At 46.0% G+C, this 143055-nt stretch overlaps 3 protein-coding genes across 9 annotated transcripts in view; 2 read left to right on the forward strand and 1 right to left on the reverse strand.

Moving 5' to 3' along the window:
* Positions 1-9862: 9862 nt before the first annotated feature.
* TAC4 (tachykinin precursor 4) lies at positions 9863-19946 on the forward strand. The gene is made up of 5 exons (XM_032163289.2): positions 9863-10036; positions 13762-13855; positions 16364-16396; positions 18007-18070; positions 19257-19946. The coding sequence occupies exons 1-5, from the start codon at positions 9914-9916 to the stop codon at positions 19267-19269; spliced, it is 327 nt and encodes a 108-aa protein (XP_032019180.1). The 5' UTR covers positions 9863-9913; the 3' UTR covers positions 19270-19946.
* An 8969-nt stretch (positions 19947-28915) lies between these two features.
* KAT7 (lysine acetyltransferase 7) lies at positions 28916-70347 on the reverse strand. Of its 3 annotated transcripts, XM_058445139.1 has the most exons (16): positions 70176-70347; positions 66973-67120; positions 62057-62233; positions 60426-60665; positions 53503-53585; positions 49783-49872; positions 46752-46850; positions 42422-42532; positions 40320-40511; positions 36890-36979; positions 36526-36666; positions 35018-35111; positions 31850-31996; positions 31197-31303; positions 30460-30596; positions 28916-29679 (listed from the first exon to the last, which is right to left on the reverse strand). In XM_058445139.1, the coding sequence occupies exons 1-15, from the start codon at positions 70188-70190 to the stop codon at positions 30495-30497; spliced, it is 1836 nt and encodes a 611-aa protein (XP_058301122.1). In that variant the 5' UTR covers positions 70191-70347; the 3' UTR covers positions 28916-29679; positions 30460-30494. The 3 variants fall into 3 exon arrangements, with proteins under 3 accessions (XP_058301122.1, XP_032019182.1, XP_032019183.1); XM_032163291.2 differs by having other exon boundaries at positions 28916-30596; XM_032163292.2 differs by lacking the exon at positions 49783-49872 and having other exon boundaries at positions 28916-30596.
* Positions 70348-94234: 23887 nt separating this feature from the next.
* FAM117A (family with sequence similarity 117 member A) overlaps positions 94235-143055 on the forward strand; it is a 54773-nt gene continuing 5952 nt past the window's right edge. The window contains exons 1-7 of one of the 5 annotated variants that reach the window (XM_058445142.1): positions 94235-94308; positions 126657-126826; positions 137022-137117; positions 139482-139592; positions 140022-140156; positions 141522-141668; positions 141919-142120. In XM_058445142.1, coding sequence (XP_058301125.1) covers positions 94302-94308; positions 126657-126826; positions 137022-137117; positions 139482-139592; positions 140022-140156; positions 141522-141668; positions 141919-142120 — 868 coding nt within the window. In that variant the 5' untranslated portion in view covers positions 94235-94301. Of the gene's footprint in view, positions 94309-94401; positions 94560-95945; positions 96219-126656; positions 126827-137021; positions 137118-139481; positions 139593-140021; positions 140157-141521; positions 141669-141918; positions 142121-143055 lie in introns of those variants that run through there. The other 4 variants (XM_058445144.1, XM_058445141.1, XM_032163294.2 and 1 more) reach the window with 4 other exon arrangements.

Genomic DNA, 143055 nt, shown 5'->3' on the forward strand with positions numbered 1-143055 from the left:
AATGGTGCGATCTCGGTTCACGGAAACCTCTACCTCCCAGGTTTAAGCGATTCTCTTGTCTTAGCCTCCTGAGTAGCTGGGATTACAGGCACCCGCCACTATGCCCAGCTAATTTTTGGTATTTTTAGTAAAGACGGGGTTTCTTCATGTTGGCCAGGCTGGTCTCGAACTCCTGACCTCAGGTGATCTGCCTGCCTCGGCCTCCCAAAGTGCTGGGATTACAGGTGAGAGCCACTGTGCCTGGCCTAATTTTTAAATTTTTTTATAGAGACAAGCCCAGCTGCTCTCAAACTCTTAGGCTCAAGCAATCCACCCACCTCGGCCTCCCAAGTGCTGGGATTACAGGCGTGAGCCACTGCCACCATGCCCAGCCACCTTCCATGGTTTTGTTTTGTTCTCTTTTGAGACAGTCTCACTCTGTTGCCCAGGCTGGAGTGCAATGGTGCGATCTCGGCTCACTGCGACTTCTGCCTCCCGGGTTCAAGCAATTCTCCTGTCTCAGCCTCCCAAGTAGCTGGGACTACAGGTGTGTGCCACCAAGCCCGGCTAAGTTTTGTATTTTTAATAGAGACGGGGTTTTGCCATGTTTGCCAGGCCCTGGTTCTTAAAACTCCTCTCCCCATGGGCTTTTCATATTTCTCTTCTAGGCTTTTTTTTCAAAATGGGTGAATTACATAAAGCACATATAACAGTATGGCAAAACCGAATGCTCACTACCCAGCTTAAGGAATAACTCATTTCCAAGAAGAATTAAAACTACCTGTGTCCTCTCCTGACCCCATCCCCCTCCCTCCTTCTCTCTCCATGGGTGAGCTCCCTCCTAAACCCATCAGTTATTCCCATGAGTATTTCACACTTTCCCTACATGTGCATGGATCCCTTCATAACGTGGAGATGTGTCTTTCATGTTTGTAAATTCTACCTAGATGGGCTGGCCTTATAGGTATTCTGCTGCACTTTGCTGCTTTTGCTAAACATTTTATGAGTTGTTTTTTTGTTTGTCTTGAGATGGAGTCTTGCTCTGTCACCCAGGCTGGAGTGCAGTGGCGCCATCTCGGCTCACTGCAACCTCTGCCTCCCGGGTTCAAGCAATTCTCCTACCTCAGCCTCCCGAGTAGCTGAGACTACAGCCGAGTGCCACCACGCCCAGCTGATTTTTGTATTTTTAGTAGACACGGGGTTTCACCGTGTTAGCCAGGATGGTCTCAATCTCCTGATCTCGTGATCCGCCCACCTCAGCCTCGCACAGTGCTGGGATTACAGGCATGAGCCACTGCACCCGGTCAACATTTTATGAGTTTATATGTTGATACATGCACTCTAACTCATCTATTTTCACTGCTGTGTAATAGTCCACTACCATAAGTGCTTAATCCATTCTCAGGTTAATGCACATTTTGATTACTTTTTATCTGTTTTCAATTGTGGTTTGTTGTTTTTGTTTGTTTGGAGACAAAGTCTTGCTTTGTCACCCAGACTGACATACAGTGGCACAACCACTGCTCACTGCAGCCTTGACCTCCTGGGCTCAAGCAATCCTCCCACCTTAGCCTCTGAGTGGCTGGGATTACAGGCACACATCACCACACTCAGCTATTTTTTTACTTTTTGTAGAGATAGCGTCTTGATTTGTGCCCAGGCTGGTCTTAAACTCCTGGACTCAGGCAATCCTCCTGCCTTGGCCTCCCAAAGTGCTGGGATTACAGGTATGAGCCACCACACTGGGCCTTCAATTGCTTTTTAATGCTGCAAGTAATACATGCACATATTTTCACTGTAAAATATTCAAATAATACAGCATATCAAATAGATGATGTTACTTCAGCTCATCTCAGAAGTGTATGCTTCCTGCCCTTATCAGGCGTGAACATGTACATGTCTGTACATATGCGTCTGTTATCTTTGTAAGCGTCACTCTCCTTGGTGTCCACACCTCTTCTCTCTCCTGATGCACCTGCCCTTCTAATTCTCCTTCTCGGTTTCTCCCATCCCACCCCCTTGCCATAGCCTACCTAGGTCTCCATGTCAGCCTGTTATTGTTGATTTTGCAGGGTTTTCCTGGTCTCCTCTAGCTTCACCAGCCCCAAACACTGAGTTCCTTAAAGCTCCATGGCTTTGCCCCTGGAGCTCCAGCATCTCTAGCAACTCCCATCAAATTGTCCAAACGGACACTCACAGCCCACCCACTCCCCCGAGCCTGCTCTCCTTCCTCTTCCTCCTCCCAATCCTCCTTCCCTCCAGGTCTCAGATCTTCTGCTATGTCACTGGCCCCAGCCCTCTTCTCCCCAGCCCCAGGTCTGCATTCGGGGCCGACCCATGTCTCCCCTAGACTATTACAATGACTTCCTCCTAAAAGCCTTCCTTGCCTCCAGCCCCTCCCCATCTCCATTCCCTCCTCCTCATCACCTCTGAGGAGAGGAGAGTTTAAGAGCCCTTAAGAGAAACAAAAATCCCTAGGGATTTTATCTGCCTGGATAAAATCCAAGCTCCCCAGCATTGCATTCGAGGCTCCCCATTTCCCAGATGGCCTGTACAGGCTCTCACTGAACTTAAACCCAATGAGAACTGTCTTCTTTCAAGCCTCAGTACCTTTTTGTGCTGTTCCCGCTGCCTAGACACCTTTCCCTATCATCACTCGGCAAACTGGCATCCACCATTCAAGATCTCCTCTGAGAACTTTTCCTGACTCTCCCAGCAAAATTTCCCTTCCATGCATCCATGCTCTGTACAAAACTCTGCTATAACTCCTGCAGACTCATGCTCAGGTTGACCAGAAAACTCCTAAAGTTAAAAAACCCCTTTTTGTGAGCCCTGTATGTGTGCTCATACAATGTACACTATGTCCTGATCTGACACTCAAATAAATATGGTTGCCATGCTTAAAGCAATGGTACCATTGCGCTTTGTCTCCAGTCACATGCCTCTCTCCCCCTGCCCCGTGTAAGCTTTCTGGGGCTGTGACATGTCTTATTCTTATTTCCCCATGCTTGGCATAGGCCTTTTAATTAGGGGTCAAAGGATGCCTATTTGGGGACAAGATAAGTTCCATCACCCTCTTTGGATTTCTGCTGTAATATTTCATCATCTGTCCCCCCCAGTCTGGCTTTATCAGGGCCTATGCTAGCCCATAAGGCACATCTGTGTGAAACGGGAAAAGGCAGCCCTTCCTTGAATGGTGCAGGTGAGGCCCAAGTGGTTGGTTTGGTGAAATGAGCGGGGCTGAATTTCAGCCTCCATGATCTGCCTCAGCCAGGCACCTTTGGGCAGTGCTCAACCTGCACAACTGTATAGGGCATCCCTGTCTATGATGGTTTACTTAACCATAAAGGTGGCACTCAGACTATTCCTCTCCTCTGCCCCCTCCCTCCCTCTCTGCCCGTCCCAGATATATGCTTACTCCAAATGATATCTCCAAACCACCTCACTTAGAATCTCAGATCTTCCTATTCAACAAACTTTCCATTTTACAGATAAGTCTCAAAGAGAAGAAAGGTCATGCCTAGTGTCACTCAGAGCTGAAGGTGAAACAAGGAAACAGTGGAGGGAGAAGAGGAGTCTGCAGACAAGTGGAGGGAAAGTACCAAGACATGAAGATCGTACAGTCCCTAAAGGCAAGTTCTTTAAAGGCCCCACATCCAGTGCGAGGCACAGGGCAACTGTGCCCTAAAACTTTCCAACTGTTTCCATCTGCAGGGGCAGAACTGCAGGAATGGGGAGCCAGCCCAGCCAAGACTGCAGAGCCTAGGGTCCCAACTCCAGACCTGGACACTTCCTGGGATCATGTCAACTCTAAGGACTTAAGAGAATCATTTACTTGCCTTCTCTAGCCATCTCTGCTCCCTGATTGACTGCTCACACATGAGGCCAGAAAGGGACTGGGGTTCTTCCCTCCCCACCCCAAGACTAATCCCTGCTCTCCCAGACCACAGACACACTGGGCAGCCTCTCATCCCCCATAGCTGCTGCCCCTAGCTCCATCAGCTCAGGGGTTCTGGTCCGGCCAGAGAGAGAAGGATGGAGGGTCAATCCCAAAAGGGCAGCTCCGTGCGCCCCTCATACCAAGCCCCCGCCAGCCAAGTCCCCAACCCGTGGGTGCTGTCTCCATGTGGCTGGCTCCAGAGTCCTCCCTGATATGAGAAACAAACCGTTCTGCAGACACTGGGGTCTGGAGGCTCCACTTGGTAGACAGAGGACAGTGCATTATAATTACATTTGCAATAGGCTGTTCACTTTTCTCTCGCACTTGCTAACCAAGATCCAGGAAGAAAAGGTTGATGTTAATCATAAGCTTCTCTTCTCTCACTAATGGGTCAGACACTGGTGCCTTGATAGCACACAGGCTCCTAGGAGGAATAAGCACTCTGGAGGGAGACTTCTTCAGGGCCACATTTGAGGCCAGGGTCAGGAGAAGACCCCACATGCCCCAACAGAGGGGTTTCACCAGCCTCCCTCAGCCTGGCTCCCTCTGCTTCTGCAATCTACCTTTAAGGTCCTTGTACACTCAACCTTGTCTAAGAAATAGGCCGGGCACGGTGGTTCACACCTGTAATCCCAGCACTTTGGGAGGCCAAGGCGGGCAGATCAGTTGAGGTCAGGAGTTCCAGACCAGCCTGGCCGACATGGTGAAACCTGTCTCTATTAAAAATACAAAAACATTAGCGGGCATGGTGGATCACGCCTGTTATCCCAGCTACTCAGGAAGCCAAGGCAGGAGAATTGCTTGAACCCGGGAGGCGGAGGTTGCAGTGAGCCGAGATCGCACCACTGCACTCCAGTTTGGGCAACAGAGCAAGACTCAAAACAACAACAACAAAGAAGAACTCTGATCCGCTAGTGGTGAGAATTTCTTTCTGAAACTGGGCAACACCTTCAGGCCCTTTCAGAGACACACGGGGCATAACTGAGGGGCTAGAAATGCCAAGACCAAAGCAGGCTTGGGCCAAACCGCCTGCCACGAATATGGGCAAAGGCATCTGCCCACACAACCTCTGGGCACAGAGGGCAAGGGCTCTGCTCCATCTGCACTGTGGACCTAGAGATCCGCTTTTCCAAACCCTAAGTGTTCTGTCTAGGACAAGTGTCTGAGCACACCCACATTATCAATGAGGTAAAGGGAGTCCTGGGTTCCTCCTTCTCCCCCAAATGCCCTGCCATGGCACTTTCCACACTGTGGAAATAGCCGCGGTTTCCAGCCCGTGCCCTGCCTCCCTCCCAGCCTTCCAGACCTTTGGAGTTTTCTCTGCCTTCTTCCCGTTACCCTCTCCTTTCTTCCCCGTGTGCCCCACCTCATCCCCATGTTAAAATTGTGATAATGCTTGTCTGTTTCTTTCTTTTCTTTCCCCTTCTCTTCCTTCCTTTTCTCTCTCTCTCTTTCGAGATGGGGTCTCACTCTGTCACCCAGGCTAGAATGCGGTGGTACGATTTCTGCTCATTGCAACCTCCATCTCCCAGGTTCAAGTGATCCTCCCACCACAGCTGGGATTACAGACAGTGAGCCATTGTGCCCAGCCCTCCATTTCTTTCAACTGGGTTCGCATGCAACTCTCATTTAAAGGTGTTCAGTAAATCCAGAATCAGTGAATGAACGCATGAAAGGAACCTCAAAGACTTGGGGCAAGAGTTGTTTTTTCCGAAGTCTTAAACCATCACAGTGGGAGAGGGCCAAGCACAGGGTGCAAAGTCCCAGCCAAGCACTCCTGGCTACCTTTACCCACCACCCTCCCCGCCACTAGAAGGGCCGCACTACGTGCCCGAGGACACCCAGGCCCCCTGCCCGTGGCAGCCCTGCCCCTCCTTTATCTCCTGTCTCTCTATCCAGGGACAAGCCTTTCCAAGTCCAGGACCCAGCTCCAGCCCAGCCTGGATCTCGCCACGCCGGCGCTCTGGGAGGGGAAACGAGGTGGTCAGAAGCTTCCACGTGGGGGCGCTGGAGGGGCGCGGGAAAGACTGAAGCAGCCCTCCCCCCACCCTTCGTGCGTGGTCGGTGAAGGAACCCAGATCGTCAACCTGCGGCTGCCCCTGTCCCCAGGGTCCCCACCAGGCAGTCATGACCCCCCACCGAGCCCTCTCCCTTCCGCCTCGCCTCCCAGCCCCTGCCAAGCCCCACTCCCTGGGGTTCGCGCTCCTCAGTCAAGATGAAAGAGCTCGCGAGCGGCAGCTAGGTCTAGGTTCGAATCCCGCCTCTGCCCCTTAGTGGCTGGCGGCCTTCTCCCAGCGCCGGCCTGTAAAATGGGCCCATCACGCACCGACTTTGGCTGGAGGCGGCGTTCAGGAAACGTCAGCTTCCTGCCCGCATCCGCCCTCATCTCACGTTTCCCACTTCTCTGTTCTCCCTCTGCTTCCCCCCCTGCCCTTTGGTTTTGTTTTAAATCCCTCTCTCCTGCGCCCTTTCTCTTCTAGGCTCCGCAATCTTAGCCAAACCGCAGCGTTTAGCAATCCTGCGCCCACCCGGCGCCCGGGGAGCCTCGCCGCGGCCGCGACCCGCCCCCGGCCCGGCTCCCGCGGGGGCGCCACCGCCGCGACATACCCCGCCGGGGGTCGCACGCCGCCCCCAGCCCGGCTCACCTGGGGGTCGCACCCCGACTTGCGCACGGCCCTCCCCCAGCCCACCCCGGATCTGCCGGGTCCCTCCTCTGGCGGCAGCGCCGCAGCCCACCCGCCGCCGGGGCCGCGGGGACCGGGCGGAGCTGGACGCACAGACCAGGGCCGTGCCCGGGTGGCCGAGGGCATCGGGAGGGGCGGCGGGCTCGGCCGCCAGGACTGCCAGCGCCAGCCTGACCGCAGCCCGAGGGCGACGCTGCAAATAGCCGCGGTTTCCAGCCTGTGCCCTGCCTCCCTCCCAGCCTTCCGGACCTTTTGGGTTTTCTCTGCCGTCTTCCCGTCGCCCTCTCCTTTCTGCCTCGTGTCCCCCGCCTCGTCCCTGCTGTGCGCCCACCACATCCTGCCTCATGCAGGACGGCTCTGGCGCTGACGAGGTCGGGACCATGCAGTATGGCTCTGGCGCTGGCGAGGTCGGGAGCCTGAGAGGGGGCCAGGAGACCAGCGCTCCTTCGAAGGAATAAAATCATCATCCTCCTCCTCATCACAGCAATTAAGTTAGGGTTAAGTGAGCGCGTGCTGTGTGCCAGGGACTCTGCTGAACGCTTTACCGGCAGGAATTCATGAAATCTTTACTACACACTACGAGGGCCAGCTTCAATTTGCAGATGGAGAAAACTAAGGCTCAGGCACTCAGCAGAGACTAAGGTCACCCCATCTGCATAGGGAGAATGGAAGGCCATCTCCCCTGTCCAGAGGCCCAGGCTGTGATTCTGCCTGAAGCCCTGTGGGTAAGGCCCCACTGGAAGGTGGGAAGGAGCTGGCTGGGGGGTCCAAGCTAGTGAGCCAATGAATTCTGTGTATCCTACAGCAAGCCCGGCCTGCCTCAGTTTCCACACTTGTGAAACCAAGAGGATGAAAGGCAACATTTTGTTTCCTCTAAGGAAGACCTGTTAATGACAATGGAAAACCCCAAATGGAGCGTGAGGCTTCAGGTGTCCTGCGCTTGGGGGAGCTCAGTGGGAGGCTGGGGGACTGCCTCCCTGCAGAGTTGGGAGTAACCCACAAGCCAGGACCGGCTGCCTGGGAATTAGGTTAAGCTGGGGAAGCTGCATTTTAGCAAATGCGGGGATTCTGAAGCCTTCCAGTTTAGAACCCACCAAAAAGATTCCTGAAAGTGGGTGGGGGGAGGGGGGAGTCCTCCCTCAAACACTCCATACTTACCCTTAATCATCTCTGACTTAGCTGGCCTGGATTCAGGGTGAGTGCAGGTTTAAGGACCTACTGTATGCCAAACACACATCTATCACAGCCCTACTCTCAGAGAGCTCATGGCAAAGTCAACCACATGGCTGACTGGCAGAGATGCCCTCAGCCCAGCTGTCCCTTTTGGGAGAACTGGAGCCAAGCTTCTTCTTCCAGGGGTGAACACCCCGAGCTAGGCTGCACAGATCAGTGAGCAGAGCTGGGGATGCGTTTCACATCCACTGGCCCCCTCCGCAGCCAGCCTTGTGCAGGACACAACCTGCACAACCTCACATAGAGGCCCGTGGGAAGCCATAGAGATCCAAGTGGGAGATGTTGGCAAAAGGAGCCAATTACTTCTTGCTAGAGACAGGAATAGAGACAGAAGAATTCTATGGAAGAGGCGAGTATTAAGCTGGATCTTTAAGAATGAATGGGAGTTCACCGGGCAGAAAGGGAGGTCCAGCAGAGGCAACAGCCTGTCCTGGAACAGGGGTAGGGGTGGACTGGGAAGGAGCACGTGCCTTTCCCTTGCTCCCACCGCCATGCTGGCACATGTCAAACCAAACGTAGCTTATCTGCCAACCGTGCCTGAACTGTGAGATGCCACAGGATCAGTGTCTTACTCATCTTCTACCACCCACTGCCTCACCCAATGCCGATAATAGTAACAGTAATAATGGTCAAGCCAGGTGCGGTGGCTCATGCCTGTAATCCCAGCACTTTGGGAGGCCGAGGCAGGCGGATCACCTGAGGTTGGCAGTTGAAGACCAGCCTGACCAACATGATGAAACCCTGTCTCTACTAAAATACAAAAATTAACCGGGTGTGGTGGCGGGCGCCTGTAATCCCAGCTACTCAGGGGCTGAGGCAGGAGAATCCTGCCTGATCCAGGAGGAGGATGCCTAGACCTAGACCTCCTCATCCAGGAGGCAGAGGCTGCAGTGAGCTGAGATCGTGCCACTGCACTCCAGCCTGGGCAACAGAGCCAGACTCCGTCTCAAAAAAAAAAAAAAAAAGTCAGCAGGTGGTAAATATTGACCATCACGCATTATGCTAAGTGCTCCAGGGCATTCTCTCATTTCATCCTCAAACTTTGGAAACAAGTGCTACTATTAATCCTGTTTTACAGACGAGGATTCTCGAGAAGAGTTAAGCAACGTGCCTAAAGTCACACAGCTATTTGGAATCCAGGCCTCTGTGACCACAGAGCCCTTGTTCTAGACCGATGAGTGGATAGATGGATGAATGGATCTGGGTGGATAGGTGAGAGGGAAGAACCAAATGAACTAAATGAAGGACCATGAACGCCACACTAGGGAGCTTGAATTCACTCAATGGCAGTGAGGAGACACTGGAAGCAGGAGAGACAAGTCAGTTTAGGGACTTAGAAAGATCACTTTGACAACAGGGGAAAGATCATTTAGAGCCAATGACGCTTGAAACCTGCAGCCATTTTTCTGGCAAATCCCAATTCCCACTCGTGAGGAGCCTCATTTCTTTAAGCAATGTGTTATTTCTCTTAGAGCAAGACATGTGTTCTTTTGCACACACAGGGACTATTGATGGAGGAGAATGCCGGAGAGGAGGGGGCTCAAAGACAGGAAGAGGAGACAGAAAGGGGATACTGCTAATTTCCAGGGAGAGGCCTCTCTGTACAGGGGAGCAGAGCACCAGGTAGGGAGAAGGCATATGGCCCCCTCCCTTATTTCTAAGACGAGAAGGTCCCCTCAGGGTTTCCAGCCTGGAAGCTGCAAGCTCCAGGTCCCACACACTGCCCCACTGTGCACCTGCCACCAGGGAAACAGCCAAAGGTGAGGCAGGTGTCGCATCAGAGTGTTAAGCCCTGGGATCAAATGTTAGGGGGCAGCAGTGGAAGAGGTCTGATCCCTCCCCCTGAGCAGCTCCTAATATCATTGGTCTGTCCAGCCAGGGAGGGAGGGGAGTCACAGAAACTGGCCTGGGGATCAGTTAAGCTGAAGGAAGCAATCAGGAAAAGCTGGAAGGACCAGAAAACAGGGGGAGTTTCCCCTACCTACACTCAGGGAGCCAAAGAGCAAACCAAAGCCTGCAGGAGGCGTCTTCAGGCTGAGAGTGGCTCCCAGAGGTTCCAGGACAGTGCAGGCTCACCATGCTGCCTTGCCTTGCCCTGCTTCTCCTGATGGAGCTGTCCGTGTGCACTGTGGCAGGTGATGGTGGAGAGGAACAGACACTCAGCACTGAAGCAGAGACCTGGATAACTGTGGCCTTGGAGGTACTTTTGGGGAGAGGCACTGACCAGGGCAGGGGATAATCGGCAGTGCAGAGGCAGAAGATCCCCTGCATGGCTGCTGGGAGAGCAGGCAGCCTGCAAGGCAAGTTGTCTGACTCTCTATCATGGGTAGATTCAAGGCTATGAGCCCTGGCCTGGCAGAACTCCGAAGTGTGTGTGGGTGTGTGTGTGTGTAAGAAATACTTATTTAACACACAGTATATTTCTGGCACTGTCTGAAATGCTTTATAAATATTAACTCAATCCACCCATCAACCTCATGGGGAAGGTATCATGACTACTCCCCATTTCACAGATAAGGAAACTGAGGCACAGAGAAGTCAAGTAGTTTGTCCAAGGTCACACAGCTTCAAAAGCACAACTACACACTTTGCCCAAGGTCTGATTCTGTGTATCTGTGCATCTGAGGAGCTTTTCCAGAATTTTTTTTCAAGGGGATCAACTTAAACAGGACCACTATTTGGTCTCACATGTAGAAATGACCCAGCATCTGCACTACCCCCACTCCTGCCTGACAATCTGATTGGGGAGGCAAAGATCCTGACCTCAGGGGTTCCCTAATCAGACAAGGGACAGCTACCAACAGGCCAGAGACAAAGATGGGTAAATAAGAGGCCAGTGCTCAGGGAAGGCTTCCAGGGGGGCAGACAGGACAAGGCTGGGCCTGGCTCCTCCCATTCCCAGGATGGTAAGGACACTGGGGTGGCCTTGGCTTGCGGTCCTGGGCCATGGTGAGGTCCTTGGAGGTGCTTAGAAATGGAGCCACAGGAAGAGCCATCACATGGACAGTCCTGCATGGTGGGTTTCCTTTCCGGTTTGTCTGAACCTGGAAGTGTGTGCAGTGAGGAGAAGGTAGCAGGGCTAGGAGTGTCTCCACTGACGCCTGCTGCTTTCTGGACATCAGTTTCCTCACCTGCAAAACGGAGGAGGGAAGTGACCCCCCCAAGGCTTTTCTCCAGCTTTGACATGCTTTATAGAGTCAGTGCCAAACATCAGGGTACCTGGTCTAGAGACAGAAGCCTTGCTGGGTGATGGGGCCTCACTACGCAGCCCCATGGGAAACGTTAAAAACTTCAACTAGTGCTGCTGGACCGCCTCCCAAAAGCACCTCATCCTGCAGCTGGGTCTAATCCTTATTCTCCTTTCACTCTCCTTTAATATCATATCCCTCTGCTTCCCAAAATACAGGGCTTGGAATATGGGAGGAGAGCCTGGGTTAGAAGTCAGGAAGAACTTACAAACACTGTGGGATGCTAAGCATAATATAAGTGACGGCCGGCTGTGGAGTCTCATGCTTGTAATCCCAGGACTTTGGGAGGCAGAGGCAGAAGGACTGCTGGAGGCCAGGAGTTCAAGATCAGCCTGGGCAACATAGAAAGACCCCATCTCTACAAAACATAAACAAAATTTGCCAGGCATGATGATGCACATCTGTGGCCCCAGCTACTCAAAAGGCTGAGGTGGGAGGATCACTGGGGCCCGGGAAGTTGAGGCTGCAGTGAGTCGTGCTTGTGCCTCTGCACTCCAACCTGGGCAACACAGCGAGACCCTGTCTCAAAAAAAAAAAAATGAGGTAACAGGAATGGGGCATGATTGCATCACTTACCTCCCTTGCTCTCGGGGTTCCCCCAACCTGTAGTCATCACTGGAGTTGAGGATTTGGGTTAAATGTATATGGAGGGCTCTGGGTGGGGGCAGGAGTCCTTTCAGAGTGAATGGGAACCAATGTCTCTGAATGCCGCCCCCCCCAACGCCAGGCACAGAAACCTAGTGGGGGAGAAAGGTCGGTCCTATTGAATTCATAAGTGGCCATTCTCTCCAGCTTGCACCTGAAGGCTGCCTCTTACGCCAAGGCAAAGTGGTTTTCATGAGCTTTTCAGAAATGGGTCCAAATCTCCAAAGAGACTTTTCTAGTTCTTGGCCAGGCTGGGTGACTCCAGCTCAAGATAGCTGCCCCAGCCACTGACATCCTGGTGGGGTGGGAGGGAAGCAGATGGGAAGTGAGTGAATTAGTCCAAGGCTTAGAAAATAATCCATTCCTGATCCTGAAAGGTGCGACAACACAAGTTGTGAGAACAAGAGGGTTTACATCGTCCCTAGCCAGGCCCCTGCTGGTCCCAGGAGCTCCAGAGCTACCCCTAGAGAAACTGGGGATAGAAGAAAGAGCCTCTGATCCAAGCCCAGCTCCCAGCCTCCTGGCAGGCAGCTCGCATTACTCTAGGGCTCTGTTTGCCTATCTTTAGCTTTCCTGGAAAAGGGGACTCCAGCCCCTTCCCTATTCCCAGACTCTCAAAGAAAGGACTCCTCATTCGGCATTCTGTGTCCCATGTGTGCTGGGCTCCTATGTGTGCAAGGCTCAGTGCCAGGAACTGGGGATACAGACATGTGAAGACAGTCGAATGCATGTCACCCACTGTCACTCTCTCAACTAGGGAGCAACTCTCCCTTTCAGCAGAACTGAGCAAGCCCCAGTTCAGAAGTTCAGGTTAAGGTCAGAGAGGGAGAAGGCTTTGGCCAAGGTCACAGAGGCTAATGGAAGAATGAGAATGTCAATCCACAGTCCTTGGTTGAGGACGCCATCAGCGCAACGATTAAAATGTCTTTGCCCAGGGTAATAGCCTCCACCCCCAGACCACATGCCATTTCCTTCCGGGAGGCCCAAGCTCTAAGGCAAGGGAAATCTGGGACAATGGGGGAAGTGCCTGGGGAAGAGAGGTGAGTGGGCATTAGAGTAGGGATAAGGAGGGGAAGCAGTCCTGCCTTGCCTCCTGGGGACCCACGGTGAGTTCACTGGCTGCCCTCTCCTCATCTGTTGGAGACACTTCCCAAGATAGAGCAGAACCAGTACTGTGAAGTCAGACTTTGAATCTTGGCTCAGCCTCTTCCTGTGTGACCTTGGACAAGTCACTTAACCTCCTTACATTTCAGTTTCTCCATCTGTAAAATGCGGGGGCTGGGGGCAATCATAGTTTCTATTAGCTATGGTGGTTGTGAAGATTAAATGAGATTATGACTGCAGTGTTTCAGATCAGCCTTTGAGCCTGAGTTCAACTTCTGGTTCCACCTCTCACTTCCCAGCTGGGTGACCTTGGATAATTCTTTCTTTTTGAGACACAGTCTCGCTCTGTCACCTAGGCAGGAGTGCAGGGGCAGGATCTTGGCTCACTGCAGCCTCTGCCTCCCAGGTTCAAGCAATTCTCCTGCCTCAGCCTCCTGAGTAGCTGGGATTACAGGTATCTACCACCACGCCCAGCTAATTTTTGTATTTTTATTAGAGACGGGGATTCACCATGTTGGCCAGGCTGATCTCGAACTGCTGACCTCAAGCGACCCACCCATCTCGGCCTCCCAGAGTGCTGGGATTACAGGTGTGAGCCACTGCGCCCAGCCAAACAATTCTTTAACCTGTGTCTCGGCGTTTTCATGTGTAAAATGACAGTAACAGTACTTAGGGTACTGTTTTCATGGTGTTTTGGTGAGGTTTAAATTAGTTACTAGATTAACGTGCTCAGAACATAGTAGGTGAAATGTTAGCTATTATTACGAGGATGTGCAGTACTGTGTAAACTATGCAGAAGTGCCCAGTGCCAGTGCACAGCGAGTGTCTGCTGACAACCAGCTGTCACTCCTGAGATTGCCATTGCCCAGGCTGGCCTCCCCGTCTGCTGGACAACCTCCCAACTCTAACACTAACTCTGCTTCTTCAGGAAGGCGCTGGCCCCAGCATTCAGCTCCAGCTGCAGGAGGTGAAGACGGGCAAGGCAAGCCAGTTCTTTGGGCTGATGGGGAAGCGAGTGGGAGGTGAGTGACAATGACAATGGAGCCCAGCAAGCAGGGGTTCTGAGTGGGTTCTGCAACATAAAGCAGTGGCCCTAAGTCAAAGCCCAGGAACTGGGGTCAGGTACTCCAGTCCAGTAGGGGTCGCTCATGAGATGGGGTGGCACAGACTGTCCATAGAAATTATCATCCAGGCCAGGGGGCAGTGGCTCACGCCTGTAATCCCAGCACTTTGGCAGGCCAAGGTGGGTAAACCATTTAAGGTCAGGAGTTTGAGACCAGCCTGGCCAACATGGTGAAACCCCATCTCTATTAAAAATACAAAAATTAGACAGGCATGGTGGCACGTGCCTGTAATCCCAGCTACCCAGGAGGCTGAGGCAGTAGAATCGCTTGAACCCGGGAGGCAGAGGTTCAGTGAGCCAAGATCATGCCACTACACTCCAGCCTGGGCGACAAAGCGAGACTCCATCTCAAAAAAAGAAATTAGCATCCAACCAGGACACTTTGGGGAGTGTTAGTAATTATGCCAGGAAACAGGTGTAAACCACACTGTTCCCAACAATGGGGAGCACGGTCACCTGAAGGGTGGGGGCACAGGCTCTGCACCCTGGGTGGTGCCTTCCATGCTCTGGATGACTCTGGGGAGTGGCAATGAAGCTAGAGACCAGTCTGGATGTGGGCAAAGCCACAAGCCAAGCTTTCTAGTCAATTTTCTTTGGCTGAAACAAAATTACTAACTTAAACCTGTGTTCCCTGAGGGCACTTTCAACTCAGGAGTCCTGTCCTCGGGGGACCAGGAGAAAATACTCTGCACACCGAGCAGTTTTCTCTTATTGTCAATATTGTATTTTTTAAGTGGTAATGCTCCGTGTTGGCTTGGTGTGAAAAAACTGGCACTTTTACACTGTCTATTTGGACAACACATTGGCAATATCCAGGAAAGCTGGAAATGTGCTTACCTTTCTGACCCAGAGTCTCGCGTCTCAGGTAGACATGCTGTTGCTACATGAGCCCTGAGGGTGTTCACTGCCAACATGCTTGTAATAGCAAGAATTCGGAAATAACATAAACACCATCAATCAGGGAATGGTCAAAATCTATCAGGCATATCCTTAAACCTTGTGGCCATTAAAGAGAATAAAGCAGACCCATAGAAAGATATGGAAAGATCTCCAAGATACATGGTTAAGTGGTAAAAAGCATGTTACAGATCAATATTCAAGAGAAGCCTACTTGTTTTTAAAAAACGACATACACGCAGATATGCAAATGCATGGGGAAAGTTCTAGAAGGATAAATATCAAACTGTAAACAGTGGTTACTTCAAGGACAGGAAGTGGAGATGAGGGGGAGAAAGGGAAGAGAGACTTTAAATTTTACTTGTACAAACCTTTTCAAAATAGTGGATGTATTCAAGGACTGCTTTTGTAATAAAAAAAAAATACGCATATAAAAATAGAGTAAACCAACTTGTTACCAAGCACTTTTGGCCTTAGTTTCCTCTTCTACAAAATGAGTTTTGAACTGAGCCATTTCAGACTTCTTTTTTTTTTGAGACGGAGTCTCACACTGTCACCCAGGCTGGAGTGCAATGGCGCGATCTCAGCTCACTACAACCTCTGCCTCCTGGGTTCAAGCAATTCTCCTGCCTCAGCCTCCCAAGTAGTTGAGATTACAGGCACCCACCACTATGCCTGGCTAATTTTTTGTATTTTTAGTAGAGATGGGGTTTCACTATGTTGGCCTGGCTGGTCTCGAATTCCTGACCTCGTAATCCGCCCACCTCGGACTCCCAAAGTGCTGGGATTACAGGTGTGAGCCAACATGCCCGGCCCATTTCAAACTTCTTTTCCAAATCCAACAACCCATGAAGAATGGGGGATGGGAATGTCAGAGAAAATACTTCTTGAGCACCTACTATGAGGCTGAGGCGGGAAGATCACGAGGTCAGGAGATCAAGACCATCCTGGCTAATGCGGTGAAACCCCGTCTCCACTAAAAATAAAAAAAAAATTAGCCGGGCGTGGTGGCGGGTGCCCATAGTCCCAGCTACTCAGGAGGCTGAGGCAGGAGAATGGCGTGAACCTGGGAGGTGGAGCTTGCAGTGAGCCGAGATCACACTACTGCACTCCAGCCTGGGCGACAGAGTGAGACTCTCAAAAAAAAAAAAAAAAAAAAAAAAAAAAAAAAAAAAAAAAAAAAAAAAAAGATTAAATCTCCACAATAACATCCCCCTTATCACAAGCGGGGAAACTAAGGCTCAGATAGGTTAAGCACTTTTCCCAAGGATGCCCACCCGGCTGGCACCAGGTGCCAGTGACCCCAAAGTCTGTGCACTTCCAGCCACTCCACACTGCCCCCTACCAGCACACTCCTACTCCCATAGAGGATAGCTGGGGATGACTAGAATTCTACTGAAGACCCACCAATGCACCGACCCTCAAAGAACTGGAGCCTTTCCCACCTCACCAAGCCCCCAGGGAAGCAGTGCAGTCCGAAGTCCTCATTCCTTCTTTCTCCTTCCCCCAGGAAGACCTCTGATCCAGCCAAGGAGAAAAAAAGGTAAGTACTGCCCAAACCCGCCCTCAACATGCCCCCTGGGGAGGGTTGAGTTGTCCTCAGCACAAACAAACCAGGTGAGTGAGGGGAGATGCTCTGGCCAGGGGCAGGCCAGGTTGGCATTGCTGTGCAAAGGTGGGGCCAGTGTGGTTTGGCCATGCTAGGCTTTCTGGTTGTTTCCTTAAGAGGGGTGGTCCTCAGGAGCGGCTGCAGGGATAGGAATAGACAGTGATGCATCTAGTTAGACCAGCGTTTCAAAATTACCTTAGGTCTAAAGCCTGGAATTAGAAAAAAAAAAAAAAAAAAAGTCAACCACTAGAGATAAGAGTGCTTAAAGCTTCAAACCATGGCACCCAGATGATCTTAAAAGTGCAAATCTGGGCCAGGCAGTGGCTCACGCCTGTAATCTCAGCACTTTGGGAGGCCAAGACAGCCAGATCACCTGAGGTCAGGAGTTCGAGACCAGCCTGGCCAACATGGTGACTAAAAATACAAAATACAACTAAAAATGCAAACGTTAGCCTGGTGTAGTGGCAGGTGCCTGTGGTCCCAGCTACTTCGGAAGCTGAGGTTGGAGAATCACTTGAACCCAGGAGGCGGGGGTTGCAGTGAGCCGAGTCCAGCCCGGGTGACAGAGGGAGACTCTGTCTCAAAAAAAAAAAAAAAAAGTACAAATCTAAGAAGCCACTACTCTGCTTAAATCTTGCAGTGAAAAGGGAAAAACAAAATCAAAAGAAAATAAACCAACTGGCCGGGTGGGTGTGGTGGCTCACACCTGTAATCCCAGCATTTGGGAAGCTGAGGTGGGTGGCTCACCTGAGGTCAGGAGTTCGAGACCAGCCTCTCTACTAAAAAATAAAAATTACCCGGCTGGTGGCAGGTCCTGTAACCACTACTGGAGGCTGAGGCAGGAGAACCTTGAACCAGGAGGGAGGGAGGGAGAGAGAGAGAGAGAAAGAGGAGAAGAGAACAGAAGAGAAGAGAAGAAAAGAAAAGAAAAGAAAAGAAAAGAAAAGAAAAGAAAAGAAAAGAAAAGAAACCAAACTGTACCTTCCACTCCCTCAGTGCTCTCAAGACCAAGTCTAGTCCCCTAATGCGACTCACCACATCCTTCAGGCCTGCCTCACTGACTTGACTCCTAGCCCCATCCTAACCAGCTCTCCTTCCCTGACCTCCTGCCCTACACAGACAGAGCTTGTCTCCATGGCCTAGCGCGACCCTGTTCCTGGCACACTGCACTACACTGTCTTGCTGGGTCACATGGCTGGCTGGTGTCCCCAGACTGGAAACCCCCCAACAGGCAGGCATCAGGTCTGCTGTCGCCTCAGTATCTCCAGTTCCCAGCAGTTTCTGCCTGTTAGAAGCACCGCTAGGTGTTTGTGAAGGGAGAGCAGAGGGAGAATGGAGGAGGGGGAGGAGGGAATCAATGAATGAACCAGTGAATAAATTAATCAGTCCATGGTGTTTCCTCCCCTCTCAGGATGACAGAGAAATGATTCCATCTGCAAGGCCCCAGCCCTGGCCCTGGCCCTGGCCCCGCCCTTCCCTGGTTCCCAAGACAGCCTACCTCTGCTGCCTCTCTCTTCTCTACCACTTCTCCCTCCCACTGCCAGCATGTCAGCTGCAACACATGTGTCAGCTGCCCCCTCCTGGGCAAGAGAAGCCTGTCCACAGAAGGTAGGCAAGGAGCGCTGGTGGTTGCAAGGGCATCATGGGAAAATGGCTAGACACTTTGCTGCCAGTCTCCAAGGTGGGAGCTGGGCAGCTAGACAGACTGGCTCCCCACAAGCCATCATGGGGAGGCCCCCAGGGGATGAAGTTGAGTGCAAGGAGGTGGTCCCTTTGATGATCCAAGACTGAAATTGCTGTGGCCCAGAAGCTGCACACTCCCCACCCATGACACACCCAGGCACACTCTGCCCTGCCCCCACCCCTGCCCCTCAGGGCCAGCTGAAACCACGGGGACTGATGCCTAGTTTTCCAGACCTTGGAACATCCCCTATTCCCTCACTGTTTGCAAAGCTCTAATCGTTGATCGTTACACTAATCATTGATCATTAGAGGGTCATGCCTTTAGTCTTCAGAGATTTTCTGCCTTCAACAACTGTAAATAAGTGCAGATCACTCTGGGAGGAATAACACCATAAGCAGTTACCAGCTCACACTTTCTAACAGAGGCCACGCCCCCAATGGTTCCAGAGGACCAGGCATGAAAGTATGTAAATCAATCAGGTTGGGGAAAGGTCACAGCTCAAGTGAGCGGGCAGTGGGTGCCCCGGCAGGTCACAGACACTGAGCTCCAGTCTGCCTTCCCTAGTGCCTAACCTCTTCCACCCGAGCTGCAGACTTCTGGACCCCTCGCCTCCCTAGCACCCCTGATAGAACACCTGCTCGACTCATTCCATTCAATAGCCATGGAAGTCACCTCAATAACAAATAGAGATGAATGTTCCTCCATGCATGGTGTGGGCAGGAATATTAGGAGTCAGTCATCATTTTTCAGAGATGGAAAGCTACTGGCCCAAAGTCACATAGTGAGCCGATAACAGAGCCAGGACTAAACTGTGTCTCCTGCTTCCTAGTCCATGTCACCTGCCATGTTCCCAGGATTCTTGGATAGCCTTCCCCACCTTTAAAGAGGATAACTGAGGGTGGGCTCCGTCCATGCTCTGGAGGCATTAGCAATTGAATAATGGAAGATATGACAGATGAGCCTGTAATTCCATTGCCCTAGATATCTCCAGACAGGAGAGAGGGGTTAGGAAGATGAAGGCCTTCAATGCAACTAGGGAAGACTTCTAAGGGTGGAGGAGCCAGACAAGACGCCCCACTAACCATGGTTCATATACCAAACTCTCCCCAGGCAGAGAGGATGAGGCCCAAGGTTCAGAGTAAAAGCCCCCACCGAAGACTTCCCAGAGGACACGGTGCCACTTCTTCCTACCTGGATGTCACAGCTGACAAGCCGGCAGGCCAACTCTCTTCTGTGTCTCCTGTCCTCATCGCTGGCACTTCACACAAGGCCCACACTGAACCCACTGGGCTTCTTCCTGGACTCTCCGTGTCAGGCAGCAGTCCTGCATAAATGCACAACTTCGCCGTTGCAAGCTGCATTGACTCTGCCCTCCCTGACACTCAGAGCTGGCATCTCACTGCACAGCAGTGAGGAGACTCGCACACTCTGTATCCTGTGCCTAGCACACAGTAGGTGCTCAATAAATGAGTGACCAGTGAACGGCTCCTTCTCTGGTGCACAGCAGAGGGCAGGAATGGCCTGGGCTCTGTAGCCTGTTCAGTGGCCTCACTGGTATATCAACAGGCCAAGAGTCCTTTTGCAGAATCGCAGAGAAATACTGAACAGCCCTGGTCCTGCCCCCAGGTGGGAAAACAGGCTTGGGACACAGGTAAGGATGACAGAAACAGGAAAGAGACCAAGACGGGATGGGAAGGTATTGTAGGCATTTTGGAAGGGAAGGGATTTGAAAACAAGGGGTCTTTCTTCTCTTTAGGGTCCTCTGAAGCCCCAGCCTGAAAGAAGACACCCTCTCCCTACTCATAGACATGATCTCAAGGGCTCAAATCCACGTGTCTTCTGACTCGGAGAACAGGGTCCCAGGTTATTCAATCGTCTCGTATAAAGTGACCCTTCAACTAACTGCCTTGTGGTTAAGACACAGCCCCATTCTTGAGCACCTTAGAAGAGCAAAACAGCTCCCAACCTCAGGGAGCCCCAGACTGAGGAGGCAACTGTCCCTGCAATAGCAGTTTACAGGCAGGTGGGACACAGGGGACCCCTTAGAAAGCAGCACGTGAGCCAGCATGAAATCCTGGAGGCAAACCTAGGTCCTAAATGTGGAGGTGCTGAACCAAGGAATGCACTGGGAATTGTGTGTGGGTCCAGCAGTAAAGGAGGCTCATTAATTCACTAGGCTACAAAGCATTTAGCTTCTGTGTCCCTCTCTCCAAAAAAAAAAGAAAACAGGTTAGGAATTTTTCTGGGTGTTTGATTCTTTGCAGGCAGGTAGAGGGGAGGTGGGAGCTGGGCTATGTTGAAAAGGAAGGGGGCCGGGCACGGTGGCTCACGCCTGTAATCCCAGAACTTTGGGAGGCTGAGGCAGGCAGATCACGAGGTCAGGAGTTCGAGACCTGCCTGGCCAACATAGTGAAACCCCATCTCTACTAAATATATAAAAATTAGCTGGGCATGGTGGCATGCACCTGTAGTCCCAGCTACTTGGGAGGCTGAGGCAGAAGAATCACTTGAACCTAGGAGGTGGAGGGTGTTGTGAGCCAAGATCGCACCACTGCACTGCAGCCTGGACAACAGAGCGAGACTCTGTCTATAAAAAAAAAAAAAAAGGAGGGGGAAGCAGGCGTGCTGATACAGAGGGCAGGACCCTTCTGTGGGTGCCAGAAAAGGCTTTAGAGACAACAAAGGTGGCTGCAAGGAGGAGGCCAAATGGCACCAGCATAGGCAGGAAGAGTCCGTGCACTTAACCTGTAGTGAGGTAGTCTCTCTCCCAAGACTGACTGTTCACTGTGAGCCCCAAATAAACCCCAGGGCCCCATTTTCTCCATCTTCACACCTTGCCATCATGTCCAGCAATGAATATGGGAGTGGGAGCCAGTGCAAGCCTCCTCTCCTTGGAACTCTGTCACTCCTGCAGAATTTTCCAGTTAATATACTTCCCATCTCACCCACTCCTAACCTCCTAACCCACCAGGTATCCCTGGTGCCTGCCTCACCCCATCCAGCCACCGGTGAGGTGCCAAGAGGTGGTTCACCGCAATAACCCAACTCAAAGCACCAGCAAAGAGGACTGAAGACCTCATTCTTGTGTTTGAAGTCGGGGACATTTAGGAAAAAAGTGAACTCATCAAACAGTTTCATCTATGTGCCAGCATTTCACTAGGAACTCCGATGAGACTGGGGATATGAATGAAGTGTGAGATTGGAATTCGCCCTTGAAGACCTCACAGTATTATAGGAGAGCCAAGATGTACTAACGGACGCAAATTCCGCCTTCTGCTCCCCAGTCCTACCTTTCTCAAGCTCACCACGTTCACTCCTGCTTCTGGCTTCTGCACATGCCATTCTTTCCATCCTGGTGAGTGAATTCTTTGCCAAGATCCATTTCTCTGTAAAGGTTTTCCAGCCCAGGAAACACTCGTCCATTCCCTCCTTGGCATTCCCGAAATGCCTTACAAGTTCTTTCATTCAGCACTTCCTCTATGTTACAATGTTGATGTTATAATTAATGATTTACCTCCCCTGCAAAACAGGGTTTCTGAAGAACACAGACCACATCTTATTATCTTTGTGCCCTCAGCGCCAACAATAGTGCTTGGCACATGAGAGGTCCCTGGAGAGCATTGTGACAGACTCACATTTCCTGTCCTCAAGGAGTCTGTCTCTAGAGAGCCAAACTTAATACAAGTAACTGAAATAAATAGTAGCAGCTGCTACTTACTGAACACGTCCCACAGTTCTTGCTCAACCTGTCCATACACTGAACTGTTGATCCACTGCCCCAAAACTACTCCTCATCATCTTCCACATCTCTACAAACGGCATTTCCACGCACCCAGCTACAAACCTGGGAGTTCCCCTCAATTCCTCACACCTAACTCATTATCCCCTAGCTGATGAACCTTCCACAATCTATCTTGAGTCCACCTACTTCTTGCCATCTTGTCACTGTTGGTAGCAGCCACCCTCCTCCCTTGTCTTGGAGGGCAGTAGCCTCCTGGCAGACCTCCTTGTTTTCCACCCTCCTGCCAGCCAGCCACCCCCAGCCTTTGTCCACCAGAGAGTGACCTTTTAAAATGGGAAATAGGATCGCATCCATTCCTTGTTGGCCACAGTCCAACAGTGTCCTAGCATACACTTGACATTCTTGCAGAAACCTCCAGGGCCCTGTGCTCTCTAGTCCCTCTCCTCTGTGTTGTCACACTCATCACCAGGCTCTCTCAGACACACACACCAAATGCTGGCCTGCTCTGGGATCTGGACACTGCCCCAGTCCCTCTACTCCATATTGCCCCCACCCTGCTAACTCATCTTTCAGCTCCCAGGATAAAGGCCCTTTTTTAGACAGGGCTTACCACTGGTTCCCCAGACTCAACTTATTCCCACCTTAGATGGTGGGCACAACAGAACTTGTTTACTGACTACATGAGTGAATATATGGCAGGCACTGCAAGAGAATTTCCCACAATTTTATCCCCATTCTGCCAATGTGGATAAGCCACTTGCTTGAAGTTACAAAGGAAATGACAGCCAGGATTTAGGCTACGGTGGCTTGACTTCACATGCATCAACCTCCACACTTGGTCTATGCCATCATAGTTCAGACAAATCTCAAGCAGAATTAGGGGCCTATTTGGGTGGGAAAGAAACATTTCCAAAAGCCCTACCCCAAGACACCAGTCCAAGAGGCTCCTTCCAGATCAAATCATTTCAGGAAATGTTACATCCTGTTGTCTTCTTGGAAAACCCCAAAGCCCATTAGCCTACTGAAGGTTTTGGGAAATCTTCCAGTCAAGAAACATACTGGTATTATCTTTATTTTTTTTATTTTTTGAGACAGGGTCTTGCTCTGTCACCCAGGCTGGAGCACACTGGTGGGATCTCAGCTGACCACAGCCTTGACTTCCTGGGCTCAGGTGATCCTCCTACCTCAGCCTCCCGAGTAGCTGGCACTACGGGTGCACACCACCACGCCCAGCTAATTTTTTTGTAGAGATTGGGTCTCCCTATGTTGCCCAGGCTGGTCTCGAACTCCTGGGCTCAAGTGATCCTCCCACCATGCCTGGCCTGATACTAACTTTGGAAACACTCTGTGTTTTCCAAATTTATTTGACCACAGAACTTTTTGCCTGTACTTTGGTATTTAATGGAACACACTTCATGGAACATTGAAGTGGAGGCTCAGTAAATACAAGAAAGGGAATAATAGACTAATCCTGTTGCACGTTGAGGTTATGTGTAAGGGAATGATGAAAGCTATGTAGGTTGAGTCAGCTTACAGAAAGACTTGAAAGCCAGGATAAACATGAACTTATTAATCCACTGAACAATGAGAAGCCACATGAATTCTGGAGCAGGCAAGTGATGAGCAGTATCTCGACAGCAGAAGAAGGCTGGGCACAGCGGCTCATGCCTATAATCCCAACACTTTGGGAGGCCAAGGCAGGCTGATTGCTTGAGCTCCGCTTGAACCAGCCTGGACAACACGGCGAAACGTCTCTACTGAAAATACAAAAAGTTAGCCGGGCATGGTAGTGCACGCCTGTGGTCTCAACTACTCTGGAGGTTGAGGTGGGAGAATCGCTGGAGCCTGGGAAGGCGAGGCAGCAGTGAGCCGTGATCGCACCACTGCACTCCAGCCTGGGTGACAGAAGGAGACCCTGTCTCATAAATCAATCAATCAATCAATACATACATACATACAGAAGGATATTCTTCAGTTTTCCTGATCCGCTTAAGGAAGTGGCTAAGAATTCCAAGGCCAGCTAGTTATCTCAGAAGCAATTTGACTGACAGCGAAGACACGATAAATAACCAAACAAGGTGAACTGACTGAGGCTGCCATTTACACAGAACATAAACAGTGTCCCCTGGAATTGCACAAGGTGGTAGCCTTCTTCTAGGCACATCTGGCTTCCAATCAACCTACAGGGCAAACTGAATTCCAGCCCTTTAGTTTCCGAAGTCCCCTTGTTTCACTTCTCGATTGCCATGTATCAAACCATTCCAAAACGTGTGGTTAAAACGGTATTCTCATAATTCTCTTGGTTAACAGGACTCAGCTAGATGTCTTTAGTGTCATGTGGCATCAGCAAGGGCCACTCATGAGGGTGCATTCAGCTGGGAGTCTGATGGGGTTGAAACCTTCAAGAGACACAAGTCTGGGCTTTTAGTGCTGTGACTAGAGCACCTTGGTTCTCCTATGCATCGTCTCTCACCATTCAGTAATGTAGCCCAAGCTTCTCGTTTGGAAACATGTCAGCTCATTTTCAAGAGCAAAAGTGGAAGCTGCCAAAATATCACTTCCATAATATCCTATTAGTCAAAACAAGTCACAAGTTCAGCCCACACTGAGGAAAAAAACAGACCTTATTGGAAGTAGCACGTGCACAGAGGATGAGAGCAACTGTTGGTGGCCATCTTTGGAGATGATCTACCACACCTCTAAATCTGTGAGATAAGAGTGTAGGTTTCTGATAACTTTGGAATTGAATGTATGGTAAGCTGTTTCCAGAAACAAACGCCCAATTAAGAACAAAGACTGGTTTCTTGGAATGAACATGACTTGTCGAGGATAAAGATGTTTATATCTCACATGGAACATTTGTGAGGAGCCATGGAGCCAGAGTTGTGCAATAGTACAGGTTATTTTCTCCATTCTTGGGCACAAGTAAACAAATCCCCAAACCCCCAAATGGTAACATGACCTGGACTTAAAGATATTGCACAAGAGGTTAGGGGCAAACTGATGTTTTGGCACCAGGGACATTTCTCATCGCTGGGCAATCCTTTGTTTCCTTCTTGGTGACATTCATTGGGATTTTGTTGCAGATACCACACAGGAAGAAGGCTATTAAATTGCCCCTATCAGCAGGAAACAGTCTGGAGGAGGCAGTCACACATAATTTTGTGGAAGAAAGTGCTGAGGCAAAACCAGTTGAGGTCCGATTCCATGATCCCAATGAACAGCAAAGAGTGGCTTCTAGAAGTCCTAGCACACATCACATACTATCATTCAGCAAAGTAGTTTTCATGTTTTATTCTCATGACATTCAACACTTTGATATGCTGTACATATGTACACCTGTGAGACACAAGAGGTAGAGGAAACTAATGCTGAGAGCCTCAGTGAGCCAGGCCTTCTCCCTGCTGCCATTCATTTCACTTGATGGGATTGGTTATTTGAGCCTGAGCACACTAAACTAGCTGAGAGTTGTGCGGTAAGAGGATTCCTGCTGTCTCACTGGGGCTTTTTCTCAAACCAGGGTTTCTTAACTCCATGTCCAAGGATGGACTTCAACGGCACAATTTCCTCAACTACAGACAAATGTGTGCATATTTACAAGGGTGATTTTTAAAAATCCAGTGCTTTAATTAGAGTCTCAAGGACAGAAGAAAAAAGTGGTAAAACGATCATGGCCGAGCTGTGCTGCTTGATCCTGGTACAGCTCGTGACACTTTGTTTTGACCCACCCCACCCAGAACTATAAGGACAAATCAGTACAAATCAAAGTTGAGGACAAGTCAAAAGCATCACCTTGTCATTTAAAGGTTATACCACACTGTTAAAAGTTACTTGGCTGGGCGCGGTGGCTCCTGCCTGTAATCCCAGCACTTCGGGAGGCTGAGGTGAGTGGATCACCTGAGGTCAGGAGTTCAAGACCAGCCTGGCCAACAGGGCAAAACCTCATCTCTACTAAAAACACAAAAATTAGCCAGATGAGGTGGTGGGCACCTGTAATCCCAGCTACTTGGGAGGCTGAGGCAGGAGAATCGCTTGAACCCGGGAGGCAGAGGTTGCAATGAGCCGAGATCATGCCACTGCACTCCAGCATGGGTGAGAGCGAGACATCGTCTTAAAAAAAAAAAAAAAAAAGGCCAGGCGTGACAACTCACACCTGTAATCCCAGCACTTTGGGAGGCTGAGGCGGGTGGATCACGAAGTCAGGAGATCGAGATCATCCTGGCTAACACGGTGAGACCTCATTCTACTAAAAATACAAAAAATTAGCCAGGCGTGGTGGTGGGCACCTGTAGTCCCAGCTACTCGGGAGGCTGAGGCAGAAGAATGGCATGAACCTGGAAGGCAGAGCTTGCAGTGAGCCAAGATTGCACCACTGCACTCCAGCCTGGGCGACAGAACGAAATTGTCTCAAAAAAAAAAAAAAAAAATTACTTAATATGACTCATTATCCCCAGATAAGAAATGAGAAAATAGCATGGAAGCATCAGGTGACCAGACCTCATGATAACAATGCCGAAAGTATGGGATTTGGACTCAGGGAAGCAAGGCTCTCTCATTCTATTGCTATAACACAGCAGCAAGACCACTATGAGCCTCACTTTTTCATCTGAAAGAAGACTATAATATCCACCTTACTGTGCTGTGGTGAGGAATGAAGAAAACTATGGAAGTAAAGGGACAGTGCTTACTAAACAGTTTATTCCTAAACCAGAAAAAATGCCAGAATGAGGCACATCTTTTGCTTCCTGGTTTAGCTCTGTAGCCCCCTAAAGTTGCTGCTTCTAAAGCCAACTAACATCAATCAATTCTGTTTTTTGTTTTTTTTGAGACAGGGTCTCATTCTGTCACCCAGGCTGGAGTGCAGTGGCATCATCTCGGCTCACTGCAACTTCTACCTCCCAGGTTCAGGCAATTCTCATGCCTCAGCCTCACCTCCCAAGTAGCTGAGACTACAGGCGCGTGCCCATGTCTAATTTTCCTACTTTTTATAGAGCTGGGGGTTTCATCATGCTGCCCAGGCTAGTCTCGAATTCCTGGACTCAAGCAATCTGCCCGCCTTGGCCTCCCAAAGTGCTGAGATTACAGACTATTACAGAGCTATCATGGCTGGCTTAAAAATCAGTCCTTTTTACTGTAATGAGTTAATTTGGTTGATAATTAAAAAATAATAAGAAGAAAAAATATAAAAAGAAAATCAATCCTTTTGCCTGAAAGTTTTCACCAGTTTCATTATTATCCTTGTAATAGAAGCCATTAGAAACAAAGAAATCCAACTAGAAGGGAGAGGATGATTCATCATTAAGGAATCAAAAACAGTGGAAGCAAACGTAGAGGGGAGGGTGAGGGCTATCAAGGTAGACAGACCAGAACTGAAGTTTCTAGCTTTGCTGCTAACTTCCACCTTGGATTCCAGGTCTCCTTTGGCAAACCAGTGTACGCATCTACTGCACAGTGCTAATATGAGGGTCAAATGAGGCAGTATGAAGGTACAGTGACAACCACATGGGAAGCAACTAGCCCATGCTACGGCTCTCTTCCTCCAGAAATAGAGTAGGTACTTCCATTGAGCAGGTTTCAGGAATAATTTCAGACTTTTGCTCTTCTAATAAAGGAGCTTAAGCAGCTAAGCATCTGTTATGCAGATAAGAGGGAGTTAAAAGCTGGGTGCAGGGCTCACGGCTGTAATCCCAGCACTTTGGGAGGATGAGGCGGGTGATCACTTGAGGTCAAGAGTTTGAGACTGGCCTGGCCAACATGGCAAAACCCTGTCTCTACTAAACATACGAAGATTAGCCAGGTGGCCTGCACCTGTAATCCCAGCTACTTGGGAGGCTAAGGCAGGAGAATCGCTAGAATCCAGGAGGTGGACGTTGCAGTGAGCTGAGATCATGCCACTGCATTTCGGCATGGATGACAGAGTGAGACTCTGTCTTTAAAAAAAAAAAAAGGGTCGGGTGCAGAGGCTCAAGCCTGTAATCCCAGCACTTTGGGAGGCCAAGGTGGGCGGATCACCTGAAGTCAGGAGTTCGAGATCAGCCTGGCCAACATGATGAAACCCTGTCTTTACTAAAAATACAAAAATTAGCTGGGCATGGTGACAGGCACCTGTAATCCCAGCTACTCAGAAGGCTGAGACAGGAGAATCACTTGAACCCGGGAGGCAGAGGTTGTGAGCCAAGATTGCGCCACTGCACTCCAACCTGGGCGACAGAGCCAGACTCCGACTCAAAAAAAAAAAAAAAAAAGAGGGAGTGAAATGGGACAGTCTCACTCAGAGTTGCCAAGGGAAGTGAAACTCTGTTCCCACACCTGTGGGGGTTTAAATGAGATAATAAGTCCTTTTATTTTTCAGTGAGTAAAGTGGGATGGCAAAGTGAGTGGAGACCTGGGATCAGGACTGCGCAAAATACTTCAACCGTATGGGTTCTCACCACTACTGGCCACAGTGAGTAAAACCATTCCAGCCATACAATTCCCAGCCTCCTCCTTTCCACCATACGGAGGTTAGTGCTCAGCCACCCTTTTCCTGTGCTGGGTATATCTTATAGGAAAATGCAGCTATTTTCAAATATAATCATTTCAACCTGGGAGAGAGTCAATAATTAGAGGTGACACTGCTCAATACTGGTGAGCTTGGAGATGAGAAGGGATATCTGTTCCCATCTCCCACAGGCATCAACTGTACCCCCATATATCCTAATTTCCTATTGGTGCCTTTGCCCCTAAAATCAGTGGAAAATGGCACTTAGTGAAAGAATGGGTAAGTATTCATTGCTACGTATACCGATTAGCTGGAACCAAAGTGAGGCAGATCAAATTTGTGCCACCATCTAGAGAAGTTCAGAGTGAGCACTTCCTTGATCTTCACAGACAGCCTGTATCACAGGGAAAAACATTCCATAGCCACAAACCACATCCCTCAACAGTTTTACTGCTGGGGAAAGCAAATCCCAAGTGCATTTACTATTAGTAGCAGATCGTGTGCATCATTTTCATATATAAATGAGAGCTCCCAGATGAAACAGACTTGAGCAGAGAACATGCTTTATTGAGGAGTAGATATAGAAGAGCACATTCTAGCACATGTGGGGAAGGGTTTAGCTTCTGTAAAAGGCCTTTATCCCTTAAGAAAACCCCTAGTGAAGTTGCTTTTGGATAAATTTTAACAGTGACACTGAAACTGGAGGGGAGCTGCCACTGAACATGCTTAAAATTAGCTCCCCCAACCCACAGTGAATATAAGTAGTGTACAGAGATGACAAGAGAAAGGCACAAATGACCGGAGTCAGGGATTGTGGTGAGGGCTCCACATGAAGACAGCATGTTGGAGGAGACCAAGTTGGGAAGGGTGACATGTCATACATCAAAAGTTGCCCCAAGATAGCAGGTTATAATGGGCTAGAGAGAAATTAGAGGGAACATCTCTTCCTTCACTTGAACAACACCAAAAATAGAAGACCAGAGAATAGAAGGATGGTGACAAATCCCAAAAAGGAAATGGAGGAGGAGTTCGTGGAAGGGCAGAAGCACTTTAATCCTAGAGGGAGGGTGAGGCACCGTTGAAAAGAGAAGCAAACCTTGGCAGGGGTGGCCATTCTGCCTTGCTGAGTCATGGGCTGAGATACAGAAGTCACTTTCAATCATTTTCAACTTCTCCCAGACAAAATCAGTGCAAGGTATACGGAAGTACAGATGTACTGTATCAGACTAGTGGAGGTGAAAAGGTTTCTGCAGTATAATTAACCAGTTAACACGCAGCATGAAAGGGAGAAGTGGACATTACTTTGGCACCTGCAAACGTAAAAAGTGGGAGTAAAGAGAGAAGGAAATATTTACTAGTGGGTACTTTACGGTGAGGCAAAAAGTAGTATCCACTCCCTTTCACCAAGACACTGCCCACTGCCCACAGGTGAACTCAAATCAAACCCAGAACCACCACCTCTTCATTCTTCTCTCCATCTCATTCAGATCAATTATATGCTATTACCATGACTAGTCCCTGGGAAACTCTTCAAAAGTATTTGGCTCTGGTTAGCCCAATACAGATCAAAAAGAGGTCTCTTAATCAAAATGAAGGAAAGAAATGTAAAGCAAGATGGAACCCAAAGTGACTGGACCCCCTGCCAATCCACACACACTCACAAGTGCCACCTCTTCCCTGCCCCTCCATAGAACACACATATAAGGAGTAACTGGAAAGGTCCTGGTGGTGGCAGCCATATTTGGAGGTCTGGTGACCAGGTGGCAAGCACTAGTACCACACTTAGAAGACAACACAACCTCATGGGGCGAGAGGACATGAGGAGAGAACCAGTGACTGGACAGGTACAGTACCATAACAGAACTCCTTGGGTCAGTGCTGAGAGACCTGCACTCAAGTCTAATACAGATCCCATCCAGGCAACCTCACTGAGGCCGAAACAACAGTTCCTCAGAACCAGCGTCTGCAGTGTACACAAAGGTCAGAGCCAGGACAGTCCTGAGGGGGATGGCCTTCCCAAAGGATACTGTACTTGCCAATCACAAGAGCAACAGAAATGACAGACAGATCCCCAGGGTATGGATTCCTACCGCTGGGGTTCGCTGGCTCGGAATGACAGGTCACTTTAAGTGCCCTTGGGAGGGGTCCATTTTAAGCAGCTGGGATCCATGGTTTTATTGGAGTTGGACCTTTTGGCCTCTTTGGCTATCCACTCATCAATCAGGTCCTGAGGGAGAACAATGGGAAAAAGGATTATATACTTTCAACTCAAGTGCCTTTACATAGATTCCAAAATAACTAACTGCCAAGAAGGAATTGCCAAAGGTTTAACAACACGTTAGGGTATCAAAAAAATACTATATTTTGACTTATAAACTGCTTTCCTATCTAATCCATTCTTCCTACTTTACCCTCAGTGAGAAATGAAAATCATTGCTCACCGACCTTTATTGTATGTATGAAATAATTTAAAAAATTAGAAGTGAGTATGAGTTGAGACAGCATTTGTGAACATTCCTCTACAGATGGGCAATTTCCTCCCATCTAAGAAAAACATCAAATGACAGAAGTGCTGTACAACATAAAGCTGCTTAACTGGAGCTGCTTAACTTGTGTCATCCAAATTTGAGACAGGAGCTTACCAAAACCTTCTGATAAGGATAAGGCAACACAGGCATCACTGCCAGCTACAGAAACGAGACCCAGTAAAAGAGGCGTGTAGACCAACTCCTTTAAAGGAAGGTTCTCAAGTCTTAAGGCCCCTACTTTGTTCTGCTAAGCTTTGAAGGACATCCAGCAATGAGCAAGCCGCTGATGAAAACCTTACCTGTCTCTTTAAAACTAGGTGTTTTCCCTTCCAGTACTTGAGCATCTGAAGGGCTTGCAGAGTGCTGACAATGTCCACAGGATTCACAGCCGTCTCCTGACTGATTTCTGAAACAGAAGAGGTACTGACAACCTGGCCAAAGTGCAGGTTCCCACCCCTTTGCCCCCAACCAAGGTCTACTTTCCCTTAAAGGGAATCCAAATGGACAGAATCTTCTGTACTCAACCCGATCTGTTTAGAAGGAGTTTACAAAGTATTCATTTGACCAGTCCAAATAACTACAGAAGGATATTACAGCAAGAAGCTACTCTTGGCCCCTTAGAAATCAGGGTCAAATATAGATCAAACTAAATTGTTCCACCCTTGCATAAATACACAGGGATGTCTTTCTCAGAAAGATGAACCAAAAGATCTGAAGTTTTACTTCTTGACTTTTGTAAGAATTAAAGTGTTGGCAACTTTGGATTTGAGAAGCCAATTAATAACCATTCCCAGGGGCCAAATGCTTTGGATTCCTAGGCAACTTTAGTGAGGGTCTCTGCAGTGGTCCATATTCAGTGGGCTTTCTGTTCTCATATTCAGGGGAAACACAATACCCAGTAGAGTTAACTTCTTGGGTAACAATCAACCATTCCAAGGAGTCAAAAACCAACCTTTGATAGAAATCTCTTTGCCTTGGAAATTATGCAGGTAGCGGAGAAGTACTTCTTTCCAGTAACTGCGATAGCTTATAAGCCCCAGATCTGAGAGTGGACGTTCTGGGGAGCCAACTTTTTCTTCGACTTTGGAAAGCAAATAACCTGCCAGGGAACAAATATAGACTTTTTCTAGCAACACTAGATCTTATCCTAATAGCAAAAAACAGTGTGCCAACATGGAAGAAGGTTTAAGAAGCACAGTCTACTCCATTAGGGTTTAGTCATTCAATGGAATACTGTGTGGCTAAGTATAGTATACCACCTTTGTATAAACAAATGGGGAAGAATGTGTATTTGCATTTACATGACACAGGAGTCCCCTCTTATTCACAGGGAATGTGTTCCAAAACTCCCAGTGGAGGCTCAAAACTGTGGATAGTACCAAATCTTATATATACTATGTATTTTCCTATCAACACATTCCTGTGCTATAGTTTAACTTATAAATTAGGAACAGTAAGAGAGTAATAGTAAAACAGAACAATTGTAAGGATGTACTGTAATAAAAGTTATGTGAAGGTTGTCTGTCTCTCAAAATATCTTATTTTACTGTACTCACCTATTTTTGGACTGCAGTTGACTACAGGTAATTGAAACTGCAGAAAGTGAAATGGCAGATAAGGAGGGCACTACTGTAATAGACACTAAAAGAACTCTGGAAGGCTTCACTATTAATCATTTTGATAATAACGAATCTCTGTTGCAGGTGTGTGTTGGAAACAAGGGAGACAGGAAACAAAAATGTGAAGCCACTTCATTACCTAGTTTTTAAATATTTTTTAAATCTTTGAATGGTAAGAACAGATTAGCTCAGTACCACCTATGAGATAGTGCAGGGTGTAAAAAACCCAAATGATGAAGCCTCTAGTTATAAAGTCTAAACACCTAACATTCAATTTATACAAAATATACAAAACAACACTATGGAGATGCAGTCTGCAAAGTCCATAATCTGGGGAACCCTTTTAGACAACTAACCTGCTTTCTTCAACAAAAACACAGCAAGGAAAAAAAGATGGGAGTGGAAAGTTTTAGACTAAAAGTGAATTATGAGCCATATTTCTCAATCCCACTATCAATTTTACCTGGATCTGAGTATTAAAAAAATAAAAATAAAAAAAGAACAAAATCACACCAGGGAAATTTGATTATCACAATTTATGACATGAAGGAGTTTTTTGTTTTTCTTTTTTTTTGGGGATGGAGTCTTGCTCTGTTGCCCAGGCTGGAGTGCAGTGGCACAATCTGGGCTCACTGCAAGCTCTGCCTCCTGGGTTCACGGCATTCTCCTGCCTCAGCCTCCCAAGTAGCAGGGACTGCAGGCACCCGCCACCACGCCCAGCTAATTTTTGTATTTTTAGTAGAGACGGGGTTTCTTCACCTTGTTAGCCAGGATGGTCTCGATCTCCTGACCTCGTGATCCGCCCGCCTCGGCCTCCCAAAGTGCTGGGATTACAGGCGTGAGTCACCGCGCCCTGCCAAGTTTTTTTTTGTTTTTTAAGGTGTAACAGACCTTATCTTTCAGAGATATCAAAATAATGGCAAGTGAAAATGTAGGTAAAACAAGATTAGCCCCCCAAAAAACGGTAATTACTGAAGCTGGGTGATGGGTATAGGAGGGTTTATTATACTTTTGTTAATGCTTAAAAATTTCTATAAAATCAAGTTTATAAGAACAGTGTTACCTATTCAAAGATACATAGTTCCCCTCTTATGTCACTTCCCAGTTCATCTCTTCTCAGGTGACTTAAAAATGAAAGAAGGCGGCCAGGCACGGTGGCTCACGTCTGTAATTCCAGCACTCTGGAGGATCCTCAGGTGGATCACCTGAGGTCGGGAGTTCGAGACCAGCCTGACCAACATGGAGAAACTCCGTCTCTACTAAAAAAATACAAAATTAGCTGGGCATGGTGGCACATGCCTGTAATCGCAGCTACTTGGGAGGCTGAGGCAGGAGAATCGCCTGAACCCGAGAGACAGAGGTTGCAGTGAGCCAAGATCGGGCCATTGCGCTCCAGCCTGGGCAACAAGAGCAAAATTCCATCTCAAAAAAAAAAAGAAAGAAAGAAGGCTTGGAAGGCTAATTCTAGGAATTCCAATTTTGGTTACAATATACCCCATCCTATGACAGTGGACATCAAATATAGAATAACACACAGTGGAGTCTTGTTATTCACAGCAGTTATGTTTTATAAAGTCACTGAGAACCTGAATTAGTGAATACTGAACCACTGCTCCTAGGGGAAATACAGGGAGGGTTAGGTTCCTGCAAGCCTCTGGTCACATACTGGTCAACCATCAATACATAACCTTATTTTATGTTTCTGTTTAAAATGCCTTATTTAATATACACTGTTGATATCATTAACATTGAACTCACTGCCAGCAACTCTCTAATTCACCTGAAGAAAGCTATCTAACCCCTGTAAGGTACCCCAGTATTCCTGAGATTAGGAACACCAGACACATCAGTACTACTCATAGGGGCCATTTAAAATCAACAGAAGGCCAAAACCGTGTGGCATTCTCAGACTGAAAATGAACTTGTTTATAGTATAAGAGCTGAAAACTCTGAAGTCAGCTGGGAATGTGTGCATCCATGACTCTTACTTTTTGCTGCGCTGTGCATGTTCACGAATGACCACAAAAATGTTAAGATTGATTTTGGGGTTACAAATAAAATTTAGTGAGTAAGCAAATTCACAAACACAGAATCCACAATTAATGAGGGCAGAGTATATTATGCAAAGGGTCCATTGGGTACATGGATTACCTCTAGACAAGTCCCTACAAAAGTGAAATCCCTAGCATCAAGGAACAGATTTTAAGCCTCATGCATGTATGTGCTGTTTAAAAGTCTCAAACTGGGATAATCCTAAAGAGCTTACTTTATCATCCTCTGTACCTCCTACTCATTAAGGAGGAGTCCTGTACTCCTTCAATGTTCAATGTGTATCAGGCAGAATGACAATGTTCAGGTTTTTCCTACTTGTTTATTCATTTACTAAATATCCATGTACCTCCACTACATTCCAGGAATTGCAGAGACCACAGGACAAAAAGACAAACAATATTCACATGGTCCCTGCCTTGTGGAACTAATGACTTAGCAATTTCACTTACTGAAATCAATAAGCATCTTGCCATAGCCCTGTCTCATGTACTGAGGCATAGTAAGGATACAGGATACGTTGTAGTTGAGGAATGAATTCTTTTCCTAAAATCAAGAGCAAACAGATGAACACGTCATGAGGATTTGAAACCAAAGGTTTCAGCACTTCCACAGATGCAAAATAAGGCTGCTTGCAAAACATCTGGCTAACCAGTCCCAAGGGGTGGCTGCCAGGCTCACAGCTGTTATAACCACACCCTTTATCATGGCCAAAGCCATTAATCATCCCAGGATTTCCCTAGCTGAGACCTCCAGCCTCATTTTAAGGGGGCTGACTCTGGGCTCCTGACAGCCACAGAGCAAGGCAAGAAGGTTAAGACTGCTGACTCAGTCTATAGAAGCCCACTTTAAATGCAATTTTTGAAAAGGAGCTGCCTACTGGAAGAGAAGGGAAGGAAACAACACTGTAAGTCCCCATTCTGCAAAGGGATTTAAAAAAAAAATCAAATTGAACCAAATCAAAATGTGATTCCACTTGTAGGAAATGTCCAAAATAGGAAAATTTATAGAGACAGAAGGACTGAGAGGGATTGAGTACAAATAGGAGTGATTGCTAACAATTTCTTCTCAGGATAATGCAAACTGGGTTGATTGCACAACTCTGTGAATACACTATAAATCACTAAATTGTACCCTTTCAGTGCGTGAATTTATGGTATATGAATTATACTTCAATAAAGTTGTTATACTAAAAGTCATAAACTTTTATGACTTGGGCCAGGCGCAATGGCTCACACCTGTAATCCCAGCACTTTGGGAGGCTAAGGCGAGTGGATTACTTGAGGTCAGGAGTTCGAGACCAGCCTGGCCAACATGGTAAAACACCATCTCTACCAAAATCACACAAAAAATTAGCTAGGCGTGGTGGCAGGTGCCTGTTATCCCAGCTACTCAGGAGGCTGAGGCAGGAGGGTCACTTGAACCTGGGAGGCAGAGGGTGCAGTGAGTCAAGATCACACCTCTGTACTCCAGCCTGGGCAACAGAGTGAGACTCTGTCAAAAAAAAAAAAAAAAAAAAAAAAATCTGGCCTTGGGTCTTTAAAAGACGCAGTAGTGTTATCACTGAAGGGACTGTGCTAGAAGGAGCCCAGCTAAACAATCAGGCAAAAGGAGTATATTCCTGGTTTTAAGCTAATAACATAGAGGCAGGCAAAGCCAGGAGAACTGGCTTGACTACAAGATGTGGGCTTGTGGGTTACTAGAGAGGGCTCTGGCCAGTTATTAACAGGCAGCTCCAGTCCACAATTCTAGAAATGAATGAACCAGAAGCTTTTAATAAAAACTGCATTTTCATTAAACAATCTTTGATACATGGGTTTGCCTTTTTTTTTAATTTAAGGAAGGGGTGTCATCATTGCCCAGAGTACAGCTTCTTCCTGTCAGTGATTTGAGTCCCCAACTGGGAACATGGATCACCCTGCTCTGGCTATTGGCTTCTTAATCTCCAGATCCTGCTTACCTTGGAAAAATATCCAATCAGGTGACAGCCAGTGTTGTCCGCCTCTGTCATAACATAGAACAGGAAGGGCTCCACATCATAATATAATGTCTTGTGGTCCAGAAAAAGTTTGGCCAACAGGCACAGGTTTTGGCAGTAGATCTGGAAGCAGAGAAACAGAGTTCATGTGTGGGCCACTGATTCCTAAACAGATAAAGGCCTAAAATTCACAAACATACCATAATTATTAATGAAACACACTATGTATTTTGGCAAAAGAAGAGTTGTATGTCCTTCACAAGGTGTGATGGAGAAAAAACACATGACTTCTGAAACCTGTGAATATACAACATTACAACTCCTTTCTAAAGTCACCACCTTTTACCTTGTTTTTCTTGCCATCCACTTCAAACACAGAGATTGAACCTTTGCGATATATCTCATCACCAGGTGGGTGTTTCCACACACATTTGGCCTGCAAGACAATGAAATTCACATCAGGAAACCAAAGCCTCCCAACAAGACTGCTCCTCAAAAGGGAAAAGGAATGACAGGTAAAATGTAGTTAACTGAGCTACAGGACAGTTGGACAAGCTGAGAACATACAGCAAAACAGAGATTTTTTTCCATAAAACAAAGGCTTCCAAAGTCATTTGAATATATTTATGACACTTTTATAGCAATCTGGAACAAGTATTCTGGATTACATTCTGGCACTGCTTTAGCCCAGGAGATTAAAATCACCCACTACATAAAGGCCAAATAAATAACAATACCCTTGCTTATTACCAAATGTCTCAAGCCAACAGGAAATTCTTAAGCAGCTTATTTCCAGCAGCTTAGGGTGGCTAAGTACTTTACTCTCACCTTTACCCGTAACTTCTCATTACCACCTAACCATGATGGCCTTCTTTGTTCAGATTAGAAAACCTACTCACAATGATAAAAACCATGTACCACTACCTGTCTGCCCTTCTCCCCTGCAAGTGCATTCCCTTTGTTATATAAGGAAATTAAGAGAAAGTCCTGTGGCAAAAAAAAGGAAAAAAAGAAAGGCAAGCAGCCTAGCTGAGCAGCAGGAAGCTAGGGTCACTTGGCCACAAGGGGGCACAAAGTACCCCCTTTTCCTCACCCTCAAGTGCTAATTGTTTTAATGCAGCCAGCCAGCCAGCCATCTGCTGTTAGGTGAATTCTTTAAAAGGTTTACATTTTAAAATGTTTAAGGCCTGGTGCAGTGGCTCACACCTGTAATCCCAGCACTTTGGTAGGCTGAAGTGGGCAGATCACCTGAGGTCAGGAGTTTGAGAGCAGCCTGGCTAACATGCTGAAACCCCGTCTCTACTAAAAATACAAAAATTAGCCAGGTGTGGTGGCGCGGGCCTGTAATCCCAGCTACTCTGGAGGCTGAGGCAGAAGAATCCGGGAGGTGGAGGCTGCAGTGAGCCGACACTGCGCCACTACACTCCAGCCTAAGTGACACAGAGCGAGACTCTGTCTCAAAAAAAAAACAAAAAAAAGAAAAAAAGAAAAGTGTTTAAAAAGTATAGATATATAAAAAAAAATTTTTTTTTGAGATAGGGTGTCACTGTCTCACCCAGGCTGAAATAGCACGATCATAGCTCACTGCGGCCTCGAACTGCTGGGCTCAAAAGATCCTCCCATGTAGCTAAGATTATAGGCGCATGGCACCATGCCTGGTTAGTTAATTTTTAAAACGGTTTTTGAAGCAACAGAGTCTCACTATTTTATCCAGGCTGGACTCAAATTCCTGGCCTCAAGCAATCTTCTCACTTCAGCTTCCCAAAGTGCTGGGATTACAGGTATGAGCACCTGGCCCATGAAACACTTTCTATTAAGCAACTTTACTGCAACTCTTTTTGTCAACTCAAGAAGCATGTTCCAATTTGTCATATGTAAATCCAAATATTTATTAACTGGAATCCCTCCAAGAAAATTCCATCTGTAGTTTGTTCCTATCTCTACCCCTTTACTCATGCTGGCTCTTCCCAACAATAACCAAACTCATGTAACAATTATTATTTGTTTAGAAACAGAAGCCAAGCCAAAGGAAGACCATTTCATTTCAGTGATCACATCTGAAGCAATGGGAATAAGAACAGGCATGGAATAAAATAGGTATTTCCTGAAATCTGACTTTTATATCATATGATATGGAAAATTTTCAAATATTCAGAATGTTTATTTGATTCTCAGATTTATTCAGACCCTTTGTTTTCTCCTTCTATTACTATTTCTTGCCCTTTTGGCTATTTCATTGGTTAGTGTCACTCAACAACCAGTAACAAAAAGGAAAAAAGGCATAAATGGTAAGCAGTTCACATCAATAAAAATACCTGCTTTCACATAGTAAAACCATTTTACTTTATCTCCACGGACTGCCATCTGTGTCAGTGCCCCTCCTTCTGACCCCATTATTTCCTGTGCACTGATATTTCTACCAATTGCCGCCAATCACCTTCCCTCCATGACTCTAGCTAGCCCCATGCAGTCAAGTGTGCCAGGGCCTGGAGAACCTGAGTCAAAGCAACAGTTCTGGGCCCCGAACGTACAGACCACATGCTCCTGAACTGGGAACATAAAAAAGCAGTATCACCAACCAAACTGGGGAGAAGAGTATAATGACAGAAATCACAGGAAGCCTGGGTCATAGATGCTCAACATATGGAAATCCTGGGAAATAAAAAAGGAAGGGGAAGGAAAAAGAGACACCCCAGAGGCCTTAGAGCCAAATTATATTGTGATTATGAGAACAAGGGCCGGGCACGGTGGCTCATGCCTGTAATCCCAGCATTTTGAGAATCTGAGGTGAGTGGATCATGAGGTCAGGAGATCAAGACCATCCTGGCCAACATGGTGAAACTCTGTCTCTACTAAAAATACAAAAATCAGCCAGGTGTGGTGGCGTGCAACTGTAGTCGCAGGTACTCAGGAGGCTGAGGCAGGAGAATCGTTTGAATCTGGAAGGCGGAGGTTGCAGTGAGCCAAGATCGCGCCACTGCACTCCAGCCTGGGCAACAGAGCAAGACTCCACCTCAAAAAAAAAAAAAGAAAAAGAAAAAGAAAAAGGCTTCTCTGCCTGAAAGGCTAATCTAATCTCTACTCCTTCCCCTGTTCCACACCCTTGCTCCATGGCAGAAATTCCCCTTAAGACAAAGCTCATTCCATAACAGAGGGGTGAAAAATGGCTTTTTTTTTTTTGAAGCTGCAAAAAATCTAGTAAACATATTTGTCAACAATAATAGATTCAACTCCTTATACCTGTTTTATTAGGAAAAAGAGGGGAAGGCACCAAAGGACCCATTCTGCTACTCTCATAATCTGTCACAGGCTGATCACTCTTAAATATTAATAAGTACCCATTCAACATGTATTTCTTGGGCATCAGTTGTCCACATTAGTTGCTAGGGATATGAAGGTGAGCCATGCTGTCTCTGCTCTGCCTAATGAAGTCTGTATTTTCATCTAGTTTGAGACACACAAAACCTGTGGGCAGAGGTAATTCATATTCCAAGGAGGAAATGAAGAGGAGTAGGCAGCAAGAACAAAAGAGAGGAAGATGTACATGACAGGATGTGGGTAAAGGCCCTCAGCTGCTTTGGGTGGCACCCAGCACAAGCCATACCTCAGGCTCTACACCCCGCCTTAAGCTGTGGCCTGCCATTTCCTATGCCTTCATCCCACTGCTGAGGACCACTGTGAAGGTGCTTGAACAGATGCCATCGCTATTGCAAAATCTAGAGACCCTACAGCTTACTGCCATCATGGTCAAGGCATAGGAACCCAAGACAACTCACCATGTGCCGGCGGAGTATCGTTTGGCTCTTCATATATTTTAAACAGAATTCACACATATAGAGACGTCCCAGCCGTGCATATTCTTCAGGATATGGAGAATGGTACCAGGTATCAAGCTCATAGCGGCCAAAAGCAATTGTTTTAATCATGTTGCTTCCCTCTGTGATTTGGCCTTGCAACCTTAACTTCTCCTATTACCAAGAAATCAAAAGTCAAACGAGGATCAGAATTTATTATCTTTGCTTTTAGGCAGGGCACAGTGGCTCCTGTAATCCCAACACTTTGGGAGGCTGAGGCAGGCAGATCACTTAAGGCCAGGAGTTCGAGACCAGCCTGGCCAAGATGGCAAAACCCCATCTCTACTAAAAATACAACAATTAGCAAGGTGTGGTGGCAAACAATTGTAATCCCAGCTACTTGGGAGGCTGAGGCAGAAGAATCGCTTGAACCCAAGAGGCAGAGGCTGCGGTGAACCGAGATCGCACTACCTGCACTCCAGCCTGGGAGACAGAGTGAGACTCCTTTTTTAAAAAATAAATATTATCTTTGTTTTTAAAAGCGTGTGTGCATGCCACCACGCTAGGCTATGAAAAAATCAGACAGATTTGGCTTCTACCCATGACAATTTACAATAAAGAGAGCTACACGAAAAATCACGCAGGCGTACAGAAAACTTACTACCCATACTGCCCAGAGCACAGGTCTCAAAAAGAGAGGTTTCTCTGCTACCTCCCACATTCTGGGCCTCACCAGAATGAGACCTTGGAAACTTCATTTTTATCAGCCTAGACCAAACTGCATTATAAAGAAAATCATCACAGATACAAACTCCCCACCCTTATAAAGTATTCTAAAACTAAACAAAAAACTTGATTTAGAATCTGTCTTATCTGCAGAAGCTTTTAGAAAGCTATATGAATCTCCGTGAAATACATCCACAATGGTCACTTAGAAAAAAAAGTAGGCCCTTTAAAAAATATTTTTGAAATGTGCATGATAATTCTAGAATCTAAACTCTAGAAGGCAGAAAGTATTTCTGGGCTGGGTGTAGTGGCATGCCTGTAGTCCCAGCTACTCAGGCTGACGTGGGAGAATCGCTTGAGCACTGAAGGTCGAGGCTGCAGTGAGCCATGATGGCACCACTGCACTCTGGTTTGGGCAACAGAGCAAAACCTTGTCTCCGGAAAAAAAAAAAATTCGGATATCCATCTCCATTCAGTGGCTCGGAGTTGGCTACAAAAGTATTATAATTTGTAAGCATAACCAGGTGTAAAGTTGTGAAAGGCTAGTCCAGGAAATGCTCCATGCCAGAATAGGATAGAGAAAACCAGCAGCAGTAACAGCCCATCCCAGCCAAGGGTAGCCAGCAAACCCTGCCTCCGCCAAGTTTTCAACAAGTCTAGTATTTGATACAATTTTTTTTTTAATACAAGGGGGAAGGGGGTGAAGATGAGATTCACTTTAAAACTGAGCTTCCCTGAACACATTTAACCTGTATATCAGAGGTAAACTCAATCACCAGAATTTTCTTCAAGCAAAGTTGTTAAAAATTCTGCCTAGGACAGCAACTCAGTATAAACTAGCACTAAATAAATATCAGAATGGAAAACCAATGTATCAAACTTGGCTGTGTCAAAGATTAATTCTAAAACATCTGACAACAGCCTTTTCCATTATTCCTCTTCACTGTTATTTGCATTCTTAGTGCAGAGGAAACCTAGCAAAAGGGGAGTTCCTGTTAGGATTAAGAAAACAACAGAGATGAGTCTCTCCTAGGCTACAGGTTCTCAGAATTGCAAATTGCCCAGCTGAGACAAAGGGGAGCCTATGGTTTTATCCAGCTTCATCAGCTCTAGCCAAACTGGTACTTCCAGGAGCTGAGGTGGAAAGGAAGGAATAAAAAAAGGAAGGGAAGAGAGGTGATTCATTTTAAATCTGAAAGAGAAGGCTAGTCTCCAAAAAAGGACAGCTGGGAGACAGGGAAAGAGATTCCAGAAGCAAGGTACATTTAATTCCCATCAAAGTGATTTGCAATCATTTTTCCTGGCAATTCTAAGCACCTTTCACAAGTGGCCTTCAGTTTGGAGGTTTTAATACTCACCAAATCCTCTGAAGCCCGGGCTTGTGCTCTTCGGAAAAGATCCAAGTCATACTCGCTTGTCAGGTTTTCTAAAAGAGGTTCCCGTGTGTTCCCATAGGTCTGTCTGTGTTCCTAGGAAAATAACCAGAGCATGATACTCTGATACTCTCTGCTTCTAAGAACTTTTTAATCTATTTCATTTCAATCCATGCAAACCACACAACCATGAGCTATTTATTTAGTGCCTACATACTAGGTGCTAGGGATTGAGCACAAGACATACTACTTATCAGGTTAATGCCACAAGACTCCCACTACCCACCCCAGTGAATCTGGAGAGGAAATGCTACCACACCTCCAGAAGGGAGCTTCATTCTTCTATCTCTGAAAAGATACACTTTGTGGATCAGAACGCTATGCCTCCATTCCTTCATGTAAAAATGTACATGACAGTACAAATAAATAAAGTACAACAAACCCAGAGACACTACAAATTCCCAGAATCCTGAGATTTGGAAGGAGCTTTGGTGGATACTCCCCGATTTAAAAACAAAACAAACAAAAACCAGATTCTCTAAGCCTTAGTCTAAGATTTTAGACTCAAAAGAAAATCTGCAGGAAGGGAGGGGCAGGGGGGCAGCTGGATGAAGCAGTCCTTTGTAACTTCTTTCACTTGAACTGCTCCAGTCACCATTACACTGTCTGCAAAAGGCATGCTACCCTCAAACTCCAGTCCACATGCACAGGAAAAATCGGCTGGACTCTTTAAAGATGACTTACTAAATATTAAGCAAGAATAAGACAGGGGAAAGCCACAGAAAATTAAAAGCATGAAAATAATCCAGTCTTAAATAATTCCCCAATCTTACCATGGCAGTCACTACAAGAATCCTTTCCAGGAAAGAGATTCTACAAAGGAAACTTCCCTTTTAAGCCTTTGATTTTAGCCCTTCCCACTCTGTTGTACGCTCCACCTCCCATCCAGAGAATAGGAGATAATGGTAGTTAAGTGGAGTGGAGGGCTTATCCCCAGGAAAACATAGATTTCACACACATATTACCATATGAAGACACCATTCATCAGTATCTTTATCCCTATTAAAATTTCTTCTGGTTAATCTGATTCCATCTGCCGTGAATCTTTTTAAGTTTGGACTCTATCATCTAAGATTTGGGTTCTAAGCATTAGTTATTTCTTCTATTTTGAGCAACGCTGGGAAAAAAAAAAGCTTGAAAAAAGTCCTAGCCAGCATTTTAATCAAGGAGGTTGGGTCCTAATAACCTATCCCAAATTACTGAAAAGCAGAGCAGATGTTTGTTAAGGTTAAAAATTTCAGGAACTTTTACTTCAGACACTCTTTCTACCTGTATGATTTTGGGCAAGTTACCTCTCTCAGTCTTAGTTTTCCTGTATATAAAATACGGGAAATATCACCGATCATACTGGACTGTTAAAAGATCAAAGGAACATCACAACCACAGTGCCTAGCACTAATCACTCAATATACAGTATCATTGTCTTATTACCCTTCTAACCAGTTTGCAGACAGAAACAGTGAACAAGACTGGGGCAAGCAAACAATCTGGTACCCTATAGCCCACTACTAAAGCCCTCACTCTACAAACCTACACAGTCTGGTGTAAAGGTGTAACTACAAATTCACCCCACAACCCATCTTACATTGGCCTATGTCCACGTATTCATAAAATTAGCATTTAAGACAGTGATGACTGTCAAAAAAGTAAATACAGGCCAGGTGTGGTGGCTCACACCTGTAATCCTAGCACCTTGGGAGGCCGAAGTGGGCAAATCACTTGAGGTCAGGAGTTTGAGACCAGCCTGAGCAACATGGTAAAACCCTGCCTCTACTAAAATTACGAAAATCAGCTGGGTGTGGTGGCCCACACCTATTATTCCAGCTACTTGGGAGACTGAGGCAGGAGAATTGCTTGAACCCAGAACCCAGGAGGCAGAGGTTGCAGTGAGCTGCGATTGCACCACTGCTGCACTCCAGCCTGGGTGACACAGTAAGACTCTGTCTCAAAAACTCTGCCTCAAAGAAAAAAAAAAAAAAGTAAATACAGTCATCTCTTGATATCCCTGGGGGACCAGTTCCAGGAATGCCCCCCCAACCTCCCTGCATATAACAAAATCAATGGATGCTCCAGTCTCTTATGTAAATGATGTCATATTTGCATATAACCTGGGCACATCCAGCAGTATAGTTTAAATCATCTCCAGATTACTTATAATGTGATGTCAATGCCATGTAAATACCTGTTAACACTACTATTTCAGAAATAATGACAAGAAAGTCTGCACACGTTCAGTACAAACACACATTTTTTTCCCCGAGTATTTCCGATCCGTGGTTGGTTGAATCCCCAGGAACAAAATCCATGGATACAAAGGGTCAACTATACATAGTCTGGCATATTTTTGTCTTAGTGAAGCCATGCTCTGACTAAGTATTCACATCCCCTACATTTAAGAATCTATCTTAATGGCTAAATAAGAAAACATTCCAATTCTATGAAAAAAACTAAAATGTCAGAAAAAATCTAAAAGAGCAGCCATAAAAAAGAATGAAATCATGTCCTTTGCAGAAACATGGATGCAACTGGAGGCCATTATCTTAAGCAAATTAACACAAAAACAGAAAACCAAACACAGCATGTTCTCACTTATAAGTGGGAGCTAACCACTGGGTACAGAGGGACACAAAGAAGGGAACAATAAACACTGAGGATTCCAAAAGTGGGGAGGCGGACAAGGGTCGAAAAACTACCTATCACTATGTTCACTACTTGGGTGACAGGATAAGATCATTAGAAGCCTAAATCTTAGCATCACACAATAGATCTATGCAACAGACCTGCACATGTATACCCTTATCTAAAATTTAAAATAAATAAATATTTAAAAAAAAAAAAAAAAAAGGCCGGGTGCAGTGGCTCATGCCTATAATCCCAGCACTTTGGGAGGCCGAGGCGGGTGGATCACGAGGTCAGGAGTTCAAGACCAGCCTGGCCAACATGGTGAAATCCCATCTCTACTAAAAATACAAAAATTAGCTAGGTGTGGTGGTGGGTGCCTGTAATCCCAGCTACGTGGGAGGCTGAGGCAGAGAACTGCTTGAACCCGGGAGGCGGAGGTTACAGTGAGCGGAGATCGCACCACTGCACTCCAGCCTGGGTGACAGAGCGAGACTCTGTCTCAAAAAAAAAAAAAAAAAAAAGAAAAAAAGACTGTGAAAGAACACACATCAAAATGTTAAGCAGTGGTTTGTATCTTGAAGGTCAATTTTTTTTATTGGAATGTTTCTTCTCTATATTTTTGGTATTTTCAGTAGTAAGCATGTATTAATACATTTATAATAAAATATTTTCCTAAAAAAAGATGTTTAAGGCCGGGCATGGTGGCTCACGCCTGTAATCCCAACACTTTGGGAGGCCGAGGTGGGCAGATTACCTGAGGTCAGGAGTTCGAGACCAGCCTGGCCAACATGGTGAAACCCCATCTCTACTAAAAATACAAAAATTAGCTGGGCATGGTGGCACATGTCTGTAATTCTAGCTACTCGGGAGGCTGAGGCAGGAGAGTTACTTGAGTCCAGGAGGCAGAGGTTGTAGTGAGCCGAGATTGTGCCACTGCACTCCAGCCTGGCCGACTGTCTCAAAAAAAAAAAAAGATGTTTAAGTGAAAAGGCAGAATTCAAAGTGCTACATACAGTAAGAAGGTAATTATGTAAATAAGAGATTGTGAAAAAGCTAGGATATATCCAAAAACACTAACTGCAGCTATTTTTAGATAGTAGGATTTGTTTTCTTCCATATACTTTGCTTAATCACTCTAAATTCTCTTACAAATGTACATTACTTCTAAAGTTAGAAAAAAATGTTAAAATACTACAAGAAGATCTATTATAGAATATTCACCCAATTAATACCTTTTAATCATGGAGGAAATCTATTTTTCCATTAAAATAAGCAGACTACTATTAAGCTTGAATATTTTTATTCATACAGACGTTTCCAGTGCCATGGCATGTGTTCTAGCGGGTAAATTTAACCCTTTAAGATGAAAGTAAAATTTATGAACAACTAGAGGATCAAATTTTTTAAAATTTAAATTCTAACTGTATTTCATTTTCCCAAGACCTCCTGTTTCCACTCTCAACAACTCAGTTTTGGGGGATGAAATAAACTCTAAGCGCCATAGAAGAGTCACTTGGTATTCACATGTAGAGAATACTAAATGGCAAATCTGAAAGGCAGAAGCTCAGAAAGCAAAAGGAATCAAATATGATAGCAGGAGTTCATGCTCATTAAATATTTAACTTTCCCTCACCATATATTTCTCTTTCTGTTCTTTGCTCAGTCCAGAATTTCTTTTCTTCCTGAGTTCAGCCACTTTTTCCTTATATCGAAGCTGCCTCTCCGTTGGTGCCTAAAAGGAAAAAGGAGAAAACTGAGAGAAAACTCCTCATAAAGCTAAACTTCAAAATGAAAGTGCCAAGGCCCAGCACAGTGGCTCACGCCTGTAATCTCAGCACTTCGGGAGGCCAAGGCAGGCAGACCACCTGAGATCAGGAGTTCAAGACCAGCCTGGACAACATGGTGAATCCTCATCTCTACTAAAAATACAAAAATTAGCCAGGCATGGTGGTGCACGCCTGTAATCCCAGCTACTCGGGAGGCTGAGGCGGGAGAATCACCTGAACCTGGGAGGCAGGGGTTGCAGTGAGCCAGTCAGGCCACTGCACTCCAGCCTGGGAGACAGAGCGAGACTCTGTCACAAAAACAAAAAAAAAGAGAAGGTACCAAAACATTTAAAAAATTTTACAGAAAAAAATGCCAGAAGCCGGGCGCGGTGGCTCAAGCCTGTAATCCCAGCACTTTGGGAGGCTGAGGCGGGCGGATCACGAGGTCAGGAGATCGAGACCATCCTGGCTAACACGGTGAAACCCCGTCTCTACTAAAAACACAAAAAATTAGCCGGGCGTGTTGGTGGGCGCCTGTATTCCCAGCTACTCGGGAGGCTGAGGCAGGAGAATGGCGTGAACCCAGGAGGTGGAGGTTGCGGTGAGCCGAGATCGCGCCACTGCACTCCAGCCTGGGGGACAGAGAAAGACTCCGTCTCAAAAAAAAAAAAAAAAATGCCAGAAATTTTCTAGCCACACTGCAAATGATATGGCAATTTTATTTTATTCATTTGTATTATTTTTGAGGCAGGGTCTCACTCCGTCGCCTAGGCTGAAATGCAGCGGCATGATCATGGCTCACTGCAACCTCTACCTCCTGTGCTCAAGCCATCCTCCTGCCTCAGTCTTCCATATAACTGGGACTACAGGTGTACACCACCACGCCCAGCTAATTTTTTCATGAATATGCAATTTAAAAATTCCAGATCAGGTTCTCATCACCCCACCACCTTTACTGCCAGTTAAATATAGGTTCGGGAATACAAACTTATTTTACTATTAACATAAACTAAGGATAGACGTCTCCACCAAAGCAACAAGAATAAAATTAAGATCATTTCAACTAATCATTTATAGAATGCTTACTGTTTTCCAATTAATGCTTATTGATCTGATCAACAGTGGTATAAAAATTCATTTATATATATTAATTTAAATAGAAAAACTGAATAAGAATAACACCCAAGGTTGGGCACAGTGGCTCATGCCTATAAGCCCAGCACTTTGGGAGGCCAAGGCGAGTGGATTACTGGATGTCAGGAGTTTAAGACCAGCCTGGGCCAGGCGCGGTGGCTCACGCCTGTAATCCCAGCACTTTGGGAGGCCGAGGCGGGCGGATCACGAGGTCAGGAGAGGAGATTGAGACCATCCTGGCTAACACGGTGAAACCCCGTCTCTACTAAAAATACAAAAAAAAAATTAGCCGGGCAAGGTGGCGGGCGCCTGTAGTCCCAGCTACTCGGGAGGCTGAGGCAGGAGAATGGCGTGAATCCCGGGGGACGGAGCCTGCAGTGAGCCAAAATCGCGCCACTGCACTCCAGCCTGGGCGACGGCAAGACTCCGTCTCAAAAAAAAAAAAAAAGACCAGCCTGGCCAACATGGTGAAACCCCGTCTCTACTAAAAATACAAAAATTAGCTGGGCGTGGTGGTGTGCCCCTGTAATCCTAGCTACTTGGGATACTGAGGCAAGAGAATCACTTGAACCCAGGAGATGGAGGTTGCAGTGAGCTGAGATCACACCACTGCACTCCAGCCGGGGCAAAAAGAGTGAAACTGTCTAAAAAATAAATAAATTAATTAAATTAAATTAAATTAAACCCAAGATAGACAAAGAAGAAAAGTGTAGTTACCACTTATGGAGTGCTTTTTACCTGCCAAGCACTGGGTATAGGTACTTTACATACATAATTTAGCTGACTTCCCTGCCAGGTAGGTATTATTCACCTCTTCTTATTAACAAAGAAATAGGTTAGTTGACCTGCCCAGGACAATATAGCTAGAGTTAAATAATCAGTATTCAAATTCACATCTGTTTGGCTCCAAAGCCAAACTTCTTCCTCATCACCATATATCTCTGCTATCCACCTATAATCTAACTGCAAAAACAGACACCTAAATGATGAACAAAATATAATATGTCACAAAGGCTAACATTTTGAGAGCGCTATAATGGGAATACATAAGGAAGAAATTCCTTAACGGTGGGAGAGAATTTGGGAAAAATTCCTGCAACAGCTGAGAACTGCACGGGCCTTGAAAGAAAATACCATCTCTTCTTGGTACAGGTATAGCGTTCCAGGCAGGAAAACAGGAAGAGTGAAGACCAAAGGCATTCAGGGAAGAACAAGGAATTAAGTGAACCAATGTGGCAGGAATGTTCAGAGAGGCAGGAGGAGGATTAGGACCAAGCCAGGATGCTCCCTACAAACCAAGGGAAGAGATAAGTAGAAGAAAAATAACACAGTCAGCAAGTGTCAAATGCTGGGGAAAAGTCACTGGTGGCCTTGGAAAGGTGCTAGCAGAGTGGAGAGGTCTGAAAGCAAGCTACAATAGTCTTAAAGGATGCAAAGTGAGGAAATGAAGCAGCAAGTGTAATCTTTCAAATAATCAGAATTATCTACTACTACTACTACTGCTACTACTACTACTACTACTACTACTACTACTACTACTACTACTACTACTACTACTGTAGATAGCATGATTCCTTCATTCATGAGGTAGAAGTATTTGTTTTATGAAAATTTACTGCTTGAAAAACAAACATGATTCTAAGTTTACATCTGGAAGACATACCACAGGAAATGAGGCATAGACATGCCTGAAGACAATTACAGAAGAGATCCAAGAAACGGACCTCAAACTATGAATGGCCAGCGCTTTAACAAGGCCCATACCTGGTGCCTGGTTGCATGCCTGTTGTTGTCATCTTGCCTGTGAGACAGCATCCTTTCTTCTATCTGCTTATCCCGGCTCTGTGCTCTCACCTGCAACCATCAACAACGTCAATAAATCCACCTGCTTCTAAGACTACGTTTACTTAAAGCATAAGAATACAATGATAATGCCTTGGATTTATGTTGCATTTTACTTTCAAAGGGTCTTCACACTTATTGTCACAATCTCTACAAGAAAGAGATATGGCAAGCTTCACATTCTGCCTTCTCAGCCAATAACAGGATCAGAAAAGTTGAAATGATCACAGCTAAATGATGGGATCACTAAGGTTTTAATCATGTCTGATGACTCTGAGCCTGGACTCTTCCCAAAGTACAATAAATAAAAAAAAAGCATGAGGAAGTACAAGAATAGAGTATGGAAATACAAAGAAAACATTAGAAAACCTGGGTTTGGGCTGGGTGTGGTGCCTCACGCCTGTAATCCCAGCACTTTGGGAGGCTGAGGCGGGCAGATCAGCTAAGGTCAGGAGTTAGAGACCAGCCTAGCCAACATGGTGAAACCCCATCTCTATTAAAAATACAAAAAATTAGCCGGGCGTGGTGGCAGGCGCCTGTGATCCCAGCTACTCGGGAGGCTGAGGCAGCAGAATTGCTTGAACCCAGGAGGCAGAAGTTGCAGTGAGCCGAGATCGCACCACTGCACTCCAGCCTGGACAACAGAGCGAGACTCTGTCTAAAAAAAAAAAAAAGAAAGAAAGAAAACCTGGGCTTGGCCACATGCAGTGCCTCACATCTGTAATCCCAGCACTTTGGGAAGCCAAGGTGGGCAGATCACTTGAGGCCAGGAGTTCAAGACCAGCCTGGGCAACATGGTGAAACCCCGCCTCTACTAAAAATACAAAACTAGCCAGGCATGGTGGCGCATACCTGTAATCCCAGCTACTTAAGAGGCTGAGGCATGAGAATTGCTTGAATCTAGGAGGCTGAGATTGCAGTGAGCTGAGATTGCACCAATGCACTCCAGCCTGGGTGACAGAGCGAGACTGTCTCAAAAAAAAAAAGAAAACCTGGGTTCAAGTCTCCAGGGAAACTTAACTCTGTAGTTACATGACCTCAGACAAATCACATCAGCTCTCAACAGTTTCTGTTTCATAATCTGGGAATTGGGAACTGATATCCAACTGCTTATTCCACTTCACCACTAAAACTCAGAATGGTCAAAACAGAACGACTGGCATTTCTCCACAAATCTGCTCTACCCCAAATCTTCCCAGTATTAATAAATGGCAATACTGTCTAAATAGCTGATCCAATCAACAACTTGAATGTTACCCTAGATTCTTCTCTTTTCTCACACCTCAAATCAAGTCAATCAGCAAGCCTAACGGGTTGCTCCCCTCTAAAACATATCCTGAATCCAACCCAGTCTTAGAATTGCTGCCGATACAACGCTAGTCCAGTCCACCAACTACTGCCTGAACTTCCAGGCAGTCTCCCAAGCACCCTATACCCTGCATCAACTCTTGCCCCCACACTCCATTCTCCACGTTAACAAGTCTTCAGTTTTAAAAAGTGTGCCTGAAATCCTATCATGCCTTTGTTAAAGCCCCCCAAATGCTTCTCATTCTATCAGAACAAAAATATACTCCTGTGCCAAGGTCCACAAGGTCCTTTATGATCTGGATCCAGCCATACATGGCCTACTTTCATTCAGCCTCTCAAACCCATCAGTTTAGCCACGCCTCATGGCCTCTGCACTTGCTGTTGCTTCTACTTAGATATCTTTTCTTCTAGAGCTTTACACAACTGCTTCTTTGCCATCATCCACGTCCCAGATCAAATGCCATCTCCTCAGGAAGGTCTTCCAGGACCATTCTGGGAAAAGCAGTGCTATCCCTGCCCTCACCCCTGAAACAGACTCTCTCTATATCATTCGTCTTTTTTTCTCACAATATTTATCACTGCACCAAATTATTTACTTATTAATTTGAAGGCTTATGTTGCCTCCCCTTATGAGAACATGAGCTCCTTAAATGCAGTCTTTTATTCACTGAATCCTCAGATTTGGCACATGCAGCTACAGAAATATATGACCGAATACAAATGTAACATCACTGATCGCAACGGTGTTCTGGGAAACTCAAGAGCAATTATGTATATGCAGGTTCTTCAAAAACACTAGAGCTGTTAATAAAAGTGGGGAATTTGTCTAATCTTTCCACTTAGGGTTCTAAATGTAATCAAAATATATCATCTCAGAAATTCTCCTGATCCTCCATGCACATGTTCCAGTAGTAAAGATGGATTATTCTGCGCCTAATGCCCCTTGCAAAGAGAGAACCAGGAGGATAAATTCAAGATAGAAATGTTTTCCTTTTGTCAAAATTTTCTTCACCAAACTGAAATTTTTCTTTTTCTAAAATAAACTGCTTAACATAACATGGTCATGTTGCTACAAACTAACAATTTCAAAAGCAAAAGACATCTCAGGAAGATTGTTATGTAAAACCATCCATAGTATCAGATCATTATATTTAGAGACAAGTGGTAGAGAACAACTCTCAAAAAGCAGGGATCGCAGTTATTTTCTGAGAAAGAGGTACCTGAAGCCTTTCCTGCTTCTGACATAGATGTGGGCACAGCTTTTTCTGTTTTGATTTAGTCCCACAATAATGGGAAGACAATGGGAAGATCTACAACTTACTTTTACACAGAGCAGAAGGAACTGCCACTTATAAAAAGATTTGGAATGAAGAAAAATAAGAGTAGGTCATTGACCTTAAAATCCATATAAGCACGGAAAGTACACTACTTTGCTGAAAGACTAACCACACAAAAGAAACTTTCACCCCTGCGGTCTACCTGTAAATAAGAGAACAAATTCTGAATCGAGGAAAATTAATGTTAGCTAGGGAATCTAATTTTCCTCACAATGAAATTGGCTCAGACAGGAATAAACCTGTGACCCTGGTGTCATTAGCAAAGTAACAACAAAAACAATACTTTGGTCTAACCAGCTTAGATAACCTGTCCAATACTACTCAAGCAATCCATTTAATTAATAACATTTTCCACTCTTGCTTCCCCATAATTAGATCTTTGGTTCCATCCTTGGGAACAGCAACCCACACAAGAACACACAAATAGGATCTGAGCTTCTACTTAAATACATTATCTCAAAATCCCAAAGGTTATTTAGGAGCTATGTTTCAAGAATTTAAAAGACAAATTAGCCAAGAGTAGGTGTGACTGAGAGTAACAAAAAGTATTTCACAGAAATGGACAGAAAAAGGGACAAGTATTATGAAAAGTTTTTAAAAGCAAAATGACATCATAGATTTATGAGAAGAGAACCAAATGCATAAATATTAAGATCACACATTTATGCAAATTATTCCTTAGTGGAATAAGTCCTTAGCAGTCTTCGAAGCCAATTTTCAATAGAAAATATCAATGCACCAGTGGCTGATGTTCCAAATGTTTCATAATCTCCTTGTTAATTTCTTTCAAAGCACTCATTACATATTACAATTCTTTTGTCTGTTTAACTAGTTTTTTCTTAAAAAGCACATTGTTTTTTATGTTTCCTCCACTACAATGTTAAGAACAAGGACCCTACCCATCTTACTGGCCACTGTATCCCCAGTGTTTAGCAAAGTGCCTGGCAAACAGTAAGCACTCAATAAGCATGTGCTGAATAAATGAGACCACAATTACCTTGCATTCGTCAGCTGAGAGGTTATGATAGAGTGGGCATCCTGAGATGGAGAAATGTCGCTCATGTTTTCCTGTAAGGTGTCCTGTTAAAGGAGGGAAAACTTAATCTCAAGAAAGAAGACACGCTTAAAAGTAGTATGTTTCTCTAAGACAAACCTGTTTTTTCACTACATCATTTTTATCAAATATATGTCTGATCAGACTGAATCCACCAAAGGTAAGGCTGGTAGGGCTATAACTTGCACTCATTCTTTTCTTCCACAGGATGGATCTGGCAATCTTTGAACATGCTTATGTATGATCAATATAAACTATAATTCTTTCTGCTCTTAGACTTCTCAAATCTCAAAATGTTACGAAGTCAACATGTGTAATTAAAGCACAAGACTATGAACAGGAACACTTTCTTTTGGTGGAATGTAACTCTCCTATACCAAATTAATCAGGTTATATGTATATTAAGCGTACTTTTCTTTCTACTGTGCAGTGCTATCCAACCTGAATTTAACCCCTTTCAATACTTAAATTTATGAAAACTGGAGAAGCGGCCTTTTCTATCATGTAAGTAAACATACTTACATAACTTTAAACCAGATTAAAAACTTATTTTTTGGAGGGAGAACTGAGTTTTGCTTAAAGATTTAGGATTCTTCTATAATCAGATTTTTTTACTTTTAAAAAATTTTTTATGTCACCTAGGCTGGAATGCAGTGGTGCAACCACGGCTCAAAGCAGCCTTGAACTCCTGGACTCAAGTGATCCTCCCACTTCAGCCTCCCAAGTAGCTGGGACTACAGGCTCACAACATCATGCTGGGCCCATTTTAAAATTTTTTGTAGAAACGGGTCTCAGTGTTGCCCAGGCTGGTCTTGAACTCCTGGGCTCAAGCAATCTTCCTGCCTCCACCTCCCAAAGTGCTAGGATTACAGGCATGAGCCACCACGCCCAAAACAGGCAGTAACACAAGGCCTTCTGAAGACGGAAAAACGTTAGGAATAACAAAACACGAAAGCTTGTTTTACTTAAATAGGTATCTCTTCATTCATGTATTTTTCTTTTTTTTGTTTTTTTTTTTTTGAGACGGAGTCTCACTCTGTTGCCCAGACTGGAGTGCAGTGATGCGATCTCGGCTCACTGCAAGCTCTGCCTCCTGGGTTCACGCCATTCTCCTGCCTCAGCCTTCTGAGTAGCTGGGACTACACGCGCCTGCCACTATGACCGGCTAATTTTTTGTATTTTTAGTAGAGACGGGGTTTCACCATGTTAGCCAGGATGGTCTCGATCTCCTGACGTCGTGATCCGCCCGCCTCGGCCTCCCAAAGTGCTGGGATTACAGGCGTGAGCCACCGTGCCCGGCCCATTCATCTATTTTTCATTTGGTTTTTTTGAAAACACACAGGGAATTGAATATTATTTCCTTTTAATATCTTTCTCTTCAACCAAAAGTTTTATAAAACACCTAAGATTGAAAGGGGTTGTAGGACAATGCTAATGAGATAAAAAGTTAGCTAACCTGAATAGCAAGTCTACAAAAATCTTCATCTTCCATAAACAAAAAAAAAAGACATTTAATTTGGGGTAAAGAAGAAAGTGGAGTTTAAAGCTTACACAACATAATTTATAGAATAAACTTTAAAAGGAAAAAACAGTCCAAGTACTGGTGAATCGGTGATTTTAGGACATTCAGGCCATCATTTCTCCGGGACTGTATTATTAAAAATGCAATTTTAGGCCGGGCACAGTGGCTCACGCTTGTAATCCCAGCACTTTGGGAGGCCGAGGCAGGTGGATCACGAGGTCAGGAGATCAAGACCATCCTGGCTAACACGGTGAAACCCCGTCTCTACTAAAAATACAAGAAATTAGCCGGGCATGGTGGCGGGCACCTGTAGTCCCAGCTACTCGGGAGGCTGAGGCTGGAGAATGGTGTGAACCCAGGAGGCGGAGCTTACAGTGAGCCGAGATTGCACCACTGCACTCCAGCCTGGGCGACAGAGCGAGACTCCACCTCAAAAATAAATAAAATAAATAAATAAATAAAAACGCAATTTTAGGGCCAGGCACCGTGGCTCACACCTGTAATCCCAGCACTCTGGGAGGCCAAGGCGGGTAGATCACCTGAGGTCAGCCTGGCCAGCATGGTGAAACTCTGTCTCTACTTAAAAAAATATAAAAATTAGACCAGCATGGTGGTGCATGCCTATAATCCACCTACTATAATCCCAGCTACTCGGGAGGCTGAGGCAGGAGAATGGCTTGAACCCGGGAGGCAGAGGCTGTAGTGAGCCAAGATCGCATCGTTGCACTCCAGCCTGGGCAACAGAGCAAGATTTCATCTCAGAAAAAAAAAAAAACAAATGCAATTTTAGAGGTCCGCAAAATTATCTTGGACATGAAAAACCATTCTCACTGATCAAATACCATACGTACAATGTAGCATCAGCTGGGCTCAGTGGCTCATACCTGTAATCCCAGCACTTTGGGAGGCCAACACAGGAGGACTATGTGATTCCAAGAGCTTGAGGCCAGCCTGGGCACATAGTGAGACTCCATTTCTACAAAAATAAAAATAATTAGCCAGGCACGGTAGTCCATGCCCGTAGTCCTGGCTACTCAGAAGGCTTGAGGTGGCAGGATCACTTAAGCCCAGGAAGTCAAGGCTGCAGTGAGTCATGGTCACACCACCATACTCCAGCCTAGGTGACAGGCTGTCTCAAAAAAAAAAAAAAAAAAAAAAAAAGTAATGTCACTACTATTGCAAGACTTGCTTTTCAGATACTATGTATCCATACGTCTTATTTTTTTTTTTGAGATGGAGTTTCACTCTTGTTGCCCAGGCTGGAGTGCAATGGCCGATCTTAGCCCACTGCAACCTCCACCTCCCAGGTTCAAGCAATTCTCCTGCTTCAGCCTCCCGAGTAGCTGGGATTACAAGCGCCGCCACCACGCCTGGCTAATTTTGTATTTTTAATAGAGACGGGGTTTCACCATGTTGGCCAGGCTGGTCTCAAACTCCTGACCTCAGGTGATCTGCCCACCTCGGCTTCCCAAAGTGCTGGGATTACATGCATGAGCCACTGCACCCAGGCATATCCATACTTCTTAGTAATTTATTCAGGGCATGTTTTCTTTTATATGTTAATTAAAACCAATCTATTATCTACAATAAAAAAGGAACAACTGATCTATTGACCTAAAAATTCCACTGCTCTGAATTTATCCTACGGATTTGCTAGAAAGACACCAAAATATGTACATACAAGGCTACCCATTACCATATTGTTCAAAAAAGCTAAAAATGAGAATCTAAATGTCAGAGACAATTTAAATAATTTATAAACTATCAATATAATGAAATTCTCTGCATCTTTTAAAAAGACAAACCTCTAAATACAAATATCCAAGATGTACAACCAACAAATGTATCCTATTTTCCGTTTTATGAATAATCACAAAAAGGAAATATATGTACATATATGTGTGCTTATATATGTAGAAAAACTTCTTGGAAGCATTCATAGAAAACTGCAAACAGAAGTTTTGTATCTGTGGCACAGTTCTGGGGGTATGAGTGAAGGGAAATTTTTACTTAATGCACTTCAAACTTTCCTATAGAGTTTTAATTTTTCACAAGTACATAAAACTCTTAAGGAATAGACTAGGGTCAAGAATATTTTGGGGCCCAGTGCAGTGGCTCACGCCTGTAATCCCAACACCTTGGGAGGCTGAGGTGGGAGGGTCCCTTGAGTCCAGGAGTTCAAGACCAGCCTGGGCAACATGGTGAAACTCTGTCTGTACAATAAATACAAATATTAGCTGGGCATGGTGGCACGTGCCTGTAGTCCCAGCTACTTGAGAGGCTGAGGTTGGAGGATGAATTAAGCCTGGGAGGCGGAGGTTGCAGTGAGGTAAGATCGCACCACTGCACTCCAGCCTAGGTGACAGAGTGAGACTCTCCCTCAAAAAAAAAAAGGATACTTTGGAAGCTCAGGTTCATATTTTTCAAAGTTCCAATACATTAAAACCAAAGTCAAAGTAAACTTTTTCACTTGAGCCCAAGAGTCTGAGACCAGCCTAGCCAACATGGCAAAACCCTGTCTCTACTAAAAAGTACAAAAAATTAGCCAGGCGTGGTGGCACATGCCTGTAATCCCCAGCTACTCAGGCGGCTGACGCACGAGAATCGCTCGAGCCTGGGAGGCGGAAGTTGCAGTGAGTGATCACGCCACTGTACTCTAGCCTGGTAATTATAGAGTGAGACTCTGTCTCAAAAATAAATAAATAAACAAATACAAGTAAACTTTCCTCTAATACAACATATTTTTTATTTACCCTATGGTCTACCCCATTAAGAGGTTAACTCCTGGGCATAAATAACACAATCAGGCCCCATTCTGACCTATCTCCTCCTCTCCATTCTGGTCATTCTGCCCCAGGTATATTGGCCTCTAAGTGTTCCTCAAACTGGTTAACTATTCTCTTGCCCAGAGCACTTGCTGTTCTCCTTACCCATAATGCTTATTCTCAAATATTCCAACAGCAAGTCTCCGCTCAATGTGACCATATCAGAGCAGCTTTTCCTAGCCAACTACATATATATGTCACATATACATATGTATGTATATACACACACAATATCCTATCCTCAGTACTCCCAGTTTCATTTTCCTTCACAGCATTTATCTCCAGTTGATATATTATACGTCTATCTATTTGCCTTCCTCAGCTAGACTATAAGCTCCATGAGGGCAGAGACTTCGACTTGTTCATAGCTACATCCTCATAACTTAAAACAGTATCTGGCACATGACCAATATTCAGTACATATTTGCTGCATGAATGACCAAATATAGTACATAAAATTAACAATTTAGCAATGCATGGTTAGTAACAAGCAGAAGCAGAGGAAAATTCCTTTTCTTGCTGCATGGCAAGTAGATCCCCTTAAACTCTTAAAGCACATTAGCCATCATATCATATACTAGTGTAATATATTGTCTTTCTTAGTTTTTCTCATTATTTATTCCAAGGAAATCAATGCAGGCCTGAAACAATTCTCTTCTCTGAGTGACAACTGGTATGGAGTTCAAGACAACTTTGCTGTATTTATTCATTTTGATGGTTTGAAATTATCTGAGAAACTGCTGTAAGACCAGGAAATGGCCAGGTGCGGTGGCTCACGCCTGTAATCCCAGCACTGTGGGAGGCCGAGGCGGGCAGATCACAAAGTCAGGAGATCGAGACCATCCTGGCTAACATGGTGAAACCCCGTCTTTACTAAAAATACAAAAAATTAGCTGGGCATGGTGGCAGGCGCCTGTAGTCCCAGCTACTCAGGAGGCTGAGGCAGGAGAATGGTGTGAACCCAGGAGGCAGAGCTTGCAATGAGGCGAGATCGCGCCACTGCACTCCAGCCTAGGGGACAGAGCGAGACTCAGTCTCAAAAAAAAAAAAAAAAAAAAAGGGCCAGGAAACAATCCAAATTAATTAAACACTACAGAAAACCACTGGGCATGGTGGCTCATGCTTGTAGTCCCAGCTACTCAGCAGGCTAAGTGGGGAGGATCGCTTGAGCCCAGGAGTTGAAGACCAACCTGAACAACACAGCAAAAACCTCATCCCTAAAAAATAGGAAAAAAAAAAAAAGCCAAGCTTGAAAGGCACGTGCCTGTAGTCCCAGCTACTTGGGAGGCTGAGATGGGAGGATCACTTGAGCCTAGGAGTTGAGGCTGCAGTGAGCTATGATTATGCCACTGCACCCCTGCCTGGGCAACAAAGTGAGACCCCTGACTCTCTATAAAAACAAACAAAAGGCTCATGCCTGTAATCCCAGCACTCTGTGAGGCCAAAGCGCGCAGATCACGAGGTCAGGAGTTTGAGACCAGCCTGACCAACATGGCGAAACCCCATCTCTACTAAAAATACAAAAGTCAGGTGTGGTTGTGGGCGTCTGTAATCCCAGCTACTCAGGAGGTTGAAGCAGGAGAATCGCTTGAACCTGAGAGGCGGAGGCTGCAGTGAGCCGAGATCACACCACTGCACTCCGGCCTGGGCAACAGAGCGAGACTCCGTTTCAAAAACAAACAAACAAACAAACAAACAAACAAAACACACAGAAAGTGTACTGTTGGCCTGCCAAGCAGCAACTTACTCTGTTCTACAGTTTTTCAAACTCGATAGCCACATGCAAAGGGTGAATTCGAGAAGTAGACCCAGTAGTGAAAGGCCCCTTACCTCCCAATCAGCATCTTCCAACTCTAGACAAAACCTTAAGCCCAATATTTGCACCTCAGCTCACTGAAGGTGCACAAATAAGGTTCAAACCACAAGAATCTCTAAAGTAATTCACTAAGGGGTAAAACTCATAAGAAAATAATAAGATACTTATTTATCACAGAAGAAATATTTTATCTTGTTTATACTTACTAAGTACACAAAGCAAGAGACCTAAAGCTACTAAAGTTACAGAAGGCCAGGGTCTCATATGTACTCCTAATTTCACAGCCTCTTGACAGCAAATGTTTTTCTCATTTCCTTAACAGCTATGGCCGTGCAACCACTATTCTGCACTACCTTATCCTTAACTAGACCTCACTGAGTACCAGCTATGTGCCATGCAGTAAGATATTTGGAGACAGTCTTTTTTGCTTTTGCTAGGAAAATGAGGGAATTTTTCACTGGGAAAAGCTCTAGATAAACTGAATGGCTCATCATAGTAAATTTCCTTACAACCAGATCTATTATATGGACCATCGGCCAAGAAGAGAAATGCTTTTATTCAAGTGAGCAACTCATTATCACTCAGCACATGACCACTGAAGAGCCTAAGAAGCTAAATCTCAACAGAACACAAAACATTTCTGGATAATCCTGGGAGAGAGAACCACAGAACAAAGGATGTCATGAAGCTGGGGCACACTGACCTAGAGAGTTACAGCCTGGTGTAGGACACTTCATATTGAAGTTGTAGCTTTCATGGAAGCGACGGCGCTTGGGGCGATGAGAGAGATCACTGCCTGAGTCCTTCAGGGACATGTCCTTGGCAATGCTCTCATCGTGAGACACATTGGGGCTGGAGATGTCTATGTCAGACTCAGAAGAAGGTGCGTTTCCAGTTGGAGTTCGAGGCGGTGACTCATCATGATCAGCTGTATTTTTAGTTTCTAAAGCAAAAGCAATTGGTAGAAGTTATGAGTGGGGTTCATTTATTTAGAAGTTTACTATTCAGAAGAGTTTATGGGCTTCCCAGATTCTTTTTCTATGATTTAACCAGTAACTTTCAGCTACTCATCTGCTAGACGGCTAAATGGAAAATGAAGAGGCACTTCTACACCATCCATTTTGTGCAACTTTAAATTCTGATTAAAATTAAATTTGTACTTCATCTATTACACCTATCTGTATTTCTCCTGAGTTGCTAATCATGGATAATCAAAACTGGATGGAAATACGTCTTTAAAACATTACTATCCCACTTCCCTTCCAGGAGATACACAGGACAGAAGATAAGTGACAGTGATTGTCTTTCTGGATGACACTGAACAGGCTTGGTGTAAGATGTGAATGGACTTAGACTCTTGAGTGAGCCTGTTTATAGTCTAACAATTCAATCTTGAAATTCCAGACTCTAAATCAGGAATTGCAAACCAAATGCCTACAGGGGCTCAGCAAGGCCAAATAGACAGCTCATTGTCCATCTAAAGGGGACAACTACTATTCAACTCCAGCCAATTATTACTATGGGTGATTGGCCACCCAGTGTTCCCAGATCTTTTCATTGTTTAAAATAAACTATTAATCCAGGTTTTTTATATAAAATCACTGTGTTTTCAAATACTAGCAACAAATTTAAAAAATTTTAAACACTGTGCAAGCAAACCAACCAACCATGCGGACAGCTAGAAGTAGTTCACCAGTCTGTAACCTCTGCATTAAGAAATTTGGAGATAAATGGACTGAGAAGTATGGCTATAAGAAAAGTCTGCTTCAAGCCCTTTTCATCTGTGGTTAAGAAGGGCCCAGTCTCTTTTTCCTATTACAGGTCCGATTTAATATACTCCAGTTACTCTGGACCTTGAGAATATTCTGTTATCAAACTGTCCTCAGCAAGATATAAGAAAGGAGGCCAGGCGCAGTGGCTCACACCTGTAATCCCAGCACTTTGGGAGGCCGAGGCAGGTGGATCACGAGGTCAGGAGATCGAGACCATCCTGGCTAACACAGTGAAACCCCGTCTCTACTAAAAACAGAAAAAATTAGCCTGGCGTGGTGGCGGGTGCCTATAGTCCCAGCTACTCAGGAGGCTGAGGCAGGAGAATGGTGTGAACCCGGGAGGCGGAGCTTGCAGTGAGCCAAGATTACACCACTGCACTCCGGCCTGGGCAATACAGCAAGACTCCGTCTCAAAAAAAAGAGATATAAGAAAGGAAGCAAGCAAACAGCATTCATCTAGCTGAAGTATTAGGCATCTACCTGCAGTGGCCCCAAGCCCTCCTTAAAAAGAATTTCACCCAGATGCTCTGTAATAGGTCTAAGTCATACCATACCCACTCACCTCTATCTGAAAAATCAACCACTTGCTCAGTTTCTGAGCCAGATGAACGAGTCTGCCGAAGAGGGTATTTTTTCGGTGTCACTGGGGTAGGCTGCTGCTGACTACGGGTCACTCTTCTGGTAGAGTAAGCAGGCTCCTCAGTGCCAAAAGACTGCAAATTTCGAACAGGACTGGAATCTGATCCCAATTTTAAAAGAAAATAAAGAAAAAAGATGGAAATCTGTTTTACTTCCTATCCATATAATTTATTAGAATGTCGCTCCTCCTCCTCTTCATATTTCACAAAATCCAACAAATCCTTAAAATATCTATTTAATTAAATAAAATATAAGCAAAAAAGCCTAGCTCAGGTATACAGATGTAATGTAGTACAGCATTAATAAGTTTAGGTTCTGGAATTAGGACTGAACTTGATTCAACTCCACTCCACCATACCAACTAGCTGTGGCATCTTGGGCAAGTTGTTTTCTCCAAGCCTGTTTCCTGACCTATTCAAAAGGAAAATACTAGTAGCACATTCCTCATAACACTGTGGTGAGGAATAGCTGAGATAATGCATGTGAAGCACTTAACATGATCCGTGGTACAGACTGCTTTATAAATATTAACTGCATCCTCTCATTCTTCCCTTTTTCTAACCCACCATAAAACAGATATTCTATTACCAAAGATATAACAACAAACAAAACGATTTCCTTTCTTAAGGGGCCGATTTTTTTCTCTTATTACCCTCTCTGACACAATCATAATAGATTCATAAATGTAAAGCAGGAATGCAGCATTTTAAGTTTTTTGGATGGAAAAACCTATTCTGAGGCACTCAGCAGCCCTTTTATATCTCCAACCTGATGACAAAGGAAATGAAGGAAATTCAAAGCTGAAATTAAAGCATTTTTTAAAATATATGTAGATATGTTTTAGTTTGGGTGTGTGTTTTTTTTATGAAGAGACATGTTTAATCATAGCTTGCTCTTCACAGAGATGACTACAGAGACTTTTAATCTATAATCCAGGAGTATATAACCATGCATTACAGACCAATTAGCCAAATGTAAAATAAACTAGATTCTTACCACAACTACCCTATAAACACTGCAACTTATTCTTTGCAAAAGGACCCTACATCTTCTGTGAAAACACCTAGTGTAGGGGAAACAGAAACCATGTGGCCAAAAGTAAAAACCAAAGGAAAAAATAACAATTTAGTGGTTAATTGGTGAAAGCAGGAAATTTGTGCCCTTTACTGTGCTGCTGCTTTGGTCTTCTTACTTTTGTTCTTTTTGTCCCTTTTCTTCAGCCCATCCATGTTAGTAGCACACTCAGTAGATTTGAATAAGCCATCTGAAACTTATTCACTTGCTTGGAGCTCACCACAGTGCTGACCTTCTTTTTCCCATCGATGGCTCTTAACAGACACTTGTCTGAGGGCTTAAAGCCCTCCACAGAACCTTTCTTTGGAATGGGTTTGGTTCGACCACCATACTTCTTCAAGGTGATATAGATGTTGCCCGATGTCCGGCACTTCTGGAAAAGTCTGGTCAGCTCCGTCAGGAACTGCTCGCTCTCCAACACCACTACCGTGGTGACACTGGCTCAACTCCCTCCGCGTAAGCCCCTAGCAGTCTTAGTTTTGTTTTAATTGACATATAAGTGTACATATTTATAGAGTATACTATGATGTTCTGATAGACGTATACATTGTGCAATGATGAAATCAAAATAATTAGCATATCCATATCTCAAACACTTGTCATTTCTTTGTGGTGAGAACATTCAAAATCCTCTCTAAAGTATATTTTATTTTAATTAATTAATTTTTTTTCCAGAGGGTGGGAAGCACAGGCCAGGGCGCGGTGCCAGCCTCACTCTCTCACGGCTGCACCCTTCAACATGTATTTTAAAAACAAAAAATCTGAAGAAATCTTATAGATTCTCCAAAGAAGAAAACTGAAATTTTCCAAACTTTCGGGTGAGAAAAGTTAGCACAGAGCAAGGTTATCAATTTGTACATCTCCAAGGGGCCTCCTTTCACAATATGATCTACATTTTGCTCTAGGGAGGACCACCTTACATTGCTGACATTGTAAATGGTACCCCTGGAGTTGTGCAACTCTGTGGTCATGAGGTATGATAACTAGAAAGAGACCTAGCGCTTACGCATTTCCTAGCTGTTTTGAATATTTAGTTTTCAGGTGTCTAGGGCATGGTCAATTATACTTTCTACGAACATTATGTCTTTTCCTTAGCATATGCTGTTCCATCTGCTGAGAATGACATATTCCCATCTTTCAACTTGTAAATTCCTATCAGAGCCTTTAAGACGTCAGTGTGCAGCTGGGCACGGCGGCTCACGCCTGTAATCCCAGCACTTTGAGAGGCCGAGGCAGACAGATCACTTGAGATCAGGAGTTTAAGACGAGCCTGAACAACACAGCAAAACCCTGTCTCTACTAAAAATACAAAAAATAGCCAGGTATAGTGGTGCTCGCCTGTAATCCCAGCTACTTGGGAGGCTGGGACAGGAGAATTCCTTGAACCCAGGAGGCGGAAGCTGCAGTGAACCAAGATCACGCCACTGCACTCCAGCCTGGGCGACAGAGCGAGATTCTGTCTCAACAACAACAAAAGACTTCATCGTTGTGGGAGTGCTGCCCTAAGTTGGCTGTCCTACCTCTGGGCTTCTGTAGTACTCTATGCAAACCCCTCTCACAGCCCTTGCCATAATGTATTCCCATGATCAATTTTCATATCTGTATCTTGCACTGAACTGTAAGATCCTTGAGGACAGGAACTATGATTTTTCTATCATGGTTCCTAGTACATAACATACTGCTTGAGTTATAGTAGCTATTTATCCATAGTCTCATTGTGGTAAAAATTTAAAGCTTAAGAAATCAAGAGACAATAGCAATACTTTAGCTGAAATCCTAAATTCAAAAATAAAGTTAGGAACAGTTGTTAAAGAGGATATTCCCACTTTCTTGCTTGAAAAACTGACGGTTTTTCTCTCATTGTGCAACATACTCATATAAAAGTGACCAAAGCCGCAGGGCGTGATGGCTCACGCCTATAATCCAAGCACTTTAAGAGGCCGAGGCGGGCAGACCATGAGGTCAAGAGATTGAGACTATCCTGGCCAACATGGTGAAACCCCATCTCTACTAAAAATACAAAAATTAGCTGGGCATGGTAGTGTGCACCTGTAGTCCCAGCTACTTGCAGGCTGAGGCAGGAGAATTGTTTGAACCCAGGAGGCGGAAGTTGCAGTGAGCCAAGATCATGCCACTGCACTCCGCCTGGTGACAGAGCGAGACTCCATCTCAAAAAAAAAAAAATAAAAATAAATAAATAAATAAATAAATAATAAAAAAATAAAAAAAAAATTAACCAATGCAACACTGTTGAAGTGCTCAAAACATGTTAAAGTTTTTTTCCCTTAATCTATTATCACCTATTGATCATTAGCTTTCTGTATTAGCTGCAACCTTCTTTCCTCTTCAGGGAATACCACACCAGAGCCAGGAGGGGTCAAGGGTACCCTCCAAATCTAATCCCAGATGCCTAAATGCACTAGAGATACTTCAAACTACCTTCCAGCCCCAAGATTCTCAATTCTTTATTACCAAAGCAAAATTCCATATTTCCACACTGATATTTTGGTACAACTATTAATATCTATCAAGTGTTTATTGGATTACATTCCAGAATTAAACATGGTTTTAGAAGTACTGGGCCTCTGCCAGTAATAAGTCCAAGAGACTACAGATGCTCCTTGACTTATAATGCGGTTAAGTCTCAATAAAACCATCATAAGTTGAAAGTATTATAAGTTAAAAATGCATTTACAGGCTGAACGTGGTGGCTCACATCTGTAACCCCAGTACTTTGGGAGGCCAAGGTGGAAGGACTGCTTGAGTCCAGGAGTTTGAGACCAGCCTGGACAACACAATAAGACCTCGTCTCTACAAAAAACAAAGAAAACTAGCTAGGCATGGTGGTGTGCACCTGTAGTCCCAGCTACTCAGGAGGCTGAGGTGGGAGGATCACTTGAGCCAAGGAGGTCAAGGCTGCAGTGAGCCAAGATCACACCACTGCACTCCAACCTGTGCAACAGAGCACAAGACCCTGTCTCCAGAAAATAAAAAAAGCACTATACACCTAACCTACCGAGCATCATAGCTTAGCCTAGCCTACTTTAAATAGGCTCAAACCACTTACATTAGCCTACAATTGTGCACAATCATCTAACACAAAGCCTATTTTTAATAAAGTGTTGAATATTGCATACAATTTATTAAAGACAGTACACTGAAGAGTACTGGTTTACCCTCATGATCAAATGGCTGACTGGGAGTTACGGCTCACTGACTGGAGTTATGGCTCATTGCCACCGCTCAGCAACACGAGAAAATATTTGGGCCACATATCGCTAGCCCAGGAAAAGGCCGAAATTCAAAATTCTAAAAGTTTCCACTGAATGCATATTGCTTCAGCACCACAGTAAAGTTAAAAAAAAAATAAATCAAACCACCGTAAGTCAGATACCACCTGGACTTCAAGTCCCTAAGCCTAAAACATTCAAATAGAAAGTGAAGGGATAACATTCCCATTTTACTGATGGAGACACTGCGATCTAAAAAAACAAACAAACAAACAAATGACTCAAGACATACGTGTGTCTCTATCCATTATACCATCTGCAGTTCCTTTGGGTCTACAAATTGGATAGTAGCCCGCAACAGAAGCATTGTTAAAGAACTGAAAACTCTGCATTCACTCTACATTTTACCAATCATCTGGTGCACTGTCATCTACACCAAGCCAAGGGACCAGTTTCCACATTAACTAGGAAAATAACGTGATGGGCCAGTCAGCCAGATGTGAGGAGTGGTAAGGAAAAATGAAGATTTTTTTACCTTGAGAACTCTGGCTTAGCCTGGCTGAGGAGCGGGTGACTCGAGCAGATCGTCGGGATGTGCCATCACTTTCTGAACTGTCTGTGTGCTCGAGATCTGTAGAAAAATCGGAATCTTCGGTTCCATCTGAACTGCTGCCTGCATTCCTCTGTAATACCATAGATCCAGATATTAGCACAGAAGCATTTGGTCTGAGAGTTTGCATTAACATTGAAAATAAAACAAGTTGTAACACTGAAAACCCCAAGTTCAAACCTAAATAAGGATTCTACAAGCATTTCCCATCCTCCCACCCCCCCGCCCCAGGCAACTTCACTTTATTTAGAACACTTAAATGGAACAACCTACAAATAAGGGACTTTTGTTAAATAAATGAAGAGCTTCCGTTTCATTCGCTCTCGTTGCCCAGGCTGGAGTGCAAGGGCGCAATCATGGCTCACTGCAACCTCCACCTCCCGGGTTCAAGTGATTCTCCTGCCTCAGCCTCCCGAGTAGCTGGGACTACAGGTGCCTGCCACCACGCCCAGCTAATTTTTGTATTTTTAGTAGAGACGGGGTTTCGCTATGTTGGCCAGGCTGGTCTTGAACACCTGACCTCAGGTGATCCACCCGCCTTGGCCTCCCAAAGTGCTGGGATTACAGACATGAGCCACCACACCTGGCCATGAAGAGAATTAATTCTTACTGTATTAGCACTAAGTATGAACCAAGACCATTTGGAGATCAATATCACAAAAAAAGTCCACTGTAGTGAGAAAATCGTTGGTGCTGGACCTCATTTAACTTAGAGTAGCTTTTGTTCAACGTCTCCATGAAAAGCTATCACATTTTTTAAAAACCATATACTATCTCAAAATATCATGGACCACAACTCTAATCCCAAAAGAATTTAAGCAGAAAAAGATGAAAATTGTTAGTGCATATGCCATCTATCCTTGAAGTTTCTCCACATGAAAGCCATCTATCTTCCAAAAAGGCAGCTTGCACATGAAGACTCATGGGTATTCAAAAACAGTTGTTTTCAAAACCATCTTTTCAATGAACAAGTATTTGTCAATTATTATCCTCCTGAGGAGTCCTTTCTTAGCCATAAAGATAACTTTTATCAATTATGCACTAACACTATACCCTTTACAAAACCAGAAAGGAAAAAATATTTGCTAAAAACAATACAAAGATTCACACTGTAAGTCCCAATTCTTTATTCAAAACCCTGAGGGCCAGTTGTGTTTAGAATTTGTAATTGTCTTGGATTTTTAGAAGGGAGTACTTTGCATGTATCCTGCAAATACCACACAATAACAAAACATAACAATATTTCTGCAGCAAAAAATATAAACAGTCACACTAAATGAGACACACAAAAACCGTAAGTAGCCTCAGGACAGATTAAGACAGGTTTGCCACCAAACAGGTTACTAAAAAAATGGACATTTTCAAGAAACTCCTGGTATTTGGGAAATTAAGAAAGAGGACTGTGGCCCTATTTCAAGGCACCAATATTATTCCTGCATTTGGTGAGCCTTAACATACATAGCACTGGCCGGGCATGGTGGGTCGTGCCTGTAATCCCAGTACTTTGGGAGGCCGAGGCGGGTGGATCACCTGAGGTCAGGAGTTCGAAACCAGCCTGACCAACATGGTGAAACCCCGTCTCTACTAAACATGCAAAAATTAGCTGGGCGTCATGGAATCAGTCTGTAATCCCAGCTACTAGGGAGACTGAGGCAGGAGAATCGCTTGAACCGGGAGGCGAAGGTTGCAGTGAGCCAAGATCACGCCATGGCACTCCGACCTGGGCAACAAGAGCAAAACCTCGTCTCAAAAACAAACAAACAAACAAAAAACATATACATACCACCCACCAGCTGAGGTCATTTTAGTAGACATTAAAAAGTGTACATTTTCAACCTGAAAAGCCTCCGTGAAGAGAAAGATTTCTATTGATAGGAGCAAGAATACCACCCAGTTTTCCAAATATCTTAAGGGTAACCTGCCAGGAAATGAGCAAGAATCACAGAAAACGGCTAAAATGAAGGGGGAATCTTAAAAGTCACCATTATAGTCTAATTACCTAGATATTTAAAGCCTTGACGTGAGACTTGTTCCTTCCTGACTTGATCCTGGAACTCAGCTCTTCTCTGTGGCTTTTACCAATATACCTCCCATTGTACTCCAGGGCAGACTTAACTGCTCCTTCACTTCCTTCCTGTAACACTTTGTATACACCTCCAAGATGAGAACTTACTAGATCCTTCTAAGATTATTCACGTCTGTTTTCTCCTATCGGGCTGTGATACCCTTAAGCCAGAGATCACATCTAATTAATTTCTGAATCCTCAGCAACCACCGCGCAGAAAGTAATCAACAGACATTTGTTGAATTGAGTTAGATTTGTTCCATATTCTGGATCTGCCACTGCCTGAGTGGCTTGCGGCACTCCATGGACCTCCGTTAGTTCAACTGTAAGAAGAAAGAACGGGGGCCATTCCTGGGTGATCTTCTAAGTGCCTTCTAATTCTACAAGTTTTTGGTTTTTACCAACTGCATTTTCTAGGCGCTGTCGAACTAGCAAATAAGGAAAGATTACGGCTTGGAGGCAACTGGCCTGAGAGGGATCCCCTGGGAGTGGGCGCTCGCTTCCCACCACCCAGTCTTCTGCTTTGTTGTGCCCCTCACCTGGAAGGTAACGAGGCCTCCAAAACCCCGCCTCTGCACCTATCAGCGTCACCGCTCGGAAGGGCGGGGATTCGGGCCACCCAATCGAGGTCCGCCTAAGCCGCGCCCCCACAGGACAGACTGCCAACCCCGACCAATCAGAAGAGGAGGGATCGTTCTCTCCAGCCAGTGGGAGAGCGCTGGGGCCGGGCCCAGACACCGCCCCCGCACGCGGGGAGGTGACCGTTGAGCCCAAACAGGCGGCGTCACCAGCCAATCAATATGCTTCCAGACGTTTCAGCGACCAATTAATAAGAACGCCTCCGATCCAGGCAAGCAGAGGGCGGGAATAGTTGCAAGCATAGGCCGAGGCCAGGGTAGGGCCCACATTTTTCTGTTGGGTATGGACAGAAGAGAGGGTGGCTGAACCAGGTTCGGGGGAGCGGGAAGTTGGGACCCAAGCATTGTGAGGCGTGGCCAACTGCGTCACGGTGCTCAATCGACTGTCCTTAGAAACCCACCATCCCTCCTCTCCCGTTTCTCACCTTCCTTCGCGGCATTGCCGGCGGCTGCGGCCCGACGGTTCCGATTCGGGCAGCGGCGGCAGCAGCAGCAGGAACGGTGGCTCCGGCGGGCTCCGTGGCGGCCTCTGTAGCAGTCCCAATCCTGCGGACGATCCCTAGTGCCTCCTGCCTCTCAGCGTCTGGAGCGTTCTGCGCAGGCGCCGCGGGCTGAAGCGCTTTTTCCTTCACTTCCGGCTGGGTCTCGCGTCACCTGACGTTACGGGCCAGAGAGGGTGCTGGGAGGTTCGATACTTTTGGTGAAGCTAGTGGGCGCCATTTTGAAGTTGGGCAGAAAGTGACGCCAGTGGTGGAACCCGGAGCCAACCATTTTTAGTTACGTGAGTGGCTCTGTTTGTGGGCGTGGGTAGCCATTCTTGTTTGGGGCAGAAGCCTGACAGTTGATGTAAACGGTTCTCATCTTTACCTTGGGCAAAATTTCCCTTTCCGGTCGTTTTAATTTCTAGAGTCGAGGAAGGAAACCCCCCAGAATCCATCAGGTTGCTGAGATTAGATTTAACCCCTTCGTAGCCTGATTGTTTAAAGGACGTTTCCGTTTGTTATATAAACTCAAAGTTGCGGAGGAATGTTTTGTAAAAGAAACTTTGTATTTTAATAACTATCCTGGTCTCGAAGGGGTGGGAATGGGGAATTGAAAAAGGAACTAAAGGATAGCGTCCGCCATCAAGTTTCCTGTCTGGTAGAGGAGACATTGTCCTTGCCCTTAGTTAACAGCAAGTGAGTTAGTTGATGTCGCGGGGAGGAGGCAAAACCATTCTCCAGAAGCTGCAGCTCAAAGAATTCCCAATTTAGCTCTGTGGCGAGCACCCACTTCCTTCCAGCACTGTGTTTGGGTTTGAGACCACTGGGGGCCCTGGGGTGAAAAATGTGATTTGAAAGTGGGGAATGCAGTACCAGAGTCAGAAAAGCTTTGAACCCTATTTAGCTCAAATGACCTCTGGAATCCAGATGCTTGAGCAGAGAGTTACCAGGCGGAGGAAAAGGAAGGAATGTTTTTAGCGAAGCTGAAGCCCCCAAAAGAATGGACATTTAAATAATAATGAGAGGGCCTAGGAAGGAGAAGTTGGTCACAGATACTAGGCTGAAAGAAGCGCCTTAAGAAAAGGCTGGAAAGTGGAGAGCAGGCGTTGAGGATTTAACCTCTCCGGAGGAAAGGCCTTGAGAGGACCAAGTCTTGACCAATTGCGACTGAGGCACGCTCAGTCATTAAGTTAGGATCCCGAACCCCAATTTCAAACTGAGGCCCTGTTAAGATGGAGATTTCCCCCAGGAGCAGGGCTAAAGAACAAAGAAGCAGAAGGTAAACATCTGATTGATGTGCTAAGTAAAGAACTCTAAAGAGTTAAAGTTCCAGACCTTTAGCCAGCACTCTCCTTGGGGATGTCCTGGGCCAGTGTTGACACAGGCAGCTTTTAGTATTTAATACTTAGCTTTTAGTGCTTAGTATAAATACCTTTGATAACCTACTTAGGTTGAACTGCACGTAAGAACTTATTTGAAAATGGTTCACATTACTTCTTTGTAGCCCCTCACCACTTAAGCATTTAATTTCATACCATTACTCTGTTATTTTGCACTCACTGATATGTTCCTGAGGTTACATTTGAATGTTCTGGCTCCCCAACTGGTGGTAAGAATCTCTTACATTAAGAGCATATCTCAATTATTTCATACCATCCTTCTTTTTTCTCTCTCTCTTCTTTTTTTTTCCTTCCAAGACAGAGTCTTGCTGGGTTGCCCAGGCTGGAATGCAATGGCTGGATATCAGCTCACTGGAAGCTCCACCTCGTGGGCTCAAGGGATTCTCTTGCCTCAGCCTCCCGAGTAGCTGGGACTGCAGGCGTGTGCCACCACACTCGGCTAATTTTTGTATTTTTTGTAGAGACAGAGTTTCACCATGTTGCCCAGACTGGTCTCAAACTACTGAGCTCAACTACTGTCTTCGCCTTCTAGAGTGCTGGGATTAAGGTGTGAGCCACCACTCCCAGCCATACCAGCCTTTCTTTCTTTCTTTTCTTTTTTTTTTTTTTTTTGAGACAGGGTTTTGCTCTTGTTGCCAGGCTGGAGTGCAATGGCACGATCTCAGCTCACCGCAACCTCCGCCTCCCGGGTTCAGGCGATTCTCCTGCCTCAACCTCCCGAGTAGCTGAGATTACAGGTGCCCACCACCACACCTGGCTACTTTTTGTATTTTTAGTAGAGACAGTGTTTCTCCGTGTTGGTCAGGTTGGTCTTGAACTCCCGACCTCAGGTGATCCATCCGCCTCAGCCTCCCAAAGTGCTGGGATTACAGGTGTGAGCCACTGCGCCTGGCCCATACCATCCTTTCTAATGGTGCTCAAACCTCGTTCTTCCCACAGTAAATGCTTGCTACTCAGTAAGAATATCATTACTGTTTTAAAGTCTCTGAATGTATAGCGCTCAGAGATGGTGAAGTTACCCTCCCTGGAAATTAGTGTTTTAGAATAAGATCTTATCCTGACTTGCGTCCATCACACAAATACCAGCATTACAGATGTTCGACGTTAGTTAATTTCTTAGGCTAGATTCCCTAAGACTGCAGCTGACACTAAAGAGTTTACAATTTCATTTAGATATGGTTCTTGTCCTTGGAAAGTGTGCACTCTGGCAGAAAGATGAAAAAACTAACACCAGTAGGATAGAAACATGATCATAAGGAAAAAAATGTGTATAGTACTTGAAAGTAGACCGGCCAGGTATAGTTAGAATGGGGAAGGGGAGGATCTTAAAAGCTTATTCCTTCTTCTATTTTTTAAAACCAAATATAATATTTACTTTGAGGGTCATGTTCATCACAACACAATTAGCTTTCCAAGCAGGAACTGATGTTAATTTCAAAGCCTCTGACTGGTTGCCCCCTGGCCATCCTCAACCACCAGACTTCACGTTGACACTCTCAACAGTTCTCCTTGCCTTTCCATTTTCTCAGGCTTTCCTTCCTGCCTGGATGCATCTCCTAACCCTCATTAAAATTTTATTTTTTCAGAAAATCTTTTCCAATTCATTCTTTGTAAGGTAGTAGGGCGTAATGATACGTTATTTTGCACTTAACTGCTGGATTTGTTATTATCCTTGTACAATTTGGTAGATAATTCTGTTCATTTCCGTTCCCAAACAGATAATAGAAACATAAATAAATCATGTTTATTGTATCATCAGCTCTACTAGTGTCCAGTACAGGGCTTTGATGTCAGATTTGAATTTTAATCTCTGCTCTGCTGCTTCCTACCTGCATCGCTCTTGGACAAGTTTTTGTTTTTGTTTTTTGTTTTTTAAGAGACGGTGTCTCACTCTTGTCACCCAGTCTGGAGTGCAGTGGCACAATCATAGCTCACTGCAACCTTGATCTCCTAGGCCAAGCGATCCTCCCACATCAGCCTCCCGAGTAGCTAGGACTACAGGTACACACCACCATGCCTGGCTAATTTTTAAATTATTTGTAGAGATGAGGTCTTGCTACATCGCCCAGACTAGTCTCGAACTCCTGGCCTCAAGCTATCCTCCCACCTCAGCCTCCCAAAGCACTGGGATTACAGGCATGAGCCATGCCCGGCCTTGGACAAGTTTTAAATTTGTTTGTGTCTCAGTTTTCTCACCTGTGATGTGGGGACATTAATAGCCACCTCACAATGTTGTAAGGAATAAAGGAGATGAGTGTTGTAAAGCTCTTTGCACAGTTCCTGACATAGAGTAATTGCTCAATAAATGGCTATTGTTATTTATATTTCCAGTCACTCTAGTCATGGCTATAACATTCTAATGTTAGTGACTATATCTTTACATGGTCTCAGTGATTGTTTGCTTTTATCTGTTCAACCTCTTTAACTCTGTTCAACCTCTGTTCAACCACTTTAACTGAAGACATACAGAGTGATTACCCAGGCATTACTCACCCAGGTACCAGGCACTGAGTTATACCCCATGGACAAAACTCCAACTTTCCCCTAAAGGAGCTTAGAATCCAGTAGGGAAGACAAGCCAGTGAACACACACTTACAAAACACTGTGGAGTATTACATGGGAAAATAGGAAGATAAGCAAGGTTCAGAAGTGCCACAGAGGAGGAGGTAGACTGTTTACTCTGGAAAGTTTAGGAAAGGATTCATAAAAGGTGTGAAACAAGAGTGGAATTTCACAGGATGAATGTTTGCCAGTAAACAAGGACAATATAAAGGTTTTCCATGCAAAGAAAACAGAATGTGCAATAGTAGAGAGGTGTGGAAGAGCATTATCTATGGGTGCCTAGGAGGGTACATAATAGGCATGGTTTTGGGAACCAGTTCATGCAGAGTGTTCAACACCCTTCTATGGAGACTGAACTGGAAGTGGTCGGCAATTTCTGAAAGTCCTTAAACAGAGGAGGCCGCCAGTCAGACATGCATTTTAGAAATCTCTTTCTGGCAGCTGTGAAGGGCACTGATCGAGTAGGAGGGAGACCCAAGGCAGGAGACCAGTTAGGAGGCTGCTGAAATAGCCTTAGCCAGAGACGAGGAGGGACTGAAATAGGCACTGAGAGTGGGGGCAATCTTTTGTGTGTATGTGCTTGTGTTATTTCCTTACTTGTATCAGTGTCTTGTCTCCTCAGTTTTGTAAGCTCCCTAAGAGATCCCTTGATGTCCTTTAAAATGTTTCCTTGACAGTAAAATTATAGGTACCATATTTCAAATACAAAATGTAGTTGTTCATTGTTTGCTTCTCCCAGAGGTTGGGAGCCTTGCCTGGATGGCCACAGCATCTCCAGCTTCTCCCTTGCTGCCTGGCACCCAAAAGGGCTCAGTAATTGGGGTGGCACCAAATTGAATGTTTCTCACCCCACTACCAATTGTTGACTCAGCTAGGAAAGGCTTGCACAGAACCAGCCATGCTCTCTCCTCTAACCCTCTTTCTGACCAGTGAGGTGGCTAATAGGGGTTGGGGATAGCCATTTCCTCTGTATGCAGTCTTGTAAGGTGGGGGAAGCATGCCTTGATCTTTTAAAGACAGTGCTAGTGTAGCCAGGCCAATGTCATAACTTTTGAGGCAAAGTATTGGCTTAGTCTCTATCCCTTTGGGAGAAGGGATCTCAGAGGTTGCTGATGTGACCATAATTCCTGTTAAAATATTTTCATTTGCAGCTGCCTTAAAAATGGTCAGCACAGTCACTAATAGGCCCTTCTTCCTTACTCTTGCTGGAGATGGCCTGGAGCTTCTCTTACATTCTGGCCACCTAATTTGGATCTTGTAGCACCCTTAGCCCCCACCCGCAGCCCCACCCTAGGAGAAGTTATTGGACAGATCCCAGCAGGCTCAGGCACAGCTCCCCGCCTCTGCAGCTGGGGATATAAATAACTACCAAAGCTAAACAGTCAAATAACCACATTTTGAAAATCACTAAAAAAAAAAAAAAATCACTCTGATCTTGATTCAATAGCAGTTCTTCTCCCACCTCTGCCCTTCATCTCCCCGCTTCCTCCACTTATCTACCTCCCTTCCCTGATCCAAGCTCCCTAGGGAAGTCAATCTGAGCACAAAGCTGTCTTATGATGAAGACATCCTTTTCCATATTCTATGGGGCCAAAGCCCTCCAGGGCTGTAGTTATAGTTACAAGATGTTGTTATGGCAGCAGAGGCCTCAGGGCAACATATGTTCCACAATGGTAATTGGGTTTTCTTTAACAGACTGTCTCTCCTGGGTTGTCCATGCCCAAATTCACTTACCAAGAAGACCAGGGAATTGCTGTTGTGGATGAGCCTTCATTTTTTGATTCCAGCAAAACCAAATTGCTGTATTTCCCGGGGTGGAAAGTACCTGGTCACCATGGGCTGAGACATTTAGACTGCAGGCATTTTCATTTATACATTCAACAAATGTTTATTGAACACCTGATAGGTGCTAGGCATTGGCCAGAAGCTGAATAAGCAGACACGGTCTTTCCTCTCTGTCAATTTAGGACAAGTATGTACAGGAAGGGGCTAGAGGAGCACTTTCACCTGCCCTCAACCCCTTTCCACCATTTCAAAATGATTAACGCAGTGTAATAACACTAAATGAAAATTTGAGGAAAATAAAAGACATCCATAATCTCACTGCTGCCACAAAAGGTTTTTGTTTTTTGTTTTTTTTTTTTGAGACAGAGTCTCGCTCTGTCACCCAGGCTGGAGTGCAGTGGCGCAATCTCGGCTCACTGCAAGCTCCGCCTCCCAGGTTCACACCATTCTCCTGCCTCAGCCTCTCCGAGTAGCTGGGACTACAGGTGCCCACCACCACGCCCGGCTAATTTTTTGTATTTTTTAGTAGAGACGGGGTTTCACCGTGGTCTGGATCTCCTGACCTCGTGACCTCGTGATCCGGCCGCCTCGGCCTCCCAAAGTGCTGGGATTACAAGCGTGAGCGGCCGGCCCCTTTTTTTTTTTTTTTTTTGAGACAGAGTCTAGCTCTGTCACCCAGACTGGAGTGCAGTGGCGTGATCTCAACTCACTGCAACGTGTGCTTCCCGGGTTCAAGCGATTCTCCTGCCTCAGCCTCCCAAGTAGCTGGGACTACAGGTGCGTGCCACCATGCCTGGCTTATTTTTCTATTTTTAGTAGAGACAGCATTTCACCATGTTGCCCAGGCTGATCTCAAACTCATGGTCTCAAGTGAGCCACCCGCTTTGGCCTCCCAAAATGCTGGGATTACAGGCATAAGCCACCATGCCTGGCACAAAGCTTTTTTTTTTTGAGAAGGAGTCTCGCTCTGTCACCCAGGCTAGAGTGCAGTGGCGTGGTCTTGGCTCACTGCAAGCTCCGCCTCCCAGGTTCATGCCATTTTCCTGCCTCAGCCTCCCAAGTAGCTGGGACTACAGGCGCCCACCACCACACTGGCTAATTTTTTTTTTGTATATTTAGTAGAGACAGGGTTTCATTGTGTTAGCCAGGATGGTCTCAATCTCCTGACCTCATGATCCGCCCACCTTGGCCTCCCAAAGTGCTGGGATTATGGGCATGAGCCACCACACTTGGCCCAACTATTTTTATTTTTTGTATATTGCCTTCCATTTTTTCTCCTCATGCATACATTTTATGTGCATATTTTAATATAGATAAACCCATTATTTACATGAAATTTTATTTTTATTTTTTTGAGACAGGATCTTGCTCTGTTACCCAGGCTGGAGTGCAGTGGCACAATCACCTCTCACTGCAACCTTGACCTCCTGGTTTCAAGCGATCCTCCTGCTCAACCTTCCAAGTAGCTGTGACTGCAGGCACATGCCACCATACCCCGCTAATTTTTTATTTTCTGTAGAGATGGGGTCTCATTATGTTACCTAGGCTGGTCTCAAACTCTTGAGCTCAAGGGATCCTCCTGCCCCAGCCTCCCAAAATGCTAGGATTACAAGCATGAGCCACTGTGCCTGGCCGAAATTTTATATTTTGTACATCTTCTCAGCATTTTCTATGTTTTCCTAGATCCTCATAATTGTAACTATACTCACTGTGTGACATTGCACTGTGGTGCTATGATGTAATGTGCTCTCATTCTGTTGTGGAGTTATTAAAGCTCTCTTATGTCAGATAATGCTGCAGTGAGTGTCTGCATGCATCCATAGCTCTCTCCTGTTTTTATTTCTGCCACTTATATATTGCTTCTTTCCTTTCCTTAAAGACTTGCACAATTTACAGTGTCATCATCAGTGCAAGGGTGCCAATTTAAGTCATTGTTTCCATTGTTTCCAGAACTACGCATTACCACTTTTTAAAAATCTTGTCATTTTAATAAAAATGAAAATGGCATCCCAAATGTGCTTTTGATTTTATTTCTACTGAGGATATACTTCAGTCTCTCATGTGTTTATTTACTAGGTCTGTTTCCTTTTCTGGGAAACCCTATTCATTACTAATTTATCTTGATGATTTTCTTAAGTTTGAGTGAGAGAAAGATGCTTTGTCTGAGCTACATTCAGTTATGGGTCAGTGTTACTGTTACTAAGAAGGCAGAACATGGCCGGGCATAGTGGCTCACACCTGTAATCCCAGCACTTTGGGAGGCCAAGGTTGGGTAGAGTTCAAGACCAGCATGGCCAACATGGTGAAGCCCCGTCTCTACTAAAAGCACAAAAATTAGCCGGGCATGGTGGTGGGCACCTATAATCTCAGCTACCTGGGAGTCTGAGACAGGAGAATCGCTTGAACCCAGGAGGCGGAGGTTGCAGTGAGCCGAGATTGTGCCATTGCACTCCTGCCTGGGTGACAGAGCGAAACTCCATCTCAAAAAAAAAAAAAAAAGGCAGAACATTTGCTTCAGAATCATGTCTTTAGTATTTTCTCCTCACTCTTTCCCCCTGGCATCCCAATTACATCTAGCGGTGAATGCTGTCAAGTTCACATACTACTGAAAAAGAGTGAGATTGTAAACAGAATGGGTACATGGCATGGATGAAAGTGGTGAGGAGAGGCTGGGCGCAGTAGCTCACGCCTGTAGTCCCAGCAATTTCGGAGGCTGAGGCAGGCAGATCACTTGAGGCCAGGAGTTCAAGACTAGCCTGCCCAACATGGGAAAACCCCATCTGTACTAAAAATACAAAAAATTACTGGTGGACCTGTAGTCCCAGCTACTTGGGAGGCTAAGGTGGGAGGATTGCTTGAGCCCAGGAGGTGGCGGTTTCAGTTAGCCGAGATCACGCCACTGCCCTTACCCCAGCATGTGTGGAGGGGCCATTATAAAAGCCATAGTCAGTCTTGCCCACTATAAGAACCATGAAGATGATTCTGTACACACTACTTTCCTGGTGACCTGGGAGAAACTAAAAGTTTCCCAAACTAGTCAACCTCAGGAGAATAAAAAAATGACACTGCATTTTGTCATTTGTAAAATGTGGGTCTTTTTATTTGTTGGGAGATGCTTTCCCAGGCATAGGGGCTAGGAACGGGTTCCTCTGAGTCATTTATACATGTTTGCCCAATCTCCCTTGTGATTAACTGTACCCAAATATGAATCAACTGGCCAATGGGAGGGGTATAAGCCACAACCAGGAAACACATTTTCTCTATTTAAGGCAAACCAGCCCATACATAGTTCAGACCCACAACCTTGGACATCTTAGTCTTGCTCTTACCAACTGAGGTTACTGAGCCCAATCCAATCTCAGAAGTTAAGGACGATTTTCTTGCTAGTCTGGAAATTACATGAGGATGGGTGGACATCCAGTCATTGTATTATGTGCCTAGCCTTGCCAGCAGATGTCACTACACCAAACCACATTTTCCAAAGATATGACTGGAAGGAAAGGACTGGCTTTAGAAAGGCTGAGTCCGACCATTGTGACCCTCTTCTCCCATGGCTTCATTAATACCCCTGGAAAACTATGAAGGATACGTATATATCCATGGTTCCCAACAGTCCTGAGGCCTAAACTCAGCAGGCCTGAGGCTCTGGGCAGAGTCAGAGTTCTTATCCAGGGACCTTCTCCAGATTGGGTGGGGAGCACAGCTGCTGTAGGAAGGGTGGCAGGCCATTTAAATGGGGAGTACGCATGATAGAGTTATCTAGGAACAAGAGCCATAGTCTTGGGGCTGTTCCAAATGTCACGCGGAGTTGATATCTCAGGCAAAGCACTCCACCCACTCTCCACCCTGCCCCTCTGTCCACATGGGTGGGGGCTATCCCTTGCCTGAGGGCTGTAGGCTAGGGCTGATCCATGGGTTCTGGGGGCTCCCCAGTGACAGCCAGGCATAGCCACACCATGTCAGGATGCTGGAAAAGTTCCTTGCAGCTTAGACCGTCATGACTGTTCTCCTTCCGGACAACTATAAGTAGCATCAGTAATCTGGGAGAAAGAACCATTGGCAGCTCTTCTGTAAAGACCTTCATTCCATATGCCTATCCGTGGAGGGGTAAAGACAGAAATCCTTCCCTGGCCTGCAGTGTCCTGCATGGTCTGTCTTCTGGCTAACTCTCCAGGCCCATCTCACACAAACCTGCTTCCTTTTCAGTGCCGCAGTTTCACTGGCCTTCCTGCAATTCCTTAGGAGTGTGCAGGTTTCTTCCTTCTCAGGACCTTTGCACATAGTCTACTCTGCCTGGAATGTTCTTCCCCCATATTCTTCTTTGCCTATTTTCACTAATCCTTCAGATCTCAGCTCAAATATCATTTTCTCAGGAAACGTTTTCCTGAACCCTCCAGGCTAGATCAAGGCCCCCACTGCCATGCTCTTATTGCACACTGTGCTTTTCTTCATAGCACTTGTCTCAGTTTGTAATTACACATTTATGTGTATGATATTGGGATTCTTTACTTTCTGTCTCCCCAACACACACCCCAGACTGTAAGTTCCATGAGGGCAGTGTCCATTTTACTTACCATTGCATTCTCAGGACTTGGCAGAGTGCATGGCACTTAGTAGGCATTCAATAACTATCGGATGTATGCATGAATGGCAAGTAGGTAAATGAAGGAAGTTCGAAAACATAGTGTTACTCTTGTACATACATTTATATAGTATTTGCATGTGAAATATAGTGCCTAATTCTGGTCACTCTCCCTGCAAAGGAAGATATATCAGAGTCGGGGAAAGTAATCTAAATTGACCTAAATGGAGACTACTATACCAGGCAAAATGTTAAAAGATTGTCAAAAGATAGAGGCTGAGATCATGATCCATATATATGAAAATATAAAGGTGATATGTGCAGATTTGTTTTCAAAATCCCAAAAGTCAACACTAAGGGTCATTTTTTAAAAAACAGACTGTGGATTCTCCAGAGGAGGGACCGTGTGTTATTTATCTGCATATCTCCAGCACCTAGCATGATGCCTGGCACTTAATAGGGACTCGAGAAATGTGTTCTGAACCATTTTTGTTGTTAGCTTAAAAGAGGTAGACTTGAGTGGAAGGATAAATAAGGTAGTATGCAATTATTCACTTGGGAAACCCCAGAGGCAAAAAAAGAAAAGTATGAATAGGGTCAAGAAGGGTTCCTTTACATGTATAGACAATAGCTACACAATGGACTGTTTCAGGGACATTAGGGCTATTCAAGGCCCATCCGTTGACCTTTTGAGATCATCCTTATGAAGGGCAATTACCATGTGCTCCCACAAAGTGCATCTTCTTCCCACCAGGAAGGACCAAATTCTAAGCTGTATAAGTCATTGGTCTCACCCTACCCCAGTGCCTCCGTGTTATCGCCTTCAGTGCCCTCCACTCTTGGGCACAGACCCTGTTGGTCCCTTGGCATATTCTACTCTGTTTCCCACCAGAGAAGGGAAAATCCCAGAAGGTGGTGCCCTTCAATCAGAAGTAAAAATGGCTGCATCTCTCAGGGCAACCAGTGCCTGGGCCTGGTATTCCTGAGCCCACAGCAGGGAGGCCATTAGCCCCGGTCCCAAGAATCCCTGCAACCAGCATCCCTGGCATTTAGCCTTCCATCCCTGGCACTTAACCCCCTGGCCCCATAAGAAGGGACATTTCAAATAGTTTTTCTTGGAGCCTTGAAGGGTTCAAAAGAATTCTTGAACATTAAAAAAAAAAATCCTCCAAAAACAGCTATTAAGCTGCTTGGCCTCACTTATTTCTTCCCTCTCCCAGCAGTGTGGAGCTTAAAGAAAAGGTTGAGGATTTGGATGTGTGTCCATTAACCTCATTCCAGCCAGTTCCATAGGTCTCATACAAGATACTACCAGAGTCTCAGGCCCCAGGAGGGGTGAAGGCTGTATCCTGTCCCAAAGCTGGGTCTGAAGGAATAGGCATCAAGAAAAGAGATACCTTGACTCTTGTCAGTGGTGCACTGGTGCCTCATGGAAACTAGGCTTGGGGCTTCCCTCTTTGCTTCCCACCCCTCCCCTTCCAGCAGCCTATAAATCACTGAGTATGAAATACTGTCTGGAGGACCCTGTTCCCCCACCCCTACCCTGAGGCTCCCTGCCAGGCAGAAGGCTGCAAGCTAAGCAGGGAGAAAAGAGAGAATGGGCAGCAGGCAGGAGTGCCCATCATTTATCAACCAAACACAGCGGCCAGCCACTCTTTCCAGCAGCATTCTGGCAGGCTGGGCAGGCGATGCAGCCAGTGTTTTCTGGCAATGGAGAGCACAGTCCCGCAAGAATTCCCCTTATTTGGCTGCCCCACCCAAGAGGTGGGGAGAGAGAGTCAAGGAGTGAGTCCTTTTCTCTTTTGAATTTTTGGTGGTTTCAGAATCCACACACGCTTCTGGTCCTGCATGGATTCTTACCTCCTCCTCCACCCTCTTCCGCCAAGTCTCCCCTAGAGCCTCCTCTTGCAGCTTCCCTTTTTTTTTTTGGAGACGGAGTCTCGCTCTGTCGCCCAGGCTGGAGTGCAGTGGCGCAATCTCGGCTCACTGCAAGCTCCGCCTCCCGGGTTCACGCCATTCTCCTGCCTCAGCCTCTCCGAGTAGCTGGGACTACAGGCGCCCGCCACCACGCCCGGCTAATTTTTTGTATTTTTAGTAGAGACGGGGTTTCACCGTGGTCTCGATCTCCTGACCTCGTGATCCGCCCGCCTCGGCCTCCCAAAGTGCTGGGATTACAAGCGTGAGCCACCGCGCCCGGCCACAGCTTCCCTTTTGACCCCACAAAGAGCTTTCCTACTTTCCCTGGCGCACTATTGAAGTGTCGGAGGAGTCCCGGTTCCCTAGCTCTGGCAGGCTTTCTGAAAGGGCAGCGCCAGCCTCCTCCTCCTTTAATCTTCTGGTTTCTCCTTCATGGAAACCCCCCAGCTTTCCCCATCTTGCTCTCCTCCCCCAAAGTAGGAGGCTTGGAGAAAGGGAGTGGATTTGGTCCTAGGCTAGTCCACTGGAGGCAGAGACTAATAGTAAATAATAATCCTTTCGCAGAATAGTTCAACTCCCATACCAGGAGCAGCTAGAAACATCTAGACGCACCTCCATAATTTCTTAGCATTATAAACAAAATCAGAGCTCTAGAGTTTTTAGGGCTGTGAAAGGTGACAGAGAGGCAGAGGAATGACTGGTCTAGCCTGTATTTCTTACTTGTCTAGGTGTGGGTCTCTCTGACCTAGTCCACTGAGCCCCTCAGTAGTGGTTATGCACGGTCTTTGAAAGCAGTTGGACCTTTCCCTTCTAGCTATATAACCATCGATATATTTTTTAACCTCTCTGTGCTTCAACTTCCTCACCTGTGAAATGGGGATGATTATACCAACTGTATAGGGTAGTCATGAGGATCAAATGAGACCATGTGTGTAAATTGCTTAGCCTGTAGTCAGCGCCCAGCAAATGGAAGCGCCCTTCTTCTGTGCTGTGAAGCAGGGGCACATGGCTGGTTACATCATGGCTGTTGGCTGTGTTCCTTCCTGGAGCCTTGATGTTACTATCTCCACAGGCATATGAAGGGAGGGGGATGGTGCTTTTTTGGCATTCCGAGGAATGCAAACCCACCACTGGTTCAGGAATCCCCATGGTTTCTAATCAGGAGAAGAATTCAGAATTGGGAGTACAGGGCCAAGAAATTGACAGAATTGGTATCTAAACCCTAACTCAACATTCTAGGCAAATACCCAGGAGGCCAGAGAGTTGGAAGGAGCTTTTGGGTGGGACTTCCAGGGAAGGTGCCAACTTGTGTGATATTATCAGAGTGGCAAGGAAGAAGCAAGGCCAAGCTGCTTCCTACCCCAGCAGAATACAGGCTACTTTGTAGACTACCAGGCCTTTGCCAAAGTTGAATGGAAGCAGGGGTCACAGAGGCCACTGGTGGAATGTACTGGAACATTCCAGGCCCTTCCGCTGCACAACACAACTCCTCGAGGCATTGAACCATCAGGGGCTTCCAGAATTGGATACAAGGTCCTCATCTTCCACCATGCACAGCAGGAGAAACCACCTGCCAAAAGGAGCACTGTCCTAAGAGCCAGTAAGTTACTAAGTGGGAGGAGTGTCAGTCAGCCCTTTGGGACTTTTTCATCAGATAGAGAGACTTGACTGCCAAGGCCATTTGTTGAGCCAGGGCCGAGTTGTGGAATAGATGTGTTGGGTACAGGAAATCCACAGTAAAAACCAGGAATAGACACCAAATTCAGTCAGGGTTGAAGTGTTGGGTGGGATGTAACTGGGCTTCATTCTTTCAGTCAGAAGTAGATTTACAGTGCCGGGCGCAGTGGCTCATGCCTGTAATCCCAGCACTTTGGGAGACCTAGGCAGGCAGATCACTTGAGGCCAGGGGTTTGAGATCAGTCTGGCCAACATGGCAAAACCCCGTCTCTACTAAAATACAAAAATTAGCCCGGCATGGTGGCACATGTCTGTAATCCCATCTACTCGGGAGGCTGAGGCAGGAGAATTTCTTGAAACTGGGAGGCAGAGGTTGCAGTGAGCTGAGATTGCACCACTGCACTCCAGCCTGGGCAACAGAGGGGGGCCAGAGGGTGGGGTAAGAAGTAGATTTACAGTGATGCTAGTGAAACTTAGGGAGTCAGAGCCCCTCACTCGCACAGACCGCTTCCAAGGCACTGTACCTAATTCTATGTGTATAGTTTTTTAAACTCTTACTTAATGAGGAACCCCCAAAGTGATTTTTTTTTTAAGAAGAAACATCAGGCCTCACAAAATCTGGAGCCTTTCCCACTATCAGCCTGCAGGACCGTTAGCCTCAACTTTCAGGAGTGGATCAGGAATATTAGTTGGAGAAACAGTCAAATACTTAAATAACCAACACTGACTCAACATTGCTAGATGCACTAGCTTGTGCTAGTTGCTGACCAGAAATACCAGAGTTGACTGGGCCCGGTGGCTCACACCTGTAATCCCAGCACTTTGGGAGGCTGAGGCGGGCAGATCACGAGGTCAGGAGTTTGAGACCATCCTGGCCAACATCGTGAAAGCCCGTCTCTACTAAAAATACAAAAATTAGCTGGGTGTGATGAGGTGAGCCTGTAGTCCCAGCTACTTGGGAGGCTGAGACAGGAGAATCGCTTGAACCCAGGAGGCAGAGGTTGCAGTGAGCTGAGATCGTGCCATTGCGCTCCAGCCTGCATGACAGAGTGAGACTCTGTCACAAAAAAAGGAAAAAAAAGACCAGCCTGGGCAGCATGACGAAACCATGTCTCTACACAAATTAGCCAGGTGTGGTGACTGCCTGTAGTCCCAGCTACTCCGGAGGCTGAGGTGGGAGGAGGATTGCTTGAGCCTGGGAAGTCAAGCCAGTGAGCTATGATTGCACCTCTGCACTTCAGCCTGGGTAACAGAGAGAGAGTGAGACTATCTCAAGAAAAAGAAATACCAGAGTTAATGAGTTCCTTTGCTTTCATTTGGGGAGAAAAGACAACCATATTTAAAATGACTTGGAGAAATTATAAAGCTACCTTAAGGCCAGGCGCAGTGGCTCACGCCTGTAATCCCAGCACTTTGGGAGGCCAAGGCGGGCAGATCACCTGAGGTCGGGAGTTTGAGACCAACCTGACCAACATGGAGAAACCCTGTCTCTACTAAAAATACAAAAATTAGCTGGGTGTGGTGGCACATGCCTGTAATCCCAGCTATTCGGGAGGCTGAGGCAAGAGAATCGCTTGAACCAGGGTGGCGGAGGTTACAGTGAGCCAAGATCGTGCCATTGCACTCCAGCCTGGGCAACAAGAACTAAAATCTGTCGCAAAATAAATAAATAAATAAATAAAAGCTACCTTAAGCTACTACAAAATTATTATGGGCTACAAACTGAACACTTAAGTCCTGAAAGAATTAGTAGCTGATAAGGGCAGATGAGGAACACTTGGAGAAAGCGAGGTCTAATTTGAAGCTAAAGTAAATGATGGTGAAGATGGAGTTGCAGGGCAGGGGGATATCTCGTTGACCAAGGCACAGAAAATAAAATTTAATAAGAATCTGTGGTGATATTTTGTAGTTCTCTACAACAATTTACATCTGTAATATAAATGATATTTTTCTTTTTTTTTTTTGAGACGGAGTCTCGCTCTGTTGCCCAGGCTGGAGTGCAGTGGCGCAATCTCGGCTCACTGCAAGCTCCTCCTCCCGGGTTCACGCCATTCTCCTGCCTCAGCCTCTCTGAGTAGCTGGGACTACAGGCGCCCTCCACCACGCCCGGCTAATTTTTTGTACTTTTAGTAGAGACGGCGTTTCACTGTGGTCTCGATCTACTGACCTCGTGATCCACCCGCCTCGGCCTCCCAAAGTGCTGGGATTACAAGCGTGAGCCACCGCGCCGGGCCTAAATGATATTTTTCTTTCTTTTCTTTTTTTTTTTTTTTGGTTGGAGTCTCGCTCTGTTGCCCAGGCTGGAGTGCAGTAGTGTGATCTCGGCTCACTACAACTTCCATCTCCCGGGTTCAAGAGATTTTCCTGCCTCAGCCTCCTAAGTAGCAGGGATTACAGGCGTGTGCCACCACACCTGGCTAATTTTTTGTTTTGTTTTGAGACAGAGTCTCACTCTGTCACCCAGGCTGGAGTGCAGTGGTGCGATCTCGGCTCACTACAACCTCCGCCTCTCAGGTTCAAGCAATTCTCTGCCTCAGCCTCCCGAGTAGCTGGGATTACAGGTGCCCGCCACCATGCCTGGCTAATTTTTTGTATTTTTAATAGAGACGGGGTTTCACCATGTTGGCCAGGCTGGTCTTGAATTCCTGACCCTGTGATCCGCTCACCTCAGCCTCCCAAAGTGCTGGGATTATAGGTGTGAGCCATGGCGCCCGGCCAATTTTTGTATTTTTTAGTAGAGACGGGGTTTCACCATGTTGGTCAGGCTGGTCTTGAACTCTTGACCTCCTGATCCTCCTGCCTTGGCTTCCCAAAGTGCTGGGATGACAGGCGTGAGCCACCACGCCTGGCCATAAATGATATTTTTCAACTGTGAAAATAAGCTCTGGGGCCTATGCCCTAGGTCTAAAGGAAATCAGACCATAGACCACTTTTCAAATTACTCATCTCTCCTGTTATATTTTCATATCTTTGAACTGGATTTTTTTTTTTGACAGAGTCTCACTGTATTGCCCAGGCTGGAGTGCAGTGGCATGATCTTGGCTCACTGCAGCCTCTCCCTCCAGGTTCAAGTGATTCTCCTGCCTCAGCCTGCCAAGTAGCTGGGACTACAGGTGCCCACCACCACACCCAGCTAATTTTTATTTTATTTTATTTTTATTTTTTGAGACGGAGTCTTGCTCTGTCACCCAGGCTGGAGTGCAGTGGCACAATGTCGGCTCACTGCAAGCTCCACCTCCCAGGTTCACGCCATTCTCCTGCCTGAGCCTCCCAAGTAGCTGAGACTACAGGTGCCCGCCACCATGCCCGGCTAATTTTTTTCTATTTTTAGTAGAGATGGGGTTTCACCATATTAGCCAGGATGGTCTTGATCTCCTGACCTCGTGATCCGCCCACCTCAGCCTCCCAAAGTGCTGAGATTACAGGCATGAGCCACTGCGCCTGGCCAACACCTGGCTAATTTTTGTATTTTTAGTAGAGACAGGGTTTCACTATGTTGGGCAGGCTGGTCTTGAACTCCTGACTTTGTGATCCACCCACCTCGGCCTCTCAAAGTGCTAGGATTACAGGCGTGAGCCACCGCACCCAGCTTGAACTGGATTTTGATGATACTTTTTTTTTTTTTTTTTTGAGGCGGAGTTTCCCTCAGTTGCCCAGGCTAGAATGTAGTGACACAGAATTAGCTTGCTGCAGCCTTGATCTCCTGGGTTAAGCATTCCTCCCTCCTCAGCCTCCCAAATAACTGGGACTACAGGTATGCCCTACCATACCTGGCTAATTTTTTAAATTTTTACTAGAGACCAGGTCTCACTATATTGTCCAGGCTGGTCTCGAACTCCTGAGCTCAGCTTCCCAAATTGCTGGGATTACAGGTGTGAGCCACCGTACCTGGCCCTTTTGATGATACTTGATGCCTGGTTTGGTGCATGGTGTGAAGGGAAGGGAGAGGGAGTGGATGTAGAATCAGGTGGAGAATGTCAAAGATACTGTAGCTTATTTGCCCCCCCCCGGACAATTGTAGTTTTGAGGCAGACTTGAAGAAGGTAAGTGGGAACAGTGGAGAAGAAAGAAATCTAAAGTGGGGCATGAAACATCTTTTGGTTTATACACAGTCTCCTGGGAATGTACTCAACCAACATCCCCTCTCCAGAGACTTTCCTCTGGGAGGGGGCGCCTAGGAAAGTCAGGTGTGGAGGAGGCAAACTGTTCCTACTAAGGCACTGCTCTAGAAACCAGCTGGTTTCTCAAGGTACCCACATGACCCAGTGGAACTAGAGTATACTTTAATTCATTTTTCATGAAGCAGCATCTGCGTGCAGTGCTAGGTGTTATGGAGAGATGACCAAGACATACCTGCTCTCCTTAGGAAACGTATATATTTTAGTGCAGGAGGACTTTTTTTTTTTCATGAGAAATACTAGCCTGGATATTCCATAGTCCAAAGAGCCACATCTTCTGTCTGTCACAGTGACTCTTTAGGATATCATAAGGGCAGGTATATTTGTTTCCTAAGACATTCTCCTGAAAAGATTAGCAGGGTCTTCCACACATCGTCAGTCTCTCAGAGATAAATGTATCTAAATCCTTTTTTGTGTTTCAAAACAGCTTGATTGAGGTATAATTTATAAACCATAAAATTCGCCCATTACTCATGTATAATTCTATTCTATATTTATTTATTTATGTATTTATTGAGACAGAGATCTCGCTCTGTTGCCCAGGCTGGAGTGCAGTGGCACAATCTTGGCTCGCTGCAACCTCCACCTCCCAGGTTCAAACGATTCTTCTGCCTCAGCCCCCTAGTAGCTGGATTACAGTCACCTGCCACCACACCCAGCTAATTTTTGTTTTAGTAGAGATGGGGGTGTCTCCATGTTGGCCAGGATGGTCTCGAACTCCTGACCTCAAGTGATTCACCCACCTTGGCCGCACAAAGTCCTGGGATTACAGTCGTGAGCCACCATGCCCAGCCTATTTTTATTTTTTTTTTTTTGAGACAGGGTCTCACTCTGTCATCCAGGGTGGAGTGCAGTGGTATGATCATGGCTCACTGCAACCTCCACCTCCCAGGCTCAACAGATCTGCCAGCCGCAGCCTTCTGAGTAGCTGGGACTACAGGCGTGCGCCTGCACACTCAGCTAATTGTTGTATTTTTTGTAGAGACGGGGTTTCACCATGTTGGCCAGGCTGGTCTTGAACTCCTGGATTCAAGTGATCCTCCCACTTTGGCCTCCCAAAGTGGTGTGATTACAGGTGTGAGCCACCACGCCTGACCAATTCTATTATTTTTAAGTATATTTATAGAATTGCGCGACCATCACAACATTCTAGCATAGAAACATTCCCATCACCCCAAAGAGTTCGAAAAAGTGTCCATTGGCAGGTAATCCCTGCTCCCACTTCCAGTCCTAGGCAATCACAAATCTGCTTGCTCTCTCTATAAATTTGCATTTCTGGACATTTCATATACATGGAATCATATAATATGTAGTTCTTTGTGCCTGGCTTCTTTCATTTAGCATAATGTTTTCAAGGTCCATTCATGCTATAGCAAATATCAGTAGCTTGTTCCTTTTTGTTGCTGAAAAGTACTCCATCTAAATTCTTTTTTTTTTTTTTTTTTGATACAGAGTCTCGCTCTGTCAACCAGGCTGGAGTGCAGTGACACGATCTCAGCTCACGGCAACCTCTCCCTCCTGGGTTCAAGCAATTCTCCTGCCTCAGCCTCCTGAGTAACTGAGATTACAGGCACGCACCACCACGCCTGGCTAATTTTTGTATTTTTAGTAGAGACAGGGTTTCACCACGTTGGCCAGGCTGGTCTCAAACTCCTGACCTCGTGATGGGCCCACCATGGCCTCCCAAAGTAGTGGGATTACAGGCTTGAGCCACCATGCCTGGTCCTAAATTCTTTTAGAAGTTATTTATGTTTTGAGGCAGCACTGAACGGGATCCAGAAGTCCTGGTCCTTTGCTTGTCTCTGATTTGCTGAATGGCCTCTGACAAGTCCTCCCCTTGTCTGGGCATCTGTTTCTAGGTCTGTAACGTGAGAGGCTGAATCACATATAGTTTCTACTGTTTCTTCCAATCGTTCGTTTAAAATCTACCTTGTATTTTTCTTAGAGTGCCATTAAGTCCAATATTCTAGAGTTTATTTATTTATTATTTATTTATGTATTTATTTATTTTTTGAGATGGAGTCTTGCTCTGTCGCCCAGGCTGGAGTGCAGTGGCGCCATCTCAGCTCACTGCAAGCTCCGCCTCCTGGGTTCACGTCATTCTCCTGCCTCAGCCTCCCGAGTAGAGTAGCTGGGGACTACAGGCACCCGCCACCATGCCCGGCTAATTTTTTTTGTATTTTTCTTAGAGACAGGGTTTCACCATGTTAGCCAAGATGGTCTCGATCTCCTGACCTCGTGATCCACCTGCTTCAGCCTCCTAAAGTGCTAGGATTACAGGCGTGAGCCACCGCGCCTGGCCTATTCTAAAGTTTTAATGTCTCTGATCCTACATTTACCCTTTACCTGTTTGAAAACTTCCACCATATCATTTATTGTCAAGGATGATAATCTTCATTTTATTTTATTTTATTTATTTATTTATTTATTTATTTATTTATTTATTTATTTATTTTTTAGAAGGAGTCTCATTCTGTCACCCAGGCTGGAGTGCAGTGGCACGATCTCGGCTCACTGCAGCCTCCCCCTCCCGGGTTCAAGGGATTCTTCTACCTCAGCCTCCCAAGCAGCTGGGACTACAGGCACACGCCACCATGGCCAGCTAATTTTTTGTATTTTAGTAGAGATGGGGTTTCACCATGTTGGCCAGGCCGGTCTTGAACTCCTGATCTCAAGTAATCTGCCCACCTCAGCCTCCCAAAGTGCTGGGATTACAGGCATGAGCCACCACACCCAGCCGAGAATCTTCATTTTAAAAGGACTGCCATTTAGCAAGGAAAGTAGATGGCCACTGAGAGCAAAAGGAGACTAAAGGGGTGAATGTCAGCCAGTCTGAGTGAAGAAGGAACAAGTGAGAGAACTAAGAAAGAAGACAGCATGTGGTGGGCCACAGCAAGGGACAAAATGAGTCAGAGAAAGTACCGAAGGTCAAAATCCAGGCCATCTGGCTACCCTGAGAGTAAGAGGGAAGGGACGCAGGGAGAGGGACGCACCAGAGGGGGAAGAGATGCTGAGGGCTAGGACCCCCCCGCCGCCACACTGTTCCCATAACCTCATTCATTCCCTCAACCCTCCTTCCCAATCCCTCTCAGGCTGCTTTGCTCCTTCAGTTCTGACCCCATTTCCTCAGGATCTTGTTCCCTGAGGAGCCAGTCCTGACATTTCAGACAGAGGCTGAGTAAAGGAGGTAGGTCGGAAAGAGACACAGTGTATCTGCATCATCTTATTTTCTGTTTTATTATTTTGGAACTTGGAGGCGGGGAGCAAAGATGTAAGCACTTAGAATTTACTAGGAAGTTCAGAGACCGTCTTCCAGGTACCAAGGAATACCAAGACTTCTCTAGTCCGCTGAATAATTGCTACTGGGTGTCATATTTTGAAGGGTAAAAATAGTGATTTGAAACTCCCATTCTTGTTGGTTCCTGTGGCATAAATGGAGGCACAGGGTGGAATTCAAGGTGCCCTGGATGTAGGCCCAGCGAGGTCCTTCAGGAGTGGAAAGTTCCTCTCGATTCAGTAGCCAGCAGGGTAAGGCTTCCCTGCTGATCCTCTGATCTGCCAGAAGTCCCCACAGCCTTTTGCCCTTGGTAGTCTCTTAGACCCTTGCAAGCTTTTAAGACTTGAAACCTCATAGGGACTGCTTGGGGAATGGCTATATCTCTGACTTACACCTGTAGGAAAAATAATGCCAATTCTCATGTATTTCTGACATTTAGCTGTGGACAACCCAAGAATGCCAAGAGCATGCTGCAGTCAAGGGCCTAAGCATTTGCTGTTGGAAACCCATAAAGCAAATAGGTCTCTTACAGATTAAAAAAAATTATTGATACACTTAGTATCTATTATCCTCTACTTTTTTTTTTTTTTTAGACAGAGTCTTGCTCTGTCGCCCAGGCTGGAGCACAGTGGTGCAATCTTGGCTCACTGCAGCCTCCACCTCCCGGGTTCAAGCAATTCTCTGCTTCAGCCTCCCGAGTAGCTGGGATTACAGGCGCCTGCTACCATGCCCGGCTAATTTTTTGTATTTTTAGCAGAGATGGGATTTCACCATCTTGGCCAGGCTGGTCTTGAAATCCTAACCTGGTGATCCACCTGCCTCGGCCTCCCAAAGTGCTGGGATTACAGGCATGAGCCACCACGCCCGGCCAGTCTTCTACTTTTGATGTTTTTGAGTGTCATCCTCTGACCCAAAGTCTCTGAAAGCAGGAACCAGGTCATGTATCCCAAATGAAATAGCATCTGTCCCAGGGCCACTTCTGCATCCAGGCTTCAAGGCCTGGTGGGTTGTGAACTTCAGCATAGGGACAATATCTCTGAACATTATTGTCATTCAGAGCTCAGTGCCTAGCTCAGTGTCTGGCACATAGTTGTCATTTCAATAAATTTGTGATGAGCTAATTAATTAATGGCAATGATGTTGATAAAGATGACAGTAAGGGCAGTGGCAAAGGTTTTGTTGCAAGTTACATGCTTTGTAATGAATGCAAGTCATCTCCCCTTAGCAGCGCACAGCCTCCCCAAAGCCAAGGCTTCTTTCATTGGAGGAAGCAGACAGGTTAATCTTCAGATGTAGTCCTTATCCTCCCATCATGCCCATGCCAGGAGAAGCTATCAGTGATAGAGAAGAGAATAAGAGACAGCTGGTTGGACATGATACCTAGTAAGGAGAGGACCAAATTCTCCTATGCATGCCTCCCTTCTCACTCCTCCAGCTAAGATCAACTTTAGTGTCTTGCCAGCAACTTATCACGAAAGACCATGACTTTCTGGACTCAGAAGATCCATTTCTTCAGCTATACCACCTCCACTGCCTTTTTTTCTACCATCCAGGTTCTTAATTTCTGGTACCTTGGCTTTGGAATAAAGTTTAAACACAGTATCCATGGAACCATGCACATTACTCCTCTCTCTGAGGGAAGAAAGCATCTGTACAATAATGTGTCGCCTTATTTTTAGAACAAGTCTGTGAGGTTGATGGATCAGGGATGATTCTGGCACAGAGAGAGGAAGCCACTTACCCAAAGTGTTTCAAGATCCTCATCCTAGGGCTTTACTTCTAAACACACATTGTCTGGCTCAGCCAATAAATAAAAACCACTCATCATCTCCTAAGATTGAGAATTTACATGTTGAGGGGTCCTAACATAGTATAAGTTGTCAAACAAGAAAAGCTTTCAAAAGACCAACTAGTCTACCTTTTGCCTCTCAGGCAGGACCAATGGTCTAGAAATTGAGTGTTGGTTGGGAAAGCATTGAATCTGGAGTCAAAAGACCAAGGATGTAAGTCCTAGGTCTGCCATTTACTAAGATGATCTTGGGCAAGTCACCTAGCCTCTGTAGGACTTAACCTCCTGAAGAATGAGGACAATAATATCTGCATTTTCTGCCTTACATACCTATTGTGATAATTAAATGAGATAATGTATGTGAAAGCTATAAAACACTAGACAGATGTTAATTTTAACACCTTAATCAGATTTGCATCTTTGGAGACCCTTTATGTAAGATGTAAACAGTAATCCTGTGTTCTTAAGAAAATTTTACACTCATAGAGATCAGGAGCTCAGCTCTGGAGTCAGGCTACCTGGGTAATCTTGGGCATGTTACTGTATTTCTCCCTGAAGTCTCAATGAAGAGGAAATAATACCCATTTCACAAGTGCGGTCTTCAGCATTAAATAAGATAAGGTATGCATGGTACTTAACATGTACCTATCGTGGAGAAAGGAATTCAATGAATATTTGTTGCTATCATTACTGATTTTATTAATGAAGATGTGAGGCAGGGTGGTTCAATATGATGTGTTAGAGATCTGAGCTAGGAATCAAAAGGACTCACTTCTTTGGACTTCTGTTTCACTACTTGTGCCATGGTAAGAATTTATGTTTTTCCTTTTCCAGATTGTCATGAGGATTTCTTAAAAGTATATGAAGAATTTGAACTACTTGAAATTGAGGAATAATATAAATGCAAGGTATCTTTTTTCAACTGAGTTAATTAAGCTTATAAAGACTGAGTTTTTAATCAGTTCATCAAGTTTTGTTTATTCTTCTCTGTCTTTGATTAGGTTGTCCTCTTCATGGAAAAGTAGTACAGCATTTCTTCAATCAATTAAAAAAAAATTCAAATGTCAGATCTTGAAGTAAATCCTTCAAAACTGCAAGAGTACACTCTTTGCAAAGAAAACCTTTCTTCAGTATGTTCCATTGCCTCAATTCATTAAGTGTATGTAGGCTAATTTTAATATTCAACCCACTCTTGAATTTCCACTTTGGGTATTATCTACTTTCAATATTTAATCCCAGAATGACCTCTCCTTGCCTCACAGCAGGCTCCCAGATTACCTCTTTTTCTCTGATTAGTTAGTATGGCTTCAGGGAATATCTTCTTTTTAACATTAAACTGGGCAAAAACAGAAATAGAAAGAAAAATCTGTAGCAAGATCAAAAATAGAATTCACAGCTAAATATAAATCTGGAGGGAATTATTCAATTATTTGAATGGTCCCTAATCACAGACAATCCAGGGTTGATTGACTTTTGCTTTTTCCATATGTAGAACAAAATGGTTAACAAATACCAAGAGTAATATTTTTTTTCTTTTGAAGCATAATACTTTTTAATAGTATCTTAAATGTTATTTTCTTTCCCAAATCCCTTTATATACATTACATCATGTGCTTTTCACAACAGCATGCATTCTCTTTGGGGACCTTCCAGTCTCATTTTGACTTGTAAGTCAGCCAGCATTGATCTGGGAAGACAAGGATTTGTTAACGGAGTCGCGGTGCAAACTTGGGCAAGTTTTTCAGTCGCTTTGTTCCTTTCACTCTGCTGAGCTAGACTTGGAGTGGACGACTCTGAAGGGAAATTCCCTGCTTCTTTTCAAAGTCCCAATTTAATTTACAGGCTAGCAATTGTTTTTTTAAGGTTGGATCAACACCAAGTAGGGACTTGGAAACGTGGAGAAAGACAGATGTGAGTGTCACATGAGGCAAGGTCGCCATTAAATGCACAAATATAATGCAAATCACATGCAAATGATATGCAAACCTTGCATTAATTTGTAGGATCTTAGTTTGGAGCTTGTAAGTAGCACTGAGATCCTATAAGGATTTAAAACTAATGTTTTTTAGGTTAAATTAAATGTAATACTTTTTGAAGGTATATCGCTTTCTCTGTGATTCAGGGACTCAACTGTTCAAAGTTTGACACTGCTGCCTACTCCCGTCCCCCAAAATTATTTCACTAGTGTTTGATTCCAACCTACACCCAGCGCCGCCCCCACTCCCCAGCGCTGCCTGACGTCACGTGACATTATATTTGCATACTACCTGGGACTGGGTGTGACGCTCCCGTATTCTGCGTCTTCTCATTGGTGGCGCTGGAGAACCAGCCCTCTTCTGTACAGGCCAATCAGCAGCTCCTGGGATGTTGGAAAACCGAAGGGGGCGGTGTGAGGGTGGGGTCTTGGCTTGGATCGCTAGGCACATCGACCAATCATCCTCGGGAAAGGGAAGGTTAAGCTGTGGATTGGCTGTGGTGGAAGGTCTGGGTTTCCGCAGTCCAATGACAGCTCTAGGATGAGGAGGCCGGTCCCCGCCCTGTAGAGCAGATAAGCAGCGGCAGCGGGGGTTGGGGGGCTGTGTGGGGCTCGCAGTGGGGCTGAGGCAGGCAGTCGGGCGAGCCATGGCGGGAGCCGCAGCGGGCGGCAGAGGCGGAGGTGCCTGGGGGCCGGGACGCGGAGGGGCCGGGGGGCTCCGGCGGGGCTGCTCTCCCCCAGCCGCCGCCGGCTCCCCCCGGGCTGGGCTGCAGCCGCTCAGGGCCACGATCCCCTTCCAGCTGCAGCAGCCGCACCAGCGCCGGGACTGGGGTGGCCGTGCAGGTGAGCCGGGCCTGGAGCGGGTGCCGTGGGAGGAGCCATTGGGGGAGGGGGGGGCGCGTGACCGCGGGAGGGGGACGGGGAGAAGTGTGAGGGGAAAGTGGATGGGGGCGAGGGAAGAGAAAGGGGGCGTTCAGAGTCTATGAGGGCAGAGGGAGCAAGAGCGAGGAGCTGTGAAACGTGGGGAGCCTCGCTGGGACGGAGTGTGCGGGGAGTCGGGTCCCGGAGGTGAGGGGAGGGACCTGGCAGATGGAGGCTGGCTTTGGGGGCGTAACCGAAAAGTGGGCAGAGGTGTCGTGTGGGGTGAGTGGAAGATGCAGGGGGTGGGAGCGAGGCGTGAGGAGGAGTGGCGCGTGATGGGGGCGCCCCGTGCGGATGGCTGGCGCTGGGAGCAGGAGTCGGTGGGCGCTGGACGCCTGCACGGGGAGGGGGAGGGGCATGGAGTAGAGCCCCGTGCAGCCATGTGTTACTTCTCCAGCTTGAGTTTGGCCCCAGCATCCCTCTCTACTGCGCTGGAGTTCCATTTTCCACCACTTCACGTGCGCTTCCCTTTATGCCACCTCCTGGAGCTGATTTCATCTCAGCCCGTTGGACTAAGTTAGTTTAACGGCTTTTACCGTGGTGCAAATGCCACGCTCCCTACCTCCTAATCCCTGTGTCCCAGAAGTTGTATGTTCCCAGATTCTTGACCTGTTTAATATGGCTGTCTCATTCCAACCATCGTTTGTGTAAGAGCGCGCGCGCGTGTGTGTGTGTGTGTGTGTGTGTGTGTGTGTGTATGTGCGTGTGTGTGTGTAGCGGGGGGAGACGTGGGCAGTTTTGCCCCCTGCCTTTCTTTCTACACCCTCCACCCGTCTACCCACCAAGGCTGTTTTGTCCTGGGCATTGCAGCCAACGTGGCAGTGGGGTAAGGGCTACAGTCAAGTGCACGGTGGCAAGTACCCCACTTTCTGAACAGCGCTGAAATGAGTTCTTAATAACAGCTTGATGTGGTGGCTGTGGGGAAACTAGGGAGAAGCGAACTTAACCTTGCTTTGATACTCAAATCTGTGACGGATCCCACAAATTCAAGTACTTAGAAAGGGGAAAAGGAACCTACTTGCATGAGGAGGTTGGCAATAAGTTGAAAGTGAGGCTTGCATTTGATTCACACCAGATGTGAAAAGATCAGTGCACACTTCCAAAGCCAGAGCCTCTACCAAATGTACAAAAGTCATGATTCCTGCCATCTTAACAGTTAATGACATTCTCTAAACCAGAGTCTCTTGAGCTTCTGATGGTTACTAAGCCTAGTTACTGCACATCTTGCTTCTGCAGGCTATTACAGAAGTAGTAGCTACTACAGGGCTACTCCTTGCTAGGTAGGAATGGTTTTAAGAGGATCTCTGAGGTAGAAAGCCCTGAAGTCTTTCTGGACTTTTCACTATGTATGTTAGCATCACATCTTGGGATGCAGAAACTTGGTCAAATCTGGTAGCAAGATGGTGACCAAGTAGTAAATATGTTTAGAATCCGGTGGTGCAGAGTAAGGCAATGCCCAGACTAACTCATGCCTATCATGAGTTATAAAGCAAACCACAAGACTACAAACCTGTTGGTTTTGTTTGGGCTTCCTTGAAACCCCGGGAAGTTGGTAGAACAAGAACCAGAACCTTAGTCACTTTTAGTGGAAAACAACAGAAAGCCTCCCTGTATAGTAGCTGGAAACTGATTAGCAGTCATATTTTAAGATCAGTTATTTTGTGTCTATTATAGAACTAATATTAAAAGGACAATTGCTGGTGGATGCTGTGGAAGGGGGAAGAATGTAGGTTTGGATGTCTGGGTTCCTTACATGGCCTGCTCCTTTTATAGAGCCAGAGGCCCTGGGATACTGGTAGAAATATAGGAAGCTAGAGCTCTGCATAACTTGTCAGGTGATTTAAGGCAAGTTGGGTGGACTCTTGCTTATAGATTGGGCTGATCAATAATTTATCCACCTATTAATATCCTAGAAGCGTTAATAAGGCATTCGCCTAGTTGGTAGTGGGGGGGATTATCTGTAGATTTTCAGTATGGCAGGAGAGGGGAAAAAATAGGAGAAGAGAGTAGCCAGAGCATGTGGCCTTCTTTGTGGCCAGGCATTAGGGGAATGTACCTGGCCTCTGTTTTGGAGGCACATCAGGGCTTTTACATGTTAACTTCAGCCCACATACGTGTTCACATTATTTCCATTCCTTGGCCTTGGAAAGCACCAGAGGTGGTTTTCTCTAGGACAGTAGAGTATATGGGATAAAAGGAAACCCCTTATAGTCATAAACCTTTAAGAGATTGGCACTGGGAGGTGGAATGCCTGGGTTTCAAATCCGGGTTCTGCCATTAACTAGTTGTGTGGCTTTGAGGAAGTTCTTTCTGTGTCTTAGTTTCCTCATCTGTGGATAATGATATCTATATCATAAGAATTAAATGAGTTAATAGAAAGTGCTTAAAACGTGCCTGGCACATGAGAAGTGCTATAAAAGTGTTTGCTGCTGCTTATATTATTATTCTCTCTGCTCGCCAAGGTGAGCGCACTGTTGGCCAGAGCCCATTGCCTTTTCAGGCTTCAAAGAGCAAACCCAGATTGATCTGAAACCAGTACTGCAGGTTTCAGAATTTCAGGGCCTCCTCTTGCATTTTTATTCCTTCATCTTTTAAAATGAGCTTTCTAAACAGAGCTCTGAAACCCAGCTGTTTAAAAAGGCATGTGAGCTGTGACTGGGCTTCAGGAACAATTAAGTGTCGTCACTGTTTCTCTTGCCCATCTCAAAGTGATGTAACGCTCAGGGCTGTGCAGTTATCTCCCCACCACACATCCTGCTGTGTTCTTGACAAGATATATTAGACCTTGTGAAAAGGGTTCTGGTGTAAAGAGCAGGATTTGCCTTCTGCAACCATTCATCCATAAGGTATGTCTTCGTAAAATGAGGAATGGCCTCATTTTTATGAACCTGGGCTAGGAGTGAGGAAGGCTGAAGAGAGTGGAGAGAAAAATGAAAGACAACTCTAAAAAAGCTAAGAGCCATTATTGGGTAATAGAAACCTAAGATAAATTTCTTACTGCAATTCTCCCTTAAATTAAATTCTCTTTTGTGTCTTATGTCAGTTAGAGGCTGCTAACTTTTATGCTCTTCCAGGACCATGATGAAGGACAAAATAGGACTAGGAGGTGAATTGTTCTGGGTTCCAGTCTTACCTATCTTGTTTAGCATGTCTGTCTATATGTCCCTAGAATGAAGATAATATTTAATCTAGCTTTGCAAATTATTTCTCCAGTGGACCAGCCCCACTGGGACCAGCTGGGTGCCAGGGAAGCTAAATGCTGCCTTGGAACCTCCTCTGACCACCAGAATCTTCTTTAACCAGGATTGGCAGTTGTGGTCTACAGGCCATATCGGCCCTGGGCCTATTTTTGTAAATAAAGTTTTATTGGAACCAGCCACACTGCTTCATTTAAATATTGTCTAGGGCTGCTTTTTTTTGCTGTTGGTGGTGCAGTGAAGAGTTGTGATAAAGACTGTAGGGCCCACAAAGCCTAAAATATTTACTATATGTCACTTTACAGAAAAGTTTGCCAACTCTTGTCTCAAACAGTGTACCTGTTTTTCCTATATAAAGATCAGTTTCAAATGAGGTTTCAAATATAAACCTCAGAAAATTCTAAGGGGGTAAAGAAAACAAACAAGCCTGTAGTCCCACTAATATTTTAAGGCAAAAGAAAAGAGGGTCACCTGCTTCCAGTCAGTTCTCAATCTTTGCAGAATATCGTCATGTGTGAATCCAGCCTCTCCACCCCCACCATTGTCAGGTGATGTGTTCAGTAGACATAAGCTAATTTGAATTTACATAAAAGCTTAACTGTTAGTCAAATTTGCCCCCTCTCCTCTCTTAACCCATTTCCCCCAACCTGACAACCCACAACTGCGGTGAACACATTTCAAAATCAGATAGAAATTACTTTAGACTTATCTTCTGTTTTGAATTTTTCTCATTACCTTTTATTTTTCTGAACAGATTATGGAGAGCTGGCAGTAGTCATGGTTGCCCTAAAATATTGGCTTCCCCACGGGGACATAAGAAGGGTAATTTATATCAAATGTCGATTAGGTTCCCCAGGATGGCTGTTTTGTGAATACAAGGCCGCAGTGCTTATATTATTAAATCGTTAAATTCCTTTCTTTGCAATGCTTTGAAAACTTATTTCTTGGGGGATAGGTGTTTAGATAGGTCTGGAACCATAAAAAGGAGGCTGCATATTAGAGACCCTAAGAGAAAGCCCTCAGCAAACTGGTCCATGTGGCTACTGGTGCCAGAAACAGCCTGGAGATTAGAAGAGAGTTCCAACCTTTCTATGCCAAGGCATCATCTTGCTATAATGAGGCCTGGGGGTACAGTTAAAACCCTTTAAGAGCTACAACTGCCCTTCTAAAACCTGTGATTGAGGCAGCTTCTGTTTGGGAAGCATTAAAACACCAGACACTTCCTAGCCCAACACTGCTAACTGTTGCTTTTGACAGCTTTGCCAGCACCAGGCACATATGTGGTCAGCAAAATGCACTGCTGAAGCATCTGACTCTTAAATGTTATCACCAGTGATGACATCCTTGAATTTGGGGGCTAGCTGCTTAACTGCTTTATCTCTTTGGTGCCCAAAGGAGTGTGAGTCCATGTGTTCTTCAGTATTTTGGATAGCAAAGGATTATATAGTACGAGACGGTCTTACTTATATAACATAAAGCTAAGAGATCTTAAACCATTTGAGGTCAGTGTCAGAGGGGTGAGAACAACAGTGGGCTGTGATGGCAAGAGGACATTGTTCTCTCACATTCTAGACATAGATAGATCTTTAGAAAGTTGGAAGCAGTAATGCAAAACTTTCATAGTGATGGTGCTAATTTGGGTGTTACCACAGTGGTTGGTGGGCTTTAATAGCCAAGAGAACACTATGCCTATATTTTCTGCTGAATTCAGTTTATTTTGAATGGTGTGATGGGCATCAGGGCCACACTATTCCTTGATCTTAGAAGAACTGTTAGAGCATCTTCCTCCAGATTCTTAGATGACTCACATAGAGCCTTCCTGCTAAAGGATTCAGACTTTCGGGTTTGGCATGTTCTGAGGGGCAGGTCTGGTTATGGAGTTCTTACTAACACTATCACGTTTGACTCTAGCTCAAGTGTTCTGACTAGACCTGCCTGGGCTTACCCTTACTCCACAGACAGTTTGGAGCCCTTTTATTTTATTTATTTATCTATTTATTTATTTTATTATTATTATTTTTTTTTGAGACAGTCTCGCTCTGTCACCCAGGATGGAGTGCAATGGCACAATCTTGGCTCACTGCAACCTCTGCCTCCCAGGTTCAAGCAGTTCTCCTGCCTCAGCCTCCCAAGTAGCTGGGACTACAGGTGCCCACTACCATACCCGGCTAATTTTTATATTTTTAGTAGAGACGAGGTTTCACCATATTGGCCAGGCCGGTCTCAAACTCCTGACCTTGTGATCCACCCGCCTCAGCCTCCCAAAGTACTGGGATTACAGATGTGAGCCACTGCACCCGGCCTATTTATTTATTTTTTGGAGACGGACTCTCACTCTGTTACCCAGGCTGGAGTGCAATGGTACGATCTCGGCTCACTGCAACCTCCACCTTCAGATTCAAGCGCTTCTCCTGCCTCAGCTTCCCAAGTAGCTGGGATTACAGGCGTGCACCACCATGCCCAGCTAATTTTTTTGTATTTTTATTAGAGACAGGGGTTTCACCATGTTGGCCAGGCTGGTCTCCAACATCTGACCTCAGGTGATCCGCCCACCTTGGCCTCCCAAAGTGCTGGGATTACAGGCGTGAGCCACCACACCTGGCCCTGGAGCCCTTTTAAAGCAGTGGAAAGGAAAACTTTGGGTGTCACTCCCAGTTCAGAGCAAAGGTAGATGCTCACCAGAGAGTTAGTGAGAGTGGACAGTCTCTTCTTGGGTTAGTAAGCTCTGCCATCCTTTGAGATGCATGTTACCCTTCTTTGTCACAGAAGTGGAAACAGGGAAGAGTAGAAGCAAAGAAAGAATGGGTGGGAAATCTGGTCAGTTTCCCCCCTTCGTCTAGGTTCAATCTTCACAGAGGGCTCCATTATTTGATTTGCAGGATATGAATTAACCAAACATTAGCCAAATCTACTCACATTATTAGGTCAAAAACAAATCCTGATCTCAGAAAGGGAAGAGTTGTGGATGATATTTGAAATTTCTAAGTTATCTGTGCCCCAGTTTTCTCCAGTCGTGTGGAGCTCATGAAGGGGCCGTTGTTGTTGGCAACAGCTGGATGGTGGGAGGTTCTCATAACAGCTGGCTGCTAGTGTTCCGGCTCAGTTTGTGGTCCCCACCAAACCTCCTGGTTTGGAAAACTCTGCCTGGCACTGTGCTTTCCCCTCAGGGTCACTACAAAGCTGAATGCCGAGCCTTGCAGTCATTTAAATGCTTCCCCTCAGGCCCACATATGCCTCGATCGACCCTTACTGTGTGGGAGCACTGCAGCTAATCAAGGGTGGCTTTAATGAACTTAAAAGAATGCTATCGAAGTATGTCATAATAGAAAAACTTCAAGTCCAGGCCCTGGGGGACCTGGAACTGAAGTCCAGGCCATGTAGAGACATTTACCCTGCCCTGCTCAGACATACAGGTTTGTGGATTTGCTCAGGAGCCCCCGAGAGTTGCTGGGGGGGTGGGGGACAGATGGAGTGCCTTTAGCTCAGCTCTGCCTACACATTAGCAGTTTGAGCTCCCAGCTCCCCAATAAAAGGGGTGGAGGCTGGGGGAGGCCTGGGAGGACTCAGAGGGTTTTGATTGCTCTGAAGCAGCTGGCCTGTGATCAAGGGTTGAGGAGTTTTCTCTCAGAGACTGCCTGAATGTGGCTTCTTAGAGGATGGATGGTATTTGACAGAACAAAGCTGTAAGCTGTAGGTTTGGGGTGCCTCCTCTCTCTCTCTCTCTTTTTTTTTTTTTTTTTTTGAGGCAGAGTCTCATTCTGCAGCTCAAGCTGGAGTGCAGTGGCGCGATCTCAGCTCACTGAAACCTCCACCTCTCTGGGTTCAAGCAATTCTCCTGCCTCAGCCTCCCAAATAGCTGGGACTACAGACGTGTGCCACCATGCCCAGATAATTGCTGTATTTTTGGTAGAGATGGGGTTTTACCATGTTGGCCAGGCTGGTCTCGAACTCCTGACCTCAAGTGATCCCCCTGCCTTGGCCTCCCAAAGTGCTGGGATTACAGGTGTGAACCACCACGCCTGGCCTTTGTCTCTTTTTTTTTTGAGAGACAGGGTCTTGCTCCGTCACCCAGGTTGGAATCCAGTAATACCATCATAGCTCACCATAGCCTCCTGGGCTCAAGCCATCCACGGGGTGCCTCCTTTCTGACTCTGAACTCTCTATCTTGTAAATGAAGGATGACTTTTCCAGGGAAGCCATGTTTGTTAGGGGGCATCCTAGTTCACCCCCAGCTCTGCCACTTGAGTCTTTTATTATCTGATCCTAAATGAAGACATGCAGGAGAGCACCAAGGTATTACCTCCTCAAAGGTCAAAGGAAGGATTAATGTGCAACTCTAAAAGCAGATTGCTAACACATCCATAAGTGAATAAAATATAAATTCAAGCTGGAGGAGGCAAAGAATGAAGAAATACTCAGTGTTTGGTGAGGTTAATCAGAGAAAACTACTGGGATGTTTTGAATAGGCTTTAAAAAAAAGTGTCAATATATTATTCTCCCTAAGTTTAAATTTTTACTCTCTCCTTTCCTTTCCCTTTCAAAAGTGACATTGTTTCGCCTTGTCTAGTCAGCTATATTCCTTATTTTTCTCAAACCTCTTGAGTCCCTTCTGCCGTATACTGGAAATTGTGTGCCTGCCTTTTTAAGAGTAGGCACCTCACGTTTCAAGTTCAAGTGCAATGGAACTCACCCTGCAGCTTGAACAGATTTGAGTGTTTTTGCAGAGGGAGGGCCAGGGCAGATGGGGAGTGTCATGCTCAATAAATACTTTTTGGATTGAGTTGCTGGGAAGGCAGCAGAGTGGGGAGAGTAAGCCACACCTCCCCCAGGCTCACTCAGAATGGTCTTTCCCACTTCTGGTCCCCACATACTGTTCCCCCTCTATAATACCTCTCTTCAGCTACTTACAAGGCAAAACCCCCCGAAGTGTTAGTATTCTCTCTTTCTTTAAATCACTGGTCTCCTATTCATCCTGGTCATTGGGCTTGAAGCCCAGTTGGTGGCAAAGACGTGGCATTTCCATAGATGTCATTGCTAGGCCTGTAGGTTCTTTTCCCAACACACTTACAGCTAGAGGGTGAGCTTGGGCAGTTACCAGGTCGATCCATGGAAACAGCCAGTGTGTAAGATTTTGTTATGATTTTGTTAAAAAGCCAGACTGCCTGGCTTTAGGCTTTGAAGTGGATATGGTGAGAGGCCAAGGAGACCAAGATGAATGCTAACTGTCTTTTCACTCCAGGTAGATTTTTGCCAACTTCCTAGTAGTGTTCTGTGTAGCAAGAAGATGGAGGAAAACAAAATCTGGATCAGTGGCTTTTCTAGGCCAAGGAGGAGAATTATCTGTTGGCCCTAGGATGGCTTCAGATGTGTGATCAGGCTGAAAGCGCCCCTCTCCCAAGCCAGCCACCATCCTGTGATAGCAGGCACTGCTATTTCTCCTCCCACCAACCACCAGATAGGGAAGTGCAAGAAAGAGATGCTTGTTACCACTTCGCAGGCCCTGGACACTTACACTGTTGTCCACAGAGTCTCTGTTCCCTGCCTTTTTTTTTTTTTTTTTTTTTTTTTTTTTTGAGACGGAGTTTCACTTTTGTTGCCCAGGCTGGAGTGCAATGGTGCGATCTTGGCTCACCACAACCTTCACCTCCCAGGTTCAAGCGATTCTCCTGCCTCAGCCTCCCGAGTAGCTGGGATTACAGGCATGCACCACCATGCCCAGCTATTTTTGTATTTTTAGTAGAGACGGGGTTTCTCCATGTTGGTCAGGCTGGTCTCGAACTCCCGACCTCAGGTGATCCACCCGCCTTGGCCTCCCAAAGGGCTGGGATTACAGGTGTGAGCCACTGTGCCTGGCTGAAAATGGCTTTTTTAACCTGCCCAGCTGGGTGTAAGTTTGAACAGAGTGAAAATGTGATTGGGAGCATAGTCAGCTTATCTTACCCCCTCTTCCCTCCCTTCCTTCTCCTCTCTACCCCACACTCCTTTCCCTTTAAGAGTTTGCTGGGCTTGGCCGGGCATGGTGGCTCACGCCTGTAATCCCAGCACTTTGGGAGGCCGAGGCGCGCGGATCACAAGGTCAGGAGATGGAGACTGTCCTGGCTAACACAGTGAAACCCCATCTCTACTAAAAATACAAAAAATTAGCCGGGCGTGGTGGCAGGCTCCTGTAGTCCCAGCTACTCAGGAGGCTGAGGCAGGAGAATGGCATGAACCCAGGAGACGGAGCTTGCAGTGCACCGAGATGGCGCCACTGCACTCCAGCCTGGGTGACAGAGCGAGACTCTATCTCAAAAAAAAAGAAAAAAAAAAAAAAAAGGGTTTGCTGTGCTCTGTGCATGTCTGGTCGCCCACGTGGCTTTGGGAAAACCACTCCTGATAACATGTGCACTCCCTGCCCCACAGCTGCAGGCTGGTGGAAAACTTGCCACACAGCCCCTGTTTGGGGATTGTCTTCTTAACTCCTGTCCATCAGATATGACGTAAACCAGGGGTGGGGTTGGGGGTGGGAGTGGATAGCATTTGGCATGATAGAGGGGATGCAGCCAGAGGGCTTTCACAATATGACATAGTCTGGATTTAGAAACTGGGGAGAGAAGGGCTATGTGAACCACATCCATGGGGGGTGTGCACATCTTAATGCTGAGAGCAGCACCTGGACTCTTTCTTACTGGAATCTGGAGTAGTTCTGTGTTCACAGAGGAAGACAAAAACAGTTGCTTCTATAGAAAGAAAGAGTCTCTGAATCTCAACTCTAAGGGGTCCAAAAATTCACCTGTATTTTTCAGGGAAATGGAGAATATAGATAGCATTAGGTTTTTTGTTTGTTTGTTTGTTTTTGAGACAGAGTCTCACTCTGTTACCCAGGCTGGAGTGCAGGGGCGTAGTCTCTGCTGACTGCAACCGCCACCTCCCAGGTTCAAGTGATTCTCCTGCCTCAGCCTCCCGAGTAGCTAATTTTTATATTTGTAATAGAAACAGGGTTTCACCATGTTGGCTAGGCTGGTCTCGAACTCCTGACCTCAGGTGATCCAACCACCTCAGCCTCCCAAAGTGCTGGGATTACAGGCATGAGCCACTGTGCCCGGCCTTCATTAGTTTTGACAATATGTTCTATTTGTTTAGCTCTGTGCTGCCTCTGATGGGAACTCTCAAATGTTTTTCATGCATCTTCTCAACAGTCCTGCAGGTGCAGGTGGCATTTGATTGTTTTGGCAGATAAGGAAACTGAGGCCCAGAAAGGAAGTACTTGTCCAAGACCAAATGACTAATAAGCCCCTTTTGCTTAATTAGGCAAAGGGCATTTCCCACATATGCAGAAAAAGTCCGTTGTGAATTTTGTCTCAGGCTGGCATCCACTGCCACCTGCCCAGCACACCTCCAGTATTTGTTTCTCCTCTGTTTATATACCTGTATTCCAGGAGCAAAGGTTCATTTGTTAAGCTAAGTAAAAGAGAATTGGGGCCGGGTGTGATGGCTCACACCTGTAATCCCAGCACTTTGGGAGGCCGAGGCGGGCAGATCACTTGAGGTCAGGAGTTTGAGACTAGCCTGGCCAACATGGTGAAACCCCATCTCTACTAAAAGTACAAAAATTAGCAGGGCGTGATGACACCTGCCTCTAGTCCCAGCTACTCGGAAGGCTAAGGTAGGGGAATCGCTTGAGTCCAGAGGCGAAGGTTGCAGTGAGCCAAGACTGTGCCACTGCCCTCCAGCCTGGGTGACATAGTGAGACTCTGTCTCAAAAAAAAAAAAAAGAATTGGAAACTGGGCTGCAAAGAAGTCCATTTCTTTCTTTAGCACCCCAAGGTGACTATCTACACCATAAATACTCACTTGGTGTGGGTAGTTGGAAGATGATGGTTACTATTAATACATTATTATATGTGCGATATGGTGGCGGCTTTTGAGTGTTTCCAGCTGGTTTGAGATATGCCATTTCCATGTAGAATGAGTAGCTAACCAGGGACAGATAGGACATAGGAGGCAGACCAGGTTTTTCTGCCTCTGTAGGGTGGTCATGGTTACTGAGCTTGGGGCAAGGCCGTGTTAGGGAGACATGCGAAGATGGATCTTACAGGAAAAGGTTTCTTATGTGTGATGATGTGAAACCCAGAAAAGCACCTGGGAATACATGTGGGTGATGCGTTCCTATGGCAGGGGCAGGGGTAGATGCAAGTGGCATTGTGCCATGGTAATAGCTTAGTCCTCTCTGTAGGGGACCCCTGGTGTAACCATCCCCCTACTTCTAGTGGGAAAGAAGCCTGGGGGGCGCAGGGTCTGTCTGAGCTTGTCTCCCTCTCCTAGCTTTAGGTTAACTGAAAGTGGAGTCATTGTAATGTATGATAGTGCTCTTCTGAGACAGGCATGTGCCCAGTAAGGGAAATAGCAAGGCCTTGAACTCTGGGAGAAAGCTCCATCTAGGGACTACGTATCACGGAGAATTGACTTCTTAGAGGTTATCTAACCTTCCCAAGTAGATTACAAGCCACTCTTACCTCCAAAGCATACTCTGTATAGAATTTTTTTTTTTTAATAGAGATGGGATCTCACTATGTTGCTCAGGCTGGTCTCAAACTCCTGGGCTCAAGTGATCCTCCTGCCTCAGCCTCCCAAAGTGCTCGGATTGCAGACGTGAGCCGTTGCATCTGGCCTAGAAGTCTTTTTTTTTTTTTTTTGAGATGGAGTCTCACTCTGTCGCCCAGACTGGAGTGCAGTAGTGGTGCAATCTCGGCTCACTGCAACCTCCATCTCCCGGGTTCAAGCAATTCTCCTGCCTCAGCCTCCTGAGTAGCTGGGATTATAGACACCCGCCACCATGCCTGGCTAATTCTTTTGTATTTTTAGTAGAGACAGAGTTTCACCATTATTGGCCAGGCTGGTCTCAAACTCCTGACCTTGTGATCTGCCCACCTCAACCTCTCCAAGTGCTGGGATTACAGACGTGAGCCACTGCGCCTGGCCCAGAAGTCGTTAATATTCTAATAACCATATGCTATGTGAAACCTTTCTTGTTTATTTATTTTTGAGGCCGAGTCTCGCTCTGTTGCCAGGCTGGAGTACAGTGGTGCGATCTTATCTCACTGCAACCTCCGCCTCCCTGGTTCAAGTGATTCTCCTGCCTCAACCTCCCGAGTAGCTGGGACCACAGGCGCATGCCACCATGCCCAGCTAATTTTTGTATTTCTTAGTAGAAATGGGGTTTCACCATGTTGGCCAGGATGGTCTCGATCTCTTGACCTCGTGATCCACCTGCCTGGGCCTCCCAGAGTGTTGGGATTACAGGCGTGAGCCAGCATGCCCGGCTTTTTTTTTTTTTTTTTTTTTTTTGGAGACAGACATTGCTCTTGTTACCCAGGCTGAGTGCAATGGTGTGGTCTCAGCTCACTGCAACCTCTGCCTCCTGGGTTCAAGCGATTCTTCTGCCTCAGCCTCCCAAGTAGCTGGGATTACAGGCAGACACCACCACACCAGGCTAATTTTTGTGTTTTTAGTAGAGACAGGGTTTCGTCATGTTGGGCAGGCTGGTTTTAAACTCCTGACCTCAGGTGATCCGCCTGCCTTGGCCTCCCAAAGTGCTGGGATTATAGGCATGTGCCATCGCACCCAGCTGAAACCTTTCTTTCCTAGTTATTTCCCAACTTCACAAGGTAAAATCCCATTACAACAAATATTACAAAAATGCTTCTGTATGATAAAGCTGTTTCCATGGTTCATATAAATGCTTTGTTGTTTTTTGTGGGGTTTGTTGTTTTTAAAAAAAGTAGTAACTAATAATCTTATATACCAAGCACTTTTTCTAGTACCTGTTCGTGTAATAGCTCATCTTTTTTTGAGATAGAGTTTCGCTCTTGTTGCCCAGACTGGAGTGCAGAGGCACAATCTTGGCTCACTGCAACCTCTGCCTCCTGGGTTCAAGCGATTCTCCTGCCTCAGCCTCCCGAGTAGCTAAAATTACAGGCGCATGCCACCACGCCGGGCTAATTTTTGTATTTTTAGTAGAGATGGGGTTTCACCATGTTGGCCAGGCTGGTCTCGAACTCCTGACCTCAGGTGATCTGCCTGCCTCGGCCTCCCAAAGTGCTGGGATTACAGGCGTGAGCCACCACACCCGCCAGTAATAGCTCATCTCTAAAGCAGGAACACCTGAGTGCTTGCTGTTGGCATTGTAGACAAAGAAAAAGGAACAGAGCTGTGGAACCATCACCAAATAGCATGCTTCCTTCGCTTCCTCTTCATCTTCATCTTGATCCTCCCCTCCTCCAGTAGTTCCCTGTTCTTTTCAAATAGAACACCACACAAGGAAACCCAACGAAGGAACGTGTGTGTGTGTGTGTCTGCATGTGAGTGTGTCTTGCATGTGGACATGTGGGTGTGTTTGAGCATGTGTAAGAAAAAGTGCATGTGAAGAAAGCAAACGGTAAAGCAAATGGGGCAGCTGTTAATAGGCGAATCTGTGTAAAGATTATATGGGTGTTCTATGTACTGTTCTTATTCTTGCATCTATAAATTTGAAGTTATTTCCAAATAAGATACTTAACACATGGATTTATGGGAGACTAATTTGACTGCACTAGGAGTTCTCTGGAATGGAAATTTTCTTCTACATCCTGATAACATATCTTACTCGCCCCATTTAACAGATGGAACAACCGACACCCAGAGGAGTTAAGTGATCAGTCTGAGTTCACATAGCACATTGGGGTGGAGGCAGGATGTGGGCCCAGGTATTGACCGTTATAGTAGGCCACCTCTTAGAAGACCATAGCTGGTCCTTACTACTCTAGCTGGACCAGGCTGGCGTCAGATTCTGAGAGCTGATTGGGTGCCCACTGCTGTGTGTCCCAGCCCAGTCCATGCCTCACATTTACCCAGCAGTGGAGTCAGCAGGGTTGCAGCTATATGCTGAAGCACACTGAGCATATTCAGGATGGCCAGGAACCTTCTAGAGAAACTGCTTCCTTAGGCTAAGAAACACTCTCACTGTGTTCTGCCCTCAACTCTCTCCATTTCTTTTTTTTTTTTTTTTTTGCGACAGAGTCTTGCTCTGTCACCAGGCTGGAGTGCAGTGGCGCGATCTCGGCTCACTGCAACTTCCGCCTCCAGGTTCAGGCGATTCCCCTGCCTCAGCCTCTCTAGTAGCTGGGACTACAGGCGCGTGCCACCATGCCCGGCTAATTTTTTGTGTATTTTAGTAGAGATGGGGTTTCACCATGTTGGCCAGGATGGTCTTGATCTCCTGACCTTGTGATCCGCCCACCTTGGCCTCCCAAAGTGCTGGGATTACAGGCGTGAGCCACCGTGCCCGGCCTTCATTTCTTAAAATACATGAAAATGGAAGGCCCTGCTGCGCCAGAGCCATGGGGGACTATTACCTCATATATATATAGTCGAGATCTGAGGGAAAAAGGAGTGGGTTTGGTTTACAAAGTGATGCCAGGTATAGGCCTAGGCCAGACAGCTTTCCTCTGCTATGTACCAGTCGATTGGTTGTACCCACCGCCTTGTGAGTGAGCAGGTTGCCTGGTTCAGTGCAGCACATTGTATCAAGTAGGTCAGGAGTTACAACTTCATGCACAAAGAGATGGCTCGTTTTCAGTCAGTGAAAACCTTTCATTAACCACAGGGCCCAAGGAGGGGTGGATCTGGTAATCATTGCTAAGCAGACAGAGCTAGAGGTTCAGACACTGCCGCTTGTGTGCCGGCCCCTTTCCTCTCACACCAAACCACATGTTTTGTATCTGTTTGTACTCCTTGAAGGCCCTTGAATTATTCTTGTCATTTTTGCTTACTGATATTTTCCCCCAGCTGCCAGAGTTGGGGGTAAGTGAATGAATGTGTCTCACTCGAATTCTTAACATAGAGAAAACATTTTCCTGAAAATTTTTAGTTTTAGAGTGCATCCTTTATCTGAAATGCCTACCTGTAGGTACCTTAGACTTAATTAATCCTGACCATGGTTAAGTTGTCATCAAAAGATTTTTTTTTCAGGGGCCCAGCTAGTTGTATGAAATAGATCCATGAGCACTTACTATATTGTTACCCCAGCTTATATACTTAGAATCTGTTTGTCCTTAGGCAGCGATGAAGTTATACACACTGTCCCCACCGTTCTCTGATTTCTCAGGCTCTTTCCTCCTCTAACGTAAGTGCCCGGTAGTTGACAACCAGAATCAGGGCAAGATGCAGGAGGATGAGAAGAGGCTGCCCTCAAATTCCTGTTGGGTTGTCTGAAGCTTAGAGATGTGTGTTGGAGCTGCTGTGCAAATGGCAATGCTGTCTGCTCAGAGAGGACCATGATAACTGAGCCTGGACCTTCTAGTTCTTGGAGGTTTGGTTAGGACTTCTTGGTAATTAATGTACCAGTGTTTCCCTGGATCAATTTTTTTTTGCTTCCTGAGGATAAGCCTTTTTACTTGAGTTATAAAAGAAGGTGACATTACTGTTAAGCAACCCTGATTTCAGAACAGATCCAGAGCCCATCATATACAGGGGAAAAGGGTATAACTTAACCTTCCAGTGGTGTTGCCACCCACTCCTCTGCCTCTGGAAGCACAGGAGAGGCAACCTCATAAGCATCCTTCTGATACGAAGCCATCAGCATATATTGAGGGTAGGAGGAATCTTTCCAATATGATATCTTCAACACTTTTTCTGGAAGGGCCATCTAATCTTGCTTTTCAGACTAGGTTTACCCTGGAGGCACTACATAACCTTTGAGCTTCCCTTAGGAAATCTGAACAACCAGCAAGACCAGGGCTTCAAAGCAGGGTCTGCCCTGGAATGTTGCCCAGTGCACTCTGGGGTTCTTTCACAGCTAGAACTCAGCATGGGAATTTGCCACTGATTTGAGGTTTGTTCCAAAATATCAGGGCCCAGGCAGGGAACTACTAGATGGGATGTTGTCATCTCTTAGGTATCTCCTCTTTTTGAAGCTGGGGGCATGAAGTAGATAGAGCTTGACTAAGGAGCTGGAGATGATCAGAGAAGACTTTCTGCAAGTGGGTGGAGATGGTTCACACAGATTTTCAAGGATGCGGGGGGGTTGAGAAGAATAACTCTACTAGGATCTTTGATCCTGAAGGCAGAACAAATTCTATTACTGTGACCTTCCTAGCCCTGAGGAACTTGAATAATTATTCCTTATAAGTGACCCCCAACTTCCTCCCCATAGCCCAAAGCAAAATGAATCAGTCAGGGTTAGGAGCAGAGGGTCCTGACAGAGTCCAACCTAGTGAGCCGTAGCGAGAGAGCAAACCTGCCCTCTGAGTGTTCATGTCTACTTGATGGTTACTCCCAGCTTGCCCAGTCGTGACCAGATTTCTGCTTGTGGCTAGCCACAGGTAAACTGAGTGCTATTTATATTCTCCTGCTTGGTGGAGGAGGTGGAAGAGATCATCTGGGAGCCCATAACACAGCTGTTTGATCAGCCTAGGTAAAGCAAATCTCCCTTTGACTTTGTGCTTTTTTTTTTTTTCTACTTATCTTGCCCCAGGTAATAGCATAGGTTCTGAGCTTTCAATTTAGCTGATTGATCAGTAGCCATCTCTTATTTACCCTTTAATAGTTGGGGAATTCTAGAACTAGAGGAGGCCCAAATTCATCTGGGTACAGTCTCCTGTCTTCAAGGGTAAATACTGAGACAGCTGGGGACATGTAATGATCTCTTCCTGGGGCTGTTCAGAGGCAGATTCTAGCCACCCTCATTCAACCTTTTATCTATCTAGCTAGACTCCCTCTATTCTAACTAAAGACTTTTTACTATCCTTCATGTTTGCACCCGCAAGGAAGACTACCGATAAATTCTAATTCACTTTCCTTCCCCCCTGGGATCAAGCTACCCTCTGTTTAGCCATTTTTACCTCTGTCTCTGGGATCTCACTGGTTTCTGCATTCTTTTTGAAGAGCAATCATGACAAATGGATGCCGAGGGGCCACTTGGCTGTGTATATCTGAGGTTATATCCCACTCCAGCCATGTTTCTGGACTTAATAGGAAGCTCTTAATTCTGCGTATAGTCTTGGTCTTGCTCCTGGGATGACATGACACTTCTTAATTTAGTTTAGTGTCTCTTTCACTTAGTATCTTGATTCTACTTTGCATTAACTTACATCTTGTGACTTTTAGTTCCTTGCCTCAGCCTTATCCATGCTTTTATTTCTTGCCTACCTTCAGTCCCCCAAATTAGAGGTCTAGTGACCCAGTTGAATTTGGCTATAACCTGCCAATGTTGAAATACTAAAGGGTTTAGGTCCTTGCTGAGGAGTGAATTGAATTTGTCTTCCTAAATGAAGCCAGTATTTTTTTTTTTCTTACAACTTTATTTTGGAAAGTTTCAAAGCTACAGAAAAGTTAGAAGCACAATGTCTACCTATTTATCTTTCACCTAGACTCATTGATAACTTTTGCCACAATGGTCTCATCTCTCTTTTCTCCTTCTGTTTATGTATATGTGTGTCTAGACATACCCACATATGCACATATGTACATCCATATGCACTTTTTTGGGTGCACAATTTGACAGTAAGTTGCAAATATCATGACATTTGTCACTTCATAACAGTGGCATCTCCTGAGAATAAAAACATCCTTCTCCATAATCATAATACCATCATTATACCTAATGAAATGACATCATCTATTAGGTTGGTGCAAAAGTAATTGTGGCTTTGCCAAAGGCAAAAATGGACTAGAGATGTCATTTAGTCCATTTTCAAATTTCCCCTTTGATGGCTCTTTTGTTTTTGATCAGAACCCAGCCAAAGTCCCCTTTTGGTTATGTCTGTTTTAAAAGTCTCTCAATCTGGAACTACTTCCCACTCCTGTTTCTTTGTTTTGCTCTATTTGTTTTTTGTGACTAACATTTTGAAAAGTGGGCATCAATTGTCTCTGGTTGTCCCACACTGGATTTTTCTGTTTCCTCATGGTGGTATCTAACTTGCTCCTCTATCCCCTGTATTTCCTGTAAATGGGAAGTCAGATCTGGGGCCTGATTAGATTCAGGTTAAACATTTCTGACAAGAACATCTCATGGATAAAGAACATCTCATGGATAAAGCTATGTACTTCATAAAATGTCACTTTAGGGGATACATAATGCCAGAATGTCCACTGCTAGTCAGGATCACTTGAGGTGGCATGGTAGCCCCTAGGCTATAAAAGTACATTATTCTCTTTGTAAGTGGTTTCTGGGGTAATATTTTGGGATTATATAAATCTTCTGTTCCCTATGACCTTTGGCCCAGTGGTGTTGGCATCTATTGACAACTCTTCCTGATAGAGATATTACTCTGGGAGTTGCATAAAGCCAGTTCTGAATTAACACTAATAGATGTGAGTGTTGACATGAGCAGTTCAAAAGAAGAATAACCAAAAAATTGTCTTTTGGCTTTTGAAATCACCGGGGGGAAGGCAACAAAATGGGGCCATCAAATTCTGTCAACGTTTGTAGGTTTTTAACTTGAGTATCAGTTGCTAAAACATATACCATCAGCCCTCTGTATCTGTGGGTTCTGCATCTGTGGGTTCTACCAACTGAGTATCAGAAATACTTGGAAAAAATTGCACAGACTTATTTTTTCTTATCTGTTTGTTTGTTTGTTTGTTTTTTGAGACAGAGTCTCGCTCTGTCTCCCAGGCTGGAGTGCAGTGATGCGATCACAGCTCACTGCAGCTTTGACTTCCTTGGCTCAAGCAATCTTCCCACCTCAGCCTCCAAAGTAGCTAGGCCTACAGGCACATGCCACCAAATTTTAAACATTTTTAAATGTTTAAAAATGGTCTCTTTATGTTGCCCACGCTGGTCTCAAACTCCTGGGCTCAAGTGATCCTCCTGCCCCAGTCTCCCAGAGTGCTGGGATGACAGGTGTTGTCCCAGCTACCCGGGAGTCTGAGGTGGGTCATGCCTGTAATCCCAGTACTTTGCAAGGCCAAGGAGGGAGAATCACTTGAGCCCAGGAGTTTGAGGTTGCAGTGAGCTATGATCATGCCACTGCACTCCAGCCTGGGCAACAGAGCAAAACCCTGAATCAAAAGAAAAATAAATAAACAAATAATAAAGTGTTCCGGAGGATGTGCATAGGTCATATGCAAATACTACGCTATTTTATATGAGGGACTTGAGCATCCATAGCTTTTGGTATCTGCAGGAGGTCCTGAAACCAATCCCCGATGGATACTGAATGATGACTGTATGCTGGTGTCTGGCAGTTTAAGTCAGGGAGAAGGCAAGCTGAATGGAGCCAAAAATAAGTCATGGTTTGTTCATAAAGCAGAAATTATTTTGATTATCTGAAAGTTATCTCTAATCCTGTTCTGATTTCCTTTTCCTTCTTTCACTTGCTTTCTACCTTCCTCACTGGAAAAGGGACCCCCCACCCCAACCTTTTTTTTTTTTTAAGACAGGGTCTCACTGTCACCCAGGCTGGAGTGCAGTGGCACAATCATAGCTCACTGCAGCCTCAACCTCTCGGGCTCAAGCAATCCTCCCAACCTCAGCCTCCCAAGTAGCTGGGACTACAGGCATGTGCCACCATGCCAGCTAATAAAAAATTTTTTCTTTTTTGTTTTTATTTTTTATTTTTTTATTTTTTTGAGACAGAGTCTCACTCTGTTGCCCAGGCTGGAGTGCAGTGGCGCAATCTCAGCTCACTGCAAGCTTCACCTCCCCGGTTCATGCCATTCTCCTGCCTCGCCTCCCAAGTAGCTGGGACTACAGGCACCTGACACCATGCCCAGCTAATTTTTTTGTATTTTTAGTAGAGACGGGGTTTCACTGTGTTAGCCAGGATGGTCTCGATCTGCTGACCTCGTGATCCGCCCGCCTCAGCCTCCCAAAGTGCTGGGCTTACAGGTGTGAGCCACCGCGTCCAGCCTATTTTTTCTTTTTTGTAGAGGTGGAGTCTCGCTATGTTGCCCAGGCCAGTCTCAAACTCCTGGACTCAAGTGATTCTCCTGCCTTGGCCTCCCAAAGTGCTGGACTTACTGGTAGGAGCCACCACTCCTGGCCAATTCCTCATTTTTAAATTGTTCTCTTCCTACCTTGGCCCACCCAACATGCCCAATGGGTATACTAGTGTTCCTGAGACCCAGGTGTGATCATCCTGGTTTCTAGCAAGGGAAAGGAATAGACCCTTCCAACCCATGGAGTAGTTCCTGAACCAAGGGTGCCAGGAGGTCATGACATAGTTGAGTCTGATAACAAAACACAGGGTAGGAAATGTACTTTCAGAAATCTTCTGTTTGGGTAACAAAAGGTCTCAGTTTGCTCTATGATCTTGGAGAAATCAGTTCACCTGTCTACATGGGGGTGTGTCATAGGCCCTGCATCACCTTGGAAGCTCAGCCCCCTCTTCCATAAGAGAATTCATGAGCTTGTGGGGGTGCACATATCCAGAACAGAAATCAGAGTACAGTTTCAATCATGGTTGTCCTCTTGTAGGACTTTTTGTCTTTGAACTTCCCTAATCTTTGTTTTTCCTTCACCTTACTTAAAACACTACCTAAGAGCTGACTGGGCTTCATGATTTCTTTCCCACTTGATGGGAATCAGATTCCTGTGAGAAGTGAAGATACAAAGGGTTTATGCCTGTCCTTTGAGTTTAAAACAGCCCTCCAGAAACCCATCACTCCCAAATAACCATGGAGTAAGGATTTTTTTTTAGAGATGGGGGCTAGCTATGTGCTATTTATGCTATTCTTGCAAAGGCCATGTAGATCCCAAAGGAAAGTATGTTCCAATCAGTAACTGCTAGTGTTTTGTTTTAAGAATGTTGAAATCCTACAGAACTCCTCTTCAGAGAATTCAGATAAAAGGTGAAAAGTTCACACCACTTCCTTTTCTTCTAACTGCAGCTTCTTAAGAATTGAACAAATGTCTAAGTAACTGCTGTCTACTCTTTTTATATACACACATAGACTTTGGGTTCACCCTTTTTCTCCTTGCTGTTAAAAAGAGCCAATGTATTCCTTATTTTTTTCCCACAATGACATCTCCAGAAGGGTTTCTCTTGGCCTGTCTCTCCAGCTGCCTACAGATGTGGTCTGCATCTTGGGAAGTCGGACACACAGCCAGAAATGCTTTCAGTGGCTCTCACTTAAGCTGTACACTTAAATATGGAGTCAGTAATTAATTGAGAGCCTGGCTGAGAAGTTTTTCATGTGTGTACAAATATCGTCACGCTTTTTTTCATTTGGGGTAGTCTTATTGGTAGGGATAACATGGGATATTATCATTTTTCTTCTTTTTTTCTAATGTAGTTTCTTTAGTTTCTTCTACCTGTTAAGGATAGCTATTGAAAGAAGTGTTGTTGAAAGAAGTGTTTGGAGCTCCAGATTTAATTTTTTCAGCTGGGATGGATGAGGTCTCCTTGGGCTTTCCAAGGAGGGCTTCTAACTCTTGTACAGTCATATTGGAAATTTCAGTTTCGCCACAACTTCCCCACAAAACCCACCCATCCCTAGTTAAGCAGTTAAGCAGCACTGGACCACAGGGAGCTCAGAAGACGGCCTGCCCTATTTAATCCCAACAAATGTGCTGAAATAGAAAAATAATCCCTGTGAAGCTGCTAGGAGGAACTTCCCGTGCTTACTGCAAATCTGTTATTAGGGAAATGTTTAGAAATTCTGAATTTCTGTTTTACTTTGCTCTTCTACTCCAGATTAACATTTCCCTCTAACAGAAATGCTTTATCACAACTAGGACAGGACAGGACAGGATCTGTTCCTCCTGTGTCTAACCATGCTGCTCTGACCTTCTCCTCCTTAAGTGAAGATCACTGACTGAAAAAAAACAGGTTGTAGAAAAGCATGTATAATATGACCTCATTTTACTAAAAATACATATGCAGGCTCGTGCATGGAGAGAGATCAGGATTGGTGAGCAAAGTGGTGATCTCTGAGTGTGGGCATGCATAGTTGGTCATTTTCGGTTTTTGTTTATCTGCATTTTCTTCTTTCTTCTAACGTGCATAGTTTCTGTTATTATAATAAGTTATTTTCTCTTTAAAGGGAGAGGTGAGATAAAAAAATAAAAAATAAAAACAAAAAACAGGGGAAATGAGAAGACTAGTGCTAATAATGCTTCAAGTCTTGATGCCATGAGAAAATGACTCATAACTTGTTTGTTGAACCAGCTAGTTGTTGAGTTTTTGCCATGTGTAAGATCTCATTGGCTGCCTCTCTCATTTTCCTTCTGTAGTCCTTCTTGGGTATTTTGGGATAACTACAATGGGTGGAGAGTAGCCTTGTCTTTATTTCACAGGCTTTTCTCTCCTATATCACCCCAAGGATAGTGAAATAAGTGGAGCATGCCCCCCAGATGGCCAGCCAGAACCCACTGGTCAGGGGCTCATTTCCCCTTGTAAATTGCTAAGCCTCTACCCCACAGTCTATCTCTGGTCATGCTGAGAAGAGTAGCCACAATGCCTCAGTTCCTGCATTATCTACTGTCTTTCCTCTAATGCCATTCCTGCCCTCCTTCTAAGAGCTGTCACCCTTCTCCTTTAGGCACCTTTGGGGGAGATAGGCTGGTGTGGTCAGGCCTGAGCTGATTTTCAGCAAGGGATATTGGGAATAGCAGAGACAAATTGGTGGTCCTTCTGAAGAAGCATTTCCTGGGGGAGTATCCTCTAGGGGTCGTGCCTGGTAGCCTGGCACTTAGAGATAATTTGCATCAGCCTTGCTTACTTCAATCTCATCAGCAGGTTCTTGTCTTACTCCTCCAGTGTTTATCACAGACAGATGGCTCGTAGTGAGTGCTCAAAATCTGCTTACCAGGCTGGGTGCAGTGGTTCACGCCTGTAATCCCAGCACTTTGGGAGGCCAACGTGGGCAGATCACGAGGTCATCCTGGCTAACACGGTGAAACCCCCTCTCTACTAAAAATACAAAAAATTAGCCGGGCGCGGTGGCGGGCGCCTGTAGTCCCAGCTACTCGGGAGGCTGAGACAGGAGAATGGCGTGAACCCTGGCCGCTGAGCTTGCAGTGAGCACCGAGATCGCGCCACTGCACTCCAGCCTGAGGGACAGAGTGAGACTCCATCTCAAAAAAAAAAAAAAAAAAAAAAATCTGCTTACCGAAGGCATCAGTCTGCTGCAGTGTGCCAGGCCCATCTTTTGCTCTGGGTTCATTGTCTTATCTGCCATTTGTGTGCCTTCTGCCGTGTTGACTTTCCCCCAACAGGCAGATACTTGACCGCTGGCCCTCTCCACTCATAGCTCCCTCTCTCTAAAGCCATACTAGTCTAGCAGTTGTGAGACAGGACCAAGTGGCTCTGGAAGATAGCACCTAAGGCTTCTTATCTCCTGTGTGTGCTGTTTTGTTTTGTTTTTTCCATTTGCCGTTGCCCAAGAACCAAAGCATCCGCCACTGCTCAGCTGCATGGTGAAATGGCCTGGCCTGGTGCCAGGGTGCTTCACCAGGTGGTTGGGCTGTGGAGGCTGCTGCATGCGATGGGCTGATAATACCCCACGGTGCTGTAAACAGGACACTCCACCCTCCTGCAGCCACCCAGCCGGTGCCCCAACAGCCTGCTGCTTTGTCATGGCCTGTCATGATATGGGTTTCTCTTCTCTGATAGGGAAGCCTATTGTCGTATTTCCCTCCCCTATTTCCTAAATCTGAGAGGGGTACTTTCCAGAAATGAAACCAGTTCATCTTCCAACCACAAGCAACCGTTGTGACTTCTCAATGCTGCTTCTCCTTTAACAATAATCACATAAGTGCAGGGCAGAACCTGATGCCCAGATCTTTCCGGTATGCTCATGGAGGATAAACCCAAGAGCCTCTATCTCAACTAGGCTCACCTAGAAGATTTCTTAGGGGACGTTCTCTATTGAGGTCAATCTCACTGGGCAGCAGAACTTAAGTGTTGACCTGAAGCTGCTGATGTCCCGGTCTGCAAGCAGCTTTGTATTCTACCCTGCATCACTTATTCCTGGGTTAGACTGTTACTAGTAAAGGAAAGGGCTTTGACATTAAAAACGGGCATCTTCCCAGGGGCCCAGGAGAGTGTAGGCCTACGGATAGAGGGACTAGGGCTTACTCTGCACATCTTTGGGTAGTCTCCTCTTTCCAGACTCCTTCACCTACACCTTCAATCCTAAAGGACATTAATTGATTTGACATAATCTTTCTAACTAAGGCTTTAAAGTGTATTTAGATCTCTTCATTTCTTTATAACATCCCTCAGAAGTAACTTAGGCCAGAGGGAGAGCAAGCCCAGTGAGGTTGGGTGGCATTGGCTGTAGTCAGACCTACCCTCCCCACCTCTTAGCTGCTACTAGATATCCGGGGGGCCACGCTGCACCAGCCTGCAGCCCCTTCAAGGATGGCACGAGACATGTCATTGTCTCATTTTGGCTTTGGTTTATGTTGCATTTGGGGGAAATTTGACACCTTGGTTTAGCCCTTAACCAATTTTGATGTCCAAAGAAGCAGGTGCTTACCAAACCACTTGCGAGGAGGTTTGTGAAATAAGTGGTAGTTTTTTTTAAACTATTAAAATCTAATTTTTAAATAAAGTCTCCTCCCTTATTTCCTAGGCTTAAAGGAAATATGGTATTTTAGTCTCCTCAAAAGAGCTGGGACATGCCAAGAATTTGGAGAGTTGGGAGGGTAGTGGAGCCTTGCTAAGGGCTCTGAGACAGAAGGTAATTCTGTCATCTCGTGGCCAGCGAGGCGCTGTGCCAGCACCCTGCGCCAGGATGTGGCCTCTGTGGAAATAAGGCTGAGGCCCAGCTGTCTCTTCATTTAAGAAAAAGAAACTGAGGCAAGTCCTCCTGTTTGATTTAGATGTAGTAAGATCCTTGCATGTCTGCCAGGGGAGAGGGAGTCAGGAGCTGCAGATTCTGGATTGGGGGTTCCTTGGTTTCTCCTCAATCCTTTCCCCTCCCTCCTTTTTTCCCCCTTTTCTTTCTTTTCTGCTATTTGTGTGACATTTTTTGTATATGGAGGAACAAGTCAGGACCTGCCAAGTCCAGACTCTTAATGGATAACTGGTCAGAGGGAGCCAGAAAGAATGTAGAGTTTACCAAAATGCGTTGGTTGGATTCTCACATCACATTCCAGGAATTTGGGTGCTCCCCAGCCCTGTGAGTACTGGGAGCAAAGTACCACCTATGATTATTGTCCTAGAGATTGAATTCATTGAATAGGGTAGGATATGAAGAGTGATGGAAACTAATATAAAATGGGTTAAAGTTATCCCTAGGAGATAATAGAGTCCTTCAAGTTTCAAAGGCTTCCTCAAGAAACAAACAAAAGCAAAACAAAAAATAGGTCATTGGAGACAATAGGATTGGGCCTGCCATCTCCTCCGTTAGGTGCTAAAAAGAAGCTATTAATAAAAAAGCAATTCATCCTCCAGGTGTCTAGGCAGGTGTCCCAGCAGCCTCAGAGGGTGTCCCTGATAGAAGAGGGATGTGAGCCTCAGTGAGTTGTTGGAAGAGTGATTTAGGAGGAAGGAGGCTTGGATTTAGATCTGGGACTGCTGCTGACTTACAGAGTGAAGGAGTCTAATCAGAGACTAAGCTTCTTTGTGCCTTAGTCTTCCTTGACAGTCTTTCCCCGTCCCCTTTTACAGCTGACAGGAGAGTAAAAGATTACAGCACACCAAAGTACTTTGTGGGGATGGGGCAAAACTTGAAAGCACAACGTAAACACGAGATAGCTTTAGGGTCTCAGTAAGGAAAGAATCTAAAAGAGATTTTTGCAGAGACTTCAGACGAAGGCATGGGAGAAGCAGCTCCAGGAAACCTTTCTCCTGTCACTTATCCCTCAGCCTTGGAGTCCCACTCCTTTTCCTTCGAAACAGTGATGAAGCAGCCTTTAGGATTATGAGATCCTACCCCTTATGCCAATCACTTGCTCGTCCGTGGCCCATCTGCCTCTTTGGTTATCTGTCATGTAATTTTGTAAATCCGCTTTGCAGAGTCCCTGCCTTGTCACTGTACTCTAATAGACAGTTTTGGAGGCCCGTAGGACAGCATTTGGGCCTGAGCTGGCTGCTGATGTGGGTCAGAAGCTCCCAGAAATATCTGGATTGCTATCTTTTGATTTTAAACCCAGGTTAGGAAAATGAGTGGTTGAAATGCTGGTGTAGAGATAAAGTTGTGCCTTGAACCCAGCGTGCCTGTCACCAACTTACTAGGCAACAAGGTTGCAGGAAGGGTAAGAAAGAGGTTGGGCCTTCCTGAGCCTCAGAGAGAGAAAAAAAGACAAGCAGCTATGGGATCTTTACTCCAACTGGGTACGTTGAACACGCATGCAAAGTCAGAACCCCTGGTAAAAGTAGAGCCAGTTGACCCTTCTTGTGAATGTTTTTCAATTTTATTCAAATATTAGGTGCCTCCCAATTACCAGCCCTATGCTTTAGACATTGTGGGGGATACACAGAGCCTGCCCTTGGCCTCAGGCTGTTTATTATCTAGGAGTTACAAATACCCTATTCCTCAAGAGAAGGTACTCATTAGTAGAAGAGTACAAAGTACTGAGGAAACAGAAAATTCCAAGACATTGCTTCCAGGGGATTCCAGTGCATGCAGAAGGCTTGGTGGAGTGGAGGCAGTAAAGCTGGCCCTGACAGATGAACAGATTTTAACCCTGGGCCCATGCAAAATCTCAGAGGAGGGAAGGCTTGGGACATGGGTGGGAAATGGTATGCAGTATAGTTTGTCTGAGATTTAGCGACCTTAAGGAAGAGTGAGGTATAAAGGACAGGTAAGTGGGACCGGAACATGAAGGCTTTACCTCCATCTTTGAAAGAGAGGCTTTGGGCCGGGTGCAGTGGCTCACATCTGTAATCCCAGCACTTTGAGAGGCTGAGGCAGGCGGATCATGAGGTCAGGAGATCAAGACCATGGTGAAACCCTGTCTCTACTAAAAATACAAAAAAATTAGCCGGGCATGGTGGCGGGCGCCTGTAGTCCCAGCTATTTGGGAGGCTGAGGCAGGAGAATGGCGTGAACCCAGGAGGCGGAGCTTGCAGTAAGCCGAGCTTGTGCCACTGCACCCCAGCCTGGGCGACAAAGCGAGACTCCATCTCAAAACAAAAAAAAAAAAAAAGAAAGAGAGCCTTTGAAGAGGTTTAACCTAGGAATGTTAAGATCATTTTAAATGATGTGTTTTACATCAATATATATTGATTTGGAAAGATGTTTATAAGGTAAAAACATATAGCAAAACAATACGTACAGTATAAATCCCATTTTAAATTGTAAAGCATATATATACACACACATATACACACACACAGAGAAGAGGTAAGACCTGTAAGTTTATATTTCTCATAACATTTGTTATCTCTGGGTGTTGAGAGTTGAGGGTTTTTTTTCTGTTTGTTTATATTTATATATTTCCTGACTTTTCTACAGTTCACACTTACTACTGTTGTAGTTATAAATTATTCACTTGTTTTAAATAAGCACATATACGATGGCTGAGTGAGATGATCTAGAACTATGCCAGGGATTAAATAAAAACAGAGTAAAAGTTGGCCATATAGTAACATTTTTGATATCCAAATTGGAGAGGAATCCCTCAAATGTTCAAAAATATAGGAATGGATCGGATGTGGTGGCTCATGCCTATAATCCCAGCACTTTGGGAGGCCAAGGCAGGAAGATCACTTGAGCCCAGGAGTTCAAGACCAGCCTGGGCAACACAGTGAGACCTTGACTCAAAAAATAGAAAAAAGAAAAGACAAAAATATGAGAATGGCTAAGCAAACTAGTGTACATCAGCGTGGAGGAATATTACACAGTCTTTTAAAATAACAAATATGTAGATTGTTAATACATGGGAAAAGGTATATGAAACAGGTGGAACCAGGCAGAACATAATATAGCACATTTCCTACTGATTACAACTATGGCAAAAGGTATGTAAATGCTTCAATGAATTTGGAGAATGGAGGTAGTATTGTTAGTATCTTTTTTTTTTTTTTTGAGATGGAGTCTTGCTCTGTTGCCCAGGCTGGAGTGCAGTGGCACGATCTCAGCTCACTGCAACCTGCGCCTCCCAGGTTCAAGCAATTCTCCTATCTCAGCCTCCCAAGTAGCTGAGATTACAGGTGCATGCCACCACGCCCAGCTAATTTTTGTATTTTTAGTAGAGATGAGGTTTCACCATACTGGTCAGTTAGTGTCCTTTTTTTTATTGTAGTAAAATATATACTTACTATTTTAACCATAAAAGCTTATGTTCACTGGTATTACATACATTTACAATGTTGTGCAACCATAACCAGGGTCCATTTCCAGAACCTGAATTTCATCATCTCAAACAGAGACTGTGTATCCATTAAACAATAACTCCCACTCCCCCTCCTCCTCCTAAGCCCTTGGTAAAGTCTATTCTATTTTTTTGTCCCTATGAATTTGCCTATTCTAGATACCTCAAGAAAAACACAATATTTGTCCTTTTGTCTTGCTTACTTAACTCGGCATCATCTGTATTGTAGCGTGTGTCAGAATTGCCTTCCTTTTGAAGACTGAATAGTATTCCACAGTATGGATGTGCTGCATTTGTTTATCCGTTTCTCTGTTTGTGGATGCTCGGGTTGCTCCCACCTTTTGGGTATTATGAAAAATGCTTCAAGTCCCTGCTTTCGGTTCTTTGTCGGTATATACCTAGGAGTGGAATTGCTGGGTCATATGGTAATTCTATGTTTCACTTTTTGAGGAACTGCCAACCTTTTAGTGTCTTTTTTTTTTAATTTTTATTTATTTATTTACTTATTTTTTGAGACGGAGTCTCACTCTTTTGCCCAGGCTGGACTGCAGTGGCGCTATCTCAGCTCACTGCAAGCTCTGCCTCCTGGGTTCACGCCATTCTCCTGCCTCAGCCTCCCAAGTAACTGGGACTACAGGAGCCTGCCATCACGCCTGGCTAATTTTTTTGTATTTTTAGTAGAGGTGGGGTTTCACCATGTTAGCTAGGATGGTCTCAATCTCCTGACCTCATGATCCACCTGCCACGGCCTCCCAAAGTGCTGGGGTTACAGGCATGAGCCACCGCGCCCGGCCATAGATCTTAAGATAGTAGAGTGTTTTGAATGTGGCCATGGAAAACAGGGTCAACTTAGATGATTGCAACTTCCAAATGATGCCAGTACCCTTACATTTTATCCACAGTTTCAACTTTTACCTCCTTCTAGAAAGCTTTAACCAAAGTAAAAATAAATGAATGGATTTATTTATTTAATTTATTTTTTGAGACAGAATCTTCCTCTGTTACCCAGGCCGGAGTGCAGTGGTGCGATCTTGGCTCACTGCAGCCTCCACCTCCCAGGTTCAACCAATTCTCATGCTTTAGCCTCCTGAGTAGCTGGGATTACAGGCACCTGCCACCATGCCTGGCTAATTTTTGTATTTTTAGTAGAGACGGGGTTTCACCATGTTAGCCAGGCTGGTCTCAAACTGCTGACCTCAAGTGATCTGCCCACCTCCCAAGGTGCTGGGATTAGAAGCATGAGCCACCACCATCCGGCCTATGAATGGATTTATAATTGCTTTATTTTTGTCCCATTTAGATAGAAGTCAGAGACAGAGGAGAGAACCAAAAAACTTGGATGTTTCCGTAAACTAGATTCCTCAATCCTTGATAATTGAAAGTTGTTCCAGTATGTCAGCCACCGGGGTTCCCTGGGGAGCTAACCAGTCCTGAAGGAAGTATGAAGAGGAAGAGGAGGTCTTCAGTTAAGGGGATGAATTTGTGCAGTGCCTAAGCCCTGCAAAGGTGCTGAAGGGAGGAAGAAGGGCAGGAGATAAAAGATGGAAGAAAATTTTGTTTTTTATCCACTTAGAGTTTTACCTTTAATGATGGGAAACAGTGCTCCTCTCAGGAAACTCAGTGTGGAGATCTAGGAGTTCACAGTTCATAGTCCACTCGGAGCAGGAAAAGGATAGAGGACATTTATAAAGTAACGTCCAAGTCCAAAGTAAAATGGTATAAATTGTTTCCCATGATAAAGGCTGGCTGAGTAGGTCAGGAAAGCCCTTGTCAGACCATATGTGCTGTTTCAGGCTGCTTCAAATTCTTTTAGGACAGCGGTGGATATGAGTGAAGACGGGGCAGGCAGGCCACATCTCTTAGAAGAGGAAGGTGATTGCCACGTCTCCTTCCTCCATGCTGATGGCAAGGTGTGCGGGCTGTGTTCTCTTGCAGCCAGCGTCCCATGCTCGGTGGCCCCAGAAAAGTCAGTGTGTAGGCCTCAGCCACTTCAGGTCCGGCGTACATTCTCCCTGGACACCATCCTCAGCTCCTACCTTCTGGGCCAGTGGCCACGAGATGCTGATGGGGCCTTCACCTGCTGCACCAATGACAAGGCCACCCAGGTAATGAAGCTCTCTCCTGATGGGATAAGGGATAAGGATGGGGCGGGAGAGCTGGCTAAGGAGGCCTTTGGTCTTCCTCAAGTCGTTGCGATGATTTGTCTTGGGTTTTGGTCGTACATATTATCCATGTAATGTTTTATCTTCTTAAGACAGGGTTTCCTTTTGTCACCCAGGCTGGAGTGCAGTGGTGCGATCTTGGCTCACTGCAACCTCTGCCTCCCGGGTTCAAGTGATTCTCGTGCCTCATCCTCCCAAGTGGCTGGGATTACAGGTGCCTGCCACCACGCCCTGCTAATTTACCACCCTGTTTTTCTTTGTAAACTTATACGGAAATGAGTTTGCATTCCACCTGCCTGGTGGAAGAGAGAAGTCAATCTGGGTTTTTCAGTTTAGCTTTGAGTATTTGTGTCGGGGTAATCAACGGCTGACTTTAGAGTTTATTCTAGCTTTTTAAAAAATGAGATTTAGGCCGGGCGCAGTGGCTCATGCCTATAATCTCAGCACTTTCGGAGGCCTAGGCAGGTGGATTGCCTGAGGTCAAGAGTTCGAAACCAGCCTGGCTAACATGGCAAAACCCCGTCTCTACTAAAAATACAAAAATTAGCTGGGTGTGGTGGTGGGCGCCTGTAATCCCAGCTACTCGGGAGGCTGAGGCAGGAGAATCACTTGAACCTTGGAGGGAGAGGTTGCAGTGAGCTGAGATTGCACCATTGCACTCCATCTTGGGTGACAGAGCAAGACTCCGTCTCAAAAAAAAAAAAAAAAAAAAATGAGATTTACCTTACCTTGCTAAAATTAAACCAAGGCCAACATTCTATTGAGTTTGTATTTCCCAAAGAAGTGGCCAAAAAGTACGCTGAGCCAGAATAGATCTCATTGGAGCCATAGGAATGGGAAGTTCTCAGATAATGGAGAATTCTTCCTTGCCAGCAGCCCCGACTGGGATTTCAGTGTACCCATTCAAGGACTGGGGAGCCAGCTTCCTCTCCTTCAGTACTTTCATTAAGACAGTCTTTTCATTAAGAATCCCAAGCTTGGAAAGAATCTCTACAGATCATCCAGTTCATTTATCAATTTTTGGATAAGCTAACATCAGCCTGAGCATGAACATATCTCATATGTGAAATTATACAGACATTTCTTAATCTGATTCAGGACTTCATTTTTAGCAGCTAAGTTGTTAAGAGTCAAATCTCCCTTTTGATTCAGTTTAAACGCATTCTTGTTCATCTTCAGAGCAAATGAGTTATTTCGAGATAGGCAGAAACAGGGTGGCTAGGACATGAGGGTCCGAGTCAGCCCTTCATCCCGGGGGACATCGGGCAAGTCAGCTCTTCCTTTGCAAACTGGGTGGAGAGTGCCTGGTCTGCCTCCGTGTAGGTGGCTTGATGGCCAAATGACACGAGAAAGTGCTTGATACCTCTTTTGACCACATCGTGTCAGTTTCTTTCCTTTATTTATTTTGTTAATGCGATCCATTTTCAAATGTTGTTGGTGAATGTTTGAATGCCCAGTACTGTTCTTGGCATGTTGGAATGAAGAATAAGGAAATGAGGACAAGAATTGGCCTCCATGAGTCTGGATTCCAGTTCTATGAGGGCCAGTAAACAGACAGCCAAGGGATGAGATGGAGCCAAATATCTGGCAAAGTTTAAAGAAGGGGAATTCTCATGGGAATACCCCACCTTGAACCAACAAGAATTTGCTGCAGTTAAAATCATGGCCCTCTTTGGATCTACAAATAGACTATGAAAGGAGAATACCCTCCAGGAAGGAAAGAGTAGGCTTCCTTCCTGGGAGCCCTGGGCACTGCCATTCCCTTTATCCTTTGGAAAAGGCAAGTAGGATAAATTATGCTTCCTCCTCACAGGCCTGGGAGCACACATAACTTTGTCTTTTGATGGGAGTGCTTAGTCCAAATATGTTTGTAGTCAAGGAGGGCTTCCTGGAGGAACAGGACTTGAGATTCTTTTGAGTGTGTAAGCTCATTATTGCATCCCTGTTTGTCAGATGGCAGGCTTCTGTGTAGCCCACCTATTTCTGCCTCTGTCATTTTCTGCTTTCAGCCTTCTAGGAAGTCACCATCCCACTCCTCAGATAGCTTTCTCTTTGTCAACTGAAGGCAGGGTTGGCCTCAGATGTTCCCTGGCTGGGTTTAGAGGCATGGACCCTAGGCTGTGTGTTTTTGCTCAAGCTCCAGCTGCAGGCCAGATCTTTTATATAACAAGTCTGGGCTTCTTGCCACAGCAAGACAGAGGTCAGCGATGAGCCTCCGTGGGTCTGGCAAGGCCAAGCCATGCAGCTTTCCTCTTTCCCTGGGATGGGCTCCAGCCCTCGAGGAACTCTTAGCAACCTGTCAATATTGTGGCCGCAGTCAGGAGGTGGAGAATGCTGATCAACCTAGGCATCCAAACCAAAATATGCACTCTACCCGTCTTTCATTCCTGGTCTTCTGGGAATTTGCTGCTTCTAGGTTTTGGGCTCTATTCAAATTCCTGCTTAAGCCCCCTGGCCTGGTCCAAGCTACCCTCTTCAACACTAGTATTACACTGTGGAGGTCTGAGGCTCACCTGACATATTCCTCAGTAACTGGTGTTCCTTCCCTATTGAGTACTGGGATATCACCCAGAAAGGACTGGAGAGGAAGGAGAGGTTTGACTGGGAAGATATGAAGGTGTGTGGAGAGGGGAAGAGGGAAGGGAGGGTGGCAGGATCTACCAAAGTCCTTGAAAGCTTTTAAGCTGTTAAAAATGGACTAATACGGCCAGGCGCGGTGGCTCACGCCTGTAACGCGAGCACTTTGGGAGGCCGAGCTGGGTGGATCACGAGGTCAGGAGATCAAGACCATCCTGGCCAACATGGTGAAACCCCATCTCTACTAAAAATACAAAAATTAGCTGGGCATGGTGGCTCATGCCTGTAATCCCAGCTACTCGGGAGGCTGAGACAGGAGAATCGCTTGAACCCAGGAGGCAGAGGTTGCAGTAAACCGAGATCATGCCACTGCACTCCAGCCTGACAACAGAGTGAGACTCTGTGTCAAAAAAAAAAAAGAAAAAAAAAAAGACTAATGCTAGAACCTTTTCCCAATTGCCTTAAGCTGGGGATGGGGCTGTTCCTACCCTGCACTTACCTTTTGCCCTTTCTCTTCTAGTCATACCAATGTAGTAGTTATTTTCTGCTGCATCCTCCCTCACTGGTGGGCACTCACTACTACTGTCCTACTTGCCTAACCTCCCTCCACCAAGAGCCAGCAGCCCTGGCATTCCAAGGGCATGCCTTGCAGTGAGGTCAGCAGCTGCAGTTATGGTTCAGGCTAAGCAGCTCCTTCCTCTGAATCCCTGAGAGGAGACCAGGGCCCTGCCCATTGCAAGCCAGCTTCAGATCTAGGCAGCAAGCCTGGGACACCTGCTGTCTAGATAGCCGGGCATGATATCTTGAGGCTTCCTCACAGGGTAGAAGATGGAGCAAAAAGCTCTCAGTTCTTGAATATAGCCCAGTAGTGCCAACAATCTCATCCTAGTATCCCCTTCCTCGTTGTGTTTTAAACTCTTAGGTGGTTACAAAGGATTGTCCTCAGGCCATTTACAGACAGACATGGAGAACTGGGTTACCCAAATACTTGGGGCAAAGAAAGAGGAAGGGTGTGGATATATGTTATTTGTGATATTGGTTGTTTTTAGGAGGAGGATGTGTGAACATGGTAATTGGGGAAGAAGTGCTTTGGAGATGCTGCATGTTTTGAGCAATGGGAGAGATGACCAGGTCAGTTGGTAAACTAGAGCTGGCCACCGATTGCTTTGTGTTGGCCACTCCTTAGTGGCTGGGCCCAGGCCAGGGTGGGTGAGGGCAGTACATGCCGGTGGCTGCAGTTACCCGTCTCCCTTCTTGCTGTGCAAACCTTTGAGTCTTCGTGTACTTTTCTGGAGGGAGGAAGTGGTCTCATCACAGCTGTAATGACTGTTTGAGCAAAGTTCCCCCGTTGGTCTCATCCTGCTGACGGACAGGACTCTGGGTACCTGCCCTGCCTAGCCCAGCCCCCTGTTCTACTCATCCCCAGCCCCATTCCATCTGTATTCCCCAGGTAAGGTGGGGAAGCTTCTATGATAGGATTTTTTTTTCTTTAGCCCCAACTTACCCTTTAGAAAAAAAAAAGCTTAAGTCTTGACAAACCACATGGAGTGTGAGGAAGGCCAGAGGTGAAGGTGGGCATGCTCACTGGGAAGACTTCTCTTCTTGTGTCTTTCCCCTACCTGTGTACTATCCTCCGTGTTTTCCCAAGCCAGTGCCCCAACAGTGATGACACACAATTCAGTCTGACCATCACGGACCTTTTAAAAATGTTTTTCTTTGTGAGTGTGGGGGCCTGGGCACACTGCCTGTTTTCCAGATTGGTGATCAGGACCAGTTGTTCAGCATAGTTTGACAACAGTACCGAACATTTGAAAATGGGGCCATGATGGAAAATCTGAGGGTTGCATAGTCACTGTAGGGCAGAGATGGTGGCCTTGGCCATTTGCACCCAGTTTTCAGTGCTGACCAGCAGCCCACCCTCAGAGCCTTTTCCGGCCTTTTTGTTTGGCCAGAGACCTAAGGGACTGATTCCCTGCAGAATTTCAGTTGAACACGTAGTCCTGACGGTCCACACCAGGCCAGGCACCATGCTGCCTGACAGTCCCGTGCAGGGACAGTGGGTTACGTTCCCAGGGCGTAGCCCAGCTCCACACATGGAGCTTACTCAGGTGCCAAGGTCACTGGAGACAGTGAGGGCCAGGACTTTCCTGCCTGTGGTCATGGAGTCTAGGTAGAAACTTTTGGGCTTGAGTCTGAGAGATTCCAATTTGGAGGGTTTTCAGCTTCATCTCACCCCTCCTCCTCATTATATTAGATGGCTCTTTGGGAAACTCCTCCACCCCCATGCCCAGCTGTCCCTCCACATGTTGCTCTGGGATCTCAATCCCAGGCAAGGCTTCCTTGGTCTGGCCACGTCCAGTTTTGCATAACCTAAATATCATCTACACAGCTGGCCCATGCCACTCATGGTCAGAAGCTGCCCTACTTGTCCCTCAGCTTCTCCCCCTGGGCCAGGGTGTCAAATCTGTTCCAGTGCATGACTCCCCCTGACAAACAACTTTTTGTTCTTTTTTTTTTTTTTTGAGACAGAGTCTCACCCTGTCGCCCAAGCTGGAGTGCAGTGGCTTGATTTTGGCTCACTGCAACCTCCGCCTTCCAGCTTCAAGCAATTCTCCTGCCTCAGCCTCCCCAGTAGCTGGGATTACAGGCATGTGCAACCATGCCCGGCCAATTGTTTTGTATTTTTAGTAGAGATGGGGTTTCACCATGTTGACCAGGCTGGTCTTGAACTCCTGACCTCAAGTGATCTAATCTGCCTGCTTCAGCCTCCCAAAGTGCTGGGATTACAGGCATGAGTCACCGCGCCCAGCAACAAATATGACTTTTTGGTCTGCTGAGCTTCAGCTCTACCCTGCTTCCAAAGGGTCATCTAGAATGACTGAGCAGCATGGTGTGACCCCTGTTGTAGCCAGAAGGTTAGTTTTTTCTTTTTCTTTTTCTTTTTTTTTTTTTGAGACAGGGTCTCGCTCTGTTGCCCAGGCTGGAGTGCAGTGGTACTATCATGACTCACTGCAGCCTTGAACTTCTGGGCGCAAGTGGTCCTCCTGCCTCAGCCTCCCTAGTAGCTGGGACTACAGATACGTGCCACCATAACTGGCTAATTTAAAATTATTTCTTTTATAGAGATAGGGTCTTGCTATGTTGACCAGGCTGGTTTTGAACTCCTGGCCTCAAGCAATCCTCCTGCCTTGGCCTCCCAAGGTGCTGGGATTATAGGCATGAGCCACCGCACCTGGCCAGGTTAGCTTTTTGAAGGGGAACTGTTCTTAACTATGACTTTTCTGTGCTCCATGGTCAGACTCAGAAGAGGAGTGTCCAACCTTGGGCACTGGAAGCTGGGGACATGGTCCCCACTCTGGGCACTCCCAGTTTAGGAGGGGCTATAGCCCACACCTGTATACACTCCTGCCTTGAGAATACTCGATGTCGGGTGGGCGCAGTGGCTAATGCCTGTAATCCCAGCACTTTAGGAGGCTGAGGCGGGCGGATCACCTTAGGTCAGGAGTTCGAGACCAGCCTGACCAACACGGTGAAACTCCGTCTCTACTACAAATACAAAATTAGCCGGGCGTGGTGGCACATGCCTGTAATCCCAGCTACTTGGGAGGCTGAGGCAGGAGAATCACTTGAACCCGTGAGGCGGAGGTTTCAGTGAGCCAAGATTGTGCCATTGCACTCCAGCCTGGGCAACAAGAGTGAAACTCCCATCTCAAAAAAAAAAAAAAGAATACTCGATGTCAATGTCAGCATGTCAACAACTTCAAACACAGGATAACCTGCTGCATTAGGTTTCTGAGGCTGCTTTAACAAATTACCTCAAACTTAGTGGCTTAACACCACAGAAATGTATTATTTCACAGTTCTGGAGACCAGAAGTCCAAGTTCTGTTTCATTAGGCTGAGATCAAGGTGTTGGCATGGCCATTCTCTCCCAGGAGGCTCCTGGGGAGAGTCTGTTCCTTGCACTTCTAGCTTGTGGTGGCTGCTGGCACTCCTTGGCTTGCAGCCACATCACTCAGGTCTCTGCCTCTGTGGTCATATCGCTTATCCTCTTCAGTGTGCATACATCTAATCTCCCTCTGCCTCTTTCTTATTTAAGGACATTTGTAATGGTATTTAGGGTCCATCCCGATAATCTTGGATAATCTCAAGATCCTGAATACATCTGCAAAAACTTTACTATACAAGGTAACATTTATAGGTTCCTCATCTTTAAGGAGCCGTTTTTTAACCTGTCACTGCATCTCCTGACACACTCTGCTCCAACCACACTGGCCTCTTTATCATTCTCAAACATACCAGGCTCATTGCCGCCACAGGGCCTTTGCACTGGCTGTTCCCTCTGTCTGGATTACTCTTACCTCAGATACCCACATGACTCACTCCCTCACCTCCTTCCTGTTTTTATTCAGCTGTTACTTTTTCATTGGGGACCTCCCTGACATTTCCAATTGTATCCCCCACCCAGCATTCCTATCTCTTTTCTTTGCTGTATTTTTCTCCTTGGCACTTATCACTGTTTAAACTATCTCCTCAATAAGAACATAAACTCAGAAGGGACAAGTATTTGTGTTGTTTTGTACATGGTTGTATGGCCAGTGCCTGAAACAGTACCGGGCACACAGTGTACATTCAGTCACTATTTGTTGATTGCACGAATGATGTACACTCAGAGCCCATCTGCAAGGAGGAGACACAGAGCAGAAGAGCAGTCAGCCTGAGGCAGACAAGTTAGGAAAGGCTCCCTGACAAGAAGAATGGGAATAGTTGGCCGGGCAGGCCGCCTTAGATCGGGAGACCAGGCTTGGAGGTTGGGGGTAAGGTAAGAAAAAGGACAGGGAGCTGGGTTTGCTTGGGAGGACAGAGAGCCAAGGATGGAGAGCCCGTGGGATGAAGGGTCAGATGGTGAATTCTATGGTCAGGGGTTGGGTGTTGACACAAAGAAATGGCCTTAGTAGTATAGTTTACACAGAGAAGGCAGTGGTTGGTGGAAGACGTTGCTGAGCGGAGAGAGGTGGGGTCACTTGGATTGAAAGAGGAGATGACCCTAGCTGCTATGATTTTCACATCCCTTTCTCTTTTCCTTTCTTTTTTTTCTTTTTTCTTTCCTTCTTTCTTTTTTTTTTTTTTTTCCTTGAGACGGTCTTGCTCTGTCGCCCAGGCTTGGAGTGCAGTGGCGCAATCTCAGCTCACTGCAACCTCTACCTCTTGAGTTCAAGCAATTCTCGTGCCTCAGCCACCTGAATAGCTGGGATTACAGGCACCCAGCTAATTTTTCTATTTTTAGTAGAGACGGGGTTTCACCATGTTTGCCAGGCTGGTCTCGAACTCTTGACCTCAAGTGATCCACCCGCCTCAGTCTCCCAAAGTGTTGGGATTACAGGCATGAGCCACCACCCCCAGCCTCACATCCTTTTTAAGTCCTGTGCTAGCCTGCATTTCTCTTTCCACCCTCTTGCATATCTCAGAAGAAAGAGGTACTTGAAGAGTTTGCAAGAGATATTAGTAGTACCCGTGGCAGCCTGAACGTGGATGTTTTTTCCTCTCTGTTACCACCCACCTGTGAGTACAGTATCTTCCCTGAGGAAGGGAAATGGGCAGAACGGTCCCGTTAGCTTTTGTCATCCCTCTATAGCCTCTGCCACCTTCCAGGGACAACAGGTTTGCGTGGGGGGTGTGGGGCTCAGCTTTGATTAGCAGAGGTAGTCATCTTTAGAGTTGGTCCTGTAGCCTTGAGGAGAGGATCCTTTTTGTGTCTGCTGGGTCGAGGTGGCTGGGACAGATGGGCTTCCTCCTCACTTTTCAGTGCATGCACCAGCCTTTTCTGAGGCTTTGTCTGGTAGCACCCTGGTTTAGAGAGACATGGGCATTTGGAAGTAGCTTTCCATATACTGACAGAGCCAGTATATGGCTTTAGGGTTTGTGCTGAAGATTTGGGCCTGAAGGATGTGCTGTCTGCCCTTTTCCTAAAGAAGGGAATTGTGGGGAAATGGATCTCTGGATGCTTTATTTAGCATTTGTAGATTCCTCTGTTACCTACTTACTCGTGATGCTCATCAGAACAAGAAAGTTAGGGCAGTTGTCTCACCCTGGCTATGTTGCATGGCCCAGTAAAGGTGCTGATCCATGAGCAGCTGGGAGAAGGAAGAGCCAGGGAGCCCCAATCCCCAGTGGCCCCTCTCCATTGCAGCTGTCACATACGGCTGTCTGCTCTCACAAGCTTGCTCAGACTCCCCCGCCGAGCTACTCTTAGCAGCTGTTGGGTGGCGAGTAGTTGGGTTTTTTTCCCTGTCCTCCCCCTTTTCTGTTTGCAACAACCTCTCAGGGGAGGTCAGCAGATATCTTGGAGGAGACAGTTCCCAGGCCCTCATGTTTTTGGCAGCCTGTGCTTGTGCACAGAAGTTAGAGAGAAACTGGTTCCACTGGAGCGTTCCCCCTTGGGCCCCTCCCTTGGAATGGAAGTAGGGATACTGGTGGTGGGGAGGGATCTGGGCCTCTTTGGCTTCATGCTTAGAGCCAACAGCTTCCTCCCTTGGGTCGGGGCTCAGGAAGTAGTCCTGCAGCTCTCCCTGCCTCCATCTTGGACACACCGTCATCGGTGCAGCAAGGGAGAGGAGATGCAGACTGAGGGCCCTGTTTTTATGAGGGCTGGGCAGGCCCGGGAGGAAAAGGAGTGATAAGGCCAAGAGGGATCAGGAATCAGGGCTGGATTCAGAACTGTGGCTCTCTGCTTTCTGAAAATGTCTCCTTCCTGCTTATTTGCAGCGGGGGCAGGGGTCGGGGGAGCAACACTTATTCCATGTGCAGGGAAAAATGAAGCACTGCACCATACAGGAGTCCCCTGCTTTGGTCAGGGGACCTATGTTGACCTTTTTCCTGTTTTACCAGTTAATAATCCCTTAATGCACTCCTATATTTTAACTTGTTTTTTTTTTTTTGTTGTTGTTGTTGTTTTTTTTTTTTGAGACGGAGTCTCGCTCTGTCGCCCAGGCTGGAGTGCAGTGGCGCGCTCTCGGCTCACTGCAAGCTCCGCCTCCCGGGTTCACGCCATTCTCCTGCCTCAGCCTCTCCGAGTAGCTGGGACTACAGGCGCCCGCCACTACGCCCGGCTAATTTATATTAACTTGTTTTTATTAGGCTCCCAGGAGCCTGGGCCTGTGCTAGACATGTAGAGGGCGAGAGAATAAAGAGTGCCAGTGATTCCCTGAGCCTGAGCCTATATTCTCTTGGAGCTGGTTGGGATAGGAGTGGCAATACTTGTCCTCACCACTGAGGATCAGCTGGAATAACTGGGATATCATACATGTATAGCACTCAGAAAAGAGTAAAGAGGAGGTTGGCCCTGTTGGGTCATCAGGGAATGTTTGCTGGAGGACATGAACTGGGAAGGAGGCAGTGCAGGTGGAGAAGCCTGAAGAAGAACACCGACTGGGAGTGTTCAGAGGTCGATGAGCAGAGAGAAGGGCTCAAAGGGCCATCACCTCTACCCAGAAAACAGTGTGCCTGTTCCCCAGTGCCTGCCAAAGAAGCTGCTCTGTCTCACCGTGTTTCTTTCCCCACAGACGCCCCTGTCCTGGCAAGAGCTAGAAGGTGAGCGTGCCAGCTCCTGTGCACACAAGCGCTCAGCATCCTGGGGCAGCACAGACCACCGAAAAGAGGTAGCTACCCACTTTGACTTCCTGCCTAGGGTAGCGGCTTCTCGATCCCCTAGTACCATGCAATGCATCTGCTCCATGGTGGAGTCACACTGCTCACCTCTCCTATCTTGACCTGGCCTTTTCCTGATGAGATGGCTCCTTCCTAGCTGACTCCCACTCTGCAAATGGCCAGGTCTTAGGAGCCCAGACCCTCCTGCTAGGAAGGGGCTTGGCCAGAGGCTGCTAGTGCCTTTCAGCAGCAAGCACAGGGCTGGAGCCACCATTGTTCTTTGGGGTTGGATCCAGATAAGCAGCTCAGAGACTGGAAAAAGACAGGGAGGGAGTTCCTGGGAATTAGGATCTCTCAGCCTCATTTACTTCTTAACTACTCATCTAGTTTTTTTTTGGAAACAGAGTCTCACTCTACTGGCCGGGCTGGAGTACATTGGCATGATCTCGGCTCACTGCAACTTCCGCCTCCTGGGTTCAAGCGATTCTCCTGCCTCAGCCTCCTAAGTAGCTTAGATTATAGGCACCCACCACCACACCCACCTAATTTTTGTATTTTTTTTTTTTAGTAGAGATGGGTTTCACCATGTTGGCCAGGGTGGTCCTGAACTCCTGACCTGAGGTGATCTGCAAGCCTCAGCATCCCAAAGTGCTGGGATTACAGGCGTGAGCCACCACGCCCAGCCCTAGCCTTATTTTCAAAAGAAGAGAAAAATAACGAAATGTTCCCAAACACTTTTTCCTGGCCCTCCCTCTCCCTCAGGAGTGCTCAAGTCATTGAGGTTAAGGGGAGAAAGCTGTAGGCTGGAATATTCCAGGGCTCCCCATCAGCTCCTCCTGACATGCTGTGTGGCAGCTTCTGAGAGGGTCAACTCGATAGGACTCACCCTGCACCCCTTTACAAGAGGAAGTTGCTTCTGCCCTCTATTGCTGAGAACAATGAGAAAATATGAAGTGAATACGTTGAGAGCTTAAGACAAGGGGGAGATAAAAAATATTTAAACTTTTCAATGGTCAGAGTGGCAAGTTATTCACACTAAGAATGGGGAGATGTGGTATAAGTGACCCACAATAGCAAATCGGAAAGCTCTTTCTTCTTGGCTCTAGTCATAAATTTTATGGCTGTGGGCAGCAGATCTACTCTCTGAATTCCATTTAATTTAGGCTTATATTTAAATAGCTCTTCATCCCCTGAGCATTTTCCAGTTGAGGGCAAGAAGGTCCGGAATTGTACATGTGATGGGATAATATTCAAAATTGTTGATGATAATCTGTAATAGTCTCAGGATATGAAAGTCAAGACGAAATCCAATATTCCCTTCTTGAGTGTCTATCCCTGTTCCTAGTGTAGTCTACTTTAAACAAGGGAGAATATCCCCATCCTTCTTGGTCTCAGGGCCTTTGAGATAGCTGTGAATGTACTCAATGTCCTTAGCGTTCAGAAACATCATCTTCCATTGCTATTTATAGAGGGGTAGGGCCGGGCACGATGGCTCATGCCTGTAATCCCAGGACTTTGGGAGGCTGAGGCGGGTGGATCACGAGGTAAGGAGTTCAAGACCAGCCTGGCCAAGATGGTGAAACCCCGTCTCTATTAAAAATACAAAAATTAGGCCGGGCGCGGTGGCTCAAGCCTGTTAATCCCAGCACTTTGGGAGGCCGAGGCGGGTGGATCACGAGGTCAGGAGATCGAGACCATCCTGGCTAACATGGTGAAACCCCGTCTCTACTAAAAAATACAAAAAAATTAGCCGGGCGTGTTGGTGGGCGCCTGTGGTCCCAGCTACTCGGGAGGCTGAGGCAGGAGAATGGCGTGAATCCAGGAGGTGGAGGTTGCGGTGAGCCGAGATCGCGCCACCGCACTCCAGCCTGGGGGACAGAGAAAGACTCCGTCTCAAAAAAAAAAAAAAAAAAAAAATACAAAAATTAGCTGGGGCTGGTGGTGGGTGCCTGTAATCCCAGCTACTCAGGAGGCTGAGGCAGAGAATTGCTTGAACCTGGTGGAGGTTGCAGTGAGCCGAGATCGCGCCACTGCACTCCAACCTGGGTGAGAGAGCAAGACTCAGTTTCAAAAAAAAAAAAAAAGAGGAGTAGTCCATGCCTTTGGAATCTGTAAAAGACAAAATGGTTTCCATGTTGTATATTTTTAATTTTTTGGAATCCAATCCATCTAGTTAAGTGAGGTGTCCAACTCGTCTGAGGAACAGATCATCACAGTTTTAACACCACTGAGCTATTTTGAGATGGAAGATTAACTTCCATCCTCCTAGTATATATCTTCATGGGCCTCTGGCAGGAGCCACTCCTTGGAAGAGGGACCCAGTGCACTTTGGCTTTCCTTAATCTGCCTCTGTCTTCTTCTCTCTGGGCTGCTAGATTTCCAAGTTGAAGCAACAACTGCAGAGGACGAAGCTGAGCCGCAGTGGGAAAGAGAAGGAGCGAGGTTCCCCACTCCCAGGGGACCACGCAGTGCGGGGAGCACTGAGGGTATGTTTTCTCCCCCAGCCCTCTCCCCTTTGTTCTCCTCCATGCAGGCCCCCCTATGTGGGCAGAGGTTTCCTGGGTCTTGGAGCTGCCGAGCCCCCTACCACACTGCATGCCTTGTGAAGTTTTAGTCCAAACTTGGTCTTGCTGTGTGATATTGGAAGGGCTTCTTGCAGTTCTAAATCTCCCTCTCTTCTACCCCCAGCCCCATATAATTGAGGCAATGACTCTACAGCACACAGTAGACTCTGCAAAGCTCAAACTTTTGGAGAAAACTGCCCTGAGTGGACCTACTGCAATCTGTAACTGTCCCCAAATCACCCTTCATTCACTCAGTTCTGCCGTGTGGACATGACCATTATCCCTGGTCAGAATGAATGACTGTTGGCCTGGTGGGGCTGTGTGTGATTTTGTCATTTCCCTCTTCCTCAGGCGTCCCCTCCCAGCTTCCTGTCAGGGTCCCCTGTCTTGCGACTCAGCCCCTGCCTGCACAGGAGCCTGGAAGGGCTTAACCAAGAGCTGGAGGAGGTGTTTGTGAAGGAGCAGGGAGAAGAGGAGCTGCTGAGGGTGAGTGGCGGCCGCACCCTGAGTGCACCCACTGTCCGTGCCTCACTTGGCCTGGGCGAGGGGAACTGGGAGTCCTGCTCTCTGAGGCCTCACAGGCTATGGCTATGCAAACAGCAGCATACAAACACCAGCCTGAAAAAGGAATGCAAGTGGAGTTTATTAGTCTCAAATGACCTTACTTGTGTCACTAGGGCAGGCTTTGTGGTGGTGAGTACAAAGAGAGGGGGCAAGGATTGGCAGAGAGGAGGCCCCCCCGCTGGGAGGAACAGACAGGGGTCATCTTTAGCCAAACTGCCAGTTCTCACTGTTCCCCATGTACTCGGCACCGACATGGGCACCTCAGTGCCTGCTGCTCCTTGCCCCTTCTCCATCTCTACCTGGTAATACGCGTGCCTCCTTCGTGCCCAGCTGCTCCTATGCAGCCTTCTTCCTGACTCCACTCCCAGGCAGAATATGTGCTACCTTTGCTGAAGTCTCGGGCACTTTTTTTTTTTTTTTTTTTTTTGGAGATAGAGTCTCGCTCTGGTCGCCAGGCTGGAGTACAGTGGCGCAATCTCAGCTCATTGCAACCTCTGCCTCCCGGGTTCAAGTAATTCCCCCACCTCAGCCTCCCGAGTAGCTGGGACTACAGGCATGCGCCACCATGCCCGGGTAATTTTTTGTATTTTAGTAGGGGGTTTCACCATGTTGGCCAGGATGGCCTCGATCTCCTGACCTCGTGATCCACCCGCCTCGGCCTCCCAAAGTGCTGGGATTACAGGCGTGAGCCACCGTGCTGGTCTCAGGCACATTTTTTTTTCTTTCTTTTTTTTTTGAGACGGAGTCTTGCTCTGTCGCCCAGGCTGGAGTGCAGTGGCGTGATCTGGGCTCACTGCAAGCTGCGCCTCCTGGGTTCACGCCATTCTGCTGCCTCAGCTTCCCGAGTAGCTGGGACAGGTGCCCGCCTTGATGCCTGGCTAATTTTTTTGTATCTTTGAGTAGAGACGGAGTTTCACTGTGTTAGCCAGAATGGTCTCTATCTCCCGACCTCGTGATCTGCCCGCCTCAGCCTCTCAAAGTGCTGGGATTACAGGCGTGAGCCACTGCGCCCAGCTGGCCTCAGGCACAATTTTATATTGACACAGTTTAATTGGGGAATGCCAGTTGGCCAATATTAATATGATTCTAATGGGCACACTTCTCAGTTTATGATTTACCTACTAGTTGATTTTGAATTTGCATGTGTGCAGGATTTTACATATACCCAAACACATGCACATAATTTGGCAGCTACAGGTTCAAGTACCATTGAGTGTTTTTAAAAGGGGGTGAGGAGGTATGTAACACATGCTAATCATCAGCATACTTGTTCTGCAATGGTTACAGCACTTACAGGCTCCTGATGATTTGCCGCTATTGTGCCCTCCAGCATACATTATCATCTTTGTGTTCCTAGAGCCCAGGGCACAGAAGGTCCCTGCCCTCATGAGGCTTATAGTCTTGTGGGGACAACACATTGATCAAGCCCTACAGGTGAATATGTAATTATACGTTGGACTGTGAGTGCTATTAGGGATAAGAGCAAAGTGCTATGGATGAAACAGGGAGTTTCTTCTAGATTGAGGGGTGGCCAGGGAAATAAATGGCTGGAGGAAATGGTGTTCTGTGGTTGTGTGTCATGGATAGAGAATGACAGCAGCAAGGGAAATACCCTTGGGGTCACTGTGCTGCTGCAGGCCTGAAATGCTCAGGGCTGACAGTCTTTACCATCCTTCCCCGTTAGATCCTTGATATCCCTGATGGGCACCGGGCCCCAGCTCCTCCCCAGAGTGGCAGCTGTGATCATCCCCTCCTCCTCCTGGAGCCTGGCAACCTTGCCAGCTCTCCTTCCATGTCCTTGGCATCTCCCCAGCCTTGTGGCCTGGCCAGTCATGAGGAACATCGGGGTGCCACCGAGGAGCTGGCATCCACCCCCAACGACAAAGGTAAGCTGCGAAGGCTGAGGCAGCAGGGCTGACTCTGGGGCACACGAGTGGCTCCACTCCCTTTTCCACCTCTAGTCAATTCAGGCCCAGCATTCTCAGTACCCTACTAGAATATCTTTATGAGTCATCTTTCTTCTGCACATTATACCAATGATGATAATGGTCCCATACATCCTGTTCTGATTGATAATTTAGGAAGTCACTGCATTTATACTTCTATTTAATCCTCACTGGGATGCAAAGAAGCAATCCCTGCCATCCCCATTTTTGGGCTGAGGTTCAGCAAGCTGTAGGGGAAAGCAGCGAGTCTTCATTCAGATGTCCACTGTACTCATTCCCAACAATGGTTTCAAAGTGGTTGTGAGTGATACAAAGTAAGAGAATGTGGTTGCTTGCCCAGGGTTGCCTAGTTTGACCCAGACCAAAACCCTTTTTTTTTTTTACTCCAAATCTCTACTTTCTACAATGCCCTAGCTACTTCTCTGAGAAAATGAGATAAAATTCCTGCCTCCTAATAATGATCCTTATATTATAAAGCACTGTGCCTATGTTGTCTGATTTGATTGTCACAGCAACCCCATGAGGTAGGCTGGTCAAGGGCATGATCTAACAATACACATGGGTAAACAGAGCATAGAGTAAGGAGGAATAAATGTGAGATAAATACAGATAAAGTCAATATTTGCAACCTAGGCAAAGTACATTCACTGTGTGGAAAGGGAGAGAATTTTATCCTACAAGTGGGGTTGAGTAAAGATTGCTTCTCTGAGTCGGAGAAGAGTTCTTCTTGGAAGAAAGGATAGATTTTCAAGACTGTGGACAGGAAGAAGCTGTGGTATGTTGGCAGGGAGGGTGTTACAGTCGTGGAAGAAGGCAGAGAGAGACGCAGTTAGGATTCCTTCAAGTCTGAGATTTGGAGTTCCGGTCCCAGTCTA

Source organism: Hylobates moloch, unplaced genomic scaffold (genome assembly GCF_009828535.3).
Source record: "Hylobates moloch isolate HMO894 unplaced genomic scaffold, HMol_V3 SCAFFOLD_10, whole genome shotgun sequence".
NCBI lineage: Eukaryota > Metazoa > Chordata > Mammalia > Primates > Hylobatidae > Hylobates > Hylobates moloch.

Coding starts and splice junctions, on each gene's coding strand:
- TAC4 (XM_032163289.2), top strand. CDS start 9,914: ATGCTGCCTTGCCTTGCCCTGCTTCTCCTGATGGAGCTGTCCGTGTGC. Junction 13,856..16,363: donor GATGGGGAAGCGAGTGGGAG/GTGAGTGACAAT, acceptor TCCTTCCCCCAG/GAAGACCTCTGATCCAGCCA. Junction 16,397..18,006: donor CCAGCCAAGGAGAAAAAAAG/GTAAGTACTGCC, acceptor TCCCACTGCCAG/CATGTCAGCTGCAACACATG.
- KAT7 (XM_058445139.1), bottom strand. Junction 53,586..60,425: donor ACCAGGCTGTAACTCTCTAG/GTCAGTGTGCCC, acceptor CTCCTTTAACAG/GACACCTTACAGGAAAACAT. Junction 42,533..46,751: donor AACAGAAAGAGAAATATATG/GTGAGGGAAAGT, acceptor TTATTTTCCTAG/GAACACAGACAGACCTATGG.